At 47.5% G+C, this 128,638-nt stretch overlaps 5 protein-coding genes and 1 long non-coding RNA gene across 11 annotated transcripts; all 6 read left to right on the forward strand.

Annotated features, from left to right (window-relative positions):
• The first annotated feature begins 14,077 nt into the window (after positions 1-14,077).
• Positions 14,078-18,979, forward strand: LOC142602928 (uncharacterized). The gene is made up of 2 exons (XR_012836786.1): positions 14,078-16,385; positions 18,671-18,979. It is a non-coding gene; the product is annotated as an uncharacterized LOC142602928 (long non-coding RNA).
• Positions 18,980-22,161: 3,182 nt separating this feature from the next.
• On the forward strand, positions 22,162-82,918 carry ATP13A3 (ATPase 13A3). Of its 5 annotated transcripts, none has more exons than XM_075761214.1 (34): positions 22,162-22,298; positions 23,672-23,725; positions 45,288-45,381; positions 47,322-47,495; positions 48,277-48,447; positions 48,751-48,821; positions 52,478-52,558; positions 53,386-53,455; positions 54,313-54,447; positions 55,247-55,319; positions 56,063-56,194; positions 57,215-57,394; positions 60,332-60,489; positions 61,157-61,345; positions 62,203-62,264; positions 62,814-62,964; positions 63,426-63,542; positions 64,603-64,620; positions 64,712-64,865; positions 64,952-65,072; positions 65,691-65,815; positions 66,728-66,906; positions 67,374-67,496; positions 67,578-67,657; positions 68,322-68,364; positions 68,462-68,571; positions 69,417-69,513; positions 70,399-70,471; positions 71,297-71,474; positions 72,155-72,342; positions 72,769-72,857; positions 73,055-73,135; positions 76,988-77,077; positions 78,598-82,918. In XM_075761214.1, exons 2-34 carry the CDS (start codon positions 23,688-23,690, stop codon positions 78,787-78,789), a joined length of 3,837 nt encoding a protein of 1,278 aa, XP_075617329.1. In that variant the 5' UTR covers positions 22,162-22,298; positions 23,672-23,687; the 3' UTR covers positions 78,790-82,918. The 5 variants fall into 5 exon arrangements, with proteins under 5 accessions (XP_075617329.1, XP_075617332.1, XP_075617330.1 ...); XM_075761215.1 differs by having other exon boundaries at positions 22,264-22,346; XM_075761217.1 differs by lacking the exon at positions 76,988-77,077 and having other exon boundaries at positions 78,598-79,937.
• A 526-nt stretch (positions 82,919-83,444) lies between these two features.
• Positions 83,445-89,713, forward strand: GP5 (glycoprotein V platelet). Its single transcript, XM_010307833.2, has 2 exons — positions 83,445-83,606; positions 86,769-89,713. Exon 2 carries the CDS (start codon positions 86,795-86,797, stop codon positions 88,742-88,744), a length of 1,950 nt encoding a protein of 649 aa, XP_010306135.2. The 5' UTR covers positions 83,445-83,606; positions 86,769-86,794; the 3' UTR covers positions 88,745-89,713.
• Positions 89,714-97,686: 7,973 nt separating this feature from the next.
• LRRC15 (leucine rich repeat containing 15) lies at positions 97,687-102,975 on the forward strand. The gene is made up of 2 exons (XM_075761219.1): positions 97,687-97,827; positions 99,534-102,975. The coding sequence occupies exon 2, from the start codon at positions 99,539-99,541 to the stop codon at positions 101,252-101,254; it is 1,716 nt and encodes a 571-aa protein (XP_075617334.1). The 5' UTR covers positions 97,687-97,827; positions 99,534-99,538; the 3' UTR covers positions 101,255-102,975.
• A 113-nt stretch (positions 102,976-103,088) lies between these two features.
• On the forward strand, positions 103,089-106,822 carry CPN2 (carboxypeptidase N subunit 2). Its single transcript, XM_075761218.1, has 2 exons — positions 103,089-104,078; positions 104,986-106,822. The coding sequence occupies exons 1-2, from the start codon at positions 103,758-103,760 to the stop codon at positions 106,627-106,629; spliced, it is 1,965 nt and encodes a 654-aa protein (XP_075617333.1). The 5' UTR covers positions 103,089-103,757; the 3' UTR covers positions 106,630-106,822.
• Positions 106,823-107,516: 694 nt separating this feature from the next.
• LOC104633661 (uncharacterized) lies at positions 107,517-114,667 on the forward strand. Of its 2 annotated transcripts, none has more exons than XM_075761220.1 (2): positions 107,517-108,000; positions 110,267-114,667. In XM_075761220.1, exons 1-2 carry the CDS (start codon positions 107,819-107,821, stop codon positions 112,797-112,799), a joined length of 2,715 nt encoding a protein of 904 aa, XP_075617335.1. In that variant the 5' UTR covers positions 107,517-107,818; the 3' UTR covers positions 112,800-114,667. The 2 variants fall into 2 exon arrangements, with proteins under 2 accessions (XP_075617335.1, XP_010298232.2); XM_010299930.2 differs by lacking the exon at positions 107,517-108,000 and adding an exon at positions 108,011-108,871.
• The last annotated feature ends 13,971 nt before the right edge of the window (positions 114,668-128,638 follow it).

Below are 128,638 nucleotides of genomic sequence, written 5' to 3' on the forward strand. Positions count from 1 at the left end.
AGCAGCTGGCAGGCATGAGGCAATGTGGGGACTGCGCTGTTGTCAGGAGCCTGAACAAAGGAGATGTTGTGCTTCGCTCTAGCCACCTGCTGAACAAGCCTCTCTCAGTGATTCCTGTTGCTTTCTGCAGAAGGCAAGTTTCCATTTTTGAGTGCTGTTTTCTCAAAGCGCCTTGTGCGTGTAGAGGGAGTGCTTGGGCTTCAACTGGCTCCAGTGTGTTCTTTGGGATCTGCAGCACTTTCAGCATCCCAGTGGTCTGTCTCCCCTTCTAGGGGGCTTTGCTTTATATTGCAAGCAGTTCCTTTTCCTGGCTGATGTCCTGAGAGCCGGTTTGAGAGTGTAGTTTGAAGCTGAACTTCTGTTTTATGCTATCTTAGGCTTGCATCATGAACTATAGTTCTCCCTGCAGGGTAGGAGCTGGAGCTGCCATTCGCCTCCAGGCTTCTTCTGCCCAGTTTAGGGAGCCCTAGTCCTCCCAGGAGTCTGCTCCCAGCAGCACGTGGCGCTTTGTCCTGCGGGAACTGCTGAGTGCTGTACTGTGGGCAGAGGGTGGTGCTGGGTGTGCTGTACCTGTGAGGTGGTGCTGGCAGCCTGTGGTGGCACTCCCTGCCCAGGGACACTTGGAGCCAGCCATGCAGGGGACACCGGCCGTGGGGGACAGTGGCTCTGCTGCCTGGCCAGCAGCTTGCCTGGCCGGGAAGCCGGGTTGCATGTCCTGGGGGCTCTGGATGCTGGCTGCACTGTGCCGGATCACCGCCTCACTGTAACTCCCTGGGGCTGGGCTGGGCTGCGGGAGGCCGTGGGGCTGCTCAGCTCTGGCATCCCTCAGCGCTGAGCACGGCTGGAGCAGCCTGTCCCTCTGCCCTAGGCTGTCCTGTCGGTGCCCGGGGCAGGGCCGGCAGCAAGCGTCCATCCTCTGCCTCCTGTACAGCTTCCTGGGCCACATCTGCAATGCAGTCGGAGCGCTGCTCGCCAGCCAGCTTGCATTCCAGGTGGGCAAGGCTCCCTGTGGTGGGGACACCCCACAGCCCCCTGCCCAGCCTCTGCTGTGGCCGTGGGGCCCCATGCCTGCCTGCTGGAAGTGCTGCTCTTCTGCCCTGGGGTGCTGGGCCTGGGGGGGGTGGGATTTTGGGCAGCCTGGCTCAAGATGACATGGCAAATGCAGCCCCTTATGTGGGGGGGGGGGCTGCAAGCTGCTTGCCTGAGGCTTTGCATTTCGGGAGAGTCAGCCTCTCTGTGTTGTCATGTCTTTCCTCAGATCCTCACGGGCATCTACATGGCTGTGGCTGCCATCGTCCGCTTTCTTCTTGCCCTCTTTCCCCCGTGCCTGCCAGAGTCCCAGAAGACAGCAGGTTCGTGCAGGGGTGCCCGTCCTTGCCATCCGTGCAGGTTGGTGGCAGCCTGCTCCAAGTTGAGGGCTTTGGGGAGCACCGCATGCCCCTGGCTGGGCAGCCTGGTGTGGGCACCTTGGGGACGCCTGGGGTAGCGGCGTGGCACCCTGGGTGAGCAGGGGGTGGCTGGGTGGCCCCTGGGATGGGCAAGGAGTCGGGGACCCAGCACAGCCCAGAAGGGTGGGATGGGGCAAAGCCTGTCCCTGAGGATGATACCCTGAAAGTGTGCCTGTGCCCCACGCAGGTCTGCTCCGATGGAGAAGGAGGTGGCGGCTGCGGGACGGCCTGCTAGCCCTCACCCTGCCCCTGTCCGTGGGTGCTGGCGGGTCTCTGCTGGCACCCAGCCCCCAGCCCTCCTGGGAGCTGCTCCAGGGAGCCCAGTGGAGGCTGCTTGGGGTGGTGTTTGAGGTGAGCTGCCCTCTCCTCCTCCCTCCCAGGGCCGGGTGGGCAGTGGGCAGAGCCTGGGTGGGCACAGGCAGCTGCCAGGCTCTGAGCACCAGTGGATTCAGTGTGGTTGCATTTTGCCTTTAGCACCCTTGGTGCTGCCTAAGCTGATGTCCTTGCCTCCCAGGGCTTTGTGCCCTGGGGTGCCTGAGGCTGGTCCAGGGGCTTTTTGGTCCCCCATGACCCACCACAGCCCCTGCATCCCAGAGGGTGGGGGCTGAGAGAGGCAACCCTCACCCACCATGGCACTTATGGTATGGCAGGAAGGGGGTGAAGTCCTTGGGATCATCAGGGAGGCTTGGAGCAGCCAGTGGCAGCTGGTGGGGATGGTGGGGACAGGACTCGTGCTGGGTGGTGTGTGTTGGGCTGTCTCTGGCCCCCTTCTCCAGGTAGGCTGTGATGGAGGGGTTCCCCTGCCTCCCGTTTCTTCTCCATCTCTCAGGACAACAGGGAAGTGCTGGGATTTGTCCTGGGGCTGCTCTCTGCCGTCATTGCTCTCACAGCCAGGATACCTGCGCTCCCCAGATCAGTGTGTGTCAGCCTGGCACGGCTGCCCTTATGTCCCCCAGTCCCAGGCAGGGCTCCTCAGCCATGACAGTGACTCCCATGTCCTGTTGCAAATGCTTTGGGAGGATGTGGGGTGCCCGTGCCCCCTGCACAGCCCCTCCTGGCTGCTCGCTCCTCAGGGCAGCTGCAGGGTTCGGTACAGCAGCCCCCTTCCCAGCGGGGTGCAGGGTCCCCGTGTTGGCTGTGGCAGCATCCCTGCCTGGGGACATGGTCTGTGGCTGCACAGCAGGCTCTGGGCGGCTCAGTGCAGGGGGAAGCCATGCCCACGGAGGCAGCTGTGGGCCACCCTCTGCTCGGCCGCAGCTGGTGTCCTCTACACATCTGCAGTTGTCACCCACAACCAGCAGCCTGCGCACGTCCTGAGGGCCCTGCCTTGGCTCTTGATTGCCCTGGGCTTGGCTGTGCTGGACACAGCTGTATCCTTTCCCTGCTCTTTTCCTGGGGCTCTTAGCTGGGACACGGGGGCGGCCGGGGCACAGCTCTTCTCCTGGCCCTGGTGTCTGGGCTGTGGGACTGGTTTGGGGAGGGGACTCTGCTGTCACTCCAGAAATACCCTTAACAGGGGCTCAGCTCCTGTTCCTTGCCTGCGTGGCCAAGAGCCAGGTGGTCCCAGAGGTCCCCAATGCTTGGGCTCTGCTGGCTGGAGAGGGAGAGGAAGATGACAAGGCAGCAGAAGAAGAGGTTGTTTTTTCTTTCTCTAGTTGAAAGGCAGAAAGGAGAGCTGCCCTGATCGGCAGCATTACTGCTCTGCTTCCCCAGGGGAGGGTGGAGGGATGTTGGGGGCCAGGGCCCCATGGAGGAGGGTTGTGGGTGCTCAGCATGCTGCAGAGCACAGCTTGCACTGGGACCATCATCCTCACCACAGAGCCGCGTGTTTTCCTGCTATGCTGACCTGGGAGCAGCTTGGCATTGGTGTGTAGCTCCCAGATGCTCCCCTGGCCCCAGTGGTCACTGTGAGTGGGGATGCTGATGGGGTCCCTTGTCCCCCCTGTTCCCTCTGGGAGGTGGGGAAGGCCTGGCTGCAGAGTCTGGATGTGTCAGCTCAGCATGATCCTGCACCCACCCAGGTCCCTGGTTCTTGGTGTGGCTGGAGCGACACTGCTGTTGGATGGGGACAGGGATGGGTGTGGGCACCCCTTGGTGCAGGCTGTGGCGTGGGCGTAGCTCTCCTGTTCATAGCTGACGTGGCTCATTCTCCTTTGCAGGCTGAAAACTGGGCTCCACTTAACATGTTTCCAAAACCTAAATCTGGGCCCAGGATGGCGGCAACCAGCCGCTGCCTAGACCTGATGATCAGGCTGGTGCAGCAGGTGAGAAGCTGCCAGGGCTCAATGCACCACTGGGGCAGGATCGGGGGGGGTGGTGATGTCAGGGATGCTCTTGTCCTTCTGGCAGAGAATGGGCTCTCTGGATGGCTGTGGGGTGTGTGCCCAGGTGTGCGTGTGGGGGGGTGCGGGTGCATCTGCCTTGCTGTCCTGCACAGGCTGGAGACCAGCAGCTTGCAGATGCTGTGGCAATGTGAGCTCTGAGGTGCTATGCATCCACTGGGGCTGCTGGGGTTTGATGCTCTCCCTTTTGATGGCCTCCTCCTGCTTTCTGTCACCTGTCAGACTGGTCACAGCGTGGCGAGGCTGCCCGGGGATGCACAGACTGGTGCAGCCCCCCCTGTGCCACTGCAGCCCCCTGCCTGTCCCCTGCTGTCCACCCTGCATGCTGGGGTCTCCTCATCCAGCTCCTCGGATGCTGGCTCCATCAACTCGGAGCTCGAGGTCAGTGCCTGCTCCTGGCTTTTTAGATGCTGTTTGTTCTCCCTCTGGGGCTCTGCCCTGCTGTAGTGTGTACATTAAGGCATCCAACCCATATGGTGACAGTCTTGGCACTGGGGGCACATCTAGAGCCCTATTCAGACAGGTCCATCTCGGAGCAGGATGCTGCCGAGGCACACACTCTGCTTTGTAAAGCAGAGCTCAGAAAAGGACCGTGGAGACTAGTCTGCTCTGTCAAGGCGTTGGTGATGACTTTTGCACCAGGGACTCCCGCAGCAAGGGGTTTCCGTGCGAGCATCTCGCCAGCTTTCTGCAATCGCAGCCTGGTCCAAAAATACTTTGCTGTTCCTCCAGAGGAGGCTGAACTCCTTCCCTCCTGCCGTTAGGGGCCGGCCTTGCCAAGGCAGAGGGAGAGCGGCCCTGGCCCCGCAGACGTGAGTCCCCAGCGCCGGGTCCGGCTGCAGCTGGGGATCCCAGCAGGGGTGCAGGGCCCCGGGGGCTCCCCCCGCCCCCGCGGAGCAGCGCACCAGCTCGCTGTTCCCGGCCAGCCTGCTCGAGGAGGTGGTTGGGAGGACCACGGAGGGCAAAGCGGCTCTTGCCCTGGCGGGGAGAGGTGCTGGGTCCAGGGCCTTGCAGGCTCCTTCTGCTGAACCACTCTTTCCTGGTTGTCCTGACACACCATTGCTTTAAAGTAAGAAGCAGCGGTTTTTTTTCATTTTTTTTTTCCTTCCTTTCCCCCTCTGCTCACAGCTCCTTCCCTGTTCCCATGAGCTTCAAACCATTGCCTGACCCCAGCAGGTTCTTCCAAGTCCGCAAGGAACAGCGTTGTGCTCCGTCACCTTCCCCTGCGTGGTAACTCTAGTTCAGCTTTTTTCCTGAGTTTTTTTTCTTTCTCTCTTTTTTTTTTTTTCTTTTGTAGCAAAATTATTGGGGAAAATATTGCTAGGCTGCTGGGAGAGAGACAGTGACCAGCTCCCCAGGGCACCTCAGAGTATAATCTCTCAAGGCTAAATGCCTGAGGTACCCAAGACATCTGGGGACATGACGAGAGATCGTGGTGAGGACAAGAGCAAAAGAAACTGCTCCTAAATCAGAGAAACTCTGCCCCAGTGTTTTTCCTTGCTGTGGCTGCGGGAAAAGGGTCTGTGCTGTGAGCAGTGTCAGGGTGGGTGGGCTTAGTGGAGTGGAGTTGGGTTTGTACTCCTGGAAATGTCCCCCTCTGATCCCCAGCCCCTTGTCACTTGGGAGTTATAGCAGTTGAGGCAAAGAAGCAGAAATATTGTCGTGTCCCTGACGGGAAGTTCCTGCAGCCCAGCCAGGCTTTTGTTGCCTGCACAGAGCAAAGGGAAGGTGGAAGCTTCTGCAGAGCCCCTTTGCGTTGGCCGGCATTGGTGAACCAACCTGAGCTTCATCTGAGGCTTCACAGGGTTTTTGTCAAGGCTTGTCTCTGCTTGGTGGCTCTCAGAACTGTCCATGCTCATGGCAGTGTCTGTGGGGGTCCTCAGGAGCCGTTGCTGTGGGGGTCCCAGGGCAAAGGGATTCTCCGTCTCTTGACACACCCCACATCTCACTCGGCCACCATCTCCTGTGCTCCTGAGCTCTCCTTATGTTGCCTGGGTGGGGAGAGAAGTGCATGAGAAAAATGGAAACCAGCATTGTTCTGCTTTGAGCTTTGCTTGTGTTGTCATGGAGAAAGGGAGGACTGAGTAATTTCTGTAGCCAATTCCCCTTTCTGGGAAGAGAGTGCGCAGGGCCTGTGCTGCCTGCAGGGAGCCGTGCTGCCCGGGGCTCCCTCGTACCCAGCCATGCCACCACCTGGTCCTTTCTTTTTGCAGTGGGACTTTGAAGATGTGATGGTGCAGTGGACCCGGCCCTGCCCTGCTGGTAAGCCTTGTTCCATGCTTTGCCCAGGCACCTTCAGACAACCTGCAGCCCCTCCATGATGCTCTCGGCACCCATCCGCCCAGCCGAGCAAGCAGTAAACAGCAGAAGGTGCTTCCTTGGGGCTCTCTTGGGAGAGGTGATATATCTGGGTGGAGCAGTAACAGCTTCCAGCATCTCCTTTCACCCTTGTCCCGCTGCAGAGGGATGTGAGGGTCTCCCGTCCCTGGCACTGCTGGCTGTGCTTCCTGGGATTGGGGCTGCAGGAGAGGTACAGCCTCACAGCTGGCTTTAAACCAGTAGTCACCTCTTTTGGTTGGACTGGTGTTTTCCCCAGCGTTGGGGGTTACAAGCCCTGTGCAATCCCGGTCGTGTTCTGCAGACTCCAGCATTGAAGCCTGCTGATCTGCCCAGCAAGGCAGGAGATAGGGACAGTCCTCACTGTGGCTTCCCGCTGGTGGCTGCCACACTTCCCGGTCATCCCTGACTGCTGAACGCTAGCACTGTGAGCCAGGGGCCAGCGAGACAGAAACCCACCTGGAAGGTTATATATGTCTTAAATGCTGTATGTGGGGGACTGACCCACCACCCCTGGGCTGCTTGGCAGTCATCTGCTCCTGCTGGCTGCCATAAGGGAGAGTGCTGACAATTCCTGCAATGGGGAGGTAAATTTCTTGCCCTGGCATGATTTTGTGCCTCAAAATGTGCGTGGTGCAGACCAGAGGAAGCTGCAGAAATGTGGGAGCCCATGCAAAGGTCAGCAGGGAGCAGCCAGTTTGCATTCACGGTGCTGGGTGTATTTAAGCGCCACGTGCGCTGGTGAGGTTGCAGCTGCAGTGCGAGGATCCCCAGGACCCCACAGTTCATGCTGATGGATGTGTCACACATGAAGCATTGCTTTGTCTCAAACCTTGTCTGTATCTTTCAAATCCATGGGCCGTGCCCTGCTGCCCCAGCCTTAGGATGCTGGGAGGGGAAGCCCTGGGTGTGCTGGACACTCAGCTGGAGCATGGAAGAAGAGAAGAGCTTCCCATGCAGGAGAGTGGTGGAGAGCACAACTGGGACCAGTTTGCTCTCTGCAGCTGGAACTTGGCACTTTGCCACAGGACGGGTGGTGGTGGCTCCTACAAGGAGCAGATCAGGGTAAAGAGCCTTTGCTAGTCCTGGGCTTATGGTGTCTCCCACGGTCTTTGCTGAGGCACTGGTGGCTTGTAGCTGTCCTTCCTAATGGCATGTATGCATACTGGGCTCTGCTCCAGCTAAATAAACTGGAAAGAGGAAAGGGGAGACCATGGTGTTTCAATGCCATGGTCAAATCTCATCCAGCCATGCTGCCTTGGTACTACCATCCCTCCAGGTGAACGGCTGCCTTGGCACCTGCCTCGGGCAGTGGAAAATGCACAGCTTATTAACAGGGTGAGGATGGGGCCCCGGGCTGGCCAGCCCCTGCCTGGTGTGCCTGCAGCAGCAAAAGGAGCCTTTGCAGAGCTCCTGCTGATAAGAAGTGCCTGCATTCATGTTTCCAAAGGCCTGAGTGAATTGCTGAGTGGTGAGGCTCAGAAATCCAGACGCCAGACAATGGAAAGGCTGGAAACATAAAGGAAAGGAAATTCTTCTGCTGTATTGCCTTTCCTATGGCGATAAGATAACCCAAAATGAAACAAAAGTCTCCACTGCAGACGGTGGGGTGGGCACCTCAGCCGCTTTCAAAAGCAGCAGGAGGATGTCTGCATGAGCCCCGGGATCCCCATAGCTGGTGGGGTGCAGCCAGTGGCCACGGGTGTGCAGCGGGCTGGGGTGTTTGCAGTGCTTTGCAATTAGTCCTGAAACAACAGGTAACCTGACCTGCCCCTGCTCCATCCCACTGACCCATCCGTGTCCTTCATTTACGCACTGACAAGAGAAATCTTACTTTAAATGCTCTGGAAGAGCTGAGAAAAGTGAGGCCACGTGTGCTTGTGATACATAATTATTGGGTGTATGAGATCCCAAAGATGGCAGCAGAAGGTGTTGAAGGGGTTTTACAGTGCTGAGTGGCCAGGGGACAGAGTGACAGGTTACATTGCCTGTCAGAGCAGTGGGGACAGGGACAGAGAGGGTGTCCATGCAGGCAGGGCTGGGAGCAGGGTTAGCTGCTGCCGTAGAGGAGGCTGGTCATGGAAGTGTGGTGCCGTGTGGGAGCTGCTAGAGCAAGGGCTCAAGGAAATCTGTGCCGTGCTGGTGCGTGTGCAGTGCTGGGCAGCCCGCCGTAGCACCCAGAGTAACGTAGGCCGTGAGAAAAGGAGCAAGGACAGCGAGGGGTATGGATGGCATCTGAGTCAGGAACAACTAAATGGGGCCAGCCTCTGAAGAGGTGTTCTGCTCCAAGGAGGGGATGTGATGGGGTAGGTGCCGTCAGGGCACCAGAGGAAAGGAAAGGACGGGTGCCTCTGCTGCATCTCAGGGCACACGGACAGGGAGTTCTGAAACGAAACTGGCCAGAGACAAATTCAGACTACAGCCTGCATGCTCAGAGAAAGCCCAAATTAACTGCGGAAATCATTGTGGGCTATTTTGGGCAGTAAGACTGGGATGAATGACGAGCAGAGTTCAGGGAGGCAGGCTGGGGCTGCCCCTCTGGCTCAGGAAGCCCCCGGGCTGGGGCCGCTAGGAGCGGCAGGGTGGGCTGCAGGAGGTCACCCTGCACTGCCCTGCTCTGCTTTGCCCCCAGAGGTGAGTGTCTGGTCTGCCCTGAGGGCTGCTTTGGTGTCCTGTCCTTAACGGTTAAACTTCGGACAACAGCGGGACGGGTGCTGTGCCCGGCAGGGCAGCGCCTGCTCCCTTCTCCTGGGGGTCCTGGGGTGGGAGCTGCGAAGGGGCATGAAGGTGTTTGCTCAGGCTGTGGAAGGGATGTTGCAGGCTGCAGGAACCTGGGCGAAAGGAGGAGCTGCATGGGAGGGTGCTGGGGCTCAGGCACATCCCATGTTACCGTGGTTTACAGCTCTGCACTCGCTCTCTGCCCTGGGGTGCAGCAAGGGGAGATCAGTGGTCTCAGCCCTTTCAGATCTTGTATTCAGTCCACCTGGGGTTTTTTCCCTTTTGGTTTTACACTGACAGCCGAGCTCTGGCAGGTGGAGGGCTGAGCTGCAGGCATAGGTAGATGTGCAGTAATCAGGACAGCAGCAGCTTTGGTCAGATGGTTGTGATGCTTTCAGCGCCTGGCAGTCTGTCCCTTCGTGCTGCAGCAGAGCAAAAGAGGACACAAAGCACTGTAACACCAGGCAGGTCATATCATATCATAGAATCATATCATAGAATGGTTTGGGTTGGAAGGCACCTCAAAGATCATCCAGTTCCAACCCCCCTGCTGTGGGCAGGGACACCCTCCACTACACCAGTTGCCCAAAGCCCCATCCAACCTGGCCTTGAACACATCCAGGGATGGGGCATCCACAACCTCTTTGGGCAACCTGTTCCAGTGCCTCACCACTCCAACAGTAAATTTCTTTCTAACATCTAATCTAAATGTCCCCTCCTTCAGCTTAAACCCATTACCCCTTGTCCTGTCACTACACTCCCTGATAAACAGTCCCTCACCATCTTTCCTGTAGGCCCCTTCAGGTACTGGTAAGCTGCAATTAGATCTCCCCGGAGCCTTCTTTTCTCCAGGCTGAACAACCCCAACTCTCTCAGCCTGTCCTCACAGGAGAGGTGCTCCAGCCCTCTGATCAGCTTCGTGGCCTCCTCTGGACTCTCTCCAACAGCTCCATGTCTCTCCTGTACTGGGGCCCCCAGAGCTGGACGCAGTACTGCAGGTGGGGTCTCACCAGAGCACAGTAGAGGGGCAGGATCACCTCCCTCGACCTGCTGGTCACACTTTTGATGCAGCCCAGGACACGGTTGGCTTTCTGGGCTGCAAGCGCACACTGCTGGCTCATGTTGAGCTTCTCATCAATCAATACCCCCAAGTCCTTCTCCTCAGGGCTGCTTTCAATCCATTCCTTGCCCAGCCTACAGTTGTGCTTGGGGTTGCACTGATCCACATGCAGGACCTTGCACTTGGCCTTGTGTTGCACATCTGTGCAGCGTGGTTTGCTGTAACCTCTCTGCCCACTCCTTGTAGCCCTCAGTGGTTGCTTCTGTTGGGGTGTTTGGGGAGCTACCACTGGCACCAGCACCGCTGAGGAAGATCGCTCCACCAGCAACTACAGTCAGACTTGGGGGGATGAAGAGCTCTTCCCAGTGCAGAACGCACTGGAGCATCCCCAGCACTGGTGCCACGCCAGACCTGCTGCAGCCATGTGTTGCACAAGCAATTGCACAGTGAGGTTGGCTGCATGCACCTGGCATGGTCCCTGTGCTCCCGCGCAGGTGAACCGAGTGGGCCAGGCAGATGTCCCACATGAGATGTCATTGCAGGCTTGTGCTGGCTGTCCCGATGGCTGTCGCAGCTGCCTTTTGGGTCTTCTCCTGCCCTGTGGCTTGCAACAGGGGTGAGTCGAGCACCCGCTGCTCCCTGCTGTGCCAGGGCACGTGGTTTGTGGGGTATCTGAACCCACTCAGGAGGCTCTTCTGGCAGTCCCAGCCCTGCTGGGGAGTGTCCCTGAGTGCCCTCGCAGCAGAGAAGAGTGGAGAGATGGCAGGAAGGCCATCTCAGCTGCTGTCCTCCCTGTGGGGATGCTCTGTGGGAGGAGATGGGCACATGGGCTGCTCTTGGGCTTCCCAGTGAGATGACGTAAGCTCTGCAGGAGAGGATCCTCTTTGCCCTGGGACTGCCAACAACGTGCCTCTTGTTGCAACTGGTGTTTCAGGGACCGAGCCGTCCCTGGGGCCAGGTTGAGCATCCCAGGGGCAGGACGGCCACTGGCTGTGCTGGGTCCCCCCGTGCCGTGGTGACACAAAGCCGAGTGCCTTTGAAGTGCCTCGCTCTGCTCTCTGCACCGCTGTTGGACGGGATCTGAGCAGCCATTGTGCAAAGCAAAACAAACCCTTCCTATCAGGGTGTCAGGGGCTCGGAGCGTGGCTCTGCTTCCAGCTGCGGGGCTGAAGAGTGAGTGCAGCCCTGCCAGAGCCCGCTGATAACCATCTCCCCTTGCAAAAGAGTTCAAGTCCCTGCTCCCGGTGGGTGATGTCACCTTATCAGCACTTGAAGGCTCCCGATAAAGGGATCAATCTAACTCCAACTGCATCCCCACCGGGACTGCAAACACAATGTACGGGGAGCAGCCAAAGCGAGCGTGGCCGGGACCCCATGTGCTCTTTCGCCTTCGGGAGGGTCGGGGCTGCCCGGACCCCACACGGCGCAGCGCCGGCGCTGGGAACAATAGTGGCCGTGGTAGTGCTCTGGCCAGGGTGGGCGATTACCGAAAAATCATGTGCTTACCCCGGCTGCGACAGAGGCAATTTGTCAAAGTCCCATTTTCCTCTCCCTGATAAGATAGGGCTCGTGGAGTACAATAATGCTTTCCTGAGATACAATTGTGGCTCTTCTACCCAGCACACACGCAGGGGAGGCTAATTTTGGTCTTGCTGGGCTGGCAGGGGGTGAGAGGAGGCCTCTGTCTGTGCCGGGGCCGCAGTCCGAGGGGCAGAGCACCTCTCTGAGCCCCAAGGACCAGGACGGCCCTGGCCCCGGGGACAGCGGGGTCATGCTGGCTCCCGCGGGCTGGCACGCTCCCTGCTCCTGGAAGGTGCCATGGCTGCAGAATGAGCTGTCACCGCTGGCTTCATGGTATGGAGCCGATACAACGCAGCAAGATGCCGCTGACACCTGGTAAAGCCTGCCCCGGGGCTGGGGCAGCGGGATCAGCAGTGCTCCCCCTTACCCTTGCAGGCACCCAATGCGTGTAGCTGCACCCTCACACCCTCCTCCCTCCCGAGCTTTGAACGTTATCCCCTCCTAAAGGCGGCACTGTGATGCGAGGCCGGCGTCCCTACCCTGGCAGAGGAAAGGTGCCCGTCCCCAGCTGTCAGCACCCGGCTTGCTGGCCAAGCACGGGCAGGAAGGCCATCTCAGCTGCGAGCTGGTCCCTCCGCAGGCAGCTCCAGTGCCACCACAAGCTCAGGAAGAAAGCAGTAATGGCACCACTGACAAAGCCAGACCTTATGAAATCCCCAGCCTCCCTGGGAACCAGACCTTTAAAATAATATATATAACATTTGTAGGTGCTGGATCTGGCCTTCCTTGGGAGGGTAACGTGCAGACCCACCGGCAGAGCCAGTGTTTCCATTTTGGCATATTGCTTGGGATGCACTTTCTGCACAGTTTGAAATCTGAGCATAATACTATCTTCATGAACCACATTCACCAGTCTGATAATGTGACCCGACAAAAGGTCAATGGAAAAGTTAATATAATTTATTGGCTGATTTAAAAAAAATCTAATCATCTGTTTTTCCTTTTTCCTGACCCCCCACCCGCACCCAGCGCCCTGCTGACATTTTCCAGCCATTCCCAAAACAATGGCCAGGGTGGGAATGCTCCGAGCAGGCACAGCTTTGGTGGAGGTTTTTCCTGAGGGGCTGCAGCTACATCTGTCTGCTCGGGTCCCCCTCCCCGCGAGGTGTGCAGGGGATGCTATACTCAGCCGAGGTCATCGGCCTGGCCTGGGACAGGGCTGGCACTAGGTCAGTTTTGGGCAGATCTAGTGGTTTCAGTATGTTTGCTCAGTGTCCTCTGCTCCACAGGGTGACTTGAGCTTGCCTGCTTCGGGCTCGAAGGGTGACCTTCACATCTGCTGGTTTTGTAGCTGTGGACAGGAGAGTCCAGGCACAGCTGTTGGAGCAGCATTGCCAGATGCCTTGGATGAAGCCCTCAAGGGCCCCGAGAACATCCTCTCCATGGACACAGCCCTTTGGGGAGGTTCCATCAGCACATGCCACCCTGCCTCACGGGAAGGCTGCAGGAAGCCCCAGCGCAGTGCATGTGGGTGCATACCTTTGCACGTGTGTGTGAGCAGGTGGGTGTGCTGTCACACAAGCACCTCTCTTCCTTGCACAGTCCTCCCTTCAGATTTCCAAGCCACGAAGAGCATGCTGTTGCTCGCTCAGCCCAGGGCAGGGGGGTTGAAAGCTGCTTTACCCCATAGCTACTCAACAACCACTTGTCTCCTCATGCCCTGGAGCCTGTGCTGTCTGCAGAGCCCCAAGAGGTGTCTGGAGCAATCAAGAAGCCAGATGGTTGTGAGGGCATGATAACCTGTCCCAGGAAGGCAGATGAGCTTGCTTCATTAGGGTGGAGCTGCAAAAGTAATTAGTCATGTCTTACGCTAATTCCTTGCAGTTGCAAAAGAAAGGACCCCAGAGGGCAAGGGATGGTGGAAAGGATCTAGTAGCTTCTCTTTCAGTGTGAGCTGCTGCTTAGACGTGGTGGCTCTAGCACTGACACCCTGCTGTGAGCTGTGGGAGGGAGAGTACTGGGGATGCCATCTCCTGGCACGGGCTGGTCAAAGGAGAAACCCTAGGGTTGCCATGTCTGTCAGGCTGCAGCATTGCTGAGCTCAGGTGGGGTGCTACCATGGCCAGGCATGGACGACCCCAGCTCCTGTCTGCAAGTGACTGTCCTCCCCCATTTTGCAGCGCTGTCTCCAGGCACAGCTGTTGCTGAGGAAAGTCTGGAGAGATGGAGAGAGCTCAAGCAGCATGGCTTGGAAAGCTGGGGCAAAGGAAAAGCAGTAACTTCTGAAGTCTGTAGTTTCAAGCAAAATGAGCTTCAAACATGATCTTGCCTTGTGTTTCGTAAAGCAGGCTCACGCACGTTTGCACGTGGGGCTGGCTGTAGCCCGGTGGCTCCCCAGCGGTGCAGCTCTGCCTGCTGCCCTGGGGTGCTGCTGCCTGCCAGTGAACCCAGCCTTCCCGAACGTGGGGAACCGGGCTCCTGTGCTGGGGACACTCCCCTGCCTCGCCTGGGGAGCTCAGGAAGGGAAGGGAGCTGGAGACGAGAAGCCCGGGGCCTGGGCTTTGTGGCAAGTAGCCCTGGGTTTCTCCAAGCCTTTCACAAGCAGGAGCCTTTGGATGCTGCGGTGCCCAACAGACCCCTGTGCAGGTACCCGAGCCGAGGCCAACAGCAGCCACCCCTTGTGCGGAGCTGCTCGCCTCTTGTCACCCTGTGGCTACCAGGCTGTGCTGCTGGTGTTCCCAAGGCTTTCTGCCTGCCCTAGGAACTGCTTTCCAGTGTCTTGTGGGTGAGCTGATCGTCTCTGGCCCCTGCACAAGATGTTCTTTGCCCATCGGCACTTTTAGCTCCTGCTCTGTTCAAGCTGGTGCTGGGCACAGCGGGGCTGGGCTCACTGGTCCTGATGGCAGCGATGCCGCCGGTCTGCGCGGCGAACAGGGAGCCACCGGGGCGGCACAGGGCATTGCAGAAGCATGGCTTCTCAGGCCAGAATAAACTTGTGGACTTTGCCTGTTTAGTTGAAATAGCAGAGATGGAAAAGCGATTAATGAGGATGACTGACGGGAGGCCAAATGACCAGACAGCGTAACCTGCTCAGCCTCCTTCTCCAAGGTGCCGTGCCAAGGAGACGAGGAGATGCACGCAGGCTCTGGCCCCGTGTGCTCCCTGAAAGCAGGCATGGCCCAGCCTTGCTCTGGAGAGCATGAAGCAGAAGAAAGGCTTCCCAGCCCTCCGCTTTGTTGTAACAGCACAGACTGCCAGTCTGCCGAGCGGTTTCCCAGGAGGTGCTGTGAGAAAAAGGTTGCATAAGTCGCTTCAGCAATAACTCTGCTTGCTCTGCCCTGGACCACGCTGTTAAAATTGCGTCCTGTCTCCAGGCACAGCAGCGGTCAGGAGTCGTCCCTTAGCCTGGCAGGACAGGGGCATCTTGGTTTGAGATCTGTGATGAACCCCTGGAGAAGCTGTGGATGCCGAACGCCCCCCCGTCCTGCCCATGTTTTGGTCCCCGTTGGCATGGCAGTAAAAGGGAGATTTGTGTTTGATCCCCTGATGGGAGGGTACGCAAGCTGTCCCCTCACCCTGGGTTTCAATGCCCTTCAGGGCCTTACTGCATGTTTGCCAGCTCCTGTCAGAGATGGACAGGATGGTGGTCTGCACGGACCTTCAGCGAGATCTGCTGCTTCTCTGCAATTGCTATCAAAGGATGGAAGGTAAAGCAAGCATTGCATATGCTATAAAAATGAAATCCAGAGATTTTTTTCTTTTTTTTTGGTCCAATAGGGAAATTTTGCTATGATAAATATGTCTCAGAAACTGGGAACACAAACAGCAATAGTTCAAAGACATTTTTCCGGTGCTGCAGATCTAAAGCTGCTCATCGCAGCATAGCTCTTGTCGGGCTAAGTGTAACAGGGATCGCGGCCTCCCTTCCCGCCAAGGGTAGAAAAGCAAGGCACTAATTCGCAGATCTTGAAGAATGTGCCGGTGGTATTTCAGCAGCTCTAATGCTCTCTAGCCTGTGAAAGCTGCACAGTAACTGAAAGGAAATATCTTTGTTTTTATTCACTTGGCTTTATTCCTAATTCACTCTTTGATGCCATCAGCCTGGGATAATACATTTTCAGAGATATGCTTGAAATTAAGGAAATGAGTCCGATTAAGTCCTTTAAACATACTTTGAGGGAGAAATGTACAACAATAGAGGTATTAAAGGCCCTATTTTCAAGCAATTCTAATATGAAATCAAAACATCGCGCTGCTAGATGGCGAGATCCATTAGTGGTGTGTGTGCATTCTTCAGCTGGAGAGGATATCTCCTTTTCCAGCTAGGAAAGTTGCCAGAGAGCTTAAATCTCTCCTCTGTGCTGGGTGGGCAGCGAGAGACAGATTTGTTTCACAGTCTCCTTACTTGCAGCCAAATATTAAATGCAAGAGCATTTGCCCTTTGCCAAATGTACTCTGCTAGGTAAAAGCGATGATTTCTCAAGGGTCTTGCATTTGAGGTTTGCCTGCATATTTTTTTTAGCTCTGTTTAGATAGTTGCTTTATTTTTCTTAGCTGTCCTGGGGTAGTTTACCTGTAAATAGGTTACCTAGTATTGCGTTTATGCTGTCTGTTGATGGGGGTGGATCTCCTTCCCATCTACTGAAATACTTCCCAGTGAAGTCAGTAGTTTTGCAGGTACCTGCTGGGTCCCCTTGGCATTTTTTTCCCTCTGATTGGGACAACTGCTGCCAAACTCAACCCTCCTTCATAGTGCGGCAGGTTTTGCTCTGCTGTCATCATCACCAGTGCTGATGTGGTGCCCAAGGATTTCAGCCCAGCCCTGGGGACTGGATGTGACAAGCCCTGTGCAAGCCATCAGGAGACCGGTGTCCTTGGTGGACACGATCCATCAGCGAGCTTTTGGCTGTGTGCTGCATGGCAGCGGTAAGAAATAATATGGTGGAGGCGCGAAAGCAGGTAAAGGCACTCAGATCCCGCTTTTCTTTAGGTATGATACGGGCTAGGCAAAGTCTGACAGTCCTGTTGACTGAAAGACTTGTGCGTTATTTAAAATAAAGAGGGGAGGGGGGAAAGGGACAAGTACCAACAAAAAGGACAGGCCAAGTGGCTGCACAGTGATTCAGTTATGGCTTTGTGGCAGCAGGGAGCCAGGAGAGGGGATGGTAACTTCTGGGGAAGGAATAGTCTTCAAAGGGCCTGAGGAATAACCTGAAGACAGGCGTGACCTCCCCTGCTGCTTCCCAGGGCAGTCGTGGGGCTAGCGAGGGGACTGGGAAAGCACAGTATTATTTATTCCATCTACTATAAAAAGTGACTGTTTAAGATCTTGTTTGAGTAAATGGAGCAATGAATTCCCCTTTCACTCTGACTGCTGCTGGAGGCATGTGACTTACTAGATACGCTGCTGTTGTAATGGAAATAACTAGCCAGGCTATTTTAAACCAAGAAGAACTGGATGTCTGGGGAAAGGAGGGGAAAAGGATTGGGTGGCACAAGAGAAAAGAGAGGCTTCATCTGTGACAATCTTGGGCACTTTGTACAATTTGCTCTTTAAGCTGTTTCTGGCAGAGAAGTGATAATAAATGGCTTAACAACTCAGCCTTGCCAAAGTAGTTCAAGGAGCTTTGAAAGGAGACTTTTGAAGACTTGTGGCTTTCAACTGCATGTGAATCATCCTCTTGAAGAGTGAAACTGTAATTGCGGATTGCTAACCACCATTTCACGGGTCACCATATACCTGTCTGTGCATTCACAAGCTCTGGCGCTCGGTACAAGAGTCAGATGTTCCCATGCAGATCCCATGCCCGCGTCCCAGAGTCTGGCATGGCAGAGATGCCATTGCTGCTGCCAACCTACTGGCTTGAAAATCTCAGCTGGCAGAGCCTGCAAGCAACTGAGCTCAGGAAAAACAAATAAAGGGAGGAGGAGGAATGTCATGTCCACTCACAGCCACCTCCTTCCCCTCTGTGACTTCGGGAAGGCATGGAGCCTTATCTACTCTTGTCCCCTTTTCTTCTGATGCTCTTTTTATTTGCTGAAGGATGGATGCGGATTAGTGGGAATGGGCCAGAGGGACTTCATCCCCTAAGCATATAACACCCTTGCCAGGAAAGTCAAACAAACATGGCCAGAGGTGTCCCACGAGAGGCCCCATGGCTGTCCCTGGGGAGTGCTTGGTGGCACAGGGCTGGCAGAGGTGTGCGTGCAGCATCTGGGACCAGATGTGGCCAGCTGCGCGCCTGTGCACTGTGGAGGTGGGTCCCACAACCTCCTTTGAGCTAAGGCACGTATTTATACAGCCCTACTAGAAAAGGCAGGGTGAAACATGCTAATATATACGCATTGAAGAGACTGAATAAATAAACAGTAGGTTTTGATTTATTTTCTCTGCTACTTGGATATCTTAGTTTTGGCACAAGACAGAGTTCACACACAAATGTGATCTCCAGATAGGTTCTTGTCCTGGCTGATTTAGAAATCACGTGCAAAGGAGAAAAACTGCAAATGTTCTTAAACCAAAATGGTATTTATGCTGTCTACTGCTGAAGCACGTAAAATCCTTGGCCTCTGGTCAGCTGGGTAATACACAACAGGTAACAAAGCTGGTCTCTGCCCTGAAGGATTTTTATTTTTATTTTAAGATGAGAGATCACAGTGGATATACTCAGACTGGGAAAGCACATAAAGTGTGATTGGTCAGCCTGAGACTCGCCAAATGCCATACACCTAATGAGCGTCGTTCAGCACACGCGTGCCGCCGCCTGGGAGAGCGCAGGGCTTGGTGGGGCAAAGCCGGACACGGAAACCAGCGTACGCCCTCGACACTGGGGAAAAGGTGGTGGGAGGGAGCAATCCAGAAACGTCACGTGTGAAAAATGCTCTAGTCACAGAAAATTGTAAAGGAGTTGGTAGGTTTTATTGTGGGACGTGTACCCAGTTCAAGTTCAGGTGGAATATACATAACTATGAAATCAAAATAATTACAGGAAGCCAGTTAAGAAAGGCTGCAGGACTTACTGCTCCTGTCCTCAAGCCCCAAGCTGCTTGGCTGCTCCCACATTATTGGGCAAAGTCTCGAGGAATTACGCCAGCTGTGAATGGCTGTGACATTTCCAGAAGCGGTGACGGTGCTGGATTGCGTGCTCTGGCTCATTTCCTCCTGTTAACCAGTCTCACTAAGGTGAACTGAACAGAGAAAAACTGTTGTTTCGCTCGTAATTTTTTTGTCTTGTTCCTCCCAGGTTGAACACCTGACGTTTTAAAAGCCCTGAACACCACGATTGCTAGGTGTGTACCTAGAAATAACTCGTGATGCCCTGTGACCTGTTCCTTCCCTGGAGAAGCTGGAGCCGGCGGTGCCGCGGGAGAGCCGAGCTTGCCAGGCACCTCCAGCGGTACGAACCCGAGTGACGCCAGGAGAGCTGGGAAGCAGCTGAGCAACAGCTTAAGGAGATGGGTGGAGGGAACGTGCCAACCACAAAATTAATCTCTGCGTTAATAAAAGCCTGCATGGTTTGAGGTTTGTGAAGCAATAAACGAGTTCAAATTTGCCAGTGACTGAAAAAGAAAAGCAATTAGGTGTTAAGGGAAACCTTCTAATGGGGATAAAGATAATACATCAGAATATGTGATGGGTTAAAAAATGTGATGAGAAATTAATCTGTAATTGAAAATGACTAAAGGAATTTTGATGAAGAACATAGAAATGGATGTATCAAAGCAAATCTTTTTTACTCTTATTACTAATAGGCAATGACAGAATAAGAGCTTCTGTTTAATAGCACTAATAACTTCATAATATTTTTCCTTTGAGTCATATGGTAGGCTCCTCTAACCAGTCAATGCTTAGGCCAAAACAAAAAAAAATCTCCTCTTTGGCTTCTCCTCATCATAGTCATGTTTCTGGGTCTGTATGAATGTCTGCTACTTCTGTTTAACTGTTTTGCCTCCGTTCTTTCTCTTTCCACCAATATCCAGGCAGAACTGGTACCCATTTCAATCTCTCTGCCTTCATGTGACTCTACTGGGGACGCTGCTGCCAAGTTTGCAAGGCTAAAAGCAGTTATGAGCAAAAGCGAGCCTGGGGAAATACTTCAGCACGATCTGAATGGAAACCGGGGGGGGAGTTCTTCACCAATGTGTTATTAGATGACTCAAATGCTTACAATTTCAATGTCACCAGAGGAGACTTTTCTGGTTTTAAAATGAAACAAAACATCCTGCTCAAAAGGGGAGGTATAGACAACAGTAAAGAACTATAGAATAGGTGGAAATTTGGCAAGCTGATAGCAATGGGCAAATCAATGGTTTGCAACCAAGGGTAATGAATTGGGGAAATTTGGTGAAAATATATATATGACTGATCACCATCCTTTCATTGAGGTACAGTGATTTAGATTGGATATTAGACAAAGACAGTAATACTTCAGTAAAAAAAAAAAAAAGAAAAAAAGCTGAAGTTATTCAGTAAAATTTTCTGTTCTTCATCTGGAAAGTGGACAGAATGATGTCCCCAGATTTAGCAGAGGTGCTTTTGTCTTCCACATGTAACCAGAGTGAATGAAAACCACTGGTTAATATCCATCTTTAAAACTAGGGCTGGAAAACTTGCATGTGAAATTATCTTTAAAATTGCCTGAAAAGATCATCAAACCCTTAGTACTGATTTCTCAGCATGTACTGCATCTCTGAATTTCAAGAAAATTGGGGGAAGTAATGGTTGAGTCACTATATAAAACCCAGTAACTGATGTGTCCCAGGTAAGCAGGGACGGCAGCCTTTGGCAAAAGCAGTAAGGAGGTTGATGAAGCATGCACTCAACACAGAATTAAGCTGGGACAGTACTAGAGTTAATGCGTTTACAGAACATAGATGGGTTTATTTTTTTTTTTTTTTTTGGGTAGCGGAAGGCAACCATTCTGATTTGAGTCAGAGCAGCTCAGCATTATGCCTGATCCATGGGCAGCTGCCAAAAGGAGCAGTTTTGTTTCTCCTTTTCTTTTCCTCTCTTTCCCTTAAATAGTGGTCACATGCCTGCCCGGTGAATCAGTGCAACTCACTGGGCCAACAGAAAACTATGCCTTTTCTTTTCTTTTTATTATTGGCAGTTTCCTGCTGGATCCCCGTGCCGGGCTGACTCACCCTGGGGTTACAGGGTCACTGGAGCTGGCGTGGGATGCCGAGAGCACTGCTGGGGCGATGGGATGCTCTGCCAGGTGGACGTAGCCCCTGTTCAGTCACGGCTGGGGTTGCATGCAATGAGATGCAACAGTCAACAGCTCCCTTCATCCGCGATGGAGGACAACTATGGGAAACAATAGGACTAAGTGAAAATAAATATAGACCCTATATTTAGGTGGTTTACAGATTCCCTAAGTGGTTTACAGTGCTCTTCAAAACCTTTAACTGATGCGTCTAAAAACTTAACCTGTCATCCACCTGAGGGTATGTCTAGTGAAGTCACCCAAGTGTTCCTTCTTGCCCTTGCAATATTGATTATCCTTACATGTTACCTGGAAGTGATAATTGCTGATATACAGTGTCTGGAGAGATGCCCAAGTCGGTGGGGCAGCAATGGAGCGGGCCCTCAGGCACGCCACCCTAGCCGCCTTCCCCGGCTGGGCGCTTCTGAGCAACGCAAATGTTATGAAATGAAACGCTGGCTTCTGGGCGCTGCGAGCAGAGCGCACACACGTCCCGGGCGTGCACGTCATGGGGAGCTGTGACACGGGAGAGGACTGCCGATGAGGCGAACGACACGCAGCCGAGCGCTAGGCGCGTTCCTTGGACACCGTTACGTTTCCAGATAGGCGGATCGCTAGCAGATGGCGCGGGCAGTTGACAGAAGCAGCGGCGGGTTATTAAGAGCAGGTGTACACACGTCTGACAGCCGGGTGCGCACAGATCCCCGGGCGCTCCTGTCGGCCGAGGGGAAGGGGAGCCGAGCGACCCGCTGGCTTTCGCAAACGGGGGGTGCTGGGATGTGTCCATCGCGGGTGGTGCCGCTGCGGGGACACCCCAGGCGCGCAGAGGGGCCGCTCATCTCTCACGGGGAGGTTTCCGCGGGCCGTGCCCCGCCCGTCTCTCACCACCACGTACCGTGCGCGGTGGTCGTACAGCCGTGCACCAGCCCGCTCCCCGGGCTGCCAAGCCCACCACGGCCTCAACGCCTGTGCTGGACGGGGTCAGTTCCTCCAACAAGGCTTTGGGGGTCCCGGCCCGGTACCCCGCGCGGTGCCGCTCCCCGTCCCGCGGCAACGGAGGGTAACTCGAGCGGCTGGCCCCCGACTCCGAGGGATGCCCGCCCTGCGGCTGTCGGGGGCAACGTCGAGTCCCCCAGCACCGCAGGACAGGCTGCAGCCAGCGCACGCGGCGGGGGGACCCCCGCTCCCGCCCTGGAGCGAGGCCCTGCAGCCCGACGCCCGCTGCCGTCCCCGGCTGAGACCCCCGGCGCTGCCCCACACCGGCGGGACCCTCAGGGAGGCCCCCCTCCCCTCCCCCGCCCCGCAGCCGCGTGCCGCCGGGGCTCCCTCACCCTACAGCTGCCCCGCCCCCTCCCCAGGAGAGACCCCGCCCCTTCGCCGACCCCACCCAACCCCGGAGCCGCGCGGCACCCCGGTCTTCCGGCGCGTGACGAACGGGGCCGGGGGGGGGGGGGTGGGCGTACTGTGGCGACGTCACTTCCGCGCCCCTCCCTGCCCCCGCCCAGCGCGGCCGGCGCGTGGAGCCGGTTGGCGGCGGATCCGGTCGCGCCTCACGAGGCAGCCGCGGGCGCGCCGCCGGGCGGGCGGGGTGGGGCGGGGGAGAGCCGGTCCCGCTCCGGTCCCGCGCCCGCCCCGCCGGCATGGGGCTCAGCTGAGGGCGCCGCCGGTGAGTGGGACCGCGGGGCGGCGGGCCCGGCCCGGCCCGGCCCGGCAGGTGAGGGAGGGTCGGCGGGCCGCGGCCGGGCCGCGGCCGGGCCTCGCCTCGTCTCCAGCGGCGCCCCGTAGCCCCCGCCGCCTCGGGCTCGGCGCGGCGGCCCGCAGCGCCCTTCAGCCGCGCCGGCCTCTCCTCTGCCCGCGGGGCGGCCCGGCCCGGGCGCGGAGGTCGTGGCGGTGCCGCTGCCGTGAATAACGGCCCCCCTCCGCCCTGCTCGGAGCGGGTCCCGCGGCTGGGGGTACCGCCCGGGGAAGGGGCGGGCGCCCGGCTGAGAGCGTGTACGGGGCTGCCCGGGGTCTCCCGGCCGCCGGTCCCCGGACACGTGCGACGCCTTCCCAGCGGCCCGGCGGGTCGCCCTCCCCTCCCGCTGCTCGGCTTCGCGCCAGCAGCGCCGGTCTGCCCCCGGGGGGCCCTGGGCTCTCGGTGGCATCTTCAGCAGCTCGGGCAGAAGTCCGATCGTGCTTCTTCCCGCCGCCCCGCCCGGCTTTCAGTTCCGCCTGCGGGTTCTGGTTACCGAATGCCGGTGCATAACGCGTGTCGCTGCTTGGGCACACGTCACTTTATTTTGTCGTGGCGGGGTCGGTTGGAAACGTTAGCGGTGATGCGCCAGAGAGAAACTTTCCCAGCAGAGTACGAGATGAGCGCTCAGCGCGTCTCGTCCGTTTTTCAGCAGATGAGTCAACGCGTTATGCTGCTGTGGACAAAGGTTGCAGAGTACTTCTCCATCAGCCGGGCTGTGGCGATGGTGATCTCGGGCTGCACGCACCTCTGACAACCGCTGCTTTAGCCCAAAGAGGGGGTCTGCTTATGCTTGTTCAGGGATAAACAACTACTAGGTGAATTAAACACTGAGAATTGAAAGGGAATTGGTGAGGCAGTTTTAAAAACTGCATTGATACTTAAGGTGAAGAGGGAGAACTCGAGTATCTGCAGTACTGGCTCTAAAAGCTGGCTGGTGCTCTGGCTGCTGCCGCGGATGCTCTGGCTTGCCCACTGGGATCTCTGTATCCTGCAAGTGCTGTGGTTGGAGAATCAGCTTTTGGATCCGTTCAAGAAGCTGCTGTCTCCCTCAGCTGAGAGGGTGTAGCCTCCAGCAGTGGGAGATGGTTACCTCCAAACCGTTCTAACGTGAGTGCTGATAGTTTTCTGGCCCCAGGACTGACTGCTTCCTCTTCATCTGAGCTTGCTCAGAATTTTCTTCCAGTTTTCAAGTTCATTAATGTGTTTTTGCTGTAGAACTACTGTATTTTCTTAGCTAAGACAATTAAGCTTAAGTTTCATTTAGCCTATTCATTCCTCTGACTGTATTTTTTTTTTTATTGTAGGTGACTCAGCCATTGTATGTATGAGATTTGTCCACACACTGGCTCTTCAGACAGGTTAGGTATATTTTTTTTTCCCATCAGTTCCATCGTATCTGAAAGAGTTGCTACTTTCACCTTGTATTAAAGTAAAACTGGCTTTTGTACAACACTGTTATATCCTGTAGAATTTTCTTGAGTCTGTGGAGAAACAGCTTTTTTTGGCGTTATTTAAATATACTCTATGGTGTAAGTCAGGCCCTCAGAAACTTAGTGTCCATGTAGTAGTGTCGTGGGTGACAGCAATAAATCTTGACTGCATGTACTCTGAGGAAATGTTGGTCTTGGTATATAGTGTGACAGTAAAGACCACATACTGCTCTTTTGTAAGCAGTATTTTCTTTGTAAGCAGTATCTTCAACAACTTTTTCTTGTTGACTGATTATAAAAACAGCTTTACAAAGTTGAAAGCAGATGTACTATGTAAACTTTGAACTGTGTAATTGACTTGGAAATTTATTGATAGTGACTTACACTTCTTAGAAGTCAGGAGAGTTTAGGCCATTGTTAAGGTCGCTTGGTGAAATAAAAATGTTGTGTATTGTTGGTGTCGCCGGTGAGGAAGAATGCTGGCTTCTGGCAGCATGGAGCATTCTAGTGTGAGCACCTAGGTCAGCTGGGAAAGACTGATGTGCTCCAAAGCACTCAGCTTTTAAAGTGCTTCAGAAATGGGTAAGAGAGATCTTCTTGTTAACCTTGGCTTTGGCCTCACAAGGAGGAGAAAGCAGCGAAAGGGATCTGAGCAATTCTGCAGGCTCTGTCTCCAGCAGAGCCGCTGGACAGCAACTGCCACCTTCCTGAATACTGTCCAGGCACAGTGGTGCTGTTCTAGGTGCTCTGCTTGGTGTCTCCCAGTAGTGCTCTCTAGACTTGGAGCTCATTATGCTCTCACCCCTTAATTTTTTTCTTAGTTGTCTTCTAGAATCAAGTGTCTGCTCTCTGTCTGTTTCTCCTCTCGAGAGGGCTTGATGACTTGGGCAGGCGCTAATTCATCCCTAGCCTGAAGAGAGAGGGATGAAAGATCCTGGCTGCCTGGTCAGGCAGCATGCAGTGCCTGGCAAGGGAGTGTGGGGGCTGCCTAGCAGGGAGGGAAGTTGCATCACGATGACTGAGTATGATTGAGAAACTTTGTGATTCAGTCGTCTTCTGCTAGTGTGCCATGTGACAGGCACGGTGCATCAGACAAGCTGTTTCGCTCTGGTCCTAATAAATTATTCTTAAAAAGAAATAATAATAAAACCAAATCTGTATTGACATGGAGCCTGCTGATTAATTTTTCTCATTTGCCTTCAGGAGGTAGTATCCTCACTGTTTTCTGTGTAGAGTATAAAACAGTCAACAAGACACAGGTTTTCAGTGATATGGAGACAAATTCCATTTATTCTCTGGAAGTAAAATACCTGTTTATTGTTAAAGCCAGGTCCAAGTGGGTTGCCCAGGTCATAGAGGAAAATCTGTACTAGAACAGGGAACTGACATGGAAAGGCCAGGTTTTCATCAAGCATCTTAACTATTGCACCCTTGTTCCTTTTTCTAGAAACCTTCACATACTGTTTCCTTGATTTCTGTAAAATACCAACCGTGGATTACTTTGACTTGGCTTGTCCGAGTTCTGTTGTAGGAATTATTACTTCTGGTGTGAAAAATGTCCAAGTGGTGCGCTTAAGCGTTTTTAGCAGCAAGTCAGGGAGAACCGTTCTAACGCTTTCCTTATTAAATGTCTGTCTGGTATGAACCTGATGGGAGCTGGTGTGGAGGGAAGAGGTTTCATTCCTTTAACACCTTGTGGAAGAAGAAAAAAAAAAAAAAGGTCCTTTAGTTAATTCTTCTAAAACTCTGAGTTTTGAAAATTAGAAAAAAATACTTCCTTAGATTTGATTTTCTCAATGCCCAAACAGCATCAGCGTAATGTAAAAGTGTATGCTTCTGCAGTGTATGTTTTGACTCGTCTTTTGAATGGCTTAAAGACTTGCATTGGAGAACTGAGTGTCTATGCTTCTTTGGGCAGGGATTACCAATCTCCACAGCAAAGCATGGCCAAGCCTGCTTTGGGTCTGTAGGCATGATATTGTGCAATTTAGTAGGTTTTGTGTTCTTTCAGTGGCGAACAAAAAGCCGACGTTCTGACTAGTTCTTGGATCTGGTTATGTTTAGCATGGAGGCGTTTGTACAAAACAAATCCTAGTTCAAAAATCCAAATTTCCCAATTAGACACTTTAAAAAAAAAAGAAAAAAAATATTTAAATAACAGTAATGCTAAAGTGTTTCCCTTTCACTGTTATACAATGAGCTAAAAATAGTTTTCATTCATAAAAAAACCTACTTCCTTTGTTAAATAATCTGCTTAGCAGAGAACAAAAGTTCAGTTTGTAGTAAAGTGTAGTTATATTATAGCTTCAAGTCTAACACCTTTATTCCTGACTGAAATAAGACTGTAAACTTTTAATCTTTGGTAGCTGAAAGGTAGACTTAAATAAAAAAGGATGAGTCATTCACAGTTATTCTCAAGGGTTATGGATGTGGTCTACACAAAAATCTGAAGTGCTGTATGTTGCTGCTCCTTTTCTAAAATCTGTAACTTCAGCACGATCTGCATGGAGCACTGTGCACAGGTTGGGATTGGGAAGGGGTCTCTGTGGGCATGGAGTTTAGCTGCTTGCTCCAAAGTGGTGCAGTGTCAGTCGTTGTGCTTGTAGTCCTATCAGTCTTACCAGAATTAGCTGGATTTTGCATTCATTCTGTATTTTAATTTTTTTCATGGTGTATTTTTTCCTTTGAAAGAATTTAGCCTTTAAGTTGTTCTGGTTTATTAGAATTGTGGCATTGCATTGTTCATCTTAAAGCAACTCTTTGGAAGAGGACCAGGTACTGGAAATGGTAGCAAGTCCAATACTACTTTAGTTGGATTGAGATTTTGTGGTATTTAACACCAAAAGACAATCCTTCAAAATCAAAATACCTAACTCTCTCTTTTTTGACCTTTATCAAAGTTATGTAGTGGTGACATTTTCAGTTTAGAAGGTACATACAGCAACAAAAATGGCAACTCCTTTAGATTTTATTCTAGCTAGAGGGTGTCAAAATGAAAGGTGATAAATGGCAATGGCTATAACATCAGAGCTTGTGATCTTTATAAAGGGTAGGAGACAGAACAGCAAAATGGGAAAGCTTTTGAGAAATAGAGAAAGTAGTAAGACCAACTTATATCATGAGCTTTTACTGACTTTGGATGCAAGAAAAAAAGATATGTAGAGCGTGAAAATAGGTCACATTATGAAGATGATGTATAAAAGAACAGTAGAGGCAGATGTTGGAAAGGCCAAAGTGCAAATGGAATTGCAACTAGCAAGACGCATAAAAGCTACCAAGGTTCCTGTAAAAGTACGTTAATAGCACAAGGAAGATTGGAAAATGTCTCATGATGCACTGGAGAACGTATGTATCTATGGAACATTTAAAGTGCTCAGTGACTATTTTGCTTGTCTTCTCTAACATAGTGTCATGCAGGTGCTTAATCTTATTAATATTTATGGTGAGGTACTATTTTACACCAGAGTGTATTTCCATTAGATGTTCCTTCATCAGCTGGCCCTGATAAGCTTCGCTGTATGATTCTCAAAACAGCTTCAAAAATGCAAAAGTATTACCTAGAAACACTGAGAAGTCCTAGAAGACTGGCAAAGGGCGAGTTGTAACAGAAGAGAACTGAGGAAGAGGAGTTGAAGTCTGGCAGTTCACTTTATCTCATTTTTTTCCATCAGTTGAAATTAATAGCAAACATTCTATTTTCAAGTGCTTGGAAGATAACTACAAGAAGAATAACAGACTGGACTGATTTGTGGGAAAGCTAATTGTGTCCAAAGTCTAATACCTTTTTATTGCAGAGCAGAAGGCTGTGTGGCTATGGCAGAAGCAGTGGAGGTCTTGTCTCCTGATTGATTAATTTATTTATTTAATAAGGTTTTCCACATTTTAATGGCCTCATAAGTAAACAGAGACATGATCTGAGGAAAGTAGTCTAGGAAACATGCAAAATTGGGTAGATGTTCCTACTCAGAGAACAGTAATTATTGATTCAGTGTTGAAATGAGAGGTTATGTTGAAGGGTTCTGTCCTGGGTATGGTTGCCTTTAATGGAAGCATCAGTCAACTGGCTGATTAAATGTGCTTATTAAATTCTCAGGGACTATGTGTTGGAGGACATGATGAAAGTTCAAAATGACCTGAAAAACAGGATGAAATTCAATAGGGACAAATGCAGAGTACTGCACTTAGGCAGGAATCAGCTGTGCAAATGCAGGGTGAGGAATAACTGGTTAGGTACTGGAAAAAAGACCTGGGGGTGTACTGGATCACAAGTTGAACATGAGTCAGTGTCATGCTGTTTGCAGAAAAAGCAAATATCTTACTGGGATCTTTAAATGGGATTATTGTCTGTGAGATGTAAAGTTTAAATCCGTTGGCATTATTTGCTGTTGGTATACTCTCCGTGTGCAGACAGCATCTGTTTTGGATGCCAAAATTCCAGAAGAATTTGGACCACTTGGAAAGAGTTCAGAGGAGAGAAATACAAATAATCAGAGTTCGAGGAAACAACTTAATAAAGATGGAAGAAAATCTGAGTTATTTTGGCAAGAGATGAGGAGGTTAAGGGGAATGTAAGAAATTTCAAGTATTTAAAAGATTTGTAAGAAGGAAATGCTATTTTCAATGACCATGATGGGCACGTTGAAATGGGATTAAGTTTCATCATGGAAAACACTGATTAAACTTCTAACTTCCTCACAGTAACAATGGTACTTTAATGGCCACCAGTAACAGACTTCTTAAGAACAAGTTCGTGTGTTGAGAAGGGCTAGTATAGTTGGTTTAGGTTGAACAATAGACTAAACTCTCTATTGATGTCCCTTTCATCTAATTTTATAGGATTTTAGTTTGTGTCAAGTTTGGACCAAGGAGGGGGAAATACACAGGATTCTTTTTGTTCATTGCTCGGTCATATCATGTGAGTTTAGACCTTGCACAGGTTGAAATGGCTAGATCGTGGTATTTGTACGGGTTTGGAAGCGTACGATGTTCTGGATGTTGCCCTTTTCTTTGGGATGCTGCCTCTTGCAAATGGAGCAAGTTTTCTTGTGCTGTCGGGATGTTCTAAACCTCCATGGTGGAGGCACTACAGGATTGTAAGGGGGGTGTGTGTGTAACTTCAGTGTAGCAGAGCATTGAGGAATTTTCAATCATTTTAGTAGTCTTAGTAGTTTCAGATTACTACTTTACGCTCAGATGGTAATCCTAATGCTTCTGATCCATGCTCAGAAAGGCTACCTTTGGCTTTGAAGATCTTTTTGAAGGACACATACTCTATATTCCCCAGTACAAGAAGCCTAAATGAGGATGGACAGATTTCAAAGTGGAAAGTCCAACTGCAAGTCTAGCCATGATATTTTATTTATTGTTATTTTCATGCACTCTTATAATTGCTTTTGATTGTCTGCAGTAGACTGCAGGACAAAACAAAGGATCCAGCTATTCCTTGCATTTCAGTGATTGATTTGTAAGATAACTGGAATATGTGGAAACATTTAAATTAATCCTATGCGTTTTTGCTGTCATATCATGTCTACAGATCAATGAAGAAAAGTGCAGTTACCCTTGTGAACTCTGTCCTTTAGATCTGGCACAGCGTTTAATGTCAACACTAGGAAGAGCTTATCTTCTGGAGGATACATTTAATGCAGTAGTAGATAGCAGGAGCAGAAAGATCAATGATGTAGATAAGGGTTGGCCTCCAACGTGGTGATTGTACCATGTGTTGGCAGTTATATTGTTAACTGCCTGACTTTACCTTCACCCCACAATAGTATTTATTGAACTGTGTAACTTTTGGGTACAGATGAATTTCCTGAAAAGTCCTGTTACTGTTGAATTGTTAGAGATATTTTTTTTTTCTGAGTAGAGGGATAGTTTTTCTTACCTCTGTTTCTCAAACAGAGGAACTGTTTTTATCTTAGAGGAGTGGGGGAATCTTAACATATCTGCCGCTGTCACTAAGTTGTGAAGGCTTGATCCAAAGCCCAGTGAATTCAAAGGTTTGTTCCATTGGCTTGAGCACTCTTTGGCTGAGGGTGCTGCTGTCTAAAACTGGTGCTTCTGTCACTATAGCAGTACTTCAGATCTGACAAGCCAGCAAAAGGTTCTTTCCAGACCAACTGGTAATTCAAACAGGAACATAAAAGGGCTGTCAAGTGTGCAGTCTTGCAGAGTGCATTCTTTGGATTAACCCCATCTTCAGTTGGTCCATTTGACGAGGACCACAAAAAAGTTTAGTGTTTCAAGAGCGAGTCTTGACATTACGTTCCTGCAGCGTAGCCGTGCTTTATTGCTAGAGGCAATCTGCTGAGCCTGAACACTGGCAATATGGAAGACCTATGGTGTGCAAAGGAGCAATGGTTTCAACTCCAGTTTGGATGGCCAGGTTTTAAATGCCGATGAAACACAGCTTCTGCCTGCCTGTTGTTCTGTACAATTGTACTGCTGTGACAGTTATCTAGTGCTTGGGTGAGATCAGCCCGTGGTGAAGGGCATGTGTCTGGAGTAGAGACAGATGTAATGTGTCTGAGTGAACAGACGCACTTGGAAAACCCCTGTTGTGCAGTCTCTGTTGGTTGAAAATGTACTTGGGCTCCTGACTTCCTAAGTTTTGTTAGTTCATCCACAAATTTTATTTTTTGTTTGAAATATAAATTGCATTTATGATCATGTCTTTTCTGGCAGAAATAGCTTTAGTATAGTAATAAACAGGCAAAAATGTAGGAACACGCATAATGTTTCCCCATACAAATTGTATGCTTTTGTAGGGGGAAAGCATGATAAAAAATAACGGTCTTGTCAGCTCAACAGAGTCCTTACTCTACAGCCTGCAAATGTAGGTATCCTCATAGCTCTCTTCCCTGTGCCACCCTTTCCTTTATTTAGCAACATCCCTTCCCCAGAGAGACAGCTTTTGTCAGTAGCAAGACTGTTGGTGTAGTTGCATTCTGAGCATACGTTGTGAAGGATTTTTGTGCCTCGAGCTGGTACTGGTGTGTTATAGCATTTGCAACCCAGGTCTTAGCCTGTGGTCATTTTGATAGTGATTATCTGGTGCGTTAAATTGCTGCTGTCTCTTTGCTGGAGATTACTAGTCCACTTAACTCCACTGGTAGAATGGATCATAGGAGGGTTTTGCTCAGGTTCCAGTGCAAAGTATTTTGCATTTGTGTAGTCTGCATCTTGCATGTGGAACAAACGGAGAGTGCCTCAGTTTCTTCTGCTTGCTGTTATCTTCCAATGGCTTAAATGTGTGGGAAGCAATAGTATATTAAATGCCACGATCGTCTGTCCAGCTGAAGTCAGGTAACGCTTGTTACATGTAGCATTGATGGATGTGGCAGGAGAACTTAGACTATACTCAGACAGTAATTGTGCTGGTTGATTAGCTGCTGTCCACAGAAGCTGTATCTGGTTAAGAATATTTTGATGTGCACCCTGAGAAAATGCTTTCTGTTGACTTATTGCTAAATTGAAGTAGTTCACCTTTTATAATGCTCATTTCCTTGCAGACTAATTTTTGATATTGTGGATGTTGAGCAGTTGAGGCAGTTCAGTTTGCTATGTTCATGGGGTAGTATTTGGTGGTGAATCATCTGCTCGGTGTTTCACTGTATCATCCCATCTTATCTTTGCTAAATTCCTAGCAAAGTGTGGTTTATATCTAAGCTTTCCTCTATCAGGGAGCATCCTCATTCCTTGGTGTGTTAATTTTGATTTTAGCTAAGTTAATATTTCTTTATTTTGAAAGTGTGGTAGTGTATCTATTAAATACAGCTATGAAAATGGGCTTGGTATCTATAGCATCGGCTTGAAAGATAGTAAAAATACAGTAACTCGTGGCTGATTCCCTTCTTCATGGGCCATAGAAATAAGGTAATGTTCAGAGCTTCAGTCTTTTTCAAAGCCTTTTTGATTGCTTTGCTTTCAGTTGAAGTAGTTGCTTGTGAATTTCCTTTCCTGAGTGCTGTGGCCAAAGAGAAACCAAAGGACATATTGGTACAGTAAGTTGTGATAGTGTTAAAATTGGGTCTTTCCTAAGTTCTTTTGTTCTACCTTGATAAATGAAAGCATTTTTTAAAACTCTGCAAGGTGGTTGGTGTGTTTGCAGGTAAGACAGGAGTTAAGTGCGTGTCTGTCAGAAAGTTGCGCATGTGGATTTCTAACTATTAATCACAGTGGTTTGCTAGGTATCTTGGATAAAGCCTACTGCACCTGGAATCAGGCTACTCCGCTGTCCTTTCTGTACGGAGTGTACAAATTTGAGGACTCTCTACAAGGGGTTCAATTTGTGCTTAAGTCTTGTGATCCAGTTGAAGCTTCAGGGTGAGGTGTCAACTTTGACAGACCTGCCCTGTGGTCACTTCTGTGTAAACTGTGAATGTCCACCCCGTCTTGCTTTGTGTAGAAAGCCAGGGTAAAAAAACACATTGCGTATGTTGTGTTTGAAGTGTTTTCAGATATATTCAGTGTGCTGCCCTTGATCCTTTTACCGTGAGGTTCGAGGTGTAAGATGGGTGAGGATTTGGATGCTGTGGCACCATCTGGAATAGAAACATTAGCTTCATCCCATAAACCAGAAATTCAGAAAGACCTGTACTCATCAGAAATGGCATGTGGGGATAGTTCTGATGGTACTTCTCGTGTTCTAGAGAAATTCCAGGGATCTGGGACTTGGTGATGAGGAATTTAGTACCTATATAATTGCAAGTTTAATTCCTTCATGACTTAAGAAAAGTAATTAAAAAGTTTGTTTTAAATCTCTCTTCTTGCGAGGCACCATTGTTTGAGTGTTCTTTTCTGGAAACGTACTGCGTATGCTCAGTGGAATCGCAGACTCGCAGGATGGTTGCGGTTGAAGGGGCCCTCTGAAGGTCATCTTCTCCTGTCCCCCTGCTCAAGCGGGGCCTTCTAAAGCCAGTTGCCCAGAACCATGTCCACATGGAATATATTTTCTTGTAATATATGTAATGGTATTTAATGCTTCTATTCCATAGATGTATTTTTTTTAACATCAGCATTTAATGTAACCAGCAGGTGCTTCTAGGAACCAGTGACTTCTCTTCCACTTACCTGCAAAGACTGAGTATGTATGACAGAAAACAGATGCTTCTGCTCTTGAAAATTGGTTTTTAACCAGTCTTAATTAGCTATTTGTGTAGTGTATTATTTTGTGATTTATTTGTAGCATTAGTGTGGTATTGGCCACGTGCAAATTCTTGGGGGGAGTGAGACACTGTAAGAAAGACACATAGCAGAACTGTGAAGGATGATTGGAGATACGGAATGACCTCTGTAAGGGAAACTGTTAGTTGGAGAGAACTGAAGGTGGAGGATAAAACAGTTTATAAAAGAATCACAGGTGGCAGGGACAGAGTAAATAAGGCATGACTTCACTGCCCATTCAAATACAAGAAGTAGGAGGCTTCAGCTGAAAGTAGCAGATGGAGGGTGTAAATAAGGAAAGAAAAAATCCTTGCCCATGAACTCAGAAATTGTTTGCTGCAGGATGCTGGCATACTTAAAATGTGGCTCAAAATAATTAAAAAAAGAAGAAAAATCCACTTAGTATTAAATAAGATGATATGGTATTTGGCTGATGAAGCTCTTGAACTGCAAGTCAGTGGGATTGGAGAGAGTCTACTGGATAGTATCATTATACGACTCTACCCATGATGGCTCCTTGACTGCTGCTCTTCAGGGTGCTGGGCTAAGTGCACATTTGATCTGACCTTTCCGGGACTGTTGTTTTGTTGCTCTTTTAGCCTTCAGCCAGGCTTTCTGTTCTTCAGTTACTTTCATTTAAAGGGTATACAGTAAAAGCTCCTCACGCATTAGATGCATGTGGAGGATCATGGCAGTCCTTAATGGTGCTTTAGAAAGCTGACCTTGGTTTTCACCGAATACTTACTAAAAAACAAGGCTGATGGGGGGAAATCTGAGTGAAGCATCTGGACCAGAGGTATCTGAGAAGAGGCTGCATCTGAATATTTGGCTAGACAGTGGTGATATTTCAGTTAGTGAGGTCAATGCTTGAGGAAAGAGTGCTCCTTGATACATCTAATGTATGTACTTACAACATTTCAGTCTTTGTTTTAAGAAAACTAACTTTTCCCTGGACAGCAGAGAAGATGGATACAGTTACATCTCTTAGTACTGTTATAAAAGGTTTATAGGCTAGGAAAGAAAAAAAAAAATTAAAAAAGGTAGCTGAAATGGGAACGTAAATATTGCTCTGGACACAATACAGTAAAGGAGAATTTCTCCTTTTAGGTAAGTGTGCTGGATGAAAGTTAACTATAAAAGGAGTGATAATAGAAAGCTATTGCTTACTGGAAGAAGCAAGCCTGAAGACTTTTACTGTCATTATCAGTGCTGAGAAGATTGCAGCAGTTGAAGGGAGATCACATCAGATTTTTGCTGAGACTGAGGATGTCTCCCACTGCCGATGCTGTGGAAATCATTCCCAAGAGGTACACAAGCACTGCAAAGTATCATTTAAACTGAGCTATGTAAGGCAATGATGAAAGGTATTGTAGTAGGTGGCTGTGAGTTTATTTAATTTCACAGATTGCAGAAGTCCTTCTCTGAGAGATAACTGTTTACTAAGTTGCTAAAACTCTTCTAGGTTTGTAGCATGGTTCTGAATGACTGGAACGTTGTAGCTAGATGGACCTGGGCCAAGTTTACATTACAGGCAGGGAGGACTTGAGTTAAATGTTACAGTCCTGTACCTCTGTTCTCTTCTTGTCTTTGTCAAACTTCAGTTTGTGGAGATAGTGTAACTTTTCCCCCTGGGTTTTCTCATCTTACCTCATATGATAGTTCTGAGAGTAAATTACATTTTCAGGAGCTAAGCTGTCAGGTTGTATAAACTCCTTATGCATAAGAAAATTGTCTTCTACAGCAGTCTAATCTCTGAATGGGACTTGTTTGCAGATTTTTCTGTTACTTATTTCAGTTATTAGAATTTGATCAAGGCAAATAAATTATCCTGCTTGACATCTTAAATTGTGTTAAATTCTTTGATACAACCTTTTAATTTTAATTTTTAATGTTGTTATATGATATTTAGAGTTTTAGCAATTTCTGTCATGCACAGTATTTCTATTGATTGGTGGGTTGGTTGCACACAAGAGCTCTTTCCTTGGAGTGTTTCTGATCTAAGTAAAGTGAATGTGCCACGTACTTAAGGCTTTGTGTCAATTTATTATGACTGTTTAAAAAAATTACACTTTGAGTAAGCATTAGAAAACCCAGGTTTAAGTGCTGAAGTTTAACCTGTTTGCATGTATGGATCTCCTTACAGAATAAATTTTTACAAGTACAGTTTGGTGCTATTTCTTTTAATCTGGAAGATGTCCTGTCTGCATTTAGCAGTCACATAGTTGAACTTTAAGAATCTTTAAGTTTTACATCATGACTTCAAGAAAATGTGCAGAAATACTGCTGCTTTGTCTCAGAATGCTTGGCTGAAAGGCATTAAGTCATACTTATGATGGGAAAGAAAAGAAAGAGGCTGAAGCAGATTGCTTGCTTATGATGAGTATAACTGGTTCTCAAACTATGCTGTAGGCATAGCTGTATGCCAGCTATACACGCCTGGAGGAAACAAAGGTTATAAAGGAAAGTTCATCTCTTGTCATTAGTCTGGTTGTGTTTGATGCTCTCCTTGTAGGTGAGCAGAAATTTGATTTGAATGTTCTTGTGTTAACCTCAAAAATATTTTCCAAGAATTTAGAGGAAGAGGAAAAAAAGTCATTGCCTCCTTTTACTGAGCATCCATACTACAAAAGCAAATATATCCCAGGAAGCAGATACTCTACATCACACAATAAGGCAGCAGCCACACAGGAAAGGTTGGGCTCTTGGCACAGCCCCTGAGGGGAAATGCTTCCTTGAAAGGACCCATTGTTGCTGGATCTGGGTCTTCAGACTTCAAAATCTCCCCTAGAATATTTGTGGTTCTCTTGGTGCTGGGATGGGGCATCTTTGCCATCTCCATTATCTGACCATAATAGTCTTGGTTATTTAATCAAATAGAAGGACTGAGTAAAATTCGTGCCCCATGCGAGAAAGGAACGTCTTTCTGGAAACAGCTTCAGTCCTCAGCTATTGAAAACTCATGCTGGGTGTAATGGCGCCATGCCTTACTCAAGGTATTTGAAACAGTTTAACTTTCTCTTCCAAGAATAAATAAAACATTTAATTGTCTGTGTTGTCAAAGTCTGTGAATTCTAACCCAAATGTCTAGCATACTCTTCCAAGAGAGGAAAGAAAAAATAAGCATCTAAAATGGATTCCCTGACTGTGGGACAGATCTTATTTCCCTCACGACAGCCAGGTGGGAGATCCAGAAATCTAAAAATGAAACAAAGACTATTTCTGTGTGCCCGAGAGTGGGAGCAAGCTTTGGGCAATTCTGACTTTTGGTGCTTGATTTATCAGTTGAAGATTTTTCACTAATGTAAGTAGCTGCTGCTTGATGTAAGATAAATGAGATGATGGGAAGGTTAGGTGGTGAAGTGCTTGATGAGTTGTCCTTGATATGACTGCTTTCCTAAACTCTCTTCTAACATGTCTTGAACTTGTGCATGTGCTGTTACGTTCATAGCAAAATTTTAAGTGGTCTGAAAATAGTGATCTGAAGACCAGTTAGAAAGTAAGTTTAGAGTATAGTATTGGCTGTAGTACTTTCTTATCGTGATGACTTGTGATACTGAGTTTGTTAGATGTAGAATTATCTTTCCTTAATGTAGCATGTATTCTACTCTAAACATTGGAATTGCTATTGCAGCCTGCAAAAAGTGTACTTTACAAAGAATACACTCTACAAATGTAAATACAATTTTGGTTTGGTGATTGTTGGATACAATGGTCTTCCTTAAGCCTAAACACAGAAACAAAAGCTTGTATTATAACAGAAAGCCCAAGATGGGAAGTGATAAAATAGGTATTGAGTGGAGGGCTTTGTTAAAATTTAGCTCGTGTACTTGTAAAATTTCCATGTATTCATTAAACTATTATGTCATTCTTATTGTTAGAGCTTGGTTAGTTGACTAAAGTGTTAAGCTTTGTTTGCGGTACAAATTATAACTTTAACTCTTTTCAAAATATAGCTGGAGGATTTTTGATCTTCTGTAGTTCTTTTAGCTTGTATGTCTTATCCACACACTTATTGTACATTATGTGGATAACTTTGTATTTAAGGGTTCAGCCGCAAGCTGCTGGAGAGCCGTAAATTGCACCAGCTTCCATTCATCTAAGGTGCATTTCTCAAATTGAAGGTACCTCTCACAGCATTATAATGTATGTTGAAGTAAAATGTGGTAACCTTTTTTATGGTTCTAAAAACATGATATTCCAAGACTTGGCTAAGTTGTATATCAGATATCAAGTGATCTGTTTCAGTTTTGTAAGCAATCTTTGAGTGACGTGGCTTTTATGTTTCGGGGGCAGGCAAAGACAGGCTCTCATGCATGGTGTGAGGCTTGCCAGGGGGTGCAAGAGGTCTCTAGTGTTGTGCTGCAGCTCAGATATATGGATCCCTCTGAGTCCAGGGTGTAGCATAATGCTGTCTGCCCAAAATCCTGGCTGTGGTCCTAGATACTAAGTGGAAGTTGTCATTGCAAGTAGTGCACATCAGAGATGCACAAATGCCAAGTGCAAGTACACCTGTGTTCAGAAGCTCCTTGAAGACTCTGAGAATCTGTAAAAAGGAACAATGGAAACTTCTCTTTGAGGACATACCAAGACTAATGAGTGAGGGATGATGAATCCTGATGACAAACTATTAGGAGACAAGATGTCATAATGTGGATTTTAGCAGGGCATTCTTACAGTCTTTAAAATAAACTCCTAGCTTTTAAAATTGCAAGTCTATTTAAAAATGGTCCTTTTTTCATTTTCAGTGGCTGCAGGTTCTGCCAATCTTTTCAAAAGCAGCCAGTGGAGAAATTTTGGGAAATAGGACATTATTTTTGTAGATGCTGAAATAGGATCTCTTAAGTAAAGGAGGAGAACTGGAAAGTAAATATGGGACTTATGTCCAAGACACTGTGGGCAGAAGCTTTGGTATCAGCTCTTGAAAGCTTGAAATGTTCTGTTCAAGTTTGCTTTTTTTTTGGTGATTGATTTTTTTTTTATGTGTGCAACATGTTATGTGATAAGTTTTGAGAAGTGTACTCCTAAATCTTTTTTATCTTTATTTTTTCCTGATCTTTACATATTCTTAGCTTTGTGTCCGTGTCCATTTATTTATTGGTACAGCACATTTTAAATGAAGTCAGTGTTTTAGATCCAACTTTTCAGGTGTTGTATGTGGAACTTGTTGGCAGTTGGCATGGGCAGGAGCTGCAAGCTCAAGTAGTAATAGCTGATAAGACTTTTCCTTCTATTTTTATAGCTCCATTTAAAAGTGTGCTTTTGCTAGAGTGTGATCTGTTAAGCTATACCTAGAACTTCTTTCCTTGGCTGCTGGCAATTCTGACATCAGGCTAAGTATTACACACACATTGAAAGCAATGTATTGAACGCAACTTTGCATGGTCAGTGCTGCCAAGTGGTGTGTAGGCCAGGAGGTCTCATTAGCAGGATGGCAAAGGAGATATTGGGTCAAGAACAGATTGGTAATTTTTTTTTTTCCTGCTGAGAAACGTTTCTGTGGTCTGGGGTGAGAGAGTTCTTAATCTTTCTGGAATAATTTTGAAGAAGTGTTTTCACTATTTCTTACTGCTGGTAGCTGGATAAGAGATACTCTGTTTTATATGAATATGGGCATATTATAACATGCAAATTTTGAAATGCCCTTAATATTCAGAGCAACTTTTGGCATTTCGCCTGAGGTACGAGTGTAGAACTGTGTTCCAAAGCACCATCTCCTTGGATGTGCTGAGGGTTCCTGTGCAGCACCTGATACACGGCCTCTGAGGGGTGATGTGGAAAGCTGCCTTCCAAGGAAGGGCGGAAGCATGTGCTTTTCCTCTGTCAATCGTCTTGTAAAATGAACTGCCATGCTCTTCTGCTAATGGTCAGCTATAGCCCAGACTGCATTTTTCCTAAGAAATTGAATGTATTTTGAAACGGAATGTATTCTCAGAATATACATTCATACCTCTTCCTGACCTGATACTGCTCTTCTAGTTTGAGTACTTCAGTGTTTAATTTCATAACTGCCAGTATGGCAGAGATTGAGCATTAGTTGGGATGTTTTGGGTATGTAAAGCATACCTCCTGTAGGTGTATTGCATGAGTGCCAGAAACCTTTACCATAATGTGTGGGAAAAATGGACATTGTCTTTGTAAGTCTGTTACCTTGCGAGGTTGACACCTTCTCATGGTAAAGAGTTGGAAGTATGGCTCTAAAGTGTAGAAATGTTTAATTTCTGAGTGACTTAAATAATGCTTGGCTTTCTAGTTTCAAAACAAAACTGGGTTTTTCTGTGTTTTGACAGCTAGTCAGGATACAGTTGATGATGTCTCTCTGCTATGCAAGAGGCACTGTCCACAGTTAAGAATGACTGTTCAAGGTATTTTTTTAATTCAGAAATCTGAAAGACTTGTAATGACATCAGGCCATTTAGAAACTTAATTTTCAACTCCAGAGCTGTGAACTGTCTCTTAATGGAGGATATATTTGTTGTAAATAAATTCTTGAAAAGGATTTTTAGTCTTTCAGTAGCCCTTAAAGATACCATCATGATCCTTTGGGACCCAGGAGAGCCAGACGGGTTACTTAGTAAGACACTAGGTCATATTTCAGGGATAGGATTAATCTTTGATCTATATTGTGATCTTTTTCTAGACAGGTCAATTGTTTTGGTTTTTTTTTTTTTGTCTTAATTATCTTCGCATAGAAACTTATAGTGCTTGGTGTATTTAATGACAGTGATTATGTAGGCAGCTGAGGAAGATTGACTGATATTAATGTCTGCACATAGGTGGTTTTTAAATTTGGCCTCTTTCATGCATGTCTGTGTCTCTGTCTGCTTTGCTAGATCTTTTCATTTGCCCTTTGTGTTCTTACCAAAGCAGTGCTAGTTCATCCTTGTCTTGTACAGAAAAGTAACTTATTTCTGCAATGTTCGGATAGTGACCAGGTTACCTGTTTCAGCTTTGTACCACCTGATCTCTAAAGGCTGTCTAAATTTGGGGTGTGTGTGTGATTACTTCATTATGCTCTCCGATAATGTAAAAATGCTGAGAATGAGAAATGCCTGTATTTCTTAACTACAGCCTTTATAATCGATTTGCTCCCCGAAATGAATGTTGTTGTCTTCACTCACAACAGCTGTAAATACAAGGAAGGGTTTGGTCAGAAGCACATATGCTTTTAGCCGGGCAGATAATATCAGGACTCGTGCACAGACCTGAAACTGTCTGCAGGCTCCTGGTGAGGCATTTGTGGTTTGAATAGAAGGAGCTGGACCGGGCAGCCGATGCCTGGAAGCGCAGCCTCTGCGCCAGCCCGGCCACAGGCTTCCAATTGTTCAGCCACACTGGAGGGAGGAAAAAAAAAAAGGCATTCCAAGCAGTGCCAAATTTTCTTTGATATGTTAATCTTTTGATAACAGTTTGAAAAGCCCTTGGAGACTTTTTTTAGATTTTAGACAAAATAGTTCATTTGTCAGGACTTCCCTTGTAGATAGGGTCTCAGTTATTAAGAACTGCCTCGCTAACTCATGATAACAAAAGCAAGTGCAGAGGACAGCTGCTGGACTGCTCGTTGGTAAGAGAAACTCTTTTAGTTATCTCAGGATTTTTCTGAATATCTGGAAAGAAAAAAATAGGCAATATTTAAGATACAAGTTTGTAAGTTTATTTACTTATCTATTTTAAGCAAACGAATGATGACAGAGAATAAGCATATATAACAACTTGATTTTAAATGCATATCCATACACAGATGTTACTAAATACTTGAGCTGTCAAAACTGTATTTTCCTCTGAGAAACTTGGTATTTAAATTATCCACTGACTGCAGGAGATCTCAAAAGTTTCTTCTTTTGTAGCTGTAGTCTTTGCAGACCTTGGAATTTTTCTCTTGAAATTATGAAACTTCAGTTAAACTGGAAAACTGGAAGAATAAACTGATGGCAAGAATGTATGTATGCTAAAGCAGAGTTAGTTTTTAAGGATTATGCACTTGGACAAATGTTGAAGAGACAGAGGGAAAATGTCTTTGCTTCCCACCCCCCAAATCAAACTTGAAGGGTAAAATATGCACTGAAATAGTTTGTTAATTATGCCAATTATTAGAAAACAGACTTTAGAGAAGTTAGTAGTCCTTAGAAATTGTTACTTACAGAACTCTTCAGTCATACTGTAGTTCTTTTACTACATTTTCCTTAATAAATATGCCATGAGTTCGCTTGCAGCTTTTATTCTGTTGCCACAAATGTTTATTGCCAATAAATATTTTGGTAGAACTGCTGGTATCCTGGTTGTTTAGTCAGGGTAGATCAACAAATAGATACTGTTGTAGTAATTCAGAAAAGGTGCAACATTTACTTCACTGTGGGGGCTGCATGTAGCTTTATGGTTCTGTACACTGCTGTAATTTCTCCTGTGATCCAATTTGTGATCTGCTTTAGCTCCAAAATATGATCAACTTAAATCTGAAACTGCAGGTGCTATCCTGCTCATAGCCACAGCTACATACTCATCAGGGCAGAGGCAAATAGCAAATGCAGTTTAACTTAATTTTGACATGCTTTTTTTATAAAGTTGCAGATTTACTGTTTAAGCTTGTGATTCAAATGAATGCTCTTAGAACTACTTATAGTTCAGACACTGTTCAGCTGATCTCTATACTGTTTAACTTTATACCTACATCATTCTAAGATGTTGCGGGTGACTTTATGCTCTTAGTAGCTAACAGCATTTCTCTTAGAGACATTTTAAAACTTCCTACTTTTCTGACTCTGGAATATGCTCAGCTAATACAATAGTAGCTCAATGAGTAGAAAATATGTAAACATAAAAGCAGTGGAGTGATGGTAACTTTCACCTTTTGCATTGTTTATGGCCCCTTTCTTGAAAAGGAATAAATAATACTTTTTTAGCTGCTGTTCCTGGTTTGTTAAAGGGGGAGAGGACTTCTCTAGCTATTCACTCCAGGGAACTTGTGCCGGAGAGAGATGGAGTGGCAGCCCTTGCATCAGAGGCACTTTATATTTGAATATTGCTGAGTCCACGTTGCTGCTTGTGAGTGGATTTCAACCTCACTTTGGGTACTAGTAAAATGTCATACTCCCTTGTAGCTTGAAAAGTCCAAGGCTTATATTTAATTATTTAAGCTATCAAAATGTTTAATTTCCCATCATGTTATAGAAGGAAGGAGGTAAAGATGAAATGCCGATTACTGAAGTCTCTTCTGAATTGGTGAGATGCTGCTACTTTATTCAGTCTGATCTGGCAGCCTGATATCATCTCCAAGGAGGGGACCTCTATGGAGCCCGTGGTGGTGGTGTTCAACCCCAGCTTTCAGCAGGGCAGTGAGAAACAAACCCAAAGCAGTTATGCATTTGAATTCTTGATGATGAGCTTGGGCTGATGATGTGCTGAAAGGGATAAGATTGGAGAAAAACCGCTGTTCTTGGTTGCTGAATAGTAATGATTTTCATGACCCATCAACTAAGAAAGGATCTTTAATGTTTTCTGAGTTTAGAGATTTGAATTTGAGTTTAACATGGAAAATTACAGGCAGTATGCGAAATATTGAGAATGTGTGTGTGAGTTGAAGGTTGCTCAGTAAATGAGTCTGTATAAAATAATGCAGATGGAGCTAATGATGTGAGTCAAAAATAGCCTCCTAATGCTCCTTATGTATTCCCTGTGTGATTCTACCCAGCTGTTCAAAGAACTCATTGCATTGCAGAAATTATTGCTGGTGCCCTCAGTGCTGAGATTTCCCTTCGTGCTTCTTCAGACCGACAACTTGACACTCCTTCCTAGCTGTGGAACAGCCCTAAATTAAAGCAATTGCACTTCTCCCTCACGCTGCCGCCATGTCCCATAAGGTGCCTGTTCTGACGTGTTGGCCATGTGTTAATCGCAGTTGAGATTTACTGATCTTGAAGCTGTTTGCATTTATTTTGCCGCCTGGTGCTTTCCTGTATCAAGTATAGTAGCTGCTATGTGTGTTGATCAAGATTGGAGTTTTGCCTGCAGGCACAGGTTTTGATGTTGCAGTACACTATAGCAGGGAAATGCGTGTTTGTTTAAGAGCAGACTAGTTCAAGTATTTTAAATCTAATAATTCTCTCACAGAGCTGTCAAAGTATAGTTCTGTAAACACACAAAACTTTTTCTGGCTGCATGACTTCTTGATTGAAGATGTGATTTGTATGGTGTACGTAAAGTTCTTTGATGCTATTAATTCAAAGATTGTTCTCAGGAGCTTTCTTAGCAATCCTTTGTAGGTTTAGGACAGACTTTAACTGATTTCACATATGTGTCTTTCCCAGGATAAAAAGCTGTTTGGTGAAGAAAAGTGACAATTTAAACTAAAATGTGGTTTAGAACTTGCATGACTTGTTTAACAGATAAGGAAGTATCAGTGGTGCAAATCTTTTGGCTTAATTTCCAAATTTAATGTGCAGTAAGAAAGGTATTCATAGTTCAGTATTGGATAGCAATAGAAAATTTGCAGCTTAAAGCAAGGAGTGTGTGAGCTGGTGTTTCTATCAAAGGAGACAGTTGTTACCAAATTAGCTTCCTTCTGTACAGAACAAAATACAAACTGTATCAAGCACTCAATTTATGAAGTACTGAGTTGTTTTTCACGTGTGGCCAAGCCCTGTGTTGTGATGCAGTTCTTTGCTTCAAGTGTGTGTTCCACTAGGACTTTATTCAGCAGCGGGAGTAGATTTCTGAGGAAACCCGGATCTGGGCAGCAAAAGAAACCTTTTTTGTTGGGTTCCTGCTTCATTTGTTGGCTTAATTGGAAAGGAGGTGGTAGTTCGCAGAAACCACGCAAGGATGCGATGATGTTGATAAACTGCAGGAGCTGGGAGGAAAGACCTTTTGAAGTTGGCATTGCTGCTGAATGTAAGTGCATGGATCCAGGGCTAGCTTTGAGAGGATCTGACTTGAAGTCTGGTGATTTGGTTTGTGATAATGTTGGGGAGTTAATGACAGTGAAGAACTTGGTAATGGTTGTACTTTTATCGTAATGCTACTTAATACTAAGGATTTTAAATAGTGGCATCCTAGTCTTCAATGGACAGCTGAGATGAAGTTCAGTGGAACTTCATCAGTGATTTTTTTTTTTTTTTAACTGTCTTCTGTCTGGATAAATGACAATTGCAATAACTACTTGTGCTATGACAGTGAATCCTTAATACTTGAGGACTGCTCATATGCTGTGGTTGTAAGTGCTGTCTTCTGAGAGATTTATATAGGTGCAGTAAACAAAATCAAAAGCTGTACAATGTCAGTGCAGAGAATGATAGTCAACCCATGTCTTGGCAGGTGACCTCTGGCTATTCAGTGGTTTTAACTGTGGTAGATGGTCCTGTGGAAATATGATACGGATGCATTAATTATCAATTGTATGCAATTAATGTGTACAGGGCTGCCCAAATGAAGGTTAGATGCTGTTTTAATTTTAAAAAATTAGCTTTTTGACTTGGTATCTTTTGATTTTCTTTGTGATGTTGAAACTTCTGATGAGCCTCATAGTATATTGTAGCCTTTTGTTTGTATCTCTTCCCTATTGGAATAGGGATCTGTGTGTACTATGTTCATCTCATAGACAGCTTCATATTTTTTCATGCCTTTCCCTATTCATGAAACTGGAGATCATAATCTGTCCTCAAAGCACCCCTCAAGATTTGCAGCTGTGAGAGATTTACAATAAGAAATGAACCCATTGATACAAATTGAATGGTAAAAGAATTGGAAAGAAGGGAAAAGACTAAATGACCATTAAGCATGTCTTGATTTAGAAATACTAAACTGGAGACTAGACTTTTTTTTAGCATGCGCTTATTTTTCTGCTCAGATGAGAAATACACATCTCGGGGGTACAATGCTTTTCCTCTTGAAAGATAGCGTGGCTTCTGAAAGCATTTGCTTGGAGCTATTAGGTATAGAATGATAGAAATGTGTAATCTTGACCTACTTGTAAGCTTTTTTACAAATTTAACTTATTTCTCCATCCTGAAGTTTGTCGAATGTACCAAAACCTGCTTGGTGCGTGTAGAATGTAACCAAGTTAAATTGGTACAAGCTCTTTTCCCTCCTTCAAAGCCTGCTGTTTCTGCAATATTTCACGTGTATTCATCCAGTGTTCAATCTTAAAGCTTTACTAGAGCTCCTTGGGTTCTAACTACTGGAAACTGGTAACAGTGCAAATTTAAGATCTATATTAATGTGTTGTCAGTCTGTTTTAAGTGTACGCACTTACAGAACATAACTCGAAACAACCTAATATTTAGGTATAAAATCAGTAATGTTGCTTCAATTTTTAATTCTTTTGTTGTTAAAGGTCTTCCATATCTCAAGTCGAGAAGTTCCATATCATACTCAACATGGAGAAAGAAGAAAAGAAATTTGTCAATAAAGCAGAGGAAGATGAGATGGTAATGAATTCTGTTTGTCAATTTTTATACAGTGAAAGAAACACATTTTCATGTTTTTTCCTCTAAATGGGGCATATTACATCAAGAAGTGGACTGCTCAGTTTAAATCAGTTTAGCAATTTTATAAGGTTATCCTTGTTAATCTTTTTTTGGTATTAAGAAATATAGTCTTGAGATAGGGAATGTTTTTGTTGAAAGCCTTTGTGAAGGTGCTGGGTTGGCTACATTGAGATCATTAGTCCAGTAGATAACAGATTTTGGTACTCAAGATTGTCCTTTTTTTTTTTTTTTTTTTTTTTTTAAGAAAAATGGAAGCATAGTGGGTTGTGGATTTTTTTTTTTTTCTTCAAATCCTGGAGCTTTTTTCTTGTCATTTAGAACAGATCAATGCTTCATAATCTGACTGTATTCTGCATGCTCTTGCATATTCATATTTATGCAGATAAGACCCACTCCCTAAAGCATGGCAAGCAGTTTTACGGGTATTTGGTAGCACGTAAACTTTGCTTCCTACGGGAGCAATGGTATCTCTCTTACTGTTTGTCCTGGAAGATGCAGCAGTTAGATTTGACAGGAAAATAGTGGCAGCTGATCTTTAAATTTCTAGCCCATTCTAGAGACAACAGAAACCATTTGGGGTATATAGTGATTTTTGTTTTAAAAAAGGGTAGATTCCTGAATTGAAGTCCTTGTTCAGTCTTTGTGCATGCTGCTAGGAAAAGCTGCTACACTAGAACAGCTATAATACAGAAAGTAGGCAAATACGCCTTACAACAAAAAATGAAACTGAGGTGCTTGTGGTCTGATCACTAAAATCAATGCTTTTTGGAGGGAGTAATTTTTTTTGTCCCAAAAGAAGTATTAACCTCTCCCGCTGTCTTTCAACCACCTGTTTTTATTGGTAAGGAGTGAATACTTGCTCCAGTGTTTTGGGGGTAACAGAGGTTGGGTTTTGTCTCTGCTTTTTGTCAGCTGAGAAGGCTACAAAACAAACTTGTTGAAAATCCTTTTCTTAGGAAAGGAGTTTAAACAATTTCTAATACTGTGTAATGAAAAGTACAAAAAATTTTCTAAGATGTCGGTGTCAATATGAACAATGTGGATGGGACTCAATGGCAAACTTCATTGCCCTTTAGCAGCAGGAAATGTAATCTAATGATGTAATGTGAAACTTGGGAATATAACACAGCATCTAGTTAAGTCACTGAATTATTTTCTGTTCCTGGCCGTTATCAGGTTAAGTTAGTACACACTTAATATTTTGTGGTTTGTTTTTTTAAATGGGAGCAGAGGATTTTCCAGCTGGTGTAAGTTATAGAACTTTTGAAATTGTGGCTTGCAGTTTCTAATGTTTCACAGTAGCATTTCTTATTAAATGGCAGGCTAAATAAGCCAGTTTCTCTACTAAAAAGTAGTATTTGATAAATATATTTACAGGCTTGTTTAGAAAGTATGAAATTCAGCTAGCACTAAATTGTATGCTAGCTAATCAAATGCTAATGTGGTAAAATCAGCAGTTGACAAAACCACATGTGCTTTTGCTCTTGAATGCTCAGCTGACTTGTGCTGCGTCATGGTCAAAAATTTGGTTGTTTGCTGAGAGTTAAAGCAAGTTGTGTTGCAACCTCAGTCCTTAGGGAGCAGTGCAGAGAGGAGACAGGTCCTGCAATGAGATGTTTTAAACAGCGTGGATGTTCTGCCTTTGTCAGGCTTTTACTGATGTTTGCATTTCTGGCTGAGAAAAATGGTGTTCCTTTTTGTTGCCACTCTGTTATGTATTAAGTTTTTTAAATATTTCCTTCCCCAGAAAAGAAAAAGGAGAAAATGGCTTTGAAATTTGATTCACTTTAAATATTGCACTTCATGAAAAATTAATGTTGGTTTCCCGAGCCAGAGTAACTAAGAGGGTCATTGTTTGTTGTTTCTCTGTTTCCATGCAGGAGATCTATGGCTATGATCTATGTCGCTGGAAGCTGGTGCTAGTTACGGTAGGAGTGATCTGTTCTGGTGGCTTTCTTCTCCTCCTCCTCTACTGGATGCCTCAGTGGCGTGTGAAAGCAACGTGCAAAAGGACTACGCTTAAAGACTGTGAAGTGGTTCTGCTGAGAACAACTGTAAGTCTGTGGGATGGGGCGCTTCTCCTGGTCTGTAGTTATTTTGCATCACTCTTGCTGCTTGCTAAGATACGCAAATCCTTGCCTGTGACACAGGTGTGGTTTTGTTTTACAGCGCTGCAGAGCTGTGCTCCTTGGTACTGTACATAGCTTTCCTGCACATATGGGAAGACTGACAGTTGCTTGCAGAGGACATAGCAAAAAGAAAGTCTTTGCTTTTGGATTTTAAGAATTAAAACCATGAATGCTGTTGTCATCAAAAGTTACAGAAGAGATACCTTGTTCATATAACCTGATAACAAGGTTTTCATGGTCAGCAAAGATAATATTTGTGTAACTGTGGACCCAGGTGTGGTTTGATTGCAAGTGATTTTCGTCCTCCACAATTGCTATGTACAGTCCCTCGTTATGATCTTGTGTTAAGTCCTCAGTTATTTGAAGTTGTAGAGCGTGTGTAGCTGAATGCATAGGAATCCCATAGTTCTTCCTACTACAGAACAAATATATTAAATTGCGAAGGGCTGAAGATGTCAAAATTCAAGTTCCAAGACTCATTGCTTAAAAAAAGTTAAATCTTTCAGTGCAAAAAACATGCTTTTAGAATTGTGGAAAGAAAATATATTCTTAAGGTAGCTGATATTGCCTTGGGGATATCTTCTGTAGCTATGTATGGACTCTGCTCATCTGTCATCTGTTGTTGACACGTTTTGCCACAGCTGTTGTAGTTAAAATGCTGTTTAAATGCTGTTTCGACCAACTAATCTTTTCCCCTCTTTTTAAGGATGAATTCAAGATATGGTTTTGTGCAAAAGTTCGCATTATGCCTTCTTTGGGAGCCGATCCGTTACAGAATCCTAACCCTATTGTACACAAGGTTTCAAATGGTCATGCTGTTCATTTCTGTGAATCTGCTGCAGAAGAGAATAAAAATGATTTGAACAAATATTTGCCTGTAAGTAAACCTGAAATACAATGCTTGCTAATTTTCAAAGTACCTGGAGTAAACACACACAGTGCAGTACACACAAACTGCTACTTTTGTCTAAAAGGCTCTTATTCTTTGTTTGGAGCACAAATCTTTTCCTCAATAACCTGTTATTGGAAATTGTGGAATGCTTGAAAAATGAAAGAAAAGTATTTATTTTTCAGTGAAGTTTTTCTAAATTCACTTTCTGTCACTGTTCAGAGTAAAGTCAGTCAGAAGAAAGGTGTTAAGTGGTGCTAGTTTAACTACGCATGTCTGTTGCCCTTGCAGATTCGTTATTTCACACATCACAGCGTGAAGTATTTCTGGAATGATTCAGTTCAAAGTTTTGATGTTGTACGGTAAGAATACTTTTTTCTTTTGTGTTGTGCTTAACACTGCTTTTTTTAAAACGTTATAGCGTGCCTAAGAACATGGTGAAAATTGGTGTCATATTCTGACCAGCTGTTTTAGCTCATTGAGTCTTTGTTTGAACCATAGTGAGAGCAGGGGCATTGTAACTCAGTGTGACTTTGGAAGGAAAGTATTTGTGTTTATCTACCTTTATTGAGCATGACTCGTATAGGGTGACGGGCTGTATGCCTCTGCAGGCTCTTTGCTTGTTCTTGGAGTGATTTTTGAGAATCAGAGCACCTGTTTATAGACAGTTGTTCTCCTTCTATAAACTCTTAGAAACTTGCCTTCTGATGATGGAATAACTTAAATTTTTTGCATTGCTGCTGAGTTAGACCCAAAAGGAGTATCTAGGAAGAGGGGAATTCATCGAATACCTTGTTGCTCACCTTTGTGTAGGTCTGCTGCTGCATTTTAGTCCAGTTGAATGTGATCCCTCTTTTGTTACTCTTTAGTAACAAAACCAAGTCTCTTGCATTGATAGAAAATGTCTCTTAGTGGGCAGTACTAGCTGCGCTCACCACATGGGACGTGCTGTATTTTCTTTTATCCAGCAGCACTGTTGCATGATATTAGGGTTGAAGAAGAAAGTTCTTTTTTCTGATGCTACTGCTAAGTCCTTCTCACAGTGCTAACAAGTTAAATGAACACAGGCTTTGCTGTTTTTGACAACTGCTTGTTAAAATAAGATGTTCAAATCAGAAATATAACCTCTTTTTAACTTAAATCAATGTTCACTGCACTGAACCATCATGTGGAAAAGTGCAAGCACTACACATAGAAAAAATAAATGATGAGTGACTGAAGGAAAGAAAAATAGCCAGAATTTCTGTAAGAAGAAACATACTCTGCGAATGGTTCTTATTTGCACGCACTTTTTTCAAAAACATGGTATGGAAAGTTATCAGCAATGCCAACAATTTAAAGAAATGATCATAATACAAGCAGTTACAAAACTGAGCACCCCTCCTTCGGGAGGGTGGAAAGTCTCAGTTCATGTGTAAATAATCAAAAACTTTGTATGCATTTTTTTTTTTGTGTTAAGCCTCCCATGAATTACAGTGGTGCAGGTAGTGATGCTTGTTATTTTGCATTACAGGGTCCTGTTTGCATGCCTGTAGTATCACTAATTTAAACTGTTCCAAACGATTATTTCTCACAGATGAGATTTAAAAAACCCCCAAATTATACATTTATGCTAAGAACAAGTATGGGGGGAAAAAAAATCATATGATTCCATGTGTTTAGAAAAAAATGTTCCTTAGCATTAAAGCAGTGACTTGAGAGTTGGCATTTGTTGGCTGTTTGACTGTGCCTTTTGATGTTCTTGTGATAACTCAGCCAATGTATAAGCCCTGAAAAAATCTCAGATATGCCTGTGAAGTTATGTGAGCATTTATTCAATCGCATTCTTGCCAATATGCCAAACTTTCATTTGTTTGATGTATTAGCAACGACTGAGCCTGACCACTTGTTTAGTCAGGTACTGTAGCTGAGCTGGACACCGTTATTTAGCATTTGTATAATGAAGAGGAGAAACAGCCGGATCTGAGACATACCCGACAATGGCAGAGTACCAAGTCACTCTTGCACAAGGTCAAATAAAAATAAGGGTTTGCTATAACTTTTCTCTAAAGTGAATTAGGTATGATCATGTAGTGAAGTATAGATACCACCTGTGAAATAATAGCTGAACTTAGGAATGATAAATATTCTGAAAAGAAGTCTTAAAAATTTGTCCTTCATCGAGACACCTTGTCTGCTCTTCAGTTTATGTGAAAACCAGAAATCAGTGTTACCTAATAACATGGTAGATAATCAAGTTAATATTTGTAAAGAGGTGGTATATGATACTGAGGGCTTTATCATGAAATCCATAGGCTAAGTAGGCACAATACTGCATCATGAAGATAGGTTCTCTCTGTGCTGTTAATTATGCAAGTATCCAGAGACAGAACAGTTTGAATGCTTAATTAAAGACTTAGCACAAAACAGAATAGAGGCAAATTAAGATTTCTTGGGCAACTAATTCAGTTATGAGAGCTTGAGTTCATATCATTGTTCTTTTTATAATAACGTAATATTAAGATCAGTGTTTTAAACACAGGAAATGCAAGTGTAATTGTTCTTAAACTAAATCAGATTTGGTCACATAGCCAAAGAGGATGCAACTTTGACCTTGTATGTCTGTTTTGTTTTAGCTAGTGTCAGCTGAGCCTCTGAGTGAGTTGATGAGTGCTTTATGTAATAAACTGTGTACACGGGGATTTTTTTAAATGCCCTGGGAATCCAGTACTGTAACAGTGCTGTAAAAAGCAGATAACATCCAGCTAGAAGCTTTGTCTTGGCATGGACATTACATACATAGGTATGCATATTTGCATATAAAGCACTTAAGTTTAGGGATCCTACTTAAACCCAATGTTTCTTTCCTTTTTGTGCAGGAAAAGAAAATGTCAATAATTTGGGATAGAATGGGAGGAAAGGCACAGTTATTAACAGAGAATTGTATATTTATTCCTCTAAAAATCATAATTTTAAAATCCTTGAACTTGAAAAATTTTAGGGAAACCTTCTAAACCTGTGGCCAGATTAACACATAAACGTTTTCATCTTCTGTTCTTTTGCAAGATGTTGGTGGAAACATGGTCCTAGCATTTGCGATAGTGAGGATGTTTAAAGCTTTCCCTGTGTTCTAGAGAATGGAAATAATTGTTACTATATGTGCACTATAAAGAGAATTTTCTTTACTGTGGCAACTCTGAATCCTTTTTAGGAGATAACTTAATAGTTTATCCATATAAAAAAGACTGGTGTTGAATAGTGCTGGTTGTGTCATGTCATCTGTGAAAGCCTTTTGGAAGGTAATGATACCTTCCTGTGTATCCCAAGTGTGTCCGCTAGAAGATGCCTGGATATTGGGCAAGATATGTTGAATTTACTGAGTTTGGTAGTTGAAATGATCCTGTAGCTTTAAACATAATGATGTTTTAGGTGTGCTTGCTTATCTGCAGATCTTCTAAATTACAGCATTTGCTTTCACAGCATGTAGAAAAGTCCTGTGAAGATGAGTCTTCCAGTGATAAGGAAGCGCTTAAAATGTAGACTGTACTTTACCTAGTTATGGATAAAACTTTATAGCAAGATGCTACAGAATAGCTTCAGTACAGATTTATTTGATAAATTGATTAATAATTGTTTCTAAAACGCTTCAGTTTCTACTTAGAAACAAATGAAGATAATTTAAAGAAATATTAATCCATGTTGATTTCATATACTGTTTTATAAAGCTTGCTCCCTTTTTATAGAGGCCTTTGAATACTAGTTATGCTAGTATTTTACTTCATTTTAAGTGTATCTTCATTTTCATTGAAATAGATATGACTGTCCTACAAAGTAAGATGTGTCAAGAGGAGGACTACTTTTAACATCTCATTGGTATCTGGACTTCTGACAAAAATAGCTGGAAAAACATTAATCCATAGACTTTGTTCTTTTATAATACAGTGTAACTCTTGGCAAAGACCTAGCTCTTGAGTTACTGAATACTTCATTTTAGGTGTCAGGTTTCTTAAATAACTCATTCACTTTTTCCTTTATTTAGAGGTCTAGATGAATCTGCATTCTGTTCTTCAATTCATAACGAACACAGCATGGGACTGACAAAGGGAATGCATGATTACAGGTAATATTGCAGTATTTGTGGGAATACTCTCAAACTGCACTGACCATGGGAATTGGAACTATTGTTTAAAGTAATTCAGAACATATTTCTGAAATTGTATTTACTACTTAACATTTTGAAATAAAATAAGTGTACAAAAAGAATAGCAAGCAGTTACACTTTCAACCATGTTGGCAGGTATACAGTAAAATTTCACACCTGATGTAAAACAAAGTAGTTATTTTTTCCACATAATTCACCTTTAAGTGGCATAAATATTACCAAAACATACTGTCATTGTTGAAGGATGTGTATGGGTTCAGAGGTGAATAGCCTGATTCTAGTGGAAAAGTCCAAGAGTTCTTTAGCTGGAAAGATGCTCATTTGTCTCAAGTTGCAGATTGTTGAAGGCTTGAAGGGAACACTAAGGGAGATCACTCACTGTGTCCTTGGCTAGTGGTCATTGTGAGAGAGAGGATTGTAATGGCTAGTAAGGAATATTGGAAGCCAGGAAGCAGGAAACCTGGCCTAAACTGTAACTAACTACTTATTTTAGGAAGATCAGGGTGAAGCTTCACAGGTCTCAGGACTTTGGCTTTAATTTTAAAAGCTTAGTTAGTATCAGAGGTGTGTCCCATAGCTTGCATGGATCTGTCTCTGGTTAGCTGGGGCTAAAGGCATTCCCTACTTTTTCTTTTAATTCTGGTTGGCAAGAAATAACCAGGGAAAAAAGTATTAATTTTTTACCATGCTGTTTTATACTTTCTCATATTAGTGGAATTACTTTGAAGAGGATAAGATTTCTAATAAAAATTTTAACAGTATTTTGATTTTTTTTTTTAATGCAGAAAAGCATTCTATGGAGTAAATGAAATTGCTGTGAAAGTGCCTTCCATATTTAAGCTTCTGATTAAGGAGGTAAGGTCTTTTCTTTAACAAATTAAAAAAAAAGTGTATCATTAAAAGTTACTTTAAGTACAATGACTATTGGGCTGGTCTTCAAATAATGATGTAAACCAGAAACCTTCCCCCAGAGTCCAGCACTGTAAACCAAAATGATATGGACCTTTATTTTTGAGCTCTCCCAATTCAAGAGACCTGAGCTATGAGCTCTTCAGAGTTCACAACCTGGTGCCTTAGCAAGAATGTTAGAAAATGTGTCAGAATTCTTTGAGAGGGTATGCATCTTATTTTTTGTTGTTTATTCAAATGTAAAATGACTGATTGTGTTTTCCATTATCAGCCCAGGGATTATACATTACAATATACACATCAAATGTGTTCTTGCATATACTTTTTTTGGATTTGTTACATTTTCCTTGTATCAGGTGGATTTGAATAATTGACTTGTTATGTGTGCTATAATAATGCTTGATAGAAACTTTTGAACAAAGAAACTCTCCAACTTGATGTAACGGAGTAAGAACTTGAGATGTCAGTGCATTTATTAATAAGAAATAGATAATAACATCCAAATTAATTTAGGAATATCTGATGCACCTTAAGTTACAATTTTTATCATTTTTTACTTTGAGGCTTAGGGGAAAATGTATGCCGTCTTAAAAGTATGTATTTGTGTATTATTTTAGTGAGAGCTATGCTTTTGAGGGGCTGAGGAAGTAGTGAAAAAAGAGGGATCAGTTGGGCAAAACAGACAAAAATCATGTATAAAGAATTGAAAAGCTTATCTCTGGAGGAGGATGATTCTGACTGTCTTCTGATGGAGAATGCATGTGACCTTTTGGTGTAACTTTAATGTTCTGTCACTCTTCTAGGTTCTCAACCCTTTTTACATTTTTCAGTTGTTCAGTGTGATATTGTGGATCACTGATGAATATCACTACTATGCATTAGCAATTGTGATCATGTCTGTAATATCCATTGTTAGCTCACTCTACACCATTAGAAAGGTAAGTTGAAAGAAAACAGATGCATCTTTTCAGCTTTTTACTGGTTGGTTTATTTTGACGTGAAATCACCTAGAAATCTTCAAGAATTTTTCAGAGGTATACAGCTAGAATATCGTTACAAGTTTTCCATCTTTGAGCTGAAAGAATTTGGATTTACAGTTCCTTTAGAGACCCTTTTCTGCTGACTTGCCATGTTTTTGAATCAGTAGATTGACCTCAGATAACAGAAACACTACCTCACTTAAATAAAACTCGGACACAAGTTTATATACGTAGTTGTATTGACAGTAGTGATTCCATCTTGCCTTGTTTCCTTCTGTTTGAAAAAGTCCAATGGCATTGAGCACCAGCCAAACATGTGGATTGTTAAATTGGTGATGCATTTTTCTCTCTAGACTTGGCTGTAGCTGATGGAAATCAAAGTAGTAATTATGCTTACATTGCAGTCTCTGGATTCAGACCAGAGACAAAAAACCTCCTCTTACCTTACTCCAAGTTTATACAACTACTACAGGTTTAACTTATGTATGTTAATGACCAGAATTTTTTTTTAACATTGCGTGGCAGTGTATATTTGCTTCCAGAATGTTGTTAAAAGTAGGAACCTGTACAGGTTAATGCACTCAAACTTTATTTGCCCATAAGTTTCCTAAACTGTGTTCAAGAGAATGTTTTAAGTAACATTTTGTTGTAAAAGAATGTAAGGAATCTCATCACTTCTACTTGTAGAGGTAGAATGTGCATTTAGAAGACGACAAGCTATGCTTTTAAATAATGGACTGTTTTCTCCCCTTTGCAGCAATATGTTATGTTACATGACATGGTAGCAGCTCACAGCATTGTCAGGGTTTCTGTCTGCAGAGGAAACCAAGGTAAATTTCACAGGTGGTTTGGAAGGTTTGAGTTCAAATTGTTCATTAAGTGTGAGTGTAAAGTTGATGTGCATCATCTGTTCGTTCTTTGATCAGCTTGAAATGCTTGCATTTCTTAGCAAAATTGCATGGGAAAAGGAGAAGTTGCAAAGTGGAATTCAGATAGGATAATCATCTGTTCAGGATTATCCTTCTAGATGGTATTTTTAGCTATATTTTGTTCTAGATTAGGTGCTTGTCCTATTCCTGTTTCTTATTATCTACCGCAAATGTAACTGTCGGCGTAGTTTCTTTCTTGGCTTAAAGACATGCATGCCTTGGGTTTCCATTACAATTTATTACCCAGCAGGGGCTGCAAATTGATTTCTGGACTTTTGCTCATTTGGATACCACAGTAGTTGAAGATGGTTAAGTTGTGGTGTGTGATACTGTTTTGTAAGACATGCAGTTGTGTTGGACTTGTGTCTTTATGCTGAAGTTACACTGTAGTTAACTGTTAATATCTTTTGATTCTTTTCATTTGTTATGATGAACTATATCCACGTGCTCTAGAGTTTAATCTTGATGGAAATGGGTTTATCAATGGCTTTTTCTGTATCTTCTCAGAAACTTTTCATAATGCCATTAATATAATGGAGTATAATCTTAATTGTCACCAGCTGGATCTTGGCTGTGAGGATCTTTATCAGGTTTTGTAGATGGTGGCTGTTTTCAGGTAAACTTGTTTGTGTTTTAACACTCAGAAATACAAGAAATCCTTTCCACCGACCTTGTGCCTGGAGATATCATGTTGATTCCATCTAATGGGACAATTATGCCCTGTGATGCAGTACTTCTCAGTGGTACTTGCATTGTAAATGAAAGTATGTTAACAGGTAAAGTAAAATTGATACAGTTTTGCATGGCTAAATGTATTCGTTTATACCTGTGTGCATGCTTAACTTACAGTATGTTCTAGCAGAAGTAGGTATGTTTTTATTTTGCTTGAAACGTGTGTGTTCTTGCAATTACATATGCTCCTAAGTACGTACGTACTTTGTGTTCTGCTTATCTGCAACGGCTACCTGGTACTGCTTGGCAACTCCAAAAATGAGTGATTTCCTGTTGAAAAGCTTTCTTCTTGATAGTTTGTCTTCCTGCCTCTTGACTTGGTGTTCTCAGTGCAGTTGGTGTTCTGCAGTATTTTTCTTCAGAAAATTTTTGCCCAAACTTTTTGACTGCTTCCAAGAATGAAGGTAGCGAGTAGAAGGTTCTGCTGTATTTAAAAACAGCAGTTATCTTAAGTTGTGCTTGCATACTCTGAAACCAGAGACCTGATGTATTTGAAGTACAGCTTCAGTGAATAGGATGCACTTTTTATTATTCCTAGGATAATCTGTCCAAACTGGCACCGTTTAGAAAACTGTAGTTCAGAGATTGTGTGGTTTATCCTGTACAATTCTTTCAGTATACTTGAGCCTCTTGCTGCTGCTAGCAACTGATAAAAATTGATTGCAGCCCTAGCTTGAGTGTACTTGGTCACCAAAGGAGCTGAGAATAATTTTCTTCAGTTTCTACTTTTTCTGAGTAAAGATGGGGTGATGCCTTGCAGCAGGAGAAAGCTTGTCCTGTTTTCTTTCAGTGAACTGCATTTGACACCTATCTGATTTGAAGTAAGAGGTACAAAAGCTGTATTGGTAAATAACTAATAGAATTAAATAGGATTTGGAGAAAGAATCTGCTGAGTTGAGGCCAATAGGTGAGAGACTACCTAATAATATGCTGAAAGGAAGATGACTTCTTCCGTAAGTCTGCTTCTGTGCTGATGAAGTGAGATTATATCGTTCTACTTGAAGCTGTGAAGGAAAAAAATGTCTATTCTTTGATCTTGCTTAGAGACTCTTTTTCTATTTAAGGTGAAAGTGTTCCTGTCACGAAGATTAATCTACCAAATCCTTCAGAATATCCAAAAGCAATGGGAGATGAAATATACAGTCCAGAAGTGCATAAACGGCATACTTTGTTCTGTGGAACCAATGTCATTCAAACCCGTTTTTATACTGGAGAATTGGTCAAAGCTCTAGTAGTGAGAACAGGTATCGATTGTTAAGTTTATCTTTTGTTAATGCACTACTCACTTTTGTAGGGGTATGTCAACTGATACTTTGGAGTATTGTGTTGAATGTTGCTAAGCTTGGATAAATGAGTATACTCCAAATAATTGGATAAATGCCTTAGAACGGTAATAGAACTAGATAATGGCCTGGAGAGTATCCATTGGCAAGCAAGAAGGTGACTCAATCTTTAGCATTGATTTAAAACTGACCTGAATGCATTTTCAAGTCCTTTAGATGTTTTTTACGGTATGTTGGTTGAACCACATACGCCCCTATGGAAAGGTTTGGCATACCATGGGGTTGGGTGGGTGGTGGGGAATGGCTTACTTTGCAAATTATTCCACTAATGTCAAATGTTTTTCTTTGCCCATAGTTTTGTCAAAGCACATAACATTTGCTTAAAAACTGTGTTCGATGTAGCCCTTTCTACAGAAGTGCGTATTCATACTAATATGTTAAAGGTTTGGTTTTAGATAATACAGATGTTCTATTAAAAACAATTGCACAGACTAATGTAGTTGTGGGATTCTGCTTTACAAAGGTGATATGAAGAAAAACACCACAAAAAAAGGTGAATGTAAGCTATAATCCAAGATATTGGATTATAGATAGGAATATAGATTGGAATTGGATAGAATCAATTTGACTGCAGTGACTAGAATACTACTTAAAGCAAGTTTTCCAAGAAGTAATGTCATCCTAATTAGCCTCTTCTTTTTCTGGTGTCTTCTCTTCACCCTCTGTTAGTCTGTTTTAGCAGTCAATGTTCTGATTTTTTTTTTAATTAAATTTCTTAATGTCTTTCTATAGGCTTTTATTCAAAGAAAAATATTTCCCTTCCCTTGAACACATCTCCCCTTTAATAATACCAGTCTCAACTTCTGTTGTTTCTAAAATAAGAAATTTTATATGCCCAGCTTGACGTGTATATATGGATAGGTGGTCCAAAACAGGAACAGAAATGAACTACTGAAGACTTACTACTTCTGCTCAGCAAGAAGGATAATGCTTTGATTTAAAGTCTGGAACTGTTACAAGGAGAATTGTAATTACTTGCAACACACGATGTCTTACTGCCCTGACATCTGAAGTCATTTTTATATTCTGCTCTTTGCCCGCGACAGGTCAGAGTTAGCTGCTGTGTTGTAAACAGGATGAATTTAGCTCTGTGAACCTTGTTCAGATTTTACATGTGGGCAGGTACGCTTTTCCTGCTATGACTATATGTAGAGAGAGGAGCAAAGGGATATAAAATCCTTTCTGTTCTCCTGCCTGGTTTGCAGAGACGGCTTTTAGGCAAGTAGAGAATTTCCCACTCCACAGAACTGGATAGATGTCACAGCTCTTGCAGCTTCTTGCTCCTAAGATGTTCAATAGTAAGAATTGAAGTAATTCTTACCTAGTGAGATACCAGTAAAAATCCCTTTGTCTGAGGAAGGGGGATGCCACAAAATTGAAGCTACTAGAAAATTTAGTCCTTAAAAGAATTGTAGGAGAGCAGAACTCCATATGGTTGTGTGCAAAGACATGTAGTCTTAATCTTGTTGTAAATCAGGAAATAAGATTGATCTGCTGGGACTGTACTCACAGTACTGTTCCGAGTTAAGCCTTTAACATGAAATGTTTGATGTTACAGCTGAAATGTACATAAAATACTGATGAACTAAATGGGTTTTTTTTCTTTGCTGAAACTCAGTTCATGGATAAGTTAGTGTGTATGTCATTGTGGCCCCTATTGTAATTGTAACAAATTCAAAACTGGTAATTTTTTTAGAGAAGAGAAATGTTCACTGAGGCTATCTGTACATCCAGTGTGTTCTCAAGACACCACACGAGGCTTTCATTTACTGTTTTACCCCGGTGTGTTCTAGCCTGTGTGGCTATGGAACCTTCTGCAAAACCATTAAAAAAAAAAATCAACAGTAGTTCTGACTTTTTTTATTGCTGTGTCAAATTACAAAGCATTCATGACTAAATACTCAAGTACATACTGACACGCTAGACTTCTCTGAACAAGCCTGTGGTTTGTATTCTGCAGGAGCAAATTCAAAGCCTGGAGGCTTCATGCTTGTTCCTCCTGTGATGAGGTCATCCTCTTTAAGACTGATGCAATAGCTGCTTCATTTTGGTAGAATCTTGTATGCCAAATGTCAGCGTGGAGGGCCTAGCCCTTGCTAAGAGGGCTTGCAGTCTGAGAAGCTTTCAAGGAGCTGCCACTATTCTAGCAGACCTGGCATTGATATTGAGATGGTAGTAATAGACTTTGAAGACTAAGCAGATACAAAATTGGGCGCTGGTCTTGGCCTTTTCACGTGCTGAGGCAAAGGTTCAAGGAGGATCTTAGGGTGTCTGTTGGTTGTCTGACTCTAAGACCTTCAGAAGTTCAGTCTCCTAGTTCAGGTGTCAAAATGCAATGAAGAGGTGGGCTTCTCCAAAAGATGACTCTGTGCACTGCAGGTTTTATTTCTGATTCTTTCTTTCTGGCTGTCAAGGGAGCTCACAGAGACTTGCCATTTTAGTTCTTAAAGTTGGACTCTATAACTTCATTTTCTTTTTGCAAGGACTGGCACAATTGGACGACCAATAAATATACCCACTAGCTCTGCACTGTCAGGGACAAAATGCAGTACACCAAACTCTCCCAGGCCAAACTGTTTGAGGGTGTACTGCTGCTGTGGAAGAGGGGTTCATTTGCATCAGCTGCATGTCCTTGCCAGAGGAGAGATGCACTTGGTATGATGTGCACGTATGTTTTTGAAGCACCTTAATTACTGTATTGCAAAACATCTGTTACTGTATATTGAGAAACAGTCTTAATGAAATGAGTAGCTTAAGGGTTTAATTGAGGTTTTTAATATATTTGGATAGCTTCGCTCTTGTTTATACTTCTAATAACTTACTCCTTTTTATTTCTAGGCTTTAGTACTGCTAAAGGACAGCTTGTTCGTTCCATACTATATCCAAAGCCAACTGATTTTAAACTCTACAGAGATGCCTATTTGTTTCTCCTGTCTCTGGTAGTGGTTGCAGGCATTGGGTTTCTTTACACAGTTGTCAATAGCATCTTCAATGAGGTATGTTTTCATTTCTTGTCCAGAACTGCCTTATTTTAGTAAAGGGTCGATCATGATTTCCAACACACTTCAGATGATGTGAATTCAGTTTTAAGTGAATATTTATTTGCTTTACTTTGTATCAATGGAACTAGAAAGTTCCATCACCCAACACCACCATGCCTACGAAATTCAGCAGAGAAACAGAACTTGAATATATTAGTGAAATTTGAGTTTACCTCAATTTCTACTGACCCAGTTGCTAGACTTTTATCCTTATTATATGTAAGATTACCATCTGACTGATATCCAGTTGGAAGAAATAGGATACAGCACATCTAAAGCATGGTGCAGGCAAAAAATCATTACCAAGAAATTAATAACTGATAACTTTCTAATTTTTTTTCTCTTCAAAACTTGTATTATTCAGTCACTGTTTTAAATAAATATTTTTGCAGGGAAAAAAGTGAAACTTGAAATTATGGATTGTGGATAGTTTAGGACTGGATTATCATGGTTGCTGATGATGGGTGAAGATTGTGCTAGATTTCTGGGCAATCCAGAACATGCTGTACTGCGGAAAGCGATGTGTGGATTTTGCTTTTGGTAACAGTGATGTAATGCTTCGGTGGGATAGTGGATCTTTAAGTAGGGAGTTCTTGTTCATTAACTCTGACCTTTATTGCAGGTTCCAGCTCATACCATCATCATTGAGTCCCTTGACATTATCACTATCACGGTGCCTCCAGCGCTCCCTGCTGCTATGACTGCTGGCATTGTTTATGCACAGAGAAGGCTGAAAAAAATTGGCATCTTCTGCATCAGCCCACAAAGGATAAATATTTGTGGCCAGCTGAATCTTGTGTGTTTTGATAAGGTTAGGTGAATTTTGAAACTTTGTGTTGCTACTTGGAGAGGCAATGTATAATAAAAGGGAATTTGTATAGAATAGCAACTACAGGAAAATTAATTACTTCTGTATAAGTTAAATCATGAGCTTCCAGATATTCAGTGTTTGCTGCCTGTTATCTCACTTAACTTGGTCTGCTCTAACAAGGTTTGATAATGCAGAACTTCTGTCTTATTTCAAGACTCCCAAGTCCTAGCTTACTACCGGCACCCCAGAAATGTGAGAGTTGGGGACTGTAAGAGTTTTAATTAGTATACAGGCTTCTGGAAAATTGAAGTGTGAGGTCAGACTTATTTCTCATTTTCATTTATTTCAACGAAGAGCCAAACCATAATTTATTACTATTGCTTATCAGAAACATGAGTGAAAAAAGCAATGCCACTAGCCAGAATCCTTTGCTTTTGGCTAATTCTTTGATAAAATTTATTTTCCTTCTTGGTTTATCTGAAATCTTAAGTACCTACACTAAATGTATTATTTCCCTTGTAAATATATTCACGTTGCTGTTTTAGCTGTGTAAGAAAGTAGTACTAAGGGTTTAGTACCTGTTTTCTGTTGTCCCTCACCCCCTGAATACAGGGATGTTGAGCAATCATCAGATTTGAAGGGTCTGTTTCATTTGTCCTGTCCCCAAGGAGGGACATGATTGCTCTGAATGTTGGTTGGTTTTTTAGACAAAGTTGGAACTTAGTTACTAGCAAAAAGCAAGGGAGATACCGTTCAGGTGTAGTTCGGATAATTAGCTATTAATCTTTGCTTTATCTGGGGATAATTTGTTTCTGAAGGCTTTTTCTTCTTGCCATGCCCCTTGGTTTATTTTGCAGACTGGCACACTTACTGAGGACGGCTTGGATCTTTGGGGAATTCAACGGGTGGAAAATGCTCGGTAAGGTTAAGTTCAGAGGTGGTGATAGCAAACATGATAGTTATGCTTTAACAGCCTCAGCAGAATAGAATAGAAAATTCATTGTGAGCTCATGTGTTTGCATTTCTGTAATAAGCTGTAAGAATGCAACTAAAAATACTGTTCAGGTGTAATGAAAGTTACAAATCTCTTAGGCTGAGGTGGAATTTAATTTGTTACAATCATGAAAGTATAGCATGTTTCCCTAATCCTGTCTTCCTAAGTGATGACTTTTTGGGCTGCTAAAATGAATTAGCTTAGTTAATTGAGTTAAATACAAAGTGATGAGAGGCCTCTGTACAAGAAATCAAACTAGAGAGTGAACTAACACAAAGTTTTTGAAGGAGCCAGCAATTGTGACTGTTTCTGAAGATTCCAGCCCAGAGTCTTAATCTGTTTTCTGTGATGTGTGAAAATACAAGTGAAGAGACTCGTGCAGTCAATTTTCTTCTGTTAATCTAAACAAACCTTTTGAATTGGCTCATAATAAATAATTATAGTGCTAAGTATATTGTAACTTCATTGTTTTAGTTTCCTTTTGCCGGAAGAGAGGGCTTGCAGTGAGAGCTTGCTGAAGTCTGAGTTTGTTGCTTGCATGGCAACTTGTCATTCCCTTACAAAAATTGAAGGGGTACTTTCTGGGGATCCGCTTGATTTGAAGATGTTTGAAGCAATAGGATGGGTAAGTGTCTGCTTGTTTCAAGAGAAGCAACGTTTTTAAGATCAGTAACCTGAAATTTCCTACATTGTCATATTCAAGATAAGACATTATTTGCTGTTTCAAGCTGTAACTGTAAAACGGTGGGTTTCTGAAAATGCCTGTGTGTCGAAGGAAGTACTAATATGAAAACGACCCTAAAGTGTTCTGTGCAACAATACATACAACTGAAAGAATCTGAACAACTAATTTACTGCTTTCTGATGTTATGTGGCAAGGTTTCAGTGCATATAATAAATGTGTAAAATAGCTAAGAGGATCTTAAGTTAACTGCTAAATTAAGACACTTAACTCTCACAGGAAATCTTATTTAGAAAGATCATTGCACCTTGGGCGGATTTCCAAAGCTTTTTCCTGAAAATTACTTTATGAGAAAAATCAAAGTTAATGAATGTATAAATTAGTTGACTCTTTTTTTAATACAGATTTTAGAAGAAGCTACTGAAGAGGAAACAGCCCTTCATAACCGAATCATGCCGACAGTGGTTCGACCTTCAAAACAACTTCTCCCAGAATCCAAGCAAGCAACAAATCAAGAAATGGTACAAAAATTCAAAGCAATTCTTTGATTTAAAGTAATCCTTCATGTTAAACAAATACATTTTACCATATGCTGTGGTTCTGGCTGATATAATCCAAATAGGAACAAAACTGTGATTTTTATTTTTTTTTGATGGCAAAGATAACGAAGACGTGTTTAAACTGTTGAAGGTAGTGGTTCAGTATACGCCACTTCTGAGGTGAGCAGGCTGATTGCCAGCATTATTACTGTTATAGACTGGTTATAAAGTGCTGTAATGATTTTTTGAGCCTACACATTTTAATATTAGTATCTTTACCAAATTCTTATTGTGCTAATGAACTGCTTAAATGAAACTGCAAGGTAAGCACACCTAAAACAATCGTTTGTTAATGTCACCGCACAGTACAAAATTCTTGCCACCATTGTACGTTAGAGATGTATGTTTTAATTAAGTGCTGAGTTAAAAATTATAATGTCCTTGGCAGATTTAAAAAGTTCTTCTATCTGCATTTTGAAGGCTTTTTTTTAAACAAGAGGGAAAATTTAAGCATGTGACTTGTATATCCAGATTGTCACAGAGCAGGGTAGCGGGAGGGTATAGCAGGTTGGTTGCTCTGTATGAGTCTTACTCTACAGTGGATAAAAGCATCTCTCTTTTTGTTCGGAACTCAGTGTACGTGCACAGCAGTAGTTATTGTGCAGTAGTTGATGTGAACATTCTTGAAACTTACTACATTATTTTTTTGTGGATATACTTAATAATCATGGACACATTCTGAAATACCATAGTACTTTTGTCATTTACATAGGCTAAACAGACACAGGTTCGGCTGTGAAACGTCTTGCAAATTCTAATAAAGAAATCAGGCTCCAAAGTTTTACTATGTCTCACTTAAAGGATACTAAACAGATGCAGTATATTCATATTCAGCTTTCATAAAGTCCATTGCAAATACAATATGACTTTATATAGAGAGTGCTCTGCAGATTCATTTACTAATCTATGTTGAATAGTTTATAGCTGAGAAAAATACTTAAAAATAAATACTTACAGTAAATATATTTTTTTTTTTTTTTAGGAATTGTTTGAGCTTTCAGTAAGTATGCTTTTTCAATTAAGCATTTTTCTCTTTTTTCAAAATGTATGTGGATGTAACCCTTTTCTTCCTTCCTTCCTGTATGACACAGACCAGTTACGAGATTGGAATTGTGCGCCAGTTTCCATTTTCTTCAGTTTTGCAACGTATGTGTGTGATAGCGAGAGTTCTAGGGGAGAAGAGAATGGACGCTTACATGAAAGGTGCCCCTGAAGTGATTGCTGGCTTGTGTAAGCAGGAAACAGGTAAAGGAACAAACTATTCTTATTTCTTGTGTAGCTCAGCTGTAATATGAATAATTTTAATAACTCTAAACTTGAACTTTTTAAAGTTCCTGTTGACTTTGAGTGTGTCCTGGAAGAATACACTAAGCAGGGATTCCGAGTTATTGCCCTTGCTCACAGAAAATTGGAGTCTAAGCTTACATGGCACAAAGTCCAGACTATTAATAGGTAAGAGTGACTTCACGTTTTTAATAAGTTACAAGCTTTAGAAGCCCCATGCTTTGGATTAATTATGAAATGTTTATTTTTGCTTAAATCAATTATTCCTGTTTAGCTTTTTCCATCTTGACATATGTAGTTCTGTGCATTCTGTATTTGTACCTTGGAAAATACATAGAAATTTAAGATAAGGAAGTTTTTCTGCAATAATGTGAATTCTGAGGAACATTTTTATGTTTCAAATTAATTGTAATATAAATTAAACACCATAAAGAATTAATACTAACATGGCAGAAAACTTCATCAGATTTCTTTATTACTTATACATACATCTGTCATTTGTGTCTATTAAAGATAATGGCATGTAGTGGAAACCCTCCTGTGCATATATGATTTCAAACTAAAACAAGGGAGACATCATCATGCACATTTATTTATATTTATGTCTTGGGTCACTTTTTACCCTGCTACCAAAGCCTTGCTACGCAAACCCAATACAAAAGCAAATTCTTTACTTTTCATAGTTAAAAATAAACATTTCTGTTTACTTTGATTAAACAGAAAATCAGGCTACGTCAAATAATTTTAATTATTCCAATTTTTTTTTCCTTGCCTCCTTTTCTACAGAGATGCTATTGAAAGCAACATGGATTTTATGGGGTTAATTATAATGCAAAACAAACTAAAGCAAGAAACCCCTGCTGTACTTGAAGATTTGCATAAAGCCAACATTCGCACTGTCATGGTTACAGGTTAGCATGTAAATGTTCATACTTAAAAGATAAAAATCCATCTCTTTTTGGTCTTACTTTAATTATAGTGTATGAAGCCAAATTTTAGTGTCAATAGGCTGGGATTACACTGTATTTATAGCAAAAGAGAGGTTTAGAAACTATTGTGAGAATATGCAGACACCAATGTTTCTTTTTTGGTGAACGTTGCTTTGGTAAGTCAGAGATCAGAAACCAGTATGGGGATTAATTCGACTTTGCAGCTTCCTCTCCTTAGCTCCATGCACAAATTACTTTGCGCTGAATTGAAGGATGAAAAACCTTAGAGGACTAGGTGAAAGTCGTGGTCTGATCTTATGACTGAGCCTGCTTTGAGCAGGAGGTTGGACTAGATGACCTACTGAGGGTCCCTACCATTTTGAATTATATTATAAGTCACTTTTTATTGGAATTTTTTTTTTAAAGTTATTCTTTATGTCTCCATAAGCGAGCTAGGTATCTGTGCTCAGTGTTTTCCATGCAATGTGTGTTTGCTTTTCCAATCACAGATATTGCAAGTTTTGAATAATGTTTTGGTAGGCTAGCAATACAACTCAGTGTTTGCATGTTCTGTGACCGTGTTTAAAAAGCGGTATTTTAAATGGCCGTGTGTTTTCTGCCTAATTTTCAATATATACTAAGATATGGCCAATAAGAGATCTTTATGGCTGAAAGAAGCGTACAAAGTTTCTAGTGATACTAGTCCAGGGGAGGGGTTTAACAGGCTAGACTTGTAATTTTGACTGTAGGCTTGGTTTGCCCTGAGGTTGTGACAGGTATGTTAGGCAGTCCTCCTAGTCTAAAACTTTGTTAGCTTTTCTCTTGTGTGGAATATCATTGTATGCTATTGATCCTTTTCTAACGGAAACCTTTTTAAATGCAATTGTTTCACAGGGGATAACATGTTAACTGCTATCTCTGTGGCCAGAGACTGTGGAATGATTCTACCTCAGGATAAGGTCATTATTGCTGAAGCACTACCTCCAAAGGATGGGCAGGCTGCCAGGATCAACTGGCATTATGCAGATACCCTCGCAAAATGCACTAGTTCATCACCAGCCATAAACTCAGAGGTAATAGGAGCATTATTATGCCCTTAGAATGTAAGCAGGTAGTTTAACTGTTGAGTTTCTTTCTTTTTATCTTATTCTGTTAAGTGGCAAATCTACTGTTAAGTGGCAAACCAAAACTGATGTACTAGTTAACTCTCAGATCTTAAAATACCAATGAGTAGTAAAACAGCTGGGGGAGCTAGTTTTTCAACTGTAATGTGACATTTGACATATTAGTTTTGCAGGAAACAGGGTTTTTTTCCCCCCACATTTCAATCTCTTAAGACTGCTCTAGCTGCTTGTAGTTGAAACATTAAACTGTATTTTCTTATTACTGTTTTCATTGTATGAGGTTTTCTTTCAAGTAACATTCTTAGAAACCTCCTCTAGTGTGGGATCTCTAGGAATACCCCTCTGAGTATTAGCTTGAAATTACAAGATGTCTGTGTAAATACACTACAGCTAGAATATTAAACTACTTTTGATAGGATATTCCAGTTAAATTGGTCCATGAAAGCCTTGAGGATCTCCAGATGACCAAATACCATTTTGCAATGAATGGAAAGTCATTTGCAGTGATTTTGGAGCATTTTCAGGACCTGGTACCCAAGGTGAGCATTTATTTGAGTATGGGCACTTTTGGTGGTGGACAGACTTTGCCCTGTGAGCATTAAAAATCTTTTATCTTCCAGCTTGTGTTACACGGCACTGTGTTTGCTCGCATGGCGCCTGATCAGAAAACTCAGCTGGTGGAAGCTTTACAAAATGTAGAGTAAGTATTTGCTTAAGCATAGAAAGCGGGAGGGTGTTCAGTGTGATAGGAGGAAAAATTACGTATGCTGCTAGCTGTTTTGCCAAATGGAAAAGGCTGGGCTAATATAACTTCCTTGAGTTGGTAAATCAGTACTGTGAGCTGAGCAGGAATGAGAATAGTACCATCTGCTGGCTAGTTGTGAAAGTTTCAGGCTTTTAATGAAGTTAAAAATGATGAATAACTAAACTCACTAACATTTTATAAATCTGGTTGCTTGGGATAATAAACAAATCCATCACATGTCTTCTGTGTATTAAAGAAGTATTAACAGGATGACTTCTGTTCACATATGGTCAGTATACTGTCTGCTGGTGTCAGACCTTGCAGCTATACAACATACTACCAAAGTCTCTTTGCCTAGAGCAAAGATGCTTTAGACGACCTTGGAATGATAGAGGGCTGATAACCATTATTGGTTTGCTTGACCTGGCTAAGTCATGTTACTTTTCTGTCTTCTTCCTTGTATGTATAATGAAAACAGTAATTTCTTTCAGCATTATCGATCACTCATTATTATGCAAACCCTGAATAAGTTAAATAATATAGAAGAATTTAATGAAATAAGCTAAATGGGCTATGATTCGGGAATGGTCCAAAATGCTGATATTTTTGTTTGTTGTAGTTATTATGTGGGCATGTGTGGAGATGGAGCAAATGACTGTGGCGTAAGTATATTTTTATTCTCTGTACAGAACTGTTCAGTTAAATTTTACAGCTGAAAGCAAGTTGTAAAATGTTCTCTGTTTCAATGTTAACTGGCAGGCACTAAAGAGGGCACATGGTGGTATATCTTTGTCCGAACTTGAGGCTTCTGTGGCGTCACCATTCACTTCCAGGACACCTAGTATTTCGTGTGTGCCAAAGCTGATCAGGTAATGCCACTTACATGGACACATTTAAGTTCACACTAACTCATTTTGCATACCCTGTGTTAGTGTATGTTTGATGCTGTAGGAGGTCAGTTTGAATTAAAGAACAAGCCATACATTTTAGTAGTTCTGTTTCTTTACTGAAGGTACTCTGACCGAGGGCTTGCCATAGCATGATTTAGTATTTTATTATAAACCCTTTTGTCTATGTAAAGTGAATTTTTTAAGAGTGTGAGTGAGCTTCTACGTAGTAGTATTTAATTTGATGTCTTAGTGACTGTTAGTTTCCATAAAGGCTGTGTGTGTTTGCAAGCAGTAAAATTCTTCGGATAACTACTCAGCACCACACAAAGTAGAAAACAAACTTTCTAAATAGAGTTTGACCAATTTTTGATTCTAGAATTGGAAGTTAGGTAGTAATTTTGGATAAAAGTCAGCCAGAGAAGAATCTAGTTAAGTCTATGTGGAACTAATGAAGTAACGTGTAATGAGAAACGTTTCTGAAGTCAGCAACTATGTGGCTGACTGCATGTCATTCAGTCCATGCAGTAAACTAGTGCTTCATAGATGCTTTTGCAAGCAGACCTTCATTTTAAAACCTCTGTTGGAAAGCCACATAAAATCCAAAGAACATCAAAATAAGGTGGTGGCTCAGTTCAGAAGGCGTGCTTACAACTTTGATTTACTTGAAAGTGTACCATCCTGACCTCTCTTTTCCATGTGTCTTCAGCCTAATGTCCCTCAAAGGATTTGCTGATATGTTTAATTGCAGCTAACATTTTGCTAAGCAGAGTTTAACTGCTTGCACAGAAAACTTTCTAGTTACATGATTGCATTTGTTTTGACAGGGAAGGCCGCGCTGCTTTAATAACTTCCTTCTGTGTATTTAAGTTCATGGCATTATACAGCATTATCCAGTACATCAGTGTTACTCTGCTGTATTCTGTAAGTATTTCCTTGTGCCTAAACAGTGTCAACGTAATTCAGAGATCTGAAAATTGATGGATATTTAATAAAAATTGTTGTAAGTCTCTTTGAGTACACAACACCCACATTCTAAAAACTGTCTTTGGACTAAAAGTATTGGTAGTATTTTTTTGCTTTTTCTAATATTAACTGTATGAAAAACATGGCATTTAAAAACCATAACTAATGCCTGTGACTATAAAGTCTCTACAGTGGGAAGTCCAAGTAAGCATATTAAGCAAATTAAATAAAAATACGATTTTCCATTATTTAAAAACTGTCAGGATTTTAAAATAGCCTAACTTTATTTAAGGGCAATGCATTTTTTTTTATGTAGGGATTGAAAGAGAGCAGCTGCAAGTATTGAGTTAGGACAGGGAAAAAAGCAAAGTGGTGTATTTCCTGTTAATATGATTGGATTCACCATGCAGCATGTGGTAGAAATCCTGTTTTAAATTTGTATTCTAAGTAAGTTAAGCATGCAAAGTATTAAAGGACCTTTGAGGTGGAAATTTTGACAGCTGTATGACTCCATGGTAAGGTTATAGTGTCTAGAGAGCTGTGGGTCTAAGCTATTATTTCATTGGTTTGTAAAATCCAGTAATATGTTTGATTACAAACAAATTTCAATTACAAATAGCTAATGCATCTTGAAACTGAAATTGTTTCGTACCTTGATACTTCAGGAATTGGACTGTGTAATGTAGAGTGCTCAAGACTCTTGCAGATAAAGGAAGCCAGTTCGATAAGAGACTGTCTTGTTTATAGAGTGAAATTTAAAGAATTAATGCCACAGGAGTGTCATTCTAAGATGTTTCTTGGTGTGAAGAAATTACCAACGTTTCAGTTGTGATTTCTGTCTAGATCCTGAGCAATTTGGGAGATTTCCAGTTTCTCTTCATTGATTTGGCAATCATTTTGGTGGTTGTCTTCACTAGTAAGTATTGTGCTGAATTACCCCTGCTGGCTTCTATGAAGCAGTCTTTGCTTGGTCAAATTTTCTTTAATATCCAATTACATGCTGTTTGGAGTAAGCACTGTGACGTACAGTTAAGATGTTGCAGCTACTACAGTATATGCATCAAAAAAATCAATCTGCTGCGTACAGACTTAGATTAATCTGAGTTTTGTGAAACGTTGTCATGCAAAAAGCAGGTTATGGGCATGATCTTAGAAAAGGGGTTCAGAAAAGTAGTACAGAAAGTCATAAATCTCTACTGACATGATGAAACTGTTTTTGGAATCAAACCAGGAGTGGTTTCAATATCATCTTAAATGTTTTTGATTTTTTGCATTTTTAGTTGAACTTCTGTCCACAAAATGTTACACTTGAAACCTATTATGTAGTGAAGTATTTGATTCCACATACGAACCTAGCATTCAGTTTACTGGCTAATAGTAGAATTCCATTTTCAAGTTTAATAGAAACTGCTTCTTTGCAGCAATGGCAGACCTAAACTGAGGAGACAAGCTGTAAGTCCTTGTGGCAGACAAAGGGAATTTGGCCAGACACTACTAATTCCTTAAGTCTTGTGGGTTCTATTATTGTCCCCTGCTGTCCTGGGCTCCCGGGCGTAACCAGCCTGTAGAAGGCACTGTGGCATTATTCTAGTATGATACAATCTTTTCACATTTGCAGTTCTGGACTAATTTTTAAAGTGATGTCATGAGCAAGCCATTCTAATTCCACAGAGTGTAAACAGGGTAGTTCTTGAAAACCATAATGATGTAATGTGTAACTTATTTTTCTTGCTCTTTGCAGTGAGTCTGAACCCTGCTTGGAAGGAGCTTGTTGCACAAAGGCCTCCATCAGGTCTTATCTCAGGTCCACTTCTGTGTTCCGTTTTGTCTCAAATCATCATCTGCTTTGCTTTCCAAATCTTCGGGTTTTTTTGGGTCAAACAGCAGTCCTGGTATGAGCCTTGGACAGCGGAATCTGAGTAAGTGTTTCTAGTGGCTCCGTGCAGGATGCAGTAATGATAAGGAAGCTATAGGCAATAATTGCTCTCTTATCAACCCTCTTTGGGAACTTTATCAAGCTGCCATGTATTTATCAAGCTTTATTTAGTCTACTGATTTTTGTTTTGTGAAATGCATACTAATACATAGGAGTTACCTTATGGCTGAAATGCAAAATTGAGTCAGAGCCAGATTGCAGGGTCTGAAGACTTCTCAACTTTGGGGCAGTTGAGACTGAAATTTGAAATGAATGGTTCAAACCTAGTTTAACTCTTCTGTATTACAAAGTTTTGTTGTCCTGTTAGAGTTCCAATAAATCAAATTCATATTTCTGAAAATGAAGAGGTGCGTTCATCTTTTTCTAGAGTGCACTATTTTCTTACCTGTCTTCAAAGTGTGTCTACAGTGATAGTTTCTAAACAGTTCATGTAGTGAACTTAGAAGCTGGAAGCATAAAAGAACTTCAAGCTCAGAATTCACAAAACCTGCTACCTCCCTGCCACATTTTGAGTTGTTTCTTACTACCTGTAATAGGTTTCCAAGGATAAGCTTTTTATACTGTAGCAATTTGTTCTGTCATTACTTTTGTTAATAAGTAGGCTTTGTTTGCATCTTCTCCTTAACTCAGTGTTAAAAGTTTGGATTTTTTTTTATGTTGTAGTGCATGTAATATATTGGATGCCACGAACACCAGCTCTGCACACTATGGGAATGAGACTCTTGAGGATGAACATTACATCAAAAATTATGAAAACACAACTTTGTTTTTTATATCCAGCTTTCAGTACCTCATAGTGGCAATTGTCTTTTCTAAAGGAAAGCCCTTTAGACAACCGTGCTACAAAAATTGTAAGTTCTTACTATATACAGTTCCCAGTAACACTCCAAGTGACTGTGCACTTATTCATCCATGGCTTACCTACAATTCTGTTGTGCCACTTCAGCAGTAATAGTGTTGCTAGGAGAAAATAGTACAATTATCCTCTGATAATCAGAGATAGAAATAGGGAAGTGTTAAACTGTATGGAGAAATTTGTGTTAACAGTTGCTTTGTTTGTAGAAGTATAGGTGTATATACGTTCCAGCTCCTCAAGCGAGCCAGTGAAAAATTGAGTCTGGCCTTCTGTCTCTCTGTGGCTATCAGCACAGCTTTTATTGCCAAAATCTGCCTGGAAGGGGTTTAGAGGGAGTAATGGACCCATGATACATAGAAAAACTGTCTAAAACTCTGATTGTGAGATGGTCTGATTAAAATATTTTTTTCTTCTTTTACAGTTCTGTTTGTTATAGCCGTGATAGTTCTTTATGTCTTCATATTTTTCATCATGTTGCATCCTGTTGAATCTATTGACACGTTTCTCGAGGTAAGATTCAGCAGATATGCAGGCATCTGTACTGCCTGGGATAACTGATTGGCTGCCTTTCGGGCAAGCTCGCCCCTTTAGAGATCTAACTTTACATCTGTGGGGGGAGGAAGGGACAATTTGTAACTCTGAGCCTGTTTTGAATGTGTGTTTACTTCATGTGTGCGTTGCTAATCTCTGGCAACATTTTCTCACAGCTCGTGTGTGTGCCATATGAGTGGCGCCTAAGAATTCTCATCATTGTTATTCTCAATGCAATTGTATCTGTGCTGACGGAGGTAAGAAATTCAAATGGAAAAAATGCTTGTCTGTTCAGTGGTTTTTTTCAGGGTATGTTTGTCTTTTGTTTAGAAGGTCTCTTCAAGTATGCAAGTGTAAGTGGTCACTATTTTCTTGTTAAGTTTGTATTCCTAAAAATGTCCTTGCAGGTTAGATTTAAGGTGTCAAGGTTTTATGTTTTAAAAGCACCATTTTAAAACCTTTTTTATTAATTAAAAAAGGGGGAAAATTGAAAAGACATACAAATTACTTCAGTTATTTCATGGGACAGTACTCTCCATATTTATTTACTGCATGGATTTAGTTCAGAATAACATAACAAAGAACTGTATAAAACCCTTAGGGGAGCCCATCTTCATTGAGTTGGATCATACTTGTAGCTTATTGCTCAGAATAATGCAGGTCTGTATAACTTGTTCATCTAATCTGATCCAAGTCCAGAAGTAGAGACGTTCATGCAGATCTGCTTTTTCCAGCCCTGAGCTTGTCCAAAGTCAGTCACTCTGGATATTGACCTCTTCTGCTGTAATTCCAGAGTTAATGTGGGCAGAAACATGCCCTACTTTTTGTCCAGGTCCCCCTATGTTGTTTCCAGTAATCGGAGTTTGACAGATACATCTTCCAGAAGGAGTCTGAATTCACAGCCAGTCATTTCTTCCTGTGGTTAGTTCTTCTCCCTGTTATGCTGATGCCTTATTTCCAACCTGAATACATTTGGGTTTTGGTTGCATTAGTCACTTTTTTTTTTTTCTGCAAGATGAAAAAGCCTTTCAACATTATCTAGCGCTTGCACGCTATAATTATCTGTTTTTACTGTGTAACGTTTTCTGCAGCTTCTAGTCAGTATTTCCATCACTATGTGAGGGATTGCTATCAAGGTAACCAGCATAATGTTTGTTTGGATCATACCATTTTGGCCTTTGAAGATTACTACAGTATTAATATTCTTTCCAGGTGACTAGTTTTTCCCCTTTTATTCACAACTTAGTAAAAATAAAATCAACCAAAGTTTTTTTGGATACTTTAATCAAAATTATCAAGGCTTTGTGTTCAAAATGTTGTTCCAAATATAATTTGCAATATATGCTATTATGTTTCTGCCTATTGGAACATGGTTTTCAGTGTTTTCACATGATAGGTGATAACTTGTCTTTTCCAAAGCATGGCAGTAGATACTAATTTTTTTGGCCTTTGCCTTGTTGGTGACAAGTTTAACCTCTCTTAAAGATCCTGTGCCTTTCTTACATTGTCCTATATTTACTCTAACCCTGTGATGTTTTCCTTTATGCCCTTTAATTCTTTCATTTTTTGTACTACTAAACTCTTAGGTTTTTTTATAGTTTTTTTCTTTTTATAGTTTTATTTTTGCCTCCTCTTTTATTTGTTAAAAATTAAATTGTATGTATATTGCTGTCTTTGCTACTGAAACAAAATAGTTACTCTGAAGCTGCAGAATCATGGCTCTTTTGTCTTCTGATAAATTTAAAACAAACCTCCTACCTAGAAATATCTTTTCCTGTTTACTTTTTCTAGTCAGTTTTGATGGGTTTATTACCATCTCTGGGAAATCAGCTTTTTCAAAGCACTAAGGTTATTCCTTGGAATTGGGCTTTGTGTTGATACGTAGAGTGTAAATAGCTGGTGGTTATAGTTTTCAGTCCAGTGATAAACATTACTTAGAGAAATAAACTTACCTTCTGCTGAAAAAATTACTTTGTTCTGCAGATGATCTAAGTGTTATTCAGTCTGGTGATGTTTCTGTTCTGGAAGGGCGAGGGCTCCAGTAGAAAGTCTGTACAGTGTGCCAGTCCATGTATCAGCATGTGTCTCAAGGACAAGTGGTTCTCCTCTGCCTTAAACGGTCATAAGATTCTGCTCCTGGGCCTTGTTGGTTGCCACGTCAATCTGTAAACTTCTGCGTTTCTAGTAAACATAACTGAAGCAATATCATTACTGTAGAGGATTTGCTTTCACCCAGTATTTCAAACCCCACCCCCCTCTCTTTCCTATGCAGGGTTGAGTTAGCATCTCTGAACACTTCAGTCACTTGATTGTCACTACCAAAACTGGTAGGATGATTCCTTTTAACAAGACTTTCTTATTTATCTTCTTGCCCATACTTTAGGAGTGGAATAGAAGTAATTCTAGAATTTTTCATTTTCTTGACATTAGTTGTTTGGGACATTCTGCTTTCATTTAAAACCTATTTCTTCCACTTTCACTGTTAGTTGAATGCTTTGTTTAGACCTAAGTTGTCTTACTGTACGATAGGTGTCCAACAGAAGCATTGTCTAGTGATCCTCAAATCCCAAACCTTGTATTGTGATACACGCTTCACCTTCTGTAACTTCAACATGCTTTTGTCCTGCCTTTTGAACTGCGTTTGTCCAACTCTAGCAGTATTACTCTAGGCTCCCTGAAGCTTTTGGGGTGCCAACTCTTTGGGTGCAATGTGTGATGTAGAAATCTCAGGCTATTTCATTCTTTCATTTCCAGTATAGTTCATTGCCCTTCTGTCCTTGTGTGCCCGGATGGATTTTCTGCTCGCTACACTTATGCACTAAGAGTTACCAAGTACCACAGGTCACGTTCTGAGTATCTTGGAAAAGGTGCTGGTGGCATCTCCTTATTTCTTTTAACGAGGTACTCCATAGGTATATCACCAACAGTTTGTTCTGCTGAGACTAATTCCTCAGTAATTGCCTCTTCAAGTGTCTCATAATGATGAGATACATGAGGGATTGGATCTATCTTATGTCACATTTGCCAGTTTGATGCTTGTGTCATACTACAGTCATATGTAGTTTCTTAATTGCTTCTACAACAGGAATGATTTCTGAATGTGGTTGTCCCAAACGTGTTTTCTGAAATGTTTTGTAATGCTTTTGCTCCTTCCATGTGGGTGCCAGACTAGGTTCACAAAGCACGCATATTCCTTCTGCCAGATGATAGAATATATTGCACACCAAAGGCAGATCCTAGCAGATGTTCCTCCTTACCCCGATGCCCAATATAGACATACTTAAACCAGACTGACTTAAAAAAATGAACATCTAACAAGCTGAAGATTTGTTGGCAAATGCTTTGTAAAAGCACAGTAAAATTCCAGTATGTTATAAAATCAAAAGCATTATAAAAGGCTGGCTGATCAACTCTCCTTTCTCAATGGTAGAAGTTAGTCAGATGTTTGAAGTGGAACCTGTCCAAAGATCAGAGTTGTAGGCTCAAGGCCAAGGAAGATACAAGTTCACACCTGTGTTGCCGGATTTGTTCGAGTCCGCCCGCACAGAGAATGAGAATAACCAGATGTACTGAACATACTGTTCCATTTCTGCCCTCTCCCAAAATCTGGAACGACTCCTACAGAATTCCTTCAGACTTTCTGCTGGTGGCTCAGCTTTGCCACCCCACTGAAGCTTGTCTGGGAATGTCACTGGTTTAAAACAAGCTATGAACAAAGCGTAGGCTGAAGTATTCTATAATGTTAAAGGTGGTTTGAGGGGAAACTGCTTTAAGCACTCATGTCTGCGGTGCTTTGTGGGGTTTTTTTGAGTATCGAAACACATTAAGAATGTGTACTTACAATTTTTACCTGAATCAACGGATGCAGTTTTGGTCATTGTTGCTATTGATTTAAAGTACATGTTCACATTCTTAAATCTCACGTGAGCACTTTAAGAAATGAAAATGTTTATGACTTAAGTACTGACAAGTAACGTAAACTCCATTTTGCCTGGCACTGAATTAGTTATGCCTAACACACGATTTCAGGTTTTATTTGTAATATGCACACTAACAACAAATGATCATTAGTTTCTTTAATTCTTCCCGCTCACTACGATGTCTCACAGAATGTCCTCCTTGATATGATCCTTTGGAAGGTTGTGTTCAATCGAGACAAACAAGGAGAATATCGCCTCACCATACCCCAGCCGCCTCAGGTTGGAGACTAGTATTTTGCTGTCATCATTTGAGTGCATGCAGATTAATTCAGTTTTGTCTTTTTTATGATCTATGTCTGTTGCCTTAAGTGTTAGACTGTTTAAATTAGATTTCTGTGACTTGAATATTAAAAGGAAAGGCTTCTGGTTTTATATATTTCTCCTTGTTGACACTTAAGTAATTTAGCTCTGTATACAAGAACTGCGAAGCAAACCCAGAGGATTGCTTTTAAGACTTTTCTCACTTTATCTTCAGTTTGCACATTAGCAAATTTTGTTTGCATTGTCACAAGTTAGCATGCTAGGACTGGGGAACGTCGTGATTTGCTTGGAAGCAGAATTGCTGATGCTGTGTCTAATCCAGTTCTGTATGAAATTAATTAGGTTTAGGGTTTTAGAACATTGTCTGTGAGAGCAGTAACTTATGGCATGTACAAATGAAACAAAACAAAATGGTAGATGAAAATACATTATTACTACTTCAGATGACTTAGGAGACTGAAGGATTCAGCTTCTGCTTTTCAGGTGACCGTGAATCTTGGTCTGGTCTGCCCCTCTGTCATTAATACATGAAGGATATCTGTGTGAATCCAGTAAAAACTGGCTTTTTCTTTAAGCCTGTTGGCTTATTACTTTTAGCTGGTTGTACATTTGTTCTGGTTAGAATTGCAATGGTTTATTTCTCAGCACTAAATTTTATTAAATGCGTTCACTTCAGATTCACATCTGTCCTTTCGAGGCTGTTTAAGAAAAAATTGCTTTGTGTTCACTGAAGAGTGGAACTTGTGTTTCAGGCTCATGTGTGATTCAGTTCACCAACTGATAAAATTCAGAGCATGAAGAAAACTGTACTGAATATATCTCCATTAAAATGTTAGCCCAGCTGACTACAGGTACTCTCTGAGACATGAGAGGAATCCACTCTTGAGAATGAGGAATGGTATTTCTGTTCTCCAGCTAGTTAAGTTACATGCGTTTAGGACTGGGAGAAGAAAAATAGGAAGGCGTAGGTTCAATAATTTGTGTCTGTTTTAATAACTATTAATACCTGTAGGACTTAGGTTTCACAATATCAGCAAGTTAAATTCTGCCATTTTTGGCAGGCTGTCTGCCTTCATTTAAACAATTCATTGCTTAAAAAGTGTTTTGAGACTCTGGGAATTTGACTTTTTTCTAGACTAGGCTTTTATTCTTCAATAGTAAACATCATTTAATGGTGCCTGTTATACCTGTTTATTTAAACTATTGTAAAATACGCATAAAAGCTGTTAGTGACCTTAGATGTTACAATAATGCAGAATACTTGGTTTTTCTTGATGTTTTTTAAATGTCGTTGGTACCATAGTATAGAAGAGATGATGCAACAGAGGAGTTTCTGTACTACACTTTCTAGGTCCAATGTGACAATGAAATAGTAAATTAGAAATAAAAATAATAGTTTTTCTTCTAGTGATTTATTATATTGTTACATTAATTTTGTCTTATGGTAATCCAATTTTCAAATCTGTTCACTTCTGCAGGAGGCTGTGGATCGCTGTGGAGTCTGTTTCCTTTCTTCCCTGTTTGGTTGTAGAGAGAAGACACCAAAAGCCAAGTATATGCACCTAGCTCAGGAACTGCTGGTTGATCCAGAATGGCCACCAAAACCCAGAACAACAACAGAAGCAAAAGTACCATCCCAAGAAAATGGTTCATATCAAATCTCACTGTAAAGTAACAGTGGCTCTTGGTGGCGTGTGTCTTTAGTAGTATTCAGAAGAATGTAATTTTAAGGCTTTATTTGAAATGCGGTATACTAAATGTCAAATTCTGATGCAGATATTTCCAACTGTTTTGTCTCTCTGAATACAGAGTTCAGAGCCAGACATCTTATGGCTATACATTTTAAAAATGTAGGTTACCTTAGGCAGAACAAAAATGATTGTGTTCCTACCACCTTCTTTCAAATTTCATTATTCCTAAATGAGATGTATTTGAAGGTTTAAACTGCAGGGCAGTTAAAACAGGTTCACTTTATTCGCCTGGAGTATCTTAATCATTGTTCTAACCTGCTTACCCGGGCATGTGTTCATGTAAACCCTATGATGTAATGGTTTCATGGTAGTACTAGAGGCACATAATAACCTTGTCATGTTGGGGCTTTTTTTATATTCACTGTTGAAAAGCTTTGTGCCTCAGAACGGTTCTAAAGTTTTGGTGTGTGTACCTCTAAGTTTGTCCCTACTAGTAAGGAGTGTTTCCAGGTGTAAAGTTTGGATTTTAAGTTTTAATTCTTTAGTCTGCCACAGCAGGAATTGGGAATGCTGTAGAAGCAATATGCTCTGTCCTTAAGAAGAAAGCACATTGCTTTCAAGTGGGTTCTTAGCTTCTTTTCTAGCTAACCCCAAGGAAGGGCTTAGGTGGCCTCCAGAGAAGGAGGCATTTGGCTACACTCTAAAGTTTTTGGAGAAGGAAGGCTGGAGAATCTTAACACTTTCTTCTGTCTCATGTTTTATTACATTTAGCTGTGCATTTCTCCACAGATCTTGCTTTTTCCAGCAGAAGGGTTGGATTATCCCTTTGTGGACCATGTTTTATTTGTAAATCTTAAGATAGTTTTCCTATATACCATGAAGTAGTAAGGCCAGAGTTACTGCTGCAAGGGAAATGGGGGTGGGAGGGAGGAGTATTTTCACATGCCCACGCTTGGTGTTTGTGCACATTAAGAACATACGCATTTCAAAGAGTCTGCCAGTGTCTTAAGCACTATATGTAGCTGTATGAAACAAAATTAAGAGAAAATAGATGAGCTAAAATCTGTCTTGCTGCAGAACTATAATGCTTATGTGGATTTTATTAAAAAAAAAGAAAAAAAAGCAAAGCTTGCATCACCAATAATGCTGCTTAAGCACTTGAGGTAGCGATACATCGTTTTGCCATTAGGCGGTGTCAAAACACAAGACCACTAGAAAAAGAGATCTGCAAAGATGAAACTTTTTTTTAAAAAAAAAAACCCCACAAATTACTTATCTCCAAAACATCTTCAACTTGCTAAACTTTTCTGAAAGTTGTGTTTGGTGTCTTTGGGAAGATGATAAAAATACCGACTCTTGATCAGTCTGTTTTGATCAGATGTAACTGACTGGTTCAGACACCTCCGAGCTTTGGGAGGGGATCGGGGATCTGGAGAAATCACAGTTCTTTAGAGAAGGAAGTCGGGACCTTTGGAGCAGTTGTGGAAGGAGAGCCCCAAACTCCCTGGCCGGCTGAGATCGGTTTGAATTCTGTGTACTCTGATGATGGAATTTGAGGTTTTGTTTTGTGTTTCTTAAAATTCCTGTGGAGATGATTCCATTCCAGCATTGTTTTAATAAGGGGAATTTTTCAGGTCAGGCCTAATTCCCATGTGCTGTTCCGTAGGGCAGTACGGATAGCGTCCCCCACTGCTCATGTTACGGTTTCTGCAGTGTTTGAACGTACTGTGCCAATGGGGAATTTAAAAGTGGTGCTAAATGGTTTGGAAGACTTTTTCCTAGAACTTGGGGGTTTAAGTTATTAGCACTTGCTGCTCATAAATAGTATGCACATAGTATACTATCCTCTAGTCCAGCTGTCAACTCTTTTCCTGATTTTTTTTTTGTTGTTTGTTTTTGAGGGGTGGAGCAGGAGGAAGAGGGAAGTGGTTTTCTTAACATTCATTCAATAGAGCAATGTAAAAGTCTTATTATCCTGGCTTCTTAGCGTCATAAACGTCGAACAACATTGGTAGCTTTTAAGAGGTCTGCAATTGTGGACTTGGATAAATTTATTAATCGTGAGTCAGTTGGCTAATTTCTGTCAATGTTGATTTTATAAAATCTTTGTAGCATGGAATAATTGATGAAGAATAATTCTTAGCTGCGTAAGTAGTATTCAAATTTAAAGAACAATAATATTTCAGTTGAAAAATGTTGTGAAGCTATGCATCTTGGACCTGGGAGCTGTGACTTATCCTTAATCACATAAGCTTTTGCTTTCCATTTCATTGACCACTTTAGCTTGGTTATTCCATCAGAAGTGAAAGAAAACATATGTGTCTTTCCATTTTCTATGCTTCTACTTAATACTTTCTCTAAACTGGTAATTTCTCTTGGCTTGTTCGGTTTCTGAAGCTAGTCTTTCAATCTTATTCTAGTTTATTAGACTTATCCAGAAAGTGAGGAGGAAACAGCTTATTAAGGTGGGTTTGTCTTTGGAGAACATTTTAGGGAACTCTTACTAAAACTGATACTGCCAAGCGTCTCCACTTGAGTGACTAATGGGTCATGAGCCTGTTAAACTTGAATATTTTGCAAATGGGAGCTAGTTTCCTCAAGGTATGAGTTCAGAGTTAGTAAATGTTCTTGAGGTTGCATGCTTGAGCTCTGACCTATTTGCTTCTGACGCTTAGTCAAGAATAATAAATCAGCTTTTCTGAGAATTCTTCTTGTTGTTGCAAGTTCAGCCACAAAGTAAGCTTCTGCATCTTCTGCAATTATTGGGATTTATGCCTTCCTGCCCAAGAGCTGAGTTTGGCCACCTATAATTTTTCTCATTTTGAGCAGTTTAGTTTTTCTGGTTTTCAGAAATGCAGCAAACTAGATCTGCACTAGCGTATTCAGTTTCTGCTTTTGAAGTAAGATGAAATTCAGTTTGTAGTGAAAAGGATCTCTTCTAATGTTCATCTTGGAAGTCTAAATTCAGGTGAACAGACCAATTTAGTGATCTCCACTAGATACTTGGTAGACATTTTCTTCCTGCTGTATATTTTGGCCTTACGTTGAGAAGTTGGATTTATTATTAAATTATTTGTGTATGCAGACTTTAATCTGTACGTATTTTACTTTGATGTATTAGGATTTGTAAATATTACTGATTTTTAAATATTATTTATGCACATACTTAAAGGACTGGTCTACCCAGAAAAGCAACTGCTAAATAATGTTACTTTTTAGAAATAAATTGCAAGATCATTAAATTTTATATCCCTCAGGGTTATTTTTAAAGTTGTTTTTTTCTCTTCCCTTCAGATTCAATTAGCAGTAACTCTAGTTTCATGTACTATAGAACGAAATCTACTGTAAAGAAAATGCTGCAAATAATGCTTGAGTAGTAGCGCCTAAACACCCACAGAACTGACTGTCCATATTCATCATAACTTTAAATTGGGAACTCTTACTGTTGCACTTTTAAAAGTTGTTGGATTTTTAATTCTATTTATTTTTTTCTTTCATCATGAAGGTTGTGCTGAACAGTCATCCCAAATTGGGTAAATAATCCCGTACTGTATGTGCGTATACAGTATAATACTAAGCAGATGTGGAGTCCTTTTTATGCTGCAAATTTTTAATGCTTATGTTGGTCATCACAAAATGAGAGAGCTAAAGTTCTGTAGGATTTCTCCCATGAAATTCTGAATTGTAAACTTAGGTTTTTGTATGTCTAAGGGAAAGCTGTGGGTTTTTGACAATTTTTAGAGTCTCTAATATGTTGATTTTATACAGTAAAGCTTCAGGTTTTTAAAGCTATTTTCAACAAACTGCAGCTTGTTTGATAATTATGTGAACCAGAAACTACTCAGTTTGTCATGATTTCCTCAAGCCTAACACAGATTAAAAGGTTCATCATTACAGCGCTCTCTAGAAGGTCAGCTTCCTTTTTATTTTTAAATCTGAAATGATACTACATCTTTGTATTTAAAATATGTATTGCTGCTCTAGAATGGTACCCTGTTGTCAAAAGGCATACATAAATAACTGTACAGTAGAATTGTAAATAGACTTGTAAATCATTTTTGTGACTGAAGCTCTTTGAAAATAAAATTAAAATGAACAGATATTTTAACTCTTTTCATTAGTTTCATGAAATTGTTTTTAATTAATCTTTATACAATTAGATCCAAAGCTTGTCGAAGAATACATGCTTACTCCGGCTGATGTTGTGGGTATCTTGGTCAGTGCCTCTGTGTTGTTGAAGATGGAGGTGAAGTACGCACGCCATGTGTTAGCCGTGCATACCGTAGCACCGCTGTTCTGCAGTGGGGTAATGCTGACCGTACTTTCACCGGGTGCCTTATAAGAGCTATTGTAAAGCCAGACCTTGTACATGTGATAATAGCAGCTTGTTTCCACCTTCTGTATCCAGATGTTCCTTCTTTTCTTTGATGCGTGGGAGACATTATCTTGGGCAAATGTTCTTGGTTGTTAGCACTGTTGTCACAGTCATCTTCAGAAAAATCATATAGAAATGAAGATGTCTTTTCCACCCTGCAGCTCACCTTCTGTTTAAACGTTCATTGACAGAGCATGTGATTTTAAACTGGAAGGTGTTTGAAATACCTTCATTACAAAACTTCATTTGAAACTTCATTACAAAAACTTAATCTTCTGATTTCAAGCTAGTATTTTGAAAACTTAAAGCTTTTCTTTCTGCAGAGTCTTTCAGGCTTTAGGTTTTGTTGGCCTGTGACTACAGAAGACTTGGAGGAAAAACAGAAGCCAAATGCGTCAACCCCGGATTGCTTAGCCAACGGGTTAAGTAGAAAACTTTTCATTCCTTACTCAAATTGCTTTGACTCTAATCTTGCCAGAAAGTAAAAGTCAGAGCAGCCTTGTGAAGGGTACAGATCAGTCACTTGGTTGTTTAAAGTAGGTGTATTGCACCTATTGCACCTCTGTAGCAGACCATGGTGAAACTCTTACAAGTTTGAAATTTCTTTCTGATCATAATTCATGTTGAAATATAGATTTCTGACTCTAGCCAGGTTTGCATTGGGTTGGTTGAAGCACCTACTCTAATATCAGTCAAAGAAGCTACAAGTGGTTTTTGTGCTGTTGCATGTGTGACTTCAAACTTTCTCCCGTTTTGTGAGTGGTCTCAAGTTCTACTTTTGGAGTTGCGTACAACCTGTGTACAATTAGTTGCTTACACAACTAAATGTAGGCAAAATCTGCTCTGAAGCTTAAAATACTCTTTGGGCTTTCATAATAGTTATGCAAATACGGGTGAAAGTGTTATCTAGAGGATGCATTTTGCTGTTTTACTTCCCATTTAAAGTGCAGAATCATGGTGAAGCCTGATTGCCTGCTATGCTCCTCGTAAGTTCCTCTAAGAAGCAGATAAGTTTCTATGGTACAGTTCCAAATTCCTTCTTCATGCTCATATGAGTTTAGAAACTCACAAGAAATTAAAAAAATTAAGCATCATAGTAAATTATACATGTGCTCAATATTCTCTGCAGCTAAGTTCAAAACTGATATATGACTTAATATACTAACAATATTAATGTATTGCTCCTGGGATTCTTTCAGAGTCTGAGAAACATTAAAGGGGTGGTAGGAAGGGAAAGAAAGAGGCTGTAGACCAGAAGATGGTAAATGACCAGCCAGGCTGGTGTCCGTTCTGGAATGGCAGGTGTTTCACATGAGGGTTTGAGAAAATTTTAATACATGGGAATGTATAAGTATGATCCTTATGTGGATCTTACTGCATTCTCTACTATAAACATTTCTTTAAAAAATACCATTAGCAGCTCTAGATGTTTGAGATCCATGGGAGTGTCCAGTTCCTGTACAAGTCATACAATTGTGACTTTAGTCTCTTGCAAAGAATTTCTACCATTTCAATGTTTGTTTGTGAAAAGGTATGTCTTCTAGCACTTCTGAGTGTCTAACCTTGTCTTGTTGAATATTCTCTTACCTTTTGTTATGAGACCAGGAAAATGGACATCCCCGGTCTACAGACCAGTGTTACCCTGCTTCTTATTTTACAGACTCTGGCCTGCAGAATGTGATGGACCTGCATTTGCAGCCTATAGAATAACAGTTTGGGGTCGTCCCGCCCCATTACTTCTCTAGACCCTTATTTCTCCTGCCTCGCTGAGCCCTGTAGTTCTGCTGTTGGGTTGCGTTGGCGTAGGTTGAGACGCCAGTCAGGGCTTGAAACAAATTTCTTGATGCATTTGTCCCGTGCAGAGGGTTGTGCTCACACGCCACTGGTGCGGGCTGTGGGGTGAGGTACTCGCCCTGGGTGCACGGGGATGTGCTTGTCATCAGTGTGCTGAGGTGGGGGATAGGTACGATCAGGGCCAGGCTGGCTCATGAGTTTCTCTGTTGAGGTGAAGGCATCACTGGTTTGTATGAGATGGTCAAGTTGGGAGGGATTACTACGAGGGTGAGATTCTCTGAAGGGTTCTTGTTTGACATGGCAAAGTCCTTTGGAAGCGTGCAATCTCAAGGCCTTTTTTTGGTGACTTGCAGTCTCATTCAAAGAGTTTAGAAAGCCCAGTGAGAGCTTGCTTTGCGGCACCATGTTGCTGGTACTTGATACTACTGGGTGCCGTGCCCTTCCTTTCCTGAGAAGTGATGCGTGTTTCATCAGTCTTCAGTACTTTGAACTTAACCAAGGATATTTTTTTTAAAGTACTCCCTTTTGCTTTTTTTGATGCAGCAGCTGGTTTTGGATCCATTTTGTTATGTCCTTGTCAGCAGTTAAGCGTGTGAGAAGCTCTGCTATCCCACCTGACTTTAAGTGTTGGGGTTTGTACCCATGTCTGTCTGTGGGGTTGGTCTGGGAGAGCTTCATCCTTGCCCCTGGAAAAGGCTGTGTTGGAACAGAGCCCTCCTCTCCCCCAGTGTTCTCGGTGCTGGAGACTGACGCTGTTCCAGTTGTGTCTGCAGAACTTTTCCAGCTGTCCCAGCTGCTGCTTCTACTGATCAGCCTGGTGCTTGACTTCCAGGTTTCTGATACACTTGGACTTGTTGATTTCACTAAGGAAATATTTCTAAACTGTAGAGGATTTCTGTTTGACTTGCTCCTTTAAATATTATCATTCCAGCTACAATGATTGCTTTCCTGTTCCTTTTTTTGTGTTTGGAGATCTATACAACTCTCCAGCTTTGTGGTATGTTTCATGCAGATCTACCTTTATCGCTATGGCTTTCTAGCTAACTTTGCGGCACTTCTTTCCTCTCATTTCATTGTATTTTTTTATTCTGCTGATAACTTAGTATTGCAGTGAGCTGTTGAAACTGTTGGGACTCGTTGGTTATCAGAGCCCGCTACTGTCCTGTGCTGCGTGAGCTCTTGTGTGTTATTTCAGGCTATGTCAGAAATAGCCTGTTACTTCTTGTGTGTTCTTGGGCTGTTCCAAGAAGTGATCGCTTGCAAATGCTGAGAGATGGTTTAACAGAACTGCGTTCTGTTTTGCTTTTGGCCACTTAAAATATAGGACACCCTTTTTACCTCAATTATCTATTTTTGCAGGCTAAACTTTGTTTTTAAACCTCAGGTAACCTACAATAAAAAAATATTGTGGGTGCAGGAGCTTTTGATAATTTTTTTAAAGACTTTTTGTGTGTAACTTAGTGCTTTTCTGTTCAAATAAATACATGCCTTATGATGATTTATAGTTTCTTCATGATTTTCATATGCTTTTATTAGACTTGACTACTGGAAATATAAACAAGGAATACTTGATTTACAAAAGAGCTTTACCTGTACTTCTCAGTGTAAGCTGAGTACCTTGGAAATATTTGCAGTCAACAGTAACAGAGATTTCAAAGTTTGTTTTCAAGCCAAGAGAAACTTCACATGCACTTGCAGGTTTTATAATATATTCACACAACTTTGTTGACTGCTTAAGTTATTAACTACCCATGATTAAATCCTGACTCTCTCTTATCTCTTGTGACAGCTAATGTTTCTGGCACTTCAACAAGGATGTTGGTGCTCCGTTTGTCAGTGATGATCAAGCTTTTCTTCCAGTTGGATGCATCTATTTGTCCTCAGAAATGTGACTGCTTCTCAAAAAATGCAATTCATTGTTCTGGTCCCCACATAAAAGACCTGGAATCGTTAAATCTGCCTTGCAACATGACAGAAATTCACATAACGGACACGAATGTAACATACTTGCAGGATGTTTTTTCTGGGATGGCGGAGCTGCAGCATCTCATCTTGTCTTCGAACAACATCTCTCTGATTTCACCAATGGCTTTTAAAGGCTTGAGAAGGCTAAAAGCCCTCAAGCTGCTAGATAATAAGCTGGTTGAACTTCCCCCAGAAGTGTTTGATGACACGGTACAGCTTCAGCAATTGATCATTGAAAGTAACAGATTGAAATCCATTGAAGAAAATCTGTTTGACAAACTGGCTAGTTTGGAGGAGCTTTTCTTGAACAAAAACCAACTAACAGCACTTCCTAGTGGCGTGCTGAAGAAACTTGCCAAACTCAAAGTACTGAACTTGTCAAGAAATTGTTTGGCAGCACTGCCTAGAAATATATTTAGTAAGTTAACCAGGCTTGAGAAGCTGATGCTGTATTTTAACAGGCTGTCTTCAGTAGAGTCTGGTATGTTTGATAGCCTGAAGGAGCTGCTGGAACTCTTCCTGCATTCCAATAACATCCAGTCCATCGCCCCTGATGCATTTAGTTGTCTTCATAAACTGAGAAGCCTAACGCTCTCCAAAAACAAGCTTGAGGCTTTGCCTCCTGGGCTCTTTCTGCATTTGCATGACCTGTCTAAATTGACCTTGTACAGGAACCCACTGAAGTCTCTTCCAGAAGTATTGTTTGGAGAAATGAGGCATCTTGTTAGCTTGTGGCTGTATTGCACAAAGCTCTCAACAATACCAGATTTTGTGTTCAGTAACTTGACAAATTTAGAGCTTCTTGTGCTGAGTTTTAATCCAGAGCTTAGTGTTCTTCCTAAGAATGTATTCAGTGGTCTGAATGAACTGCGGGGCCTTTCTCTGCATACAAACAATATTTCCAGTCTGCCAGAGGGCATCTTCCTGAGCCTGCAGAAACTGCAGAACATTTCCCTTTTTGATTCGAGGCTTGAGGTTCTTCCTAGAAAGCTTTTTCATAATCTCAAGCACCTTCAGAAAGTTTACCTGAATAGTACTAAGCTGCAGTCTCTTCCTGGAGATTTCTTTACCACTTTACCTGAGCTGCAAGAAGTCTTCCTCGACAACAACCCTTGGAAATGCAATTGCCAAATTCTTGGCTTCCAAGAGTGGCTCCAAAAGAGCACGGAGATAGTTAAAAACATGCCATCGCTAATGTGTGACAGCCCACTGGCACTACAGAATATTTCTCTTGTGGCTCTAACAGATGATCACCTGAAGTGCCTGCCAACCTCAGCCATTACATACCAGATGCTCAGCTCAATTTATTCCCAGGCTTCGCCTTCTCTTGTGACGGAGCGCTTGATGTCATCTCAGAAGACTACTGTAACAACAGTGTCCGACATGGATACCAGCACACCTGCATCAATTCCTCTTGCAACTTTGGATTTTACCTACTCGCATGTTGAAGACGTTGGACAGCCTAGGTTTCATTTCTCAGATGTTCCGACCCAAACTTCTCCCAGCGTCATAGTAGAAACCAACCGTGTCAGAGGAACAGATTTAACTACTCTTGCCTGGTGGGACGAGCTGCCAGCCCGCTGGAGTGCTAAGCGCTATTTTAATATCAGAATTGCTTATTGTCAGCTATTCTTGTGCCTTCACAGTTTGATTTTAGCACTCCAGACTGTAACCGTTGCACTCAGTCTGTATGTGATGGGTAAAACTAGGCAGCTCTTGCACTCCAGAAATACTCCTGTTCAGCCTGTAGTTCTGATAAAATTTTTTAAGATAGAGAATAACAGCCAAAGAGAGGATTAGAAGTGCTGGTTTGGATGCATTTCAAGGATTTGGGCAGTTCACACTTGATTCAGATATGGATTACAAATTTTGTAACAAGAACCATAAAAACCTTGTTTTTACAGCATAATGAAAATGCACTTTTATGTACCTTCGAGCGTTTGCCAAAAGTGATTGTAATTACTGTACGTTGCTGCAGCACTTGGTGCATGAACCCAGAGGGAGAGCTGAAAGAAAATCTGTGGTCACCTCTACGTGTGTGCTTCTAGTTCCCCGCTTGGCCTGCACCCCTGTCCCTGCCGGAGACCGCTGCCTGCTTCGTGCTCACCTGGAAGCGGCACCAGCGTAGGGATGTCCGCATAGGAACACGCCTTTAACCGTGCTGTAAAGGCTGCCTGCGGTGCTCCAAATGGTATTATGCCTCATGCTGCCTGCAGCGTTTTGTCTGCTCATTGAGAAAAGAAATAGTTTTGGGAGGAGACGCTGGAAAAGACCTTTTAAAAATGGAGGTGGGGGCAGAATGATACGGTGCAAGTGTCTTAGTTTTTGCTTTCTGTCCTCAGCTCCTTTCCAGGACATGGCAGGAGGAAGGGGTACCATTTAAAGCTATCGGTGCTTTCCTCTAGCTTAGCCAGAGGAAGACAAGAAAGATGCTGGACTGAGAAGTATAACCTTGATGTATTTTGTGTGTGTGTTTGGGTTTTTTGGAAACTTTGTAACATTGCTACAAATCTGAACGTTAAGTAAAAACTTTTATCCTTAACCTTTGACCAGTGGTCTGCAAAGCAAGGCGTTACTTGCTGCATGATGCAGTCAGTCTTGAAACCGGAGTACCAGGCAGATGCCCAGGACTGAGGCTTGGCTCCGGAGCAGTGTCGTTGGTTTGAGAGCTGGTCTTGACGGAGCTGGCAGAGAAGGGGACAGTCTCCCCTGGGCTTGCCTAGCAAAATATAGGTGTGCAACACAGCGGCAGGGAGCTTGCCTGATCCGAGGGCCCTGAAGTGTCACCACCTTTTTTTTTTTTTAAAGTTGGCTGGGGAGTATACGCATCTCCATCAAATTGCAGTTTGCAGTAGCATATTCAGTCATATTTGGTCTCAGCACTTTTTACCTCTCCTTATTCCATAGTATTACTCCCTGACTTTCAGCCTTTTCAAGTGTTGATATGCAAAGACAACTACGAGGCAGAAGTGTGAGTTTTGGTCTTCATACTGAAATGTGTTTTTTAATATTTTGAGAGATAGGAGTATCTTAGTTTGTAAATAGACTGGTAGCTGTCAGACTGCGTGTGCAGACAACAGCGGGTTTTGGTCGCTCTTGGATTTAACTATTAGCTTTTATCTTAATTATGTGACTTAGCTCTTTGAAGCTCCGCCATTGTGCTCAAAAGCTAGGGCTGAATCAACCTCTGGATGTGGTTCTCTGGCTCCTTGGGCAGGAGACCCTGTGCTCCAGGAGTCCTTTTCTAGCCGTACTGACTGTCTAACTATTGAGGTCTCTCCTGGATGGACTTGAAATGGCGCTGTACAGGCCTGAGCTGAAGAGAGCTTGCGTTTGCTGCAGGTTTGTGGCCTGTTCCCCGTTGTGTGCTACTCTAGGCAATGAGGATAAACTATGGACAGCTTTGCTCAGGGTGCTCTGGGCTTGAATTCCTGGTCTAGGCTGTGAAAAGTAGCAATGCTCTTCTATGGTGTTAAATAACCATCGCCTTGCTGGTGAGGTTTATCAAAATTTAGCAACCCTGGCTAAATGGTAGGTAGAGCCATCTCTAAAGGAGCAGAAATGCAAGTCGCTACAGCTGGTGTGAAGCAAACTGGGACCGGATTCATAAACAGAAGCACCAGAATATTTATTGTAGTATATTTAAGAGAAGGTCAAAGCCAACGTGAAGCTTTCTTGGTGGTGGTTCTGGGTTGTTACATGCTAGTGCTTAAAAGGAGGCACTTGTTACAAATTTAGGTTCTTTGTTGGGCAACTGTAATGACCACTTAGTGTTGTTCCAGCTCCAGCGCTGTCATACAAGTGCCACGCAGGCATCTGCTTGCAGCAGGCAGGAGATAAGTATAATCTGGAGTAACGAGGGAATTGTTCTACAAACCATGCTGGTTATTGTTTGCCTCGGTGAGACACTGAAGAAACGCGCTCATAGCTACGGGCACTCGGATGCGCGCTGATTTATGAGAAAAAGCAACAGTTTGGTCACCGTATGGGCATATGACGCCCTGATGTCCGACCTGTGGAAGAGCAGCAGGTTAGCAGCAGCTGCCATCTTTCTGAACCCTCCTTTGGCCACCCCAGCCCCGCAGCGGGGCCAGCTGGGTCTCCGCGCTGCTCCCTTGGCTTCTGTTCTGCAGTCACTGAGCTCTGGCACGTGGGGGCTTTGGCGCGCGGCTGCGTACAGTCAAGTGCTCAGAGGAGGATGATTCGTCTCTACATGCTGTCATCGGGCTTTCCCCGCGCTTGAGCCAGACAGGGAAGTGAAGTCAGCAGACAACAAAAGGCTGGAGCAGTAAGGGTGTTTTAGTAACCCTTCCTCTGAGGTGTCCTGTTTTGAGCTGCTGATGATTCATTGCTTCTTGCCCAGCAGAGCTCGGCCCTTCCTGCAAAACTCCCTGGCCTGGGAAATCCAAGGATGTGCTTGTTTATATCACATCTCCATTTTTCCTGGAGAAGGGACAGTCTTCCAGGTCAGGATGACGGCGGCTGTGGCAGGTGGGGAAGCAGCAGGGAGGGCTCCCTGGGGAATGCGCAGCTGCACCTCGGACCCTCTCTCTGGGCACCATTGCCTTGCTGGTGTCTCAAGGTGCCGATGGCTTGCCATCGCCAGTGTATTGGCGAGGTTTTTCTTGGTCTCTGCAGCCCACATCTTTGCAAACTACTGCCTGGCCTCTACCACCAGGCTGGAAAAGGTTGGAGGTATCTAATCCTTGGTCCGGGGCATCCCTGCTGCTGGGAAAGGGTGGATTCAAAGCACGTGTGTGCTTGGCAGCAGAGGTTAACCAGACCTCTGAGTCCCAGAAGCTGCCTTTGGGAGCGCTTGGAGCGTGTCGCCAGAGCACCCAAGCCAAGGGTCTTCTGTAACTTGCTTGGTTCCCTCACACGCTTGCTCCTGCGGCGGCTGCTTCTGCTCTCTCCGCCTTGGAGCAGCAGGAGCCTCTGACTGCTGGGCTGCGGGAGTGCACAGCATGTTCCAGCCTGATGTCACCACAGGTGCTGTTCTCCTTTGCTTCTTGGGACTTGAGCACACAGAGTCCCCTCCTAATAGCCCAAAGAGCGTGGGGGCAAGGAGGGAATTAACTGCTGATGTAAGTGCTGGCAGCTTCCTGCCTGCTTCCCGGCTGCTGCAGGACCTTTCCAAGCCACCAGCACCCGTGTGCTGTGCTCGTGTCCCCAGGATCTCGGCCCTTTCCCGTTTCACCTCTGCCACATGAGGCCAGTAGCTGCTGTAGAGACTTTGTCGCTGCTTGCAGAGGGGAGTGAGCTCTGGTGGGCACCTACTAAATGCAGCTCAGCCCTCCAGCGTGTAGCGGCAAGACTGGAGCCCGCACCTCAGATCCTCCCTCTGCCGGTAGCAAAGAGAAGCTGGGTGATGGCAGATGTGCTTGGAGAAAAGACACCCAGCAGTGCTCCATGGTTCAAAAGCACGTGTGACCGCTGGCTGTGAGGCAGGAGCTCTGGGATCCTCAGCCTGACGTTATGGAGCATTGGCCATGTCTCCTCCAGGTCTCTGACCAGCGCATCTCGCCTGGGGAAGCTGATTCAGCAGCCGTGATATCAGAGCACAGCATTTCCGAGGGATGACGGAATAGCTGGGAGGAGATGCAGCCAAAGGGCTGTACCCACGGGACAAGGCTGAGGTTGTGAGTGTTTACAGGCTCTCAAAGCAATCGGGAGGCCTGAAGCTCCTGCTTTGCCACAGCTCCGTCCAGAGTTGGACAAGCTATGGAGGTGCTATGCCTGCATTTTCCTAGCAGGAGTCTGGGTTCACATCCCCTTCCCTCCTCCGTGTTTATGGGCAGATGAGCCCTGGCAAAGCCTCTTGCCTGAACCATGCTGGGCGAGTCCCCCTTTGTTGTGGGGTGGGGATCCGCTGCTCCAGCAGCACCCAGAGACATCCCACCACTGGGCTTGGCCCCTCTTGTGGAATTGCTGCTGTAGGACTGTGGTGTTTCTCCACAACGTGCCAGGCTTCCAGCTGTGCCTTTGTGTCTCTAGATGAAAAAAGCTCAGGGCAGGGAGCCAGTGACAGCTGGCAGCAGCTCCGCAGCCTGCTGTGCGCTCCTCTGCTGGCTTTGCCGGACACCGGGGAAAGATGGAGCCCCTTCCCCCTTGGGGTGTTGGGAAGGGGTCCCTGGTGCCCTCCCTGGTGTTAGGGATGGCTTTATGGAGAACAGGCCAAAGCTGGTCCAGCAAACGCTTTGCAGTGCATGCACTGGGACAGCCCCCTGCCATCGCCTCCTGCTCCAGCCAGTCCTTCCCCCCTCTCCCAGCGCCCATCGGACAAGCTCTTTCCGCTTTGGATTATCTTTCCAGGCGGACTTGGCCGCAAGCCCCACATTCCTTCCAGCCTAGCGCTGCCCTGAGCCTGCGCCAAGCCCTGCGTGCTGCTGCTATCGCTCAGGGCTCAGGCTGAGCCTGGAGGAGCCGGTCCTGCTGGCTGGGCAAGTCCTGCTGATGCTTGGGATCCTAAATGCCGTTTTACTTGAGCTCCAGGAGGGTTGTGGTGGGTCTGGTGCTTGGATGGTGGGTTAGCCTCATGGCCATCCCTGCTGCCCATCCAGGACCAGGGCTGCTGCTCCTTCCCAAAGCTCCTGCCCTGCACATGTACTTCCCCAGGGAAGATGGGACATGCCCCCAGCCCTTGGGGCAGATGTAGATGGAGCAGCCTGTAGCCACAAGCAGCAAGGCAGCCCTGGCCCTGCATTCCTCAAGCAGCGAGCTGAACACGCCATGGGGGCTGGATCGTTGGCCCTATAGAGGAGCTCTGGTTCTTGGTTCCTCAAAGTGTTAGGGTGTGGGGGTGCGGTGGGGCAGGGGCTGCTGGTGCCTCTCTAATGCGTGGGTAGGTGGGGGGCAGCACCAGCCTTTGAGGGACTAACGCGCCTTCCTTCACCCCTCAGCTGTGGCTTGAGCCTACGTGTCCTGCTGCACGGCTTGGGCCCGGAGGTGTCCCCCTGTGCTGGAGCACTGAGGGGACCCCCTCCCCTGGCCCCTAGCCCAGCCCTCCGCCCTCTTCCGACACTGCAGCAGAGCAGAGTTTGGCTCGATGCCCTGGGCCAGCTGGTCTCCGTGAGCACCGGGGGCCACCATGGGGGTTTCTCATAGTGTGGTGGGTGCTTTGCAGAGGTGCAAGATAACTGGGGGGGGTCCTAGCCCTGCGCTGCGGGGCGCGACGGGGCCTGGGGATGTCCCATCCCTCCCAGGGCTGCTGGGAGCTGGATGTGTGTGGGGAGCAGGGGCTGGGGGGGAGCGGGCTGTGGGTGAGTGTGCTCAGCTGTTTGGCAGATGAGCAATGTGGTCTCCCGGCCAAGCCCACAAGCTGCTAATTTTAGCGATTACATGATTTTTTCCAAGCAGCTTCAAGTCCCTTGGTGATTCAGAGCTGCTTGGCTTTGCTGCACCCACCACCCTGCCCGTGGGGATGTGCTGGAGGTGTGCCAGCATGGACGGACTTGGGACTGTCCCGCTGTCCAGGAGGGAGGCCCACCTCCCCAAAAATGGGTGATGCTGCTGTTCTGAGGCTCCTGGGACCTCCCTGGCTGGTGGTGTTTTGGGGCCGAACTTGGTGCGGTGGAGCACCAGGGCTTGTGCAAGAGGTCACAGGACAAATGGGAGCCCTGACGATGCTGGGAACCCAGATTGTGTTAAATGCAAGTGGCTCGGGATGGCCTCAGCAGGCTCAGTTGCCTGCTCCTGGCCCTGCCAGCCGCCGGGAGCTCCCGCCAGGCTTACATCAAAGTTCAAGGGGGGTAACGTTAGCTTGGACCACTTGCCGCAGGACCTCCAGCTCTCCTGTGGGCTCAGCAGCATGTGGAGAAAGTAGAAAGCGCTGGGGGGCTCCTGGGTGCAAGGGCACCTCCAGCCCAGGCTGCGACTGCTGGCAGCGGCTGGGCTGTGGGGCAGCACCACGTGTTCCTGTTTTTCCCCACACTGCAGTGTTTGGCCACTGCCTTTGGTGAGGAATCAGAAAACTGTACGGACAGCAGAGACAGCGAGGAGGGCTGGGGGCTCTGCGGGGGAGGATCACCCCCCCAGCCCAGCCATGACCGCAGGTTTTGCTGCCAGCCCCATCTCGCGGGGGCACAGGGTCTGGCAGGTGCCCACCCTTGGGCTCCATCGTCCCCTTAGACGTGTAGGGACACAGCAGTGACTCCACGCCATCCTGAGCTTGGTCAGGGGGTTCAACCTTTCTCTGGATGGTGTGGCTGGAGCTGGGGGAAGGTCCCCAGACCTGGACCCTGGGGCTTTCCCATGGCGTGAGGCTTGCTCCGCTCCCTCCAGCACTGTGTGAGCTCTCAGCTATGTGGAGCAGCCTCCCTTTGCAAAACACTTATCTCACCCTCAATAACATCTGCATGCTGTCTCTGAGAGCTGTCTCTCCCCTCCAGATGTGCAGAGCATGTCCATGTGTCTGTCCAGAGATCTCACACCGCAGGCACCAGCTCCCCTTCCCTGCCTGCCCCCCGCCCCTTGCCTGTAGCCTGGGGCAAGCTCTGTGCGCTCACCTCGGCGAGCGGCTCCCTCTCCACTGCGGGTGCAGTGCGCGGGCTTGTGCAGTTACTCAGCTTTGCTTTATTTTTAGGGATGTCTTGAAAACAGACTCATCCTTCCCAGTCAGGGGCCGGAGCCAGGTTCCCGAGGCTTGGGTAGAGGCATCTGGGGTTTTGGCAGGGCCATTACCTGGGCTTGTCCGAAACTTCAGGTGCTCTGCGTGGCTGTAGGTACCATAATCTGATCATCCCCCCTTCCTGGGGTGTTTGAGGGTACCCACCCTGCGTCCCCCCTGGGGCAGCGCTGCTTGGAAGGAGCCGAGTCCAACATTCCTGTCGGACTGGGCTTGGGGTGGTGGTTTTTCGGAAGTGCTGGTGTTTAATTTCTGTGTTGCCTTGCTGAAAAGCTGTGTGCTTCTGGGGTGAGTCAGAGCAGGCAGGAGCCCAGCAGCGCTGGCGCTGGTAGCGGGCAGACAGAGCCGGTGATAAGGGTGCAGTAAGGCTATGAGAGCCCTGCGCTTGTGCCAGGGCTGCAGGGAGCGGGCAGCTCCCAAGCCCGCTGCCTGACCTCCAGCCGCACCGCTGTCAAGGAAGCGGGGAGGATATTTTGGGAATCATGGAGCTGGGAAAATACGCTATGTCAATAGAGCGTGAGCTAAAGCACTTGTGGGTGGTGATTTCAAAATGCCCCTTCTCTGTGACCAAATTTATGGGCTTTGCCCCAGGAGTGGGCAGGGAGTGTGGCCGGGGGTAGCCCCAGCCTCAGTGCTCGCTCCCTGGCTGGGGAGGGGTCCGTGGCCATCCGGCATGTCCCGCAGCAGCGGGGCCGCCCCCATGCAATCTGGCATGTCGGCAGCGGTTGCCTCCGGCTGAGGTCCCACTCCCTACCCTCTTCCCACGATCCCTGTCGCCTTCCTCAGAGCCTGGCTGGAAACTTCTCTCTCCATCCCTGTAGTTTGTTGTTTATCCTGCTCTGATCTCCACTGTGAACAAGGTCCCTGTCCCCTGCACTGCCCTGCACTCTCCCACCCCTCACGGCACAGCACACTGCGGCATGGGGATGGAGGCAGCCTTGCTCCTTCGTGCCCTTTCGGCAGCAGCCCCATGCTGTTCCCATCTCCAGCAGCTCGTTAGCACTGGCTGGGACCTGAGCAGGGGCTGCTGTGGCTGGCGGAAACATGGGTGGGCTGAGACAGGATTAGACGTGGTCAGGGAAATTCCAGCTGCCCCGTGGTTAGCACGGGACTGCTCCGGCTCCGGGAAGCCATGAATGCTGGCTCTCTTCAGCTGCTTCCTCCCAAATACCTGTTCCTGGTGGCTGCTGGACCAGGGCTGCTCAGGAGAGGTGGGCATGGGGAGGGGCCTGGGCTGGGCAGGGGGGAGCAAGGGCACCCCCATGCACCCATGTGGGCTGGAGGGGACAGGGGAGGGGTGGCAACAGGTGCTCCTGAGCAGATGGGACGGGCTTGTGCCCTGCTTCCCAAACACCCCTGGGTGCTGGGCTCCATCACTCAGGTGTCACGGCCACTGAGGATGAAGAGGGCAGTGGCCCCTGGGAGATGACAACGTGTGCCACTTTGGAGTTGCAAGTCTGCCTGCAATCGACACCGAGGGGGTTTCTCAGCACCCACAGGCACGGCAGTGCTGGCGGGAGATGCTCTGGCTTGCTGAGGGCTCTCTGAAGCAGCCTGGCTTCCAGCTGCCACCAGCAACGCTGCTGACCCCTGCGTGGTGCCTGCTCCCTGGGTGAGGTGCCTGCGGGGCAGAGCCCTGGCGTGGGTGCTTGTGGGTTCCTGGCCTGTTTGCATCTGCGGGTGGGAGAAGTGAGGGCAGGGTCGGCATGTTGGGGGGCTGCCTGTGCTGCCAGCCCTGGGCTGGGGCACAGCCGGAGGTCCTGACGCCTGCAGGGGCTGTAGCTGGGGAGACAAGCGCTGTGCATGTGCTGAGGCGATGCCATGGAGCAGCCCTGGTATGAATGTGTGCCAGCAAAGGGCAGGATCGTGACCGGGGGTCTGGCTTTGCCTCACCTGCCCCCACGGGTCGGGGCACCCAGCTGTGTCCCACCGGGGACCGGGGTGGGGGCTCCCGGGCCAAGCTGCTACCTGAGCACTAGCAGCACGTTCATGGGGCCATCTGCTTGTCTTCAAACAAGAGCGCTGGGGTTCAGGAGAGGAAAACCCAAAACTCCGTCCTTGAGATGCTTGCTCTGTTTGCCGAGGAAATAGGAGTTGGAAGCAGCTCTGCTCCAGCGCTTTCCCTAACCCCGACGCTGCCCCGTGCTGATTCATTGATTTGGACGGGTTATATACTGGGAGGGGAAGCATGAATCGCACTCGGCTCTCTTGCCAGCACGGAGCTGTGCTCACTCGGCACTCGCGGCTGCAGGACACTTGGGTAAGTCTCCTCTCCACTATCACCCCGGCGAGCGTGGCCCCGTGCTCCTGGGACTCTCGGGGCAGCTCCGAGGGGTGGCGGCGTGGCAGTGGGGTGTGCGCATTCAGCATCTTTTATTTGATGGAGAAGTTTGTCTTGCAAGGGTTCTCCAACTAACTGAGCCTGCTTAGGCACTGTGGGAGCTGAAATAGTTACATAGGCAATGTATCTTAAATAATAACCCATAAAGAAAATCAAGGGGGGGAAAAGTAACATTTAGGGGGAGCTGAGGTTAGGAGCAGTGGGATGCTGAAGATCTGAATGTTAGGGAATATTCAGCCCCTTGCTCTGTAAACTTTTTGTCCCCAGAAGAAAAGAGGAGATAAATTGTTTTCAGCTGCCTTTCCTGAAGGGTGATCCAGCTTGGATGCTCTCTGAGCTGCCTTACCAGGGAGTGACATGAGCAGGGCTTTTGATGTGCAAAGCTTTTGGGGAAGTTTATAAACGGCTTGCTATAAAGAAATCTGTTCTTGGATGGAGATTGTTTCCATATGGGAAACATAAACTGTGCTGGCTTGTGGAGGGTTCCTCCCTTACCGCTGGAGAGCCAGCGTCTTCCCTGGAGGGAGCCTGGGGTGGAGGGCACGGGCTGTGCCACCGGCACCCTGAGGTGCTGTGCCAGCTGGGGGGGGCCGTGCCCAGACCCCTGCACTGCCAGACTTACCCATCTGGCTGAGCTGTGCTCAGGGATGGGGGGGGGGGCTGTGGGTTTTCTCCCTCCCTTGTGCCACTCGAAGCTGTTAGCGGGGGGCTGCTCTGTGCCAGCCTGGCATGAGGCTGCTGCTTTGATCTACGGAGAGGGGAAAGCTCCCGGATCAGAGGAGGAAGAAGAGGGTGTCTGTGGTGGCTGTCCTTGTGGAATGATGGAGGACCGTGCTGTAGCGCCCTCGCTCCCCCTGGGCTCCAGGGGCCCCCCAGGCACTACCCCTGGGACCACCCTGCACACGGGTGCTCACGCTGGACACCCTGCTCTCACAGCCAAAACTGGCCAGGGCTGAGACCTTCTGCTGGGGATGGGGTGCAGACAGGGGCACCCTCATACCCAGCCTGGGCTGGGGAGCTGGCAGAGGGCCCCCTTGACCCAGGCTGCTGCAGGATCAGAGCTAAAGCATGTCTGGGCAGCGGGTGCCGGTGCTGTTCTTGGCTCCACAACAGGGGCTCAGAGCCCTTGCTGCCGGGCAGAGCCAGGAGGGTGCTTGGGTGTGCCGGGGGGGGATACCTTCTTGCCCCACCCAGCATCCCTGGGACCTGCTCAGCTGTGGGTGCTGCAGGCTGGCTCCAGTGAAGGTCTCAGTGGTTCGATGGTGCTGAGAGGCCAGCACCACTGGTAGCAGCTCACCACACTTGCTGCAAAACAGGAAACCAGCATGCTCCTGGCCACTGCAGGAGCCAAGCAAGGGGGACGCCAGGGATGCCACTAATAGCTGTGGTATGGCTGCTAGGCGCCACGGCCCCCGGCTCTGTCCTGTCCTGCACTCCTGCCTGGGCAGTGCCCAGCCCTGCCTGCCCCCAGCCCCCCTCTGCCTCGCTGCCGTGCTGGGGCAGGAGTGTGGCTGCAGCCTCAGTGGCCCTTTCCAGGGAGAAAGCAGCACCCATCCCTAGCAGCAGCCCTGGGGGGGCTGAGAATTTGCAGGGGCTGAGCCCCCCCTCCTTTGTTTTTGCTGCAGGCTCAATGGAGCGGGGAGGCTGGTGGCAGTGGCTGCTGCTGCTGGTGGGCATCCAGCTGGCCGGTGGCCAGTGCCCGGAGCAGTGCCAGTGTGTCCGCACTGCCCAGGTGGAGTGCTCCGGTGCCGGCATCACCACAGTCCCCAGCCCCATCCCTGCAAATGCCGTGACCCTCCAGATCATCAACACTCACATCACTCAGCTGGGAGACGCGTCCTTCCGCAACGCCTCCCTGCTGATTGGGCTGCGCATCGAGAAGAACAACCTGTCGCGCATCAGCCCTGGGGCCTTCAAGCACCTGCCCGACCTGCGCTACCTTAGCCTGGCCAGTAACAAGCTGCAGGAGCTTCCTGTGCAGGTCTTCGAGCCACTGGACAAGCTGGAGTCGCTGCTTCTCTCCAGCAACCAGATTCTCCAGGTGGAGCCTTCCCACTTTGCCCATCTGAGCAACCTCAAGGAGCTGCAGCTGCACGGGAACAACCTGCAGGAGCTGAAGGAGGGGGTGTTCGACCAGCTCACCAGCCTCACCAAGCTCAACCTGGCCAGGAACAAGATCGACCGCCTGCCGCCCCAGGCCTTCGAGCGGCTGGCACGGCTGCAAGTGCTGCGGCTCTACGAGAATCGGCTCCGGCAGATCCCAGTGGGCATCTTTGATGGGCTGCCGGAGCTGCAGGAGCTAGGGCTGCACCAGAACCAGCTGGAGACGCTGTCCCCAGAGCTCTTCGTGCACAACGGGAACCTGCAGAAGCTCTACCTGTCCAACAACCTCATCACCGCCCTGCCGAGCGGCGTCTTCTTGCCTCTGCGCGCCCTCACCAAGATCACCCTGCACGTCAACCGCCTGCGAGACATCTCCCCCGGTGCCTTCGGGCCCATGCCTGACCTGCGGGAGCTGTGGCTCTATGAGAACGAGCTTTCCACCCTCCCCACTGCCGTCTTTGGCAACCTCACCCAGCTGCAGCTCCTGGTCCTCAGCAAGAACCAGCTGCGCTCGGTCGCATCGGGGGCTTTCCGGGGTTTGGGGGAGCTGCTGGAGCTGTCACTGCACTCCAACGCTCTGCGCCGCCTGGACGCCCAGGTGCTGGAGGGGTTGCCCAAGCTGCAGAACATCTCCCTGCACCACAACCAGCTACAGGCGCTGCCACGCGGCATCTTCAGGGCCACCCCGGAGCTGCGGCACCTGCAGCTGCACGCCAATGCCTTGGAGTACCTGCCCGCCGGCATCTTCTCCCCATTGGCCACCCTGCGGGAGGTGAAGCTGCACAACAACTCCTGGTGCTGCGACGAAGGTATCCTGCCCCTGCGGAGCTGGCTGGAGGACAACCCTCATAAGGTGGGCGACACACCCCCTGTCTGCACCCAGCCCCCTGCCCTGCGGGGCACCCCCATCGCCCGGCTGCTGCGGGACCAGCTCCTTGCTTCCCAGCCCTCAAGTGTCTCTCCCTACCCCCTGGGGAGCACCCTGCTCCCTACTCACCCCTCTGAGGCGGTGACACCAGAGCGTACCTGGACGGAGCCCCCCGTCGGGTCACCGGTCTCCCCCCAGGAAGAAGAGAAGGGGGGATGGTGGGGACTGACGCGCACACAGAGCGGGGTGGTGGTGGCGGTCATTGTCCTGGTGTGCGTGGCCCTGCTTGCCGCTCTCGTGGCGCTGGTGGTTTACGGATGCAGGAAGAAGAGCCATGTCGTGCTCATGAGGATGAAGGCACCCAACGAAGCCTGAGACCCTGGCAGACCCTGAGGGGAGCGGTGCTGGTGGGATATCCTCTCCCCACTGGGCCAAGGGACATGATGGCAGCTCAGCGTCAGCTGCCCTTGCTGATTGGGATGGGCCAACATTACCCCATGTGCTGCACGTCCCCCTGTCCTGCTCTGCTTTGCCCTGTCCCTGCTCTGCAGCAGGGCATTCCCCCCACCCCATGGATGCCCTCTGTCCCCAGCCCCCCCTGCCTCCAGCACAGCCTCTGTGCCCATTCCCTGCAGCAGCTGGGGTGTGGGGTGCTGAGAGGGACGCCCTGAGCAGGGAGCCACAGCCTGGCTGTGATGGTGCTTACTCCGAACAACAGGACTTCCCCATCCTTCACCTCACATTGGCCCCTCAGCATTGCCTGCCCTTGCACTACCTGCTGCCCTCCCTCAGCCCCTCTCTCCCCATCTTCCCGCCCTCCCCACGCCTTCAGCCTCTGCCTGCGCAGGCAGGTGCGAACCGTCACGCAGGGCCAGGAGCTGAGTGAACGCCTTTGCCTCCAGCACGTCCTTGTGTTGCTTTGTAGCTCGCTTGCATCCGGGCGGCGATCCCCGCTGGGCTGGGCTGCCTGGGCCCGGCGCTGCTGCTGGGGTGGCACACCCTGAGTAACTCGCCCGCGTCCAAGCTGCCCTCCCTGCCTGCAGGCAAGGCGGGCCGGAGCACAGCCAGCATCTTCCCCTGCCTCGAGCAGCCTCCTGCTCCCCCCGCCCTTGCGCATCTCCTGCCAGGAGAGGTGAGGGGCCACGTGTCGGCGTGCGGGCGCAGCGGCAGATCCCCTGACTGCTTGCCTTGTGCTGGTGCTAACCCTGCTGTGGCTGTGCCCCTCCCTGCAGTGCCCTGCCCCAACCGGGCAGGGTGGCCGGGGGGGCTTGCACCAGCCCCTGCTGCGGGGGAATTATAGAGGTGGGGCGATGGGTGCGAAGCACGCACAGAGCTGGACCCGCTGCCTGGCTGTGCTGGCCGCCCCTTCCACAGGGGCACGTTGCAAATGCCCTTTCCCCTGTGAGGGCTGTCTGCCAGGGACTGGGAGAGGCTCCTGCGCTTGTGCCCCAGCGCTACTGGAGCATACCAGGACTGCTACCCCACGGACTGCTCCTGCTGCGCCCCATCCTGCTCCTCGCAGTCTCAACACCCTAGTGAGCAGCCTGGCCCTGCTATGCCTGGCAAAGCTACATCCTCTCCTCCTCTCCCCTCTTCCTCTTCCCACCTCGAGTGTCCCCCTCTGTGTGTGTGTGTGTGTGTGTGTCCCCGGTCCTGCCACCTGCTTGCAGCCCTCAGGCAGTGAGGATGCTGGTGGTGCACGCCAGGTTGGGGGTCAGCAAACACTGGCTGCTCCACAAATCACAGGCAGGGGCAACACTGTCCCCCAGCAGCACCTGTGTCCAGTGGCCACCGCGCCTCCTCCAGCCGTGGCATGGCCACAGAAGAGTCCGGCTCACCTCTGCACACAGTGTGGCGGCACCAGGCTGCCTGGGGATTGCTGCCACGGCACAAGGGTCACCCTTGGCATGCACCCCATAGTGCTGGCTGCTCATGGGACCCCGAGAGCCGGTGTTGGCACAAACAGCCCCATGCTTGTGCACATGATGGGATGCTCCTCTGGGCTCAGACCTGCATGGTGGCGGGAGACAGGGGACTGTGCTGTGGGGCCGTTGGGTGCTGCTCTGTGACCTCTCCATTAAAGCACGGTTGTCCACTCCCAGTGCCAAGAGCTGTTTATTCGCTCCTCCACAGTGCACAGCTATCTGCTAAGAGAGTTTTTCATGTTGAGGAAAAGCCCGTACAGGCTGGTGGGGCTGGTAGAAGATGAGTGGGCAGGGCTCTGCCCTGGGGTGAGGGATCCCAGAGGGCTCAGCCATCCAACAGCAGCAGGATGGCTTTTGGAGAGTGAGCTGGAACCTGGGCAAGCTTCTCAATGGAGACACTGACTGCCTCCTGCGCAGTCCTTTCCCTGGGGCCGGGCCCCGAGGGTTTCCCTAGCTCCCTTCAGAGCTGGCTGCCACTGGCTTGTGTCAGCTGTGTTTCTCCATGTGTCACTGTCTGCTCCATCTGTCTGGCTGAATGCACATAAGTGTCCCTCCTCCTGCCCCTGGGGGTGTCTCCGTGGCCACTGCCACCCCAGCCCATTCCAATGCAGGCCCTTGCAGGGCAGCCCTGAAGGTGGTATATGCTGCTCCCCCAGGCAGGTCACAAGCTCCCAGGGAGTCCAGCTGGTCCACAGGTCCCTCTGGACATCCCACTGCTGGCTGGGTGCATATCCCAGCCTGCAAAGCACCTGGTACATCTCAGCGTGATGGTCTGAGTGTGGTCCCCTCCCCATGGCGTTGCTTTGCCTTGCTAAGCTGCGCCTGGTCCCCTCCCTCGTCCAAGGGGTATTTGCTAGCACCATTTCCCAGTGAGATTTAATAAAGTCTAGGAGGTCTCTCGGGGGGCTGCTGGAAGCAAATGTGCTGACCTTAGTGTGGGACTGGTGCCACCCATGACAGCAGTGCCCTGCCACTGTCCCAGGGCCTGTGGACAGCCGGGGCTGGGACCTCACTTCCCTGCCAGGATGCTTGCTGGTGGCTGCCTCTGGCCTCACCTCCAGTTCCTCTGGGGACTGGGGAACGGGTTATTTTTCGAAGCACTCCAAGGACACGGGTTGTTGTTGCCGATAAGCGGTGAGGGGCAGCTCCGCCCCAGCAGGAACAGCTCATTGGCCGCCTTCCCATCCACACCAGAAAACATCGTCCTGTCTCAGCAACCAGCGTCCCTGCAAAGCTGTCGCAGGCTCGTGGCAGTCCCCACGATGCCACGCTCGGTAAGTGGCAACCGCTCTGCTCGGGTAGTTTGGGGGGGGCCTGGGATGGGTGGGAGCCGCTGTTGGCTCTGCGTGAAAACAAATGAGATGGAGGAAAGGAAAAGCCAAGCGCAACACTGCTCTCGAGCACTGGTGTAAGTCCAGGACAGGGCCACTTGTGTGGGAGTCTGCAGGTGGGCATCACTGTGGGGTGGGCAGCATCCCCCATCACATGGCAGCACTGGCAGTTACCCCAAGTAGGGAGGGACTGGTAGGGGTCTAGAGGCCACTGTCTCAGAAAGTGCCTCCCGTGAGCTGGGAACAGATGTTTGGTCAAGCTGAATATCCCTCCGGCAGGTTTGATGCTACTCTGGTTGCTTGCAGAGAAAGAAGTACTTGATGGGCGATTAGAAACACAACCCGTGGAGCCTGCTCCTTTTGTCACTGAGCGCGGAGCAGCCCTGCAGTGTTGTCCCTGTCACCCAGTGTGTGCAGCACACCTCCGTGCTTCACAGGGACCTTTTGTGAGGCTGCGGGTTCCCCTGAAGCCCCCACGGGACCACACAGGTCCTGCCTCAGTCGCTGCTCTGCAGTACGCGGGGACCTTTGGCAAGGGTGGCACCATCCTGGTTGTCACAGGGTGGGCTGGACCAGGGTTGGGACACAGGGCAAGAGCTCCAGCCCAGTGCATGGGGCAGGTGAGGAGAGATTTGGGAGGGAAGCACTCCCCGTTCCTGCAAGGGGAGCACTGGGGTGGTGCAGGGGGCAAGCTGAAGGGATGTCCCACAGCCAGGGCAGATGCCCACGCTGGCAGAGCCCTAAGAAGTTGCGTTCCTGGCTACAGAAGCCCCTTCCCCAGCAACGCCCACCTGCAGGTGCAGATTTTTGCCCTGCCAAGGCAGGGGATGAGGCTCGGCTCCTTCTCCAGTGCAGGCTGGCAGTCTACATGCTGCTGGGGCTGGGGTCCCTGCTGGTGGGGGGGATGCCCCCACCCTGCCCCCCTGCCTGCCAGTGCTACGACACCTCCAAAGTCTTCTGCTCAGAGGAGAGGATGCAGGAGATCCCGGCAGGCCTGCCAGGGAACGCCACCCAGCTCTTCTTCGTGGAGACGGCCCTGAGCAGCATCCGCAGCGGGGCCCTGGGCTCCAGCTCCACCCTCACCAAGCTGGTTTTCCTCAACAACAACATCCAGGAGCTGGAGGCCGGCGCCTTTCGGGGGCTGTCCAGCCTCACCGAGCTGGAGGTGTCGGGCAACCCCTTGCCAGCAATCAGCCCGGGGGTGCTGGTGGGGCTGCCCAGCCTCATCAAGCTCTCCCTGGGTGCCAACGCCATCCGCTCCCTGCAGCCAGGGCTCTTCGCCACTGCCTGCCGCCTGCAGGACCTGCGCTTGCCGGGGAACAAGATTGAGGCGCTGCCCCCCGGCATCTTCCGCCTGCTCCGGCACCTCCAGACCCTGGACCTCTCACAGAACATCCTGGCCGAGCTGCCGGCCGGGCTGCTGGCCCCCCTCGCTGCCCTCCGTCTCCTCAAGCTCAGTGACAACCTGCTGGTGCGGGTGCCCCCCGGTGCTTTCAGGGCGCTGGGCCAGCTGGCCGAGCTCCACCTGGATGGTAACCGGCTGGAGGAGCTGCCGGCCAGTGTCTTCACGGGGCTGGGGGGGCTGCGGCGACTGCAGCTGCAGCACAACGCCCTGGGCAGCCTGGCCCCTGACATCTTCGCTGGTCTCCCCAACCTCACCGTCCTCAGCCTGGAGGGCAACCGCCTGGCCACCCTGCCCGCCACCCTCTTCACCAGCATCCCTCGCCTCCTCCACCTCTCGCTGGCCCGCAACCAGCTGGAGATGCTGCCCCAGGGGCTCTTTGCCAACCTGTCGGCACTGCAGACCCTGGCGCTCTCACACAACGCCATGGCCCACCTCCCTGCCGGGGTTTTCCAGGGGCTGACGGGGCTGGCAATGCTGCAGCTGAGCTACAACACTCTCTCCAGCCTGCCGCCTGGGCTGCTGGCTGGGCTGCCCGTCCTCACCACCCTGGCACTGGACCACAACCGCCTGGCCCGCCTGCCCCCGGGGCTCTTCGATGCCAATGAGGAGCTGGCACACGTGGGGCTGGGTGACAACCCCTGGGCCTGCGATTGCCACCTCACCTACCTCCTGGGCTGGCTCCAGGACTTCGCTGAGCCCCTCACCCATGCACAAGCCTCCTGCGCCAGCCCGGCTGCCCTGCAGGGACGGTCCCTGCTGGAGGTCCCCCAGGGGCAGCTGGAGTGCCCGGGAGCACCCAGTGTCCCACCAGAGGAGGGCTGGGATGGGGCGCCGGGTGAGGATGGTCCAGGGAAGTGCATCTACAGCAACCCCAAGGGCACTGTAAGCGTGGCCTGCAATGCCACGAGCTGCCAATGGCTCAGCCTTTGCCTCCCTCCTCCTCCTCCCGGGCAGGTGGCGGGGCCGAGGCCTGAGTACCAGGGCGCCTGGGTGCTGCGCTCCCGCTGTGGCATGCTGCAGGTCAGCGTCCTTGTCACGGCACAGAGCAGGGACGAGGCCACATCGCCAGGTCTCCCTGCTGCACCCTAGGGCTCAGGCAGGCATCTGCTTCTGCTCTGCTGTTGCTTTGGCCACTTCCAAACCAGCCTGGGAAACAGCACCTCATCTTGTTCTGCTACCCCCGCCGTGGTCACCGAGCTCTCCACAAGAGCTGGCCTGGTGATATTTATTCTCCTACCCATGCATTTCCTGTGTATTTCAAATATCATTAAAATGTATATATTACTTCTGTGCAACCAGTTCCTATGGAAGAGAGAGGAAACACTCTTTCCCCCCCCACCTCTGCCTGTGTATCTTGGGGAAGTGGTGAAGGTCCAACAGGGACTGGGCTGGGGCTGTGCATGGTGAGACATGGGTGCCTGGCAGTGAGTAGGTGCTGGTCTCCGGCATGGTCCCCTCTGCCTGTGGCAGCTCTCCTGCCCCACCTCCTCCCGTGAAGGGCGCGGGCCGCCTGGCTGCAGGGTGGGCTCCAGGCCAGGGGTCTGCACCAGCAGGTCCTCCATCACCCTGGCAGGGCTTGGTCTGCAGCCCCGCAGTCTGCCCCACAGAGGTTTGGAGACCCGTGGAGATAGGGCACGAAGTGCCGGCAGCACTGCCCACCCAGGGCATGGCAGGTAAGGTGGGTGCTCCCCCCCCCCAAAAAAAAAAAAAAAAGGCAAGTGTGGGTGCATGCACATGCGTGTGTGTGAGTGCGTGGGTGCGTGTACGTGTGTGTGCAAGGTGCACGCCCAGCAGGCTGCAGCGAGAGCCCTTCTCCCGGCGCGGAGGCCGGGGGTCGCGGTGCGATGTTGCTGCACCATCTTGCGGCCGCTGGGACACGGGCTCTTCTGGGCCAGGCAGAGCTGGGAGACCCTGCGCCGGGCCACCCGCCTCTGAGCCAGCCTTTCTAGCTCTGCTCGCAGGGACCGGGGAGCTGGGATCCTTGCTTTGGGCTGCGCTGGTTTTGCTGCCAGGCTGTGCACCTCTGCCAGCCCCTTCCCGCCTGCTGCCCAGCCGGAGGACCCGCAGCGAAGCGGGGGCTCTGTCTTGTGTGCGACACCAGCCGTGCCCTGGGCTGCCAGCCCCATGCTCCTGGGAGGAGGAACGCTGCACCCCCGGACAGCCTGTCCTGCCTGTCCTGCCCAGCCAACCTGCTGCCTTCCCTGCACAGGGACTGCCACCCTGCTGCGGCCATCTCCCAGGTAATGCCGGTGTGGCCAGTTCCAAGCCTGGACCGGGGATGCTGGGGCTGGCTGCAGCTTCACAAATCCTGGCACAGCTGCCACACTGCGTGGTCCATGGCCTGGGCAGGCTGGTGTCACTCCTACTGCAAGCACTCTGGCCTCTGCCACCCTGCAGCCTCTGCAGCAGCCTAGCACTGAGCGGGGACCTGGATGCATTTGGGATTGACATCGGAAAGGGGTAAGGCTGTTGAAAACATGCACTAGTTGGGAGTGTTTTTTAATTTTCCAGGAAATCCCAGAAGCACCAGCTGAACCTTAATGAGAACAGGTGAAAAACAAAGAAGAAATGCAATTAGTGCAATTATCCAGTGGGAAGCAATGGATGCATTTGTCATTTTAAGTCTTTGACATGGTGTTTCTTCCCACAAGACACCCTGTACCAGCCAGGAGCCCCAAGTGTCACTGTGGGGGGGTCTTTGGCTTGTGCTAAGTTGGAGGCAAGTGCAACACTCAGCCCCAGCCTTACCGCTGGTGAGGAGTGGGGCTGAGCCCAGAGCCCGGGTGTCAGCGTATCTGGCCACAGATGTTGTCCCTCTTAGAAGCTTAAACAAATGGCTTCAAAGCAGCACCTTTAGCTACATAAGCCACTTCCTGAGGAAGGAAACAGCTGGATATTTTTAATAGGAAAAGCTCTAAATAGAACTCCTTTCTGTTGTGTTGGTGAGGGCAGTGCATGGGAAGCTGGTGGAGATATGGGACTGCAGAGACCATCAGCTACAAAACAGGCTGGCCTGGAGATCTTCAGGTTTCCCTGGATGTGACTAGTCAAGTGGCGCCAGCAGATAACACCTAGAGGATACGTGCCTGCGTCCTCTCCGAGGGGTTTCTGTGATGGCCTCCCACGATGGGGGCACAGCTCTGCTGCCTGCTCCCCAGCCGTCCCTTATCTCCCCTCGCAGAGCTGCGCCCTGACCTTGCACGAAACCAAGCCCTGCGCCTGGGCCACGGATAAAGAGCTGGCCAGGTGATGGGACCCCGTCTGGTGGCCTTGCTCCTCACACAGCGTGACTTGCTCCAGCCGCTGGACTCGTTCGCAAGCGCTCGGCCAAGTAAGTGATGCAAAACGCTTTTTTTTCTCTTTGAAATGTGCCGGGAGGGGCGGCTCTGGGGAACTGTTGATCATTTCCTTGTAGCAAGGAGCAGGAGAGGCTGCAGTGCTGTGAGCTGGGGCTGCACCTCCATGTCCCTGCACTCCTGGGGAGTGGAACAAGCAGAGGACTACACTGAGGTCCATTGCAGCGAGACAGGGTGAGGGAGGGTTTTAAAAGAGTTTTGCAGTTCAAGACTGTTTATTTTCATCCCCATGCACTCAGTCCAGCCATTCCCACCATTAACCCAATTGTGCTGCCCCTTTTGCACCTGCACCCCCAGCTCCTGCAACCAAGTCTCCCTGGGGAGAGGATGGGCAGGGATCAGCAGCGGCTTCTGCCCTGGAGAACTCCATGGGGCAGCTGGCACATACCTCACCTCCCATTGGTGTCCCTTCAAATCCAGTGGCTTCCAGCCTCCTGCATTTGCTGCTCTCAACATTTTTCAGCAATTAACTTTTCATAGTATATTTACCCCCCAGCATAAGTTTTTTTGCATGGTCAGCTTTGATGGACACCCAAGAAGCAACCCACAGCCCTTTCCCTTGCTCCCACCCAGGGCTGTGAATCACAAGCTGGAAACTATGGTCCCAGTACAATGCTCACGGCTGCTAGGTATTACAGAGTTCATCTGTGGACATTTCATAGTCTTTTAACAAGCCTTGCTCTAAAGCTTGGTTGCTGCTCACAAGCTAACCATTTCTGTCTGACAGAGCTGCATAACCAAGGCCAAAATATGATGTGATTAACAAGAATTCTGAAAAGGAGATGCTTAGAATCAATGTTTTAAATGACTCCCCTGAACTGAGAGAAGCACCAATGAAATAGCAAGTCCACCCAGCACAGTGTAGAAATTCTGAGTAAACAAGGTCATCTGGTCTTGGCTGGCTCCTGGGACCTTTTCCAGTCCCTCATTAGCAAGCACAGGGCTGATTGCTTCTGTTGTTGCATGAATGGGCTATTGCCCTGCTGAGTAACTGGACCTACTGGGGCAGCGCTAATGGGCAGCAGCACTTTGCCTTCTTCACCCAGACAGATGCTGAGCCTACAGCCCAAACGTGGGAGGAGGAGGGCTAGAGAACAGACTGTCCAGCCCTTGCCCCTCCTGGAGCGTCTCCCAGTGGCATGCCATGAGCTGGCTTGCTCTCTTCCTCCCCATTCCTCAGTACCGACGGCCGTGAACTCTTGTAAATGCAGTGTACGTTGGCTGGTACAATCTCTCTCTTTATCATAAAATGAGCTGTGATATCTGAATAGAAGAGTCCCAAGAGCTGAACAGCAGCATAGTACATCAGCTGTGGACAGAGATTTTTTTTTTTTGTTCTTCATAACTGATTTTTGAAACCTTTTTTTCAGGACAATGTACCAGAATTTCCTTTTCCTTTTCTTCCTCTCCTTCCATCCCCATAAATGCCAAGATCAAATCCTGGGTGATGATCCATATGAAATGCCCAAAGACTACCAGGAGGTCTACAGAGGGACAAAAAATGATGTCAAAGAGATCCCAAAGATTGCAAAGCCCTTCATTTCTGAGATTATCTTTGTGCAAACCAGCATCACTGCTATAAGGAAAGGTGCCTTTGGGTACATGCCTAACCTGATCAAAATTTTGTTTATTGGCAACAAGATCAAGACAGTTGAACCTGGAGCCTTTGATAATTTGCAGAAGCTGAGGGACTTGGAGATCTCTGGCGCCTCATTAGAAGAACTAGCTGTGGGCACTTTCCAAAACCTCCCAAACTTGCAGAGGCTGGAGCTGAGAGATAGCCACCTCAGATACATCCCCAAAGGTCTGTTTGATGGGCTGGAGAACTTGAGAGAGCTCTCCCTGCACATCAATGCAATCCCTTCTCTTCCAGAAGGCCTTTTTGATTCTCTCCTCAATCTAACCTTTTTGGACCTGGCTAGAAACAGGATCACAACTCTTCCTGGGGATGCCTTTAGCAAACTCCCCCAGCTGCAAGTCCTCCGGCTGTATGAGAATGAGTTGCAGGACCTCCCAGAGGGGCTGTTAGACAGTCAGCTGGGGCTGCTGGAGCTCAGTCTCCAGAGGAACAGGCTCAGGACATTGCCACCCATGCTCCTGAGGAGCCTGTCTCACCTGGAGAAACTCCTCTTGGACAACAATCTCATTGGGGTACTCCCACCTCAGGTCTTTTTTGGTTTAAACAAATTGAAGCTGCTGACTTTGGGTTCAAACCACATTACAGAGCTCCCCTGCTGCCTTTTTGACATCATGCCACACCTGTGGGAGCTGGACCTGGGCAGGAACAGTTTGGCCACACTTCCAGACGGCATCTTTGTCAACCTCACATCTCTCGGCAAACTCATCTTGTCCCACAACCAGATAGCAGCTCTACCAAAAGGAGCCTTCGCTGGGCTCAGCAAGCTCTCAGACCTTCAGCTGGACACAAATCAGCTCTCTGCTGTGGATGATGAGGTCTTTGTTTCTCTGCCAAATCTGAAAACCCTCAATCTTCGGAAGAACCAGCTGGAGAGTGTCCCCCGAGGGCTCCTGGACCCCCTGAAGAAGCTGAGCTCAGTGTATCTGAGTGGGAACCCATGGAGATGTGACTGCAACCTCTGCTACCTGCACAGCTGGATCCTGGACAACAGTGAGAAGGTCAAATTGTCCACCCAAGTGTCATGCAAGAGTCCACCCCACCTGACAGGGCAAGCGGTGACATCTCTGAGGGACGACCACTTAATTTGCCCAGCTACGCTCCCTCTTTCAGCTTCTTTTGCTCCATCTCTGTCATTCACCTCCACATCATCACAAGGGTTGTCAACCTTGCTGTCACATGGCGCCTTGCCCACTGCAGTGCCAACCGCTCTGTCATTGGCAGCCTTTCCCATCATGGCACCGCCAACCATGCTGTCGCCTGTGGCCACCTCTGCCATGTTGCCAACCGTACCAAAGGAGGCCTTCTTCACTGCTCCATCATCAGCCATGCCATCCAAGGCCTTCATCACCACCCCATTACCAACTGTGCTGCCCAAGACCTCCATCACCACCCCATTACCAACTGTGCTGCCCAAGACCTCCATCACCACCCCATCACTAACTGTGCTGCCCAAGGCTTCCATCACCACCCCATCACCAGCTGTGCTGCCCAAGGCTTCCATCACCATCCCATCACCAACTGTGCCACTGAAGGCCTTCAACCTGTGTCCAACTCCAGCCATCATAAGCCTACAGCCTCCTGGGGCCACCACCCCAGAGCCTGCGCTGTCCACTCTAGCTTCTGCCACTACACTGATGCTTACCAGCCCTCTGGCAGCCGCCACCGGAGAAGTGCCTCCTGCTCTTCTGGTGCCCACAGAGAGGCCAGCCACCATACCGTGGGGCACACCCAGCATCTCCATTGTCTCAGCCTCCCCCAGGGCACTTTGGCCACCCCGCAGGGCTGCTGTGCCAGGCACAGTCCCGCTGGCCTCACACTCCCCATCCCACCGTGCTCCTGTGCCAGGCAGGGAGCAGGACTGTGCCGCTGTGTGGGGCTTGTCCACGGTTGGCACCTGGCCCGCTCCCACAGCCCCCCAGCATGCTCCCACCCCTGCAGGCACCATCCTGCTCCCGACGCCTCCCGTCCCCCTGCCGCCAGACCATACGAGCCCCTGGCCGGCCTCCCCACCCCTGGCCCCCATCGGCCGTCGAGCCTGGGGCTTCGCCCTGCGGTCCAGCCCGCGGCACTGCCGGGTCTCCCTGGCCCTGGGCCTGGCCGCGCTGGTGCTGCAGGCAGGCTGCGTGCTGCTATGGGGGATGCTCGCCCTTCTCCTTCGCCAAGCCACCTGCCGCCGGGGCCGCCCGGTGCCGCCGGTGAGGCTGCTGAGCCTCCACGCGCTGGCTGCCCCACGGCCCCCCGAGCAAGTCTGGGCACCGCTTTGAGCTTCGCTGCCCTGGCGTGACCTGGGCAATGCCCATCGTCCTCCTGCGGGGCCTGGAGCCATGCTGGCGATGGGGTACGTAAGCCATGGGGTGCAGATCGTCCCCCGGCGGTGGGTGCCCAGCACCCAGGCTGCTTTGGTGTGCCTGCCAGCTGGCCCCCGGAGGTGCTGTGAGCCTGGGGAGCCTATGCACGATGTCACTGCCTGACGGGCCCTTCTGCCAAGCGACACTAGATGGCATCCCGACACAGGCAGTGGCTGACACCGCCTGCCCAGGGCCACTGGGAGCAGAGAGGGCGACCAGTGGCCCTGGAGGCACCGCAGAGAGATGCTGGAGACCCCTCAGCCGACCAGCTGGGGACCTCGCTGGACATCGGGCACGGCCCGCACTTTGCTTGCAGGGTCTGGTCGCGGCTTCTGTCTGCATCTCCTGCCCATCCCTGGCAGGTACCTGCAGCGTGCAAGCAGTCCTTGGGGAAGGATGTCCCAAGGCTTCCCACCCCACGCCTGCCTTACTGCCCACGTTATGTTACGGGATGTTCAGTGCTGGTATGTCTGTTGTAACACTCTGACCTCTTCCCCTCCCTTTCTCCGGTTCCTCGTCACTGATATTAAAGCCTCCCCTGCATCTCTGCTGTGCACTGAAGGTCACAGAAGTGTTTTCATCCCAGGGCTTTTCTCGCTGTGACCTGCTGCGGGGGACTCCTGTTGCTTGCTGGAGTGTGGGGTCCCGACTCAGTGCCGGCCATCAGGGGCTGGTGTAGGACCAGGGTTGCACACCCTCCTGCAGGCAGTGACATAGAGGGACAACAGACATTATTTTCTTCCCCCTGTTAAATCTCATGCCCCTGAAACCTCTCTGCGATGCTGCCTGCCCTGGCCTCTCTGGAACAGTAACGTTTGAGCATGGTCAGCCACCTGGTTCTCATACCCTAACTTCACCTGATGCTGAGCCCTGACTGCAGGCTGGGCACCGGCTCTTCAGAAGCTCAGGAGGAAGAGGCTAATTCTCCTTGTAACTGAAGGGTTGATGTGAGCTTTTACCTCTGCAGTCCTGGGCTGCCACCAGGGCCAGGAAAGCACCGAACTTAAACAAAAGTGGCTGTTTCTGCGGGTTTTCTGCCATTGCAGAAAGTGCTGACACTTTTACTGGAAAGGTTTAGCCCAGGAGATTTTTGATCTGATGAACACAGGGGTTGTTCCTTGGTTTGAGTCTCTGGGTACCTTTATTTTGCTTTATTTGGACATGTGCTGGGCAAAGAGCTGCAGGGAAGCAGCTCAGAATCCTCCTGGCCAGGGAGACCCGAGCGTCCCAGCTCCCCTGCCTGGTGCAAGACCAAAGGAGGGGGAAAGGGGCTTCGTGTTAGGGTATGTGCCTGCGGATATGCGTTAGGGACCTGGATATATGTCTTTGCTAAGAGCCTGTGCAGTGTTACAGGCCCTTCGGCTGCTCCTTGAAGTCCTGCTGACGGCTGTGAAATACGGGAGGCGAGTGTGGGGCAGCACATCTGGGCGGGATGGAGCGAGCAGCTCCAGGGCCGGGGCTGGCACAGCGGGTAATGAGACGCAGATGAGGGGAGGGAGTGTTTTTCCTGGCAGTCCAGATGGGCTCGACTTAATACTTGATTTAGAGGGTTTGAAAGCGGGGCCTGGCTGCCGGGGAACAGACCCCGAGCACTTCCCGGGGCGGCGAGGGGGGGTCTCCGCTGGCTTTTCAGATATTTAATGGCCCAGTGCAGTCTAAACAGGGAAGTACTTCGGGGTGAGATTAGCACAACATAATCACATCTTAAAAGGTCTTCAGAGACACAAGGCACGTCCGCTCTTATATTAATTACTTGTTATTAATAAAGCTGGGGTCAGGCTTGAGGTGTTCACTCTGGAGCGTGCTGATTCCCTTTGCAGAGCAGTGGTGTATCCGAAAGTCTCCACCTGCGCCCGTCCCGCTCCGGAAACCAAATGGCCAACATTCCTACAGCCACCTTTAAAACTAATTTGCCCCATAATACCCCGAAAGGGCCACATCTTTCTAAGTGCCCAGAACACCTCCGAGTGCTGTAAAATAATAATAGCCAGGGTGTTCTCAGCACGGGAATTTCCTGCTATGATTGATTTCTAATTTGCAATGAAAATACAGCCGCCTGCATTCCCGAGGCCAGGCCGGTGCAGCTGGCTCTCAGGCAGGAGTCGGCTCCCTCCATGGCTGCGGGGCCGATCCCTGGAGCGCTACGGCTGTGCTAGGCTGGGAGGAATTAGAAGCCGTTCCCATGTGCCCTTGCTCGTTCTGGTGTACCCCAGGAGGGAAGGGGCTGAGAGGCGGGTGGGATGCAGGGTGTCCTGGGGGTGATGTGTCTGGGCAGCCTGTGAGGGAACATGCTTGGGTTTCCTCATCGCTGAGCAAGAGCAGCCAGAGAGCGTGTGGGAATGGGGCAGGGTACGGGGGATCTGCACGGAGGACACCAGCATACAGGTTTTCTGCTTTGGAGCTGCACCTTAGTGTGATGCAGAGGAGAGGCCTTCCTCCTGGCAGGGAGGTACGTGGCCGTGGTGGGTGCCCGGGGAGCGCACAGACCCCAACACACCCTTCCCATTCTGCTGTGGGCAGCCCAGGTCCCTTAGCAGGACAGCCATTGCACTAAGTAGCTCTTGATGATTTTTTTAATCCATGAATTTCTCTGGTTTCTCTGAACTCAGATTTGCTGTTCCCTTGCTCACTGTTTCTTGCATGGGATGCCCCTGGTTCTTGCACTGGGGGAAAAAAAAGGTGAGCTTCCCTGTGTGGTGTCTCCAGGCTGCTTGTGACTCTGTAAACTAATTCCCAGTTGCTTTGACTGCCTGAGGTCCCTGTAATTAGCCTCAGGTGACAATCAGAAGCAGAGACAGGACATGGTGCGTGTCCTTGAGCGGTGCTGGGACCAGGGGTCTCCAGCATGGCCCGGGAGTCCCGCAGATGCTGCTGGCTCTCTTCCTGCCCCGTGCAGACCAGACGTGGTTCCCACATCCCCGTCACTCGTGCTGTGGTACCGACCTGTAACCCCTCTGTCCGTCAGCCCTGCCGGGAGCCCCCTGCGCTGTGGGTGCACTGGCCTGTCCCTGCCACCTGCCTCCAGTCCCCTCCCCGCCCCTGGGGCACCCCACGGGCAGGAAGGGGGCTCACAGGCAACAGCCCTTTCTTGTGGCTGGTGGGAAGGGGGGCAACGAACACCTGCATGGTAGGATTTGTACAATAACCCGGGCGGGGAGTAAACCTGGGCCTCCGGCGGGCAAGTCCTGCTGCCGGCTTGCTGCTGGGAACCTGCCCCAGCCCACGGCCGCGCTGCCGCAGCTTCCTCCCCGGGCACCCGCCTCGTGTGCTGGCCCCAAACACGTGCCGTAACTGTGCCGCTGCTGGTGTGCTTTGAGCCCCCACGTCTCTCAGGACCGGCTGCCCTGGTGGGGTGGGGGGCTGGGGGCTGGCTGCTCTGTGTGCTGCGGGCAGGGCGAGAAGGGGCTGGTTTGGCACCGGGTCCTGTAGGAGCAGGGAGGTGCCGGCAGTGCTACCTGGAGAGGTGGGATGGGTGACATGGGACCTGCAGGGTGAGGACTCGAGCTGGGGCAGCTCCCTGGCAGAGGCAGATGCGGCTGCTGGGATCAGCCTAAGGACCGGCCAGGCAGGCATGTCCGGCACCCATCCGCCTATTGCGCTCAGCAGAGCTGACCGTGGGCTGGCAGTCATTGCTCAGTGTTGCTGCTGTGCCCCTCAACGCTGGTGATGATTTTGAACCCCAGCAGCACCGCTCCTCCATGCATCCTCTGGACAGTCTGTCTCTCCGACCCCATCCTTCACCGCAGCATCCCTCCCCACACCCACTCACAGCCCCCGTCCAGCCACGTCAGGCTGCTCCTTGCCGAGAAGCCCTGTGAGGTGCACAGGGCAGGAGCTGAACTGGGACATTCGTTCGTCTGCTTTGGCCTTGGCATCTCCCAACTCTCTTGCAAAAGGGCTGCGACCATGTCCTGCCAGGGCAGGGACCCGGCCTCTCCCAGGGCACCTGGGGCAGCGAGAGGACACCCAGGCACAGGAGATGGGGTACAAGGGGGTGCAGGGCTGGCAGCCCCAGTGTTCCCATCCGTGGTCTGCTTCCTTCATGCCTTGTGCTTCCCCATGCTTTTATCCAGGATTTGGGCAGGGCAGGGAGCAAGAGCAAAGAAAACCAGACGGTGCATCCTCCCTTGGGCAGTGGGAGAGCCCGGAGCGGCGGAAGTCGCCTGTTTGTTTAAGGTGCAAACAAGTGCTGTTAATCTGCTGCCTGTTTGTATTTCTTTAGAGCCTCCCGAGTTGGTGGGGGGGGGAGCGGAGATGGGGTCTCCCCTTTGTGCAGGGGCAGGGTCAGGCTATTGGAAGTGGAGGTGAGAAAACACAGAGGGGCAGCTGGAACCTGCTTTGGGAGGGAAAGATTTTTTTCGGCTATTTATGATAATTAGTGGGAAACGTTCCTCAGGCGTTTCAGATGATTCTGTAATGAAGTTGGGCCGAATGTTCCTGCTTTGTTCCCCTGGAACCATTAAAAATCCCCCTTCTTTGGCTGCCTTCATGCAATGCTGAAAAGGCACAATGGCATAAAAGTGGCTCTGGGCAGGGCAGCACGCCTCCTGCCCCGCCAGACAGAGCCCTTCAGAGCCCAGATTTTCTGGGTTATAAACCTCAGCGCTCACAATGTTCATGTGAAGGCTGCTGTGGATCCTGCGCCCGGGGCTCCTTCGCATCCCTGATGCCGATGGGTGCGTGTGAGTGCCAGCCAGCCAGTACCACCGAGATTGCGGCATGCCAGGTGGGGACAACGGCCGACACAAACACACTGGAGTGATAAAAGGCAGGCACAGCGAGGGATGCCATCACTCTGCTTTTAAACAAAAGCTGCTTTCTCCCTGTGGTTGTGGCTGGGAGTTTGCCAGTTGAAACGCTGTGCTGGGAGGGGACTGATCCCTGTGCAGGGGGAAATGGGGAGTCCAGCCCCGAGAAAACTGCTTCCGAGTCAGTGCTGTTCTGGGCCAGATCCTGCCCTGCCTGCTAGGGCCAGGCAGCCCCCAGGCACCAGCGTGGAGCAAGGTGCGTGAAATCCAGCCGTGACCCTCTGGGTGGATGTGGCCGTGTGCTCCCCCACCACCACCTTAAGCCGTAGCCACCAGTGGGTGTTGTGATGGCTGCACCCAGCTTACACTGGACTTTGGGGGACATGGTAGCCAAGGGTTGTCTGGAACAGTGACCCAGATGTCTTGCTGGTATGCAAATATGAGAATAAGTCAATCACCTTCCTTACTCTATAAATAGTGGACAGCCCAGAGCCCACTAAACTCTCCTTCACAGCAGTGGGGCACACCAGGATCTCCCCTTGAGTAGGGACACCTCTCAAGGTTACTCCTCGAGGTCAGAGGACCCTTGCCACATCAGATCCTCAGTAAGTGACTAATAGCATGCAAAACTTTGAAATCTTAGCTAAGTGATATACAGGATTGATTGTGCATATATAATCCTTTAGACATAAGCTGTCGATCAAGTCTGGGACTAGGACTGGATCCAGCCACACCCAGGCTCCTCTCTGAGAAGGAGTTTAGAAAGCTGGGGGGTCCTTTCTGAGCCTCATGACTCAACGGGAGGGTCTCCCTGACAGTTTTGTCTGACCCTGTCCTCTATGCAGTAAATAATCCAGTGTACCTTACTCTTGTTAAACCACTGTCACATTTACTATCAAACTTTGTTAACTTACTGTTTTACATCAATATATTGTTGCTTCTCTCTAAGTGCATGACTCTGTCCATGACAGTGGATCACCATCAGGCTGCAAGAGCTGGCTCATTCTCCTCTTGCTTTTAGCGGTGGAAGGCTTCTCCAGCGTAAGTGATGAAAAGAAAATCCATCTGCCTGATCTCATGCATCTATCAGCTGTTTCCCCAAGGACGGTGTGTAAAGCTAATGGGAGCTCTCCTGCTAAAGCTGTGATAAAAAGGGAAAATGGCAGGAGCTTTTAGCGTGCCGGTGGGGGCTGAATGTGATGGGTTTTGGTGTCTCCATCAGTATTCTCATGTGGACTCTGGCCGGTGAGCTCAGTGTCCCAGGCTGGGACACGGGGCAGCAGCTGGTGGGGGGAGCTGCTCCCCTCCCGCTCCTCCTTCAGCTGGGCGAGGGTGGCTGGGGAGTTCTTGGGCACCCGATGCAAGCACCCGGCAGCAGCACAACCCTGCGGTGCTGCGAAGGTGGGAGGGTGCTGTGCCTGCCACTGGGCATCTTCCTTCCCAACCATGGCATTATTTAGACAGCGAGCGCTAATTGGGATCACGTCACCCTGAATGCCCACTCGCTGCCCAATGGCTGGGGCCAACGTCCCCCACTAAGGCATTAAATCATCGTGCTGGGGAGGAGAGGTTAGGGGCTGGGAGCACAGCTCTCCGGGAGCTGCCCGGTCTCTCCACCTCGCCTGCCCTGGCCGTAATCAAGCGATCATCTCAGCCTCTTTGCTCCTTTCAATGGGGGAAAATCTGCGGACAAATTCCTGCCAGTGGGACGTGTGAGCTCTCCCGGGTGGCGGGATAAAGATACCTGTCACCTCCGCCCGGCCCCGCTGCTGGCGCACGCTGGGAGCACGGCTGGGGAGCCCGGTGTGGGCTGTGGGGCCGGTGACTCGGGGCGGTGTGGGAACAGGCCGGGAGGGCTCCCGGGAAGAGCGGGAGCGGCTTTTCTTTTCCCTGAGATAATGCGTGGCCTGCAGCGGCGAGGCAACACAATGAGCCCAGCTGTGAATAGGCTGGAGCCCTTACCTCCGGTTTCTGTTACAGGAGATCCTGAAGCACCACTTGAATTATGATGCCTTTGCCAGTCCCCGTGTCTGTCCAAGCAATCTTTTTTTTGGGAAAAAAATCTCTAGATACACAGTAAATTTTCTTTGGGAGCTGGGGTGGAAGTGTTTGGATACCTGCCAGCCCTGGGGTGGAGTATTTGGCTGGTGTGTGTTTGGAGGCAAGGGTGATGGGTCCTGGGCAAGATGTGATGCACTTGGTCTTGGAGATGGGGACATCAGTGAAGGGTGCTGCCTGCCTCATGCTTTAAGCTGCCACATTGAGCCAAATTGCTCTCTTTGCAAAGTTTGCCATGAGAAACCAGCCATCTTTATGTGTAAAGGTAATGCTATTGAGCCTTGTGGACCACAGAAAGCTCTGAGCGGCATGTGGAGGGTGGACACTGGCAGCACTCAACAGCAGCAGCTCTGGCCAAGAAGCAGCACGTCTGATGGACCAGGCAGCTCCCGTACCACCCCCATCCCTGCCAGCACACTTCCACCCCTTCACTCTGCTTCCCCCCCCAGGTCTAGCGATTGCTTTCCAACAAATTATTTCCATAAGCTCTCGGCAGAGGGCAGAGACAAAAGCTCAGGTACGGAGCGGCGGCGTGCTCCTGACCTTTCCCACCGCTGGACAAACGGAGCCGGCAGCACGAGGCGGGCACACAAAGGCGCTGTGCCGGCCGGAGCGCTGACCCCGCCGTGCCACAGCTACCTGCTGCTCCGCCACAATGGCCCTGCGGCCCCGGCCGGCCTGCCGGGGCGATGAAAAAGGTCTGAGATAATAATGAGCCTGACTACCACTGCTCTCTTCAGAGAACCGAGTCAACTCCTTGGGAAGAAAGAAAAAAAAAAAGAAAAAAAAAAAGAAAGAAAAACCCCTCTTGGATAATAAAGAAGTAACAAATGAAGACTGAAAGCCTATAGAAGGCGTCTTAACCCAGCAAAGAAAAAAAATGTCAACATCTGTGGAGCTGTCTGCAAAAACAGACCGAACCCCTAATGAATACCCTCTAGAAAAGGCATTCACTCGAGGAAAGGCAAAAGGCTACATTTTTCTATGGAGGTATAAAGATTTTGATGAATCTGCCCTTTCCCTTTCCAGTGCAGTTGAACCAAGCACTAATGTTCATCTTCAGCTGTATTAAAGGGTGCGGAGGGGGGCGGAGGGGGAAGAGTCTTGATCTGAAAGCTTATGAGGAGGGTGGATTTACGGAGCCTGGATAGATGTCTGAGCACTAAGGCAAGGAAGAAAAGCAACAGGCATTAGAGAAAATACTGTTTAACAAGAGTTTCTTTAGTCAGCCCATTTGAGCAGAGATTGGTGTGCCATAAACGTAATCCTCTTAGTGCTGACTTAAACGTGTTTGTACAAAACAGGGAAATATAATATGAATGTAATAGTCACGTTTGCTAAAATGCTTAATAAAAAGACAAAAGTCCTTTATTTTGATCTTCAGCTCCGGTGCGGGCTTGGGGCACAGCAGATGTTTCCTCAGAAGACTGCTTGGGGGAAAAAAAAAAAAAAAAAAAAAGAAAGAAATTCAGAATATGACTGTGTCCTGGCTGGTTGTGCCGCACAGCACCGCAGCATCGTCACTGGGCTCGTCGCCGGCAAAGCCAGCCCTTGCCTGATGAGCCCTCGGGCTCTCCAGCATGCGAGGTGAGCCGCCATGGCTTTGACGCTATAAACACTTGATGAGGAGCGGTTAGTAAACAAGGCGTGTTGCAGGTGGGAAGGCACAGGCAATTTTCTTTACTGTCCCTGGAAGCTTTGCTGGGGGGAACAGCGTTAAGGAATAGTCCCCAGCTGGAAAGGGTGCAGCTCCTCCCGAGCAGGGCAGAGTTTAAGTCCTGGGCTGTCAGACTCAAACCCAGCCAGAGCTGTTGTGGAGGGACCGTAACGGCCACCCCTGGGTGCTTCCTACCTTGTGCTGTGTGCACAGCAGGAAAACCAATGGGTAGACTTGCTGTAATCACCATCCTAACATCTGTGCTAATCACAGATGAATTTAAACACATGAATAAAATTTGCAGGGTTTTTTCGTGTTTTTTCTCTCTTTTTTTTTTTTTCATTTCTATAGAATAATCATGGAAAATGCTAAATTGAAATGGCAGTGTTTTGTTTTGACTTAGCTTTCTAAACTTTTAATTAGTGTTGATGTTGTGCAGCCATAGTGGCTAATGTGAAATATATTAGATGTTTGTCTTGGCCGCTGTTGATGCTTCACATTGTGAAACGCCAGCAATATGGGCAGAAGATACGGTGATAAAATCAGGTCACTTTACCAGATATAATAGTCAAACATTGCTATGCCACAGTAAATTTATCTTTCAGACCTTTCTTCCGACCTGGGTCAAAGAGCAGCGCCACAGTAGTGGGCAGCTCACACGGCGGGGCAGAAAAGGGCATCTCCGTAACTACCCTTGGGCCAGCGCACCCCTGGGCGCCTGGTGGACATGCTGCACTCCTCTCGGCTCTCGCATGGCACCAGGGAGCTGGTGATAGGACTAAAGGAATGGATTTTCCTCTGTGTTTCTCAAACAGATACCATCTTGCTGCGAGAAGCCATGGTTCCCCCTTGGGCCAGCCCACGTGTGTGCTGGTGGTTGGTCCTCAGTGGTCCATGGGGCTTGGGTCAAAGCTTGAGTCAAGGCTTGGGTCAAACGCAGGGTTTGTGCTGCAGGTTTGGGTGCCTGGTCATGCCAGAGTGCCCCTACGATGCCACATTGAGATGGAAGGTTGGTGTCGGGACAGGGCTGCTTGCTTTCTGCCACAGCAAACGTCACTGCAAACTAGGTAGAACTTGTTTCCTGAAGAAAATTTCCACTCTAACAGGAAAAGAAATGCCCCAGCGGTTTTGGAAGCACATCAGATGTTTTCTGGTATGGGCCACAATGTGTACAGAGAACGCAAGGCATTTTCTGTGGAGAGCAGATATTTTCCACAATAACAACATTTTTTGTTAAAAAAAAAATAAAATCATCTGGTCTCCCAATTAAAAAGGAAGAAAAAAAGCTTTGAAGTCAGATCCTTCGCTTGGGTGCTGCCGCACTGGGCAGGGATGGAGAAGCCCCTCCAGATGCAGAGGAGCGAAGGGAGCCCGAGGGGCTGAGCTGGGCTGGTACCTGCGCCTGGCTCCTGTTAGCGGGTACGTGCAGTCACATCGATGCCATGTGGTTCAGATGCCCAGCATCTCCCAGGTCATCTCTATCACTTGTCACCAGGTGGGGAGATTGAGAGGTCCTCTGTTTCCCACCAGGCACCTACTTGGGAAGATCTGCTGGGGACACTGAGGCAAGTGGCAGCTCCGAGGAGAAACCAGGGGCAGTTGGAGCCAGGCTGGTGGGGACATGCCTGTAACGCGGTTCATCCAGATCTGTGCAGACGCATGGTGATGGCTGATAAGCTCTGCTGCTGGTCTTGCATAATTGTTCATGTTTTGGCTGCGAAATGGTGAAAAAAGACTTAAAACAGCCAACCTGCTGCTTGCAGAGAACGGTGCATTTTTGGTAGTGAGAAGAAAGGAACTGGGTTAATTATTTGGGACTGCCAACACTTTTTTTGGAGGCTGCTTCCTTGGCTAAGGGAAAATGAACCACAGGAGATTTTTCTGCGGGGCAGGGAAGCTCTCGGTGTTCAGGGCTGCTCGCTTGGGCTGCGGTGCCCTTGTTCTGCACGGGGCAGCAAACCCCATGTGTCGCATCTGCCCAGGTGCGGCGGGAGGCAGCATGAGTGCTGGAGCAAGGCAGAGCAAAGGGCATCAAAACAGAGCTGAGGAGCCGGCAGGTATTTGCTGTCTCGCCGTCATGCCTCACATCCCGGGTCTGAACTTCCCAGGAGGCAAGCGGGGCGTGCAGCCCCATGTCGGGGAGCGGGGGGGGGGAGCACCAGCAAGCCAGGGCTGGGGCAGATAAACGCAAAGGGCTGAGAGGCACAGCAGCTCCAGGGGGAATGGTAGCATCTCCCTGGTACCTCCTCCTGCTTTCTCCCATGCCTGCTTTGGTTCTTTCTCCTAATAGTGACAGCAGAGCCTCCAAACGGCTGTTTCCTCATGGCACACCTGGTTCCCGAGCCTCATGTGCGAAAGGCACATTTCTTCACCAGCAACGTCGTTACTGTAACGGGAACAACACAGTTTACAACCCAATAAACTCCACATCCTTCTGTGCATGCTCCTCTTACGTGATGCTAATGCTTGCAAGATGTGCAACACTGCGGGACAGCCCCAGTAACCAATGCCCCAGCAAATGGCTCGTGTTTTACATTGCTGTGTGGCCGCAGCCTTTGCTAATTAATCCCAGGGACAAGTCTCCTGCTATCGGCAGCCCTGCGGCCGCTGGGTGCCAGTGCCCGCTGCAGCTCCCGCTCCCGGCTCCACAGCCAAGCACGAAGCTCACTGCCGGCTGCGATGGGTGCCCCCGACCACAGCCCACCCTCGGTCCCCGCTTTCGGCCACAGCTCGGGGCTGTTTATAGCCCGGTGCCGGCCGTGGCTCGGCGGGGTGCCTGGGCGCCAGGGGAAGCGCGGCATTGTCTCACAGCGGCGTTGTGATCACACACTGCGGCTAACGTGATTTACATCCCATATTCGACCTCTGGTGACTTCAAAGCTCGGGTGAGAGGGGGATTAAGCGGAGGGGCTGGGGCCGGGGGAGCCGGGGGGGCCCAGCTCACCTTTGAGCTCCTGTCGTCCCCTCCCCGCTGGACCCGGGATAATCATCTCCCTTTGTGCTGCTGGGGAAAGCCGGGGTGCAAACACAGGGACCTTGTCAATATTGGTTTTTGAGAAGACTTTTTTCTATTCTCCCATGTCTAGATTTTTTTGTACCCAAATCCCGCTGGTGCTGCCCAGCCTTCCCCTGGGAAATCAGGATCCTGGGGGTCCTCGCTAACACCAGCCATTGATTGAAATTTCACACCCACCTGTTTGCACACAAGATTTAATTTGGTTGATTCTTCATGCCCTTTTCCTGCTTAATCGCCAACCTATTGACCTTAATATTAAAAGGGGCTAAGGGTGAGGGGGAGAGAGACTACATTTCTGTAAGGGAACAAAAGCTTCCAGAGAATAAAGTAGGCACAGCCAGCCCTGAGCTAATGAATCCCTACCGCACACAGGAGCAGAAACCCCTGTGCACTGCCCTTGGCTGGTGGAGCACTCCCTGCAAACAGGGCATGTTCCACCGCATGTCCCTTTCCTCGCTGCCCTTTACAGGACCCACAAGTTTAAGGCAAGAAGGGATGGGAGACCACCCAGGCTGAGCCTAGGCACGTACCGGCACGCTCTGTTTTGCTTTTTCCTGCACATGTGTGGGGTGAACATCCTTGCTGAAACGCCTCCTGTTTGATGGAAGAGGTTTCCTCCAGCGATGCAGCAGCAGCAGCGGGCAGAGGTCAGGAGCATCCTGCACACCTGCACAGCAAGCGCCGGTCCCTGCTGTGCCCCAGCACTGCTCTTACACACAGCAGAGCAGCATCCGTGCGGCAGTGTGAAGCTGAGCCCAGCCCTGTACCCAGGGGTAACGCTGAGCCCTGCTGTGCTCTGGCGACCTGGCCGGCATGTCCTGCGAGCTGGGACTGGGGCAGTGGTGGGACTGCGCATCTTCTGCCTGGCACAAGGCAGCCCACGGGGAATAGCTTCCCCGGCCTGTGAGCTAAATAACGCACCAGCTCGCTCAGCCCAACAGAGCAGCACTGAGGCACGTGCGCCATGGCCTGGCAGCCTCCCTGCTCTCCGGGGGTCTGGCTGCTCTCCTGCTTGCTCTGCCCCTGAGCACGGACAGGGACAGGGCAGGAGAAAAGGCTTTTGGTGTCTGCCGAGGTCAGGGTGGGGTGAAACATAGCCTTTAACCAGCCCGGTGGAAGGGAGGCTGGGACTGTCCATCCCCGCTGTTTGGCTGGCAGGAGGCACAGAAGCCTGTAGCACAGGGCCTTGTGATAATTTGCCATCAGGCCCCCAACACGCCGTGCCATGCCCGCACCGTGGGGCAGCAGCGGGGGCCAGGTGTGCTGGTACAGGCAGGGCACAGCCCACACAGCCCCACGAGTGAAGTGTACGTACAACCATGGGGACCGGTGCGTGGCTCCTGGTTGCCGGAGGCACACGTCCAGCCCAGGGGTGATAGCCCGAGCAGCAGCCTTGGCTGTGGGGGTACCAGCCAGCCCAGCCCTGGGGGGGGCTGACCACCTTCCCTGCATCACCCTGTTTCACAGGGTAGAGTTTTTGGTGGTTTCTGCACTTGCAGATGTAATCTGCCTGCTGGAAAACAAAAAAGGAAAAGGAGCTCTATTTTTTTTCCCTGCTCTGCCTTAGCTGACGTGAAACCCAAGCTGTGTGGGAGCCTGCGAGCGTGTGTGGCTGTGCTCACACGTGTGTGCGGCGGGCCGCCCGTGTCCTGCGCCCTGGCCGGGGCCGTGCTGGGGGGAGCGTGCGGGTGCCTGTGTGCCTTTCCCCAGGGGGGCTGTTTTGGTCTGCAGAGTGCGGTTGTGTTTATTTAATATCTGACGTCCCTTCTGTCTTCAGCGCTGACATTAATTGCCAGACAATGAGCAATGGAGCCCAGATGTTCCCCGGCGGTGGCCTCCCTTCCGTCGCCAGCGCTATGCGGGTGATAAAAAAATCCAAGGGGGAGTCGTGTTTGGGCCGCTGTTGCTGCAGGGCCGTTAGCGGGAGCAGGCGGGGGGCTTGCAGGTCAGCTTCCCCAGCTGGGGCTGCCCACGCACGGGCAGCTCCTGCCCCAGCCCCCCTGTGCCAGGAGCTGGGCACGAGCAGTGCAGGCACCTGGGAGCAGGGGCTGTGCAAAGCGCTGGAGGTGAAACCCACCAGCAGACGGGCTGATCTCCAGGACCCCCCTGAGCACCCCCCTGCCCAGGCTGCAGCAAAAGGCTTTCGCAGGCTGTGCCCGGCCACCACGCTGCTGGCGTGCTCGCAGCCTATCATTTCATAAGTGTCCTTACTTGTGAAACAAGAGGCTGTTTTACGCAGACGTGGCCTTATCGGAGAGCCACAGTGCTGCTGGGGCCCCCGCACATCCAGCCGAGCACCCGGGCTGTGGCTGTGTGGGGCTCTGGGTGGCCCCGGGATTTGTCCTTTAGCTGCGGGGCAGGATGGATGAAATACTGCTGATGGGTTTGCAACGGCTGAAATGGCTGGGCTGTGCAGAGGAAGGCAGCGTCCCCTCTCTGTCCTCCATCGTTGGTAAGACACACTGTTGAGGAATGGGTTGTTCGTGGGGAGGCAGCCCAATTCCCTGCACTGCCAGGGGTCTGGCGTATACTCACTGCTAATCATTAGCCATCATTCTTTAACTGGGAATGAGTTATTAGAACAAATGGCACTGGAGACTAATGTATGGGATGGTGTTATTTTTAGAAATTATATCTGCCACAGTGGCATCACTTCCTAAAGGGACGCGCGTGACAGGGAGCATAACCAGCAAACCGGCCTGACCAGCAAATAACCCCTCGCACGGTTTCCATATTGCCTTTTTAAACAGGAAGGGAACATGATACAAACGCTATGCGAATTATGATCTGAAAAGTTTTCCTGGCAGGTTATCACATGAGTTGTTAGTGTCATTCTTTGACATGCACACTCAAAGCCTTTCTGTACCACTGATTTAACCCCCTCGCCCCCTGGGAGGGCTGCCAGGAGAAGCTTTTCTTCCCCGCCTCTCGGGTCAGCCCTTGTCTCAGGTACCCCCAAGATGTGATTTCACACCAGCACCTGAGCTGGGGCTCGCCAGCTGCTGAATTTTGGGTGCATCTCAAGGGGCTGTTGAACCAGGGCAGGCAGGGAGCCATGATGCCCGCTGCAGCTGCCCCCTCACCCCAGGGCTGCCAGGCTGGGAATTGGCCGAATAACCCTTTCCATGCACCACCTCCTCTCCCCCGGCACACCGGGGCATTCTCACCCCCCAAAAGCATCCCTGGCTGAGGCAGGGAGCGCGTGGGTGTCCGCTCGACCCAGCGGGGCTGTGTGTGTGGGCGGGGGTCCCTGCCCACGCGTGTGCTCATCTCCTTCTGGGCTGCCTTGGCCACGGCTTTGCGCAGAGCCCAGCTGCGCTCTGGCCGGGGAACATCCGCTGTGGAAACCTGGGAGGAGCTGACAATCCCCAAAGATTGGCTGCACACCCGGCCAAGCAAGAGCTGCTGGCTCCCGGCCTAATTTGTTGCAAATGTGCTTCCATGTGGTTCCAATCTGGAGCCCCCCCGCCACCCCGCTCCCCCCGCGCTGTCCCCTGGGGCTCGGCAGGGGCCGGGAGCAGCCCCGACGCTGGCCCGGGCACGCGGCAGCCGCCCAGCTCCCCGACCCCGAGACGTCTCCCCCAGCCAGTCCTCTCCTGGGGGGCACAGGGAACCTCCACCCCTGCCAAGGACTGAGACCTTTGTCATAGCAAATTCCCTCTGGGAACACGATGCCCAGAAAGGTCCCTGCTGGCCTGCGCCCCATGGAGGGGCTAACCGCTCCTTTGGCACTGAGCCCGGCCCCGGGCATCGCCTTCCCATTGGGGTTTGATTTTCATCTGCCGCTGGGTGATGTGTGGGGGTGGCGGTGGGCTGGCAGCCAGGAGCAGCCAGCATCCTTATTTAGCCTTCACTTCGCCCTTCCCAGCTGTCAGCCGGGGCCGTGGCTGCCTCCTCCCCGTCCTCGGGCACAGCTGGGCTGCTGGGGCACGGCACCTTCTCTGCCCTCCCTGCCAGCTCCTGCCAGGTTGGCAGGGTTTGGGGCAGGAGGGAGAAAGGCTGGGTCCTGCTCATTGCATCCCGCGCGTGGAGGCCCATGAGAGACGCCAGCAGTGCTGCGTCGCTACCCCTGCGTCGTCCCGCTGTGAGGCTCTGCTGTGCTGCGCCCCTCGGTGCCACTGCCTGCCAGAGCTGCCCCCGGGCAGTGCTCGTGACACCGCATCAGCCCCTCACAGCCTGGCTGCAGCTGAGATGTCCCCAGGCAGTGCCAGGCTCCAGATCCCTCCTGTCCCTGCAGTTCCTTGCTGGGCTTTGCATCTCCCCCTGAAGCAGGGCA

This window comes from Balearica regulorum, chromosome 9 (assembly GCF_011004875.1).
Source record: "Balearica regulorum gibbericeps isolate bBalReg1 chromosome 9, bBalReg1.pri, whole genome shotgun sequence".
Classification (NCBI taxonomy): domain Eukaryota; kingdom Metazoa; phylum Chordata; class Aves; order Gruiformes; family Gruidae; genus Balearica; species Balearica regulorum.

Bases quoted from the DNA above. Each gene is read 5' to 3' on its own strand.
- ATP13A3 (XM_075761214.1), top strand. From the start codon at position 23,688: ATGTATGAGATTTGTCCACACACTGGCTCTTCAGACAG. The intron at 47,496-48,276 runs GTAAGTCTGTGG...CCTCTTTTTAAG, and splicing joins TGGTTCTGCTGAGAACAACT to GATGAATTCAAGATATGGTT. The intron at 77,078-78,597 runs GTTGGAGACTAG...TCACTTCTGCAG, and splicing joins CCATACCCCAGCCGCCTCAG to GAGGCTGTGGATCGCTGTGG.
- GP5 (XM_010307833.2), top strand. From the start codon at position 86,795: ATGTTGGTGCTCCGTTTGTCAGTGATGATCAAGCTTTTCTTCCAGTTG.
- LRRC15 (XM_075761219.1), top strand. From the start codon at position 99,539: ATGGAGCGGGGAGGCTGGTGGCAGTGGCTGCTGCTGCTGGTGGGCATC.
- CPN2 (XM_075761218.1), top strand. From the start codon at position 103,758: ATGACAGCAGTGCCCTGCCACTGTCCCAGGGCCTGTGGACAGCCGGGG. The intron at 104,079-104,985 runs GTAAGTGGCAAC...CTCCTTCTCCAG, and splicing joins TCCCCACGATGCCACGCTCG to TGCAGGCTGGCAGTCTACAT.
- LOC104633661 (XM_075761220.1), top strand. From the start codon at position 107,819: ATGCTGGGGCTGGCTGCAGCTTCACAAATCCTGGCACAGCTGCCACAC. The intron at 108,001-110,266 runs GTAAGGCTGTTG...CCTTTTTTTCAG, and splicing joins GGGATTGACATCGGAAAGGG to GACAATGTACCAGAATTTCC.